Source organism: Chanodichthys erythropterus, chromosome 24, assembly GCF_024489055.1.
Source record: "Chanodichthys erythropterus isolate Z2021 chromosome 24, ASM2448905v1, whole genome shotgun sequence".
NCBI lineage: Eukaryota > Metazoa > Chordata > Actinopteri > Cypriniformes > Xenocyprididae > Chanodichthys > Chanodichthys erythropterus.
In genome coordinates, this window is record NC_090244.1 from 14,950,030 (window position 1) to 15,094,208 (window position 144,179).

The following is a 144,179-nucleotide window of genomic DNA, read 5'->3' on the forward strand; positions in this document are numbered from 1 at the left end:
TAAATTCTGCATTTAGAGCTCAAACACGACACACTTCTTACACACATATTACTAGACTGACCTAATGAAAACAATGATTATAAGAGAAAGAAGATGCATACAGGAATACAAACATACAATGCATTGAATCCAACATGTTAGTAATCACATCATAGCAAATGTTATTCTGGATATAGTTAATACTTTAAGTAATCGACAATTGTCCCTTTTGATATTCAAGATTGAGTCCTTAAGCATAGTTTACACTTTGACCGGAGTCACGAGTGACCGGGTCAGGATGGATTGCTCACACAAGGGAGGTATTGATAGGACAGATTCGTCTTTAAATCCGTTGATGGGTGTTTTCCTGTTCCGTCCGATAATACAAGAGGGTTTTGTGAGAGAATCAATAGATTTAATGTGATCAGTTCCACGTGATGGGTTTTGATTAGTTTATTGCTGATGAGCTAAGAAGTCCTTTAGACAGAGTTCTTTGTTAAAAGAAGTCACGTCATCACTTCTGTTAAGGCTAGGTGTTTCCTGTCAGGAAATGGATCTTTTGAACCAAATGAAGCTTTGTTCAATCATGTTGTTCATTGATAAAGTCATTGGTAAGTTCTGTCGAGCGAGGCCCTACATCATTCTTTGACTAACTGGCTGGGCAGCAGTTCTCTTCATTTCTGGTGCTACCCGTGCTCTCTTTCAAACAGTACAGCAACATCCGCATTGTTTTGGTGAAAGTGTGACACTCATTGGTTGGGCATTAGCCTACTTATCAGTTCAATGGAGGGGGAATATTTTTTATGCCAAACTCATATTTGATTACAAACTAAATTATTGTTACAAAATAAATGAATTGTACATATTTTTCATTTGATCAACTGTGATTTTCATGTTTCTCAACAACCAACCCCCCCACAAACTATGCCCCTGGGTGAGGTGAATAACATTGATGAAATTACAAATTATGAAATTACAATGGCAGTTTTATGCTCTGGGCAATGTTCTGCTGGGAATAATAGCACATGGATATTACTTTCACAGGTAGCGCCTACCTAACATTGTTGCAGACCAGGCACACCCCTTCATGAACATGTTGTTCCTTGATGGCAGTGACCTCTTTCAGCAGGATAATGCGCCCTGCCATACTGCAATTGTTCAGGAATGGTACAGAAAATTAGCTCAAAAGGAAATATGATTAATTAATTATAACGTATTGCAAAAATATTTGGGTTGCACATTTTTTTTAAAGTATGTGCAATTACATGTACTAACAGGCCACGTTCACACAGCAGCAGAATAATGTTGTCATTCCTGTGTTTGAATTCTTAATACCGTTTAGTTCACACACGCAGTAGCCTACAGTTATTAACGGGAATGACAACCGCATTAACCGAACTCACACCCATATTTATTTATTTATTTATTTTTTTACTCACACCTCATTCTCTAAATTTTCGCACTGAGTGAACGGAACAGGACTGAACTAGTTGTCTGTCACGTCATACAGTGTGAGAGAGCACCTCTTCTAAGGTGTTTTGAGTGCGTGGTTTTACTTTTGGTAACGCACAGCGACAGAGATATGAGCTGTGCGTCATTTTAAGGTGTTAAGATCCATCACTATTCTCCACCGGAGCGGCTCCCATCAGTTTTGTGTTTCTTTTCCAAATTCAAATTCCGTGTCTCGCGCGAGATGTCACAAAGGAGTGCAACAGTTAAACACTCCGGCTATCGCGTGTTTACATGCTGCTGTTGGTTAATGAAGTTTGAATGGATACACTTGCGGTTCATTCGGTCTCATGTCATGTCAAAAGTGATGAGACTTTTCAGTTTTATGGACGTCGCCATCTTTGATATTACGTTGGTCACTGTCGTTATGGTTACTACAGGCTGGACTCTCGTTGCACATTCATGGAGACAGAGCGACACGCGTCATAATCTGAAAACCACGCCCACCGGGGGGAAAACAATCCAACAGTCCCCATTGACTTTGTATAGCGTGAGGCTGCCTCTTTGTCATTTCTGGCTAATAACAAAAAACAGACTTCAGGCATTTACATAAAATTTGCATATGGGTGTGCCTATTATTTGAAGGGCAGGATCAGAAACATTTCCTTCATGCAAAACGCTTCATTTGCTGGCCATGTTGCTACTGCCCGTGGGCAACTATTGCCAATCACACATGTACTGTACAGCTCTTGAATGGAAAAAAATGTAAGTCTCGAAATATCTCGTCTTTATAAGGTTGTCATTCCTGTATTTGAATCCTTAATACTGTTTAGTTCACACATGCAGTAGCCTACAATTATTAACATGAATGACAACGCATTAACCAAACTCACACCCATATTTGCAAAAATATTTGTGTTGCACATTTTTTTACAGTATGTGCAATTACTTGTACTAACAAGCCACAATCACACAGCAGCAGAATAAGTTTTTTTTTTTTTTTTTTTTTTACTCACACCTCATTCTCTGAATTTTCGCACTGAGTGAACGGAACAGGCTTTCAAATTCTTATCTTTTATGGCTTTGTTTCAAAACTTTTGCCATACACTATAAAATAAAAGATTAGTTCACTTTCAAATGAAAATTAGTCCAAGCTTTACTCACCCTCTAGCAATCCTAGGTATGACTTTCTTGTTTCTGACGAAGATAATCAGAGAAAATTTATAAATATCCTCCTGATGCATATCAGTAATGCGTTATCAAACGAGTATGATCTGAACAAAGTGTTTTAATCCAAATCCATCCATCACAAACCTATTCCACATTATTCCAGTTAAATATCCTGCTTCCACCAGACCGACTTCCATATTCTTCAGAAAAGCTCATGCTGTACATCCTACGCCTTCCCTATAACTGACGCGACGCCAGTTCCGTTTTTACATAATTTGAATATGGATGGTGGTCTGGCGGAAGCGGGATATTTAACTTCATAACTTGTTAAATATGGATTTTTGTTTTTACACAAATGCATCATTTCATCATTCAGCCATGCGGAATATGTTTATTATGGATGGATGTGGATGGTGACACTTTGTTCAGCTCATACTGGTTTGGTAACGTATACTGTCATTATAAAGCTTAGATGTGTCAGGATATTTATTAATATTTTTCAGAATGTCTTCATCAGAAACAAGAAAGTCATATATACCTTGAGGGTGAGTAAAGCTTGGACTAATTTTCATTTGAAAGTGAACTAACCCTTTAAGTCTGACACAGAATGTTTGACTTTGTCTTGATTAACCAGTCACAAAGAAGAGTGTGAAACCTCTTTTATTTGTACATCTCTCTCTTTCATCAGTGGCATGAAGTGGCTTGTGATGGGCCGATTACAAAACACTGCTTCAGAGCTTTACGTATCGAATCAGCAGTTCGGAGCACCAAAGTCACATGATTTCAGCAGTTAAGCTGTTTGATAGGAGATCCGAATCACTGATTCGATTCGTAAAGCTCTGAACCAGTGTTTTGAAATCGGCATTCACAAGATATTGTTGAAAAGTCGTTTTGTTTTTTGGCGCACAAAAAGTATTCTCGTTGCTTTATAATATTAAGGTAGAACCACTGAACTCACATGAACTGTTTTAAATATGTTTTTAGTACCTTTATGGATCTTGAGATTTACAAGGCATTGCTGGCAATAAAGGTCTCATTGAGCCATCGGATTTTATCCAGAATACCTTAATTTGTGTTCCGAAGATGAATGAAGGTCTTACGGGTGTAGAACGACATGATGGTGATGGTTATTTTAATCTTTAGGGTGAGCTAACCCTTTAATTTAGGTTTTTACTCACATGTAAACATTGATCAGCGAACATAAGCAGAAGCTGAACCGAACTTGAATAATGCACAAGAAGCTCACATGTGCTGCATAACAAATGAGGTTCATTCTCGTGTGTCACACAACACATGTTCTTGTGTTTGAGCTTCTGAAAGAGGTTTGTTCTTGTGGTTATTTAGGTTCAGTTGAGCTTCTGCATATGGACTGAACAGCTTGATTCATATGGATTAGTTTTCTGATCTCTTTCCAATCAGTTTTGAAATGGCGGTAGGATGGAATATTATTTTGTACTCAAGGGGTCTATTTTTGTCATCAGTATAATAAAAAATAATGTCTTTTAGACAAAGAATGAGTAACAGAATGAATGAGTGGCAGAAGTGAATATATAGGAGCCAAGGTCGGACCAAAATTGCTTGGATATAGGGCAATCGTAAAATAGATGTGCAAATGTCTCCTTTGGTAGTTTACAAAAAGCACATGAGCTGTCAATGTCCACATATTTAGAAATATTAGAGTTGACAGGATATATTTTATGTAAAATTTTGAAATGTATTTGTTTAGCTTTATTGGATATGCAGTATTTTCTGACAAAAGCCATGCCCTTTTTCAATCTATATCTTCTACCAAAGATCTCCAATAGAACTTTCCTCTTGAAGATTTTTTTTCTTGAATGTATATTTCTTGTCCAAAAGATCAGTTCCATCCAAGATCAATGTAAATTGTATTGTGATTGTTCTGCTTGGATTATAGGAAGTGGCTTTTAATAAGATGAATTAACCTTGTGAGATTGCTTTAATCACTGTGGTAAACTCTTTTGGAGTTATCGGGAAATTGTGGTAAGTCATAAATTGCTCATATAAAAATTGCTCAAGTAAAAAGGTTACCTGAGTCATCAAATAAAGAGAGAATACCATTAATATTATTTTGAAACCACCTGGGGAAAAAAAGATTTATTTTTGACAGCGATATCACTGTTATTCCATTTATGAGGTGAAAAACTATGAACATAACACAGCTTCCAAGAAAGGGAGATTGCTGATTAAATTTGGCAATAGGTAGTTTAGAAAGTAAATAATTACAGTTTAAAATAAAGCAATTTTTTCAAATATTTGGTTGGGGATAAAATACCAAATCGACCTTGGATTGGCAAGACATCTTTTAAGCCAATTCATTTTAAAGATATTTATCATGTCAGAAAAATCTCAAAAAAAAAAAAAAAAAAAAAAAAAATCAATATCTCCTTCTTCTCTGATTTTAGAGAGCACCTCTTTTTTAATTTATGAGACTTCTTTTTCCAAATGAAATCTAAAAAAATCTTTTTGACTTCTTTGGCAATTCTGTTCTCAACAAATAAGGATAAAGATGGATATACAAAATGAGAAAGACCTTCTGCCTTTGATAGGAGGACTCTACCAAATATCGACAGGTGCTGATGTATCCAGATATTAAGAATATTTTTAGATTTAATTATCTTAGCTGAAAAGTTTGTGTTGTCTTGCCAGAAGATTTTTAGTAATATAAATACCTAGGTATTTCACTGTGGACACACATGCCTTTGACACACGTTTCATCTTTTAAGAATAACGTGGTGTTGTCTAACTGTGAAATTTTAATTTTCCTCCCGAAAACAGAAATTTCTTTCAGTTCTTGATTCTGAACAATGCTCACAGATACCTTAGTAACTAATAAAAATAAAAAAGGAGAAATAGGGCAACCCTGCCTAACACCATGCTGTACATCAAAACTACGAGAAGTGTCAAAATTAATAACAACAGAACTGTTTATTCCTTTATAAAACGTAGAAACAACTTAAGTGATTTTAAAAGAAAACTGTATTCAATCGTTGGCTTTCTAAAAATCAAGAAAGAGAATAAGACCATGAGAGTGCATGTGTCACAGACACGCCAGGCTCCACCTCACCACAGTACCCACGCACCCAATCACCAGCATACTAATCACCGCCACCTGCATCTCATTCACTCTGCAATCACCAGCACTTCAAAACCACCACACTCACACACACTCACTGTCCGGTCTCGTTTGCAATACCTTGTGTTTATGCTTACCTTAAGGACTCCCCTTCATCATACTTACCTGCTCCAGCGATCTCCTTCATCTCCTTCGTCTCCTGGTCCCTTCGTGTGCTTACCCTTCTGTGTGTGTGAGTGTCTCCAACGTCTCCCTCCATCTCACCTAAGCTCCTGGATTAACAACCATACAAGGACAGTATTACTCTCTATTCATCTCTCAAGAACCCGATAACAGCCATTACCACTCTGTGTTCTCATATTGTTCTAATAAACTCACCTGGATTGCTTTTATCTCTGCCTCCGTGTCTATATCATAACAGAAGACCGGACCATAACAACTAACGGCATGAGTACAAACGATCCATTCCAGGAACTCGTGGACGTGCTGCGTCGAGCACTCACACCACAGCCCTCAACATCGTCATCCCACAACACGGCTGTCTCCGCACCCACCAGCACCACTCCTTCACCTGCATTCACCGCCAGTCCCATGGCCAAACCGGCGCCCTACTCTGGATCGGCGGAGGAATGCAGCGGATTCCTTCTCCAATGTGAGCTGGTCCTGGAGATGCAGCCGCACCTCTACACCACAGACACGGCTAAAATAGCGTTCATTATTTCACAACTGCAAGGGAAGGCTCTGCAATGGGCAGATTCGTTATGGACCCAGAAAGGCCCAGTCGTCCAATCCTATTCGGCGTTCGTCTCCCACTTCCGGGAAGTATTCGGGAAACCTCTGACTGATTCCTCGACTGGTGAGAAACTTTATAATCTAAAGCAAAGAAACCTATCTGTTAACGAATATGCCTTGCAGTTTCGAACGCTAGCCGCCACCAGCGGATGGAACGAGCAAGCCCTCATCACCACGTTCCGTCAGGGGCTGGAACCCTCCGTGCGGCTGCATCTCGCTGCATACGAGGACTCCATGGGATTAGAACGCTTCATCCAACTCGCCATCCGCGTGGGGTCCCGTATGCAGTCGTGCATTCAAGAACACCAGGGCCAGTCATCCACCACCAACCTCCTCCGTCGGTCCGAACCCGTCAGCTCCCCAGAACCAGCCAACGAGCCCATGCAAATAGATCACTCTCGTCTCACCCCAAACGAAAGACAAAGAAGGCTGGCCCTGAATCTCTGTCTCTATTGCGGAACAATGGGGCATAATCTCTCCACATGCCCAATCCGTCCTCCTCGACCCGTGGTGAGTGCAATATTTCCCTCCATTCAGAAAATGAAACCACTCACTACAACTGTAACCCTTACTGCTGCTAACATCTCTGTTCCAGTGGTGGCGCTCCTTGATTCAGGGTCAGCCGGAAACTTCATCTCAGGCACCCTCTGTAGACAACTCAACCTTAAGATCTCTCCTTCACCGACGAGCTATCAAATCCACTCCATCACGGGCAAACCCCTAAGCCGCAGACACATCCGTCACTGCGTGGGTCCACTTCAACTCAGCATCGGTATCCTGCACACTGAACACATCCATTTGCTGGTTCTGGAGGAATCCACCGCTGACGTGGTTCTAGGGCGCCCGTGGCTGGAACAACACAACCCCAACATCTCCTGGCGCACGGGCGAAGTCCTGAAGTGGGGCGATCACTGCTTCCCAGACTGCTTCCCAGCGCTTCCTGTTCCAAAACCTCCACTCTCCAAGTCTCTTCTCGTGAATGCCACGTCCATCGAGAGCCCTGTTGAGAAGCGCTCCGTGGATGTTCCCCCGGACTACGCCCCCTTCAGCGACGTTTTCTGCCCGCAACGCGCCTCCAAGCTTCCTCCACACCGGCCATGGGACTGCGCCATCGATCTGCTGCCGGGTGAACCAGTGCCCAGGGGACGCATATACCCCCTGTCCATACCGGAGGAGAAGGCCATGGAGGAATACATCAAGGAGGCACTCGAACAAGGTTACATCCGCCCGTCTACTTCCCCTGCTGCTTCAAGCTTCTTCTTCGTGGCAAAGAAGGACGGAGGCTTGAGGCCCTGCATCGATTACCGTGCACTCAACAAGATCACCATAAAGTTCCGCTATCCACTTCCCCTCGTCCCAGCGGCCCTGGAACATCTCCGCGGTGCCACTGTGTTCACCAAGTTGGACCTCCGCAGCGCGTATAACCTCATCCGGATACGTGAGGGGGACGAGTGGAAGACCGCCTTCGTCACGCCCACAGGACACTACGAATACCTCGTGATGCCGTATGGCCTGGTCAACGCCCTCCGTATTCCAGGATTTCATCCACGAGGTGCTCCGGGAGTTTCTCCATAAGTCCGTTCTGGTTTATATAGATGACATCCTCATCTACTCCCGGAGCTTGGCCGAACATCGCCACCACGTTGCGGAGGTCCTCCAGCGCTTACGGCAGTTCCATCTCTTCCTCAAGGCTGAAAAATGCTCATTCCACCAACCCTCCGTCCAGTTCCTGGGGTACGTGATTGATCACAGTGGCATCCGGATGGACGAGGGGAAGGTCTCCGCCATACAGTCCTGGCCCACTCCTACCACCATCAAAGAACTCCAAAGATTCCTAGGCTTCTCCAATTTCTATCGCCGGTTCATCAAAAACTACAGCACTATCGTCAGTCCACTCACCAACCTCCTCCGTCACCAGCCCAAGTCTCTGTCCTGGTCTCCACTAGCCACCAACGCCTTTGAGACCCTGAAGAAAGCCTTCACCACCGCTCCCCTCCTCGTCCACCCTAACCCGGACCTCCCGTTCATAGTAGAGGTGGACGCATCTACCACCGGAGTGGGAGCGGTCCTTTCACAGCAGCAGGGGACACCAAGTAGACTCCATCCATGCGCCTTCTTCTCCCGCAAGCTCAACCCGGCGGAGGTCAACTACGACATCGGTGACCGCGAACTCCTGGCCGTCAAGCTTGCCCTTGAGGAGTGGAGGCATTGGTTGGAGGGAGCTACTCACCCATTTCAAGTCCTCACTGATCACAAGAACCTCGAATATCTGAAGGCCGCAAAGAGACTCAACCCTCGCCAAGCTCGCTGGGCTATGTTCTTCTCTAGATTCAACTTCTCCATCTCCTACCGTCCTGGTTCTAAGAATACGAAGGCTGATGCCTTATCTCGCCTCTATGCTCCTGAGGAAAAGCCCGAAAAACCTGATACTATTCTGCCGGAGTCCATCTTCGTGAGCCCTATCCAGTGGTCCGAAGAAACCATTCCCTCCGCCAATGCCTCCACACGCACTCCGCCGGGTTGCCCACCGGGCTTGCAGTACATCACACGGACACGTCGCACTCCACTCCTGCACAACGTTCACTCTTCACTTGGCACTGGTCACCCGGGGGTCAAGGAGACCCTCTCGTTGCTCAAACAACGCTTCTGGTGGCCCAATATGGCCAACGACGTCAGGAGGTACGTGCAGGGCTGCAGGGAGTGCGCCATCTTCAAGAGCCCACGCCATCTTCCCACCGGCAAGCTCTTTCCTCTGCCCGTTCCTGAGAGACCCTGGTCCCACCTGGGAGTGGACTTCGTCACCGACCTCCCCGAGTCTGACGGTCACACGTGCATCCTGGTGGTAGTAGACCGCTTCTCAAAGTCCTGCCGATTAATACCCCTGGAGGGTCTACCTACCGCCATGGCCACCGCAGAACTAATGTTTAATCATGTCTTTCGCTATTATGGATTACCTGAAGACATCGTCTCCGACAGAGGACCCCAGTTTATCTCCCATGTCTGGAAAGCCTTCTTCTCCCTCCTGGGTGTGACCGTCAGCCTATCGTCTGGATACCATCCTCAGTCTAACGGGCAGACGGAACGGAAGATCCAGGAGATCGGCCGCTTCCTGCGTACCTTCTGTCACGGCCACCAGAACTCCTGGAACCAGTACCTGGGTTGGGCCGAGTACGCACAGAACTCCCTCCGCCAAGCCTCAACTGGACTAACACCCTTCCAGTGCGTACTCGGCTACCAACCCCCGATGTTCCCCTGGGACGGGGAACCCTCCGACGTTCCGGCAGTCGACTACTGGTTCCGGGAGAGCGAGAGGGTGTGGGACTCAGCTCACCACCAGCTGCAGAGAGCCCTGCGCAGACGCAAGATGGCAGCCGACCTTCGTCGCTCCGAGGCCCCTGACTACCAGCCGGGGCAGAAGGTCTGGCTGTCCACCCGGGACATCAGGATGCGTCTGCCCTGCAAGAAGCTGAGTCCCCGCTTCATTGGCCCATTCACCATCCTTCGGCAGATCAACCCCGTCACCTATCGTCTCCAACTCCCGGCACAGTATAGCAGAATTCACCCTACATTTCACGTGTCCCTACTCAAACCTTACCACCCTTCTGTTGTTCCCTCCACAGAGCCTGACGTGGCAGCCGCCGAGCCCCCCCTTCCACTTCTCCTATAAGACGGCACAGCCTACGTGGTCCACGAGATCCTGGATTCCCGGCGCCGTGGTGGTAAACTCGAATACCTCGTGGACTGGGAGGACTATGGTCCCGAGGAACGCTCATGGATTCCCAGGAACGATATCCTTGATCCTCTTCTGTTACAGAACTTCCATACCAACCATCCAGACAGACCTGCCCCACGACCCAGGGGAAGACCACCACGACGTCGGGGTCCGCGGCCCTCAGGAGCGGGCCGTGGGAGGGGGGGTACTGTCACAGACACGCCAGGCTCCACCTCACCACAGTACCCACGCACCCAATCACCAGCATACTAATCACCGCCACCTGCATCTCATTCACTCTGCAATCACCAGCACTTCAAAACCACCACACTCACACACACTCACTGTCCGGTCTCGTTTGCAATACCTTGTGTTTATGCTTACCTTAAGGACTCCCCTTCATCATACTTACCTGCTCCAGCGATCTCCTTCATCTCCTTCGTCTCCTGGTCCCTTCGTGTGCTTACCCTTCTGTGTGTGTGAGTGTCTCCAACGTCTCCCTCCATCTCACCTAAGCTCCTGGATTAACAACCATACAAGGACAGTATTACTCTCTATTCATCTCTCAAGAACCCGATAACAGCCATTACCACTCTGTGTTCTCATATTGTTCTAATAAACTCACCTGGATTGCTTTTATCTCTGCCTCCGTGTCTATATCATAACAGCATGGAATCTGCATAACTAATTCAGGATATTCTTGTAGAGGGTTGAATTGGTTCCATTTGTAGTAAACAAATGTGGGTACTTTGTATATTAGTTTGAGAACTCAAGCTAAAAAATTTCAGCAAGTTATAGGTGCTGAAGCAAAAAGTGTTACAACCATCCCCGGTCTCCCCACATGAGCTTGTTATCAGGCCTGATACCGATACTGGTATGTAACCCTTAACAAGTGCCAACCTGTCTGACTTGTTCAATCTGTGTCTACTGGAATTTGCATAATGGGTGTGACACACTTTAAATACAGTCTTGCAAACTTTTTTTTATTATTATTTCTCATCAGTATCACTACAAACACACTGTTTTGGTAAAACCTGAATTATATAAGAGGCATCCAAAAGGAAGGACATTATCAAATATTCTTAGAACTAGAATTTTTTACTCTTTTTATTTTCCAGAAAATGTCCACTTCTGGCAAGAAATTGTCCAAGTCAGGCACTTCCTCAGCTCGAAGAGGTTATCATGATGATGAAGATAGTGATAGTTCTCAGAACGAAAGTTCTCGGGATGAAAGGTTGGTATAAATTCTATTTATATTATTATTAAACTATTGAAATTTAAATAGTCAATATGTTGTTAATTTATTTGGAAATAAATATGTCTATGTCATGTTATAAGCTCTGGATTAACAAAAATAGAAAAGTACATTTATTTACAAAACAAGTCAACTTTATTAATGCAGTGCAGTTAAGTGTACTATTAGGAAGAAGCAAATAAAATGGAAATAAGCAAATTCAAACACTGATGCATACATCGGGTGTCAGAGAGCTGGAGCTGTTAAGTACATACTTTTATTGTACACCTTACTTTGAAATAATTAATAATAACAACAATTATAATTGTATACTAATCGCCGTGGCAGCTTTGTGGTTTAATCAATTATATAATAATAGCCTATAATAAATTTTTTTTTTTCATGCTTAATTTGTGTTCGTAACAAGTGCACATTCTTTTATGTATTAATTTTATCATAAAACTTTCCTGTCCAAGCAAAGTTTTGTACTTATATAAGATATAACAAAAGGCAGATGATAAGATGAACGCATTACCTAAATTAGATTTTTTAATATTAATAAAGAAAACTGAAAAAGTGTACATAAGATTGCAAGCGTAAATTAAATTTACATCCACAAAAAAAAGCTTTGTAAAGGTGTAAATCATCATTCAAGTGTAAGAAAAAAAGATTTGCAGCATTTTACTGTTTTTAAGTAAGTGTAATTCATGTATTGTAATTTCAGGAAACACTAAATTGTTGAACTATGTTAGTAATGACAGAACTTGTGATGTTAGTTGGCTAATGATGCTTTTGGGAAACCAAGAAGTTTGTTTACTGTTTTAGATTGCAGTTAGTGTAATCAGTGTTTTAGAAATAACATGTATATTTTTATCTTTAAAGGCAGGAAAGGCAGGGAGAGGTTCACAGTCATTTTGAGCAGACTATTCGTCCATACATTGATCTGATCGACACTCTGCGGTCAGTTGGCGTGGAGAAGGACTTGGCATTACCGACTATTGTAGTGATCGGAGACCAGAGTTCTGGAAAAAGCTCTGTGTTGGAAGCACTTTCTGGAGTTGCATTACCAAGGGGAAGCGGTGAGGACTGGTTTTAATGACTTCTTTTTTATATAATTTTAATTCATTATAAAAAAATATTTAAATAAACTTCACACAAGTTTATAGAATTAGCTAATAGGTTATAATAAATCCATGTATTGTAAATGAACAGGGAAATCTAGTGTGTGTCATGTGTCTTACTTGATACTGATATTAAAATGCAAGTGTAGGTGAGATACAAACACAGTAGTTTATACTTCGAGGATATAGGCTACAACTATACGCCGTTTTTATTTAAAAAAAAAATTTCATTAATGTGTGTTGTAAAGTGTTTCCCATTTGACTATGAAAGTATTATTTCCTCCACGTTCCAAATAATACTTAGGCTAACGACACAGAGTTTGAGAAGGTTTAATGTTAATGGATAAACACTTTACTTAATTGTTTACTCCATATTACTGTATATTTGATCAAATTATTTTCTTCATGTTCAAATTGTTACAATTAATACTTAGATTATGTAACGTAGGCTATTTAATGTCAAATAAAAATAACCATTAAAAAAAAAGCCTTGAACAAGTGAAACATGTGTTTCTCTGTATGAAAACAAATAGGATATTTTAAAAAACATTTCTAAAATAATAGGCAAATATAATTTCTAAAAATTACAATCCCATTACATGGCATTTCTGCAGAAAAATCTGTCTTTTCATCCCTGAAAAAGTATTATTAATTAATATTTATTTAATATTAACATGATAAATATCTTTGAGAAATGCAACAAAAAATAAAAATAAAAAAATCTTTAGTGATAATGTAACAGAGCAGGACTCAGGCAGGGATCCATTTGCGAGCTTTATTAAAAGTAAGCGTGGTTGTATAAGCAGGGTCAAACAGGAACAAACAGGAACTGCATGTGACTGGCAGAGAGGATTATGGGAATTGAAGTCCAGGGACTGACGGTAATCGTGACAGATAAAATGTGAAAGACATGAACAGATTCAATAGCCTATAGCAGATAAATACTTAAATATAAATTTGTTCACCACATGACAGATATATCATACACTCACCGTATGTTGTTAAATGTCTCATTGCTTAAATGCATGTTTCACTTCTTCAAGGATTTGCAATGATTAAATACATGTAGGCCTATATTTTGAGATTAAATGCCCATACCTCCATGTCTTGTCACTAGTTCAAGACATACATACGGAAATAACATCACATACAGTCAAGGGAGACATTTTACTATAGCTATGGTTACACATTTATTAATAGATTTTAAAAATTATATGGTTAAAAGTATTTGTTCAGTTTATACAAATTGGTTCATTCCTTATGGACTAACAAAACATAGTTTGTATTATCCATTAACATGGTAATTAAAAATCCATTGTACATCATGATATCTTCCACATGAACAGAAAAGTAACTTTATTTAAAAGTATTGTTGTTAAATATTGTAGACATTGATCCAATCAAAATCTACGTAAAAACAACTAATATTTAACAAAAGAAAATGACATGTATGGGTAGCGCAAATATGACTGTTAAGCCCTGCCCCTCACTTCCGTTCTGTGGCTGCGGTTCTGAAACGTCTCAGTTACGTATGACCAACGAATTGGGATATTGCCAGAGAGCCCTATCAGCTTCGAGTCAACTAAAACAATTTTTACTTCAGATCTACCTAAAGCGATTGTTGCATAATGTGCACCGCCCCCACCAGGTGGTATAAATAGGGAAGCAGATGCACTCTGTTTTTCGCTGAGGAGACTTCAAAACCTTAAGTCTGCACTACAGCGAGGGCACAGGAAATGTAGTGACGGGACATATGTCTCCGTTCCCTCCTTCAGGGAACAAGGGTTACATACGTAACCGAGACGTTCCCTTTCAATCGGTCACGTTTAACATACGTCAGTAGTGACCGACGAATTTACGTGGGAATACACATATGGACTGGTTGTGGGCAGTACGCATATTGAGTCCCTGGGATGGCTCCAGCCTAGATATAAGGGGAAAACTCATCTGACAGGTGACAGCAGAGCTGGCTCTGCTAAGAGAAAGACACGGGCTCACCGTGGGGAGTTTGACTGTGGACAGTACAGATATGGGACCACTCACGTGGAGGGGTCACGACATATGGCACCCAGCCAAACATCAACGTTGGTGACGGACGTTTGGCCTGGCATCAGACAATCCGCAATGTCTGAGCCATAAGGGGAGGCAGAGGAACTCGACATGGTTCGCCAAGCGGGGAACTCTACTAGAGTAATGGATGCAGGTATCCGGCCCAGGGGGCGGGAGTGGCATTGCAAGCCGACACTAGAACGGGTTCTTCGCGTTTACTGGCTACTGGAAGCAAGTACACAGGAAGATACCGGTTCCACACGAAGGCTATAGAATCTAGCGAACGTTTTGGGTGTCGCCCAGCCCGAAGCTCTACAGATATCTGTCGGTAACCTGAGCAGGCAAGGCACGCCTTGGGACTGATAAGCCAAGGCGATGGTGTCCACACTATCCAGTGGGCCATCCTCTGCTTGGAGACAGCCTTTCCCTTCTGCTGGCCTCCGTAACAGACAAAGAGTTGATCTTGCAGGAAGGAAAGCACAGACCTCACCGAACATGATTTGGGGTCCTCTCCATTCGACGAACAGGTTCCACTTCAACGCATAGAGGTTCCTTGTGGAAGGATCTCTAGCGGAAGTGATAGTGTCTACAACCGACCTGGGGGAGATCACTTAGAACCTCCGCGTCCCATCCAGGGATCACACATGAAGTTTCCACAGATCGGGACGCAGGTGCCAGAGGGTGCCCCGTCTCTGAGTCAGAAGGTCCTTCCTCAGAGGAATGGGCCAAGGAGGTGCTGTCGCAAGCCACTAGCAAGACCTGCTCCTTGTCCTCCCTGACTTTACACAGGAGCTGTGCGAGAAGGCTCACTGGGGGAAATGCATATTTGTGTAGGCCCCGGGGCCAGCTGTGTGCCAAAACATACCGTTTGTACGGAACATACAGCGCAGCCACACCCATTTTGGGACATGGCCGTGAAGCGAGTGGTGTGACTGCTGCTGCGGATGCCATATGCCCCAGGAGCCTCTGAAAAAGTTTCAGTGGGGCTGCTGTCCTGCGCTTGAGCGTACTCAGGCAGTTCAACACTGACTGGACGTGCTCCTCTGTGAGGCGCGCTGTCTGGGCGACCAAGTCCAGTTCCATACCAAGATAAGAGATCCTCTTTCCGGGGGTGAGTTTGCTCTTGTCCAAGTTTACCCGAAGACCCAACCGGATGTCTATTAATCTGATTCTCTATTTAAATGGCTCAAATTTTGAAGTTGATGAAGTTAATGTTAAGAAGTATCCTCCTCATCCAGCCCCATGTTTATAAGAGACAGACAAGGCCTCACCAACTCACCTCAATCTGGTTACACATATCGCTCCAATGGATCCATCCATTTCTCTTCTCCTGCACTTCCCCAAGTCCTCAGTCCAGCGATAAAGATGGCCACCATCCCAGAGCCTCATCGCAAGATGGGCACCACCCCAGAGCCTTGTCGCAAGATGGCCGCCACCACGGATGAACCCTCAGTCAAGATGGCCACCGCCACGCTTGAACCCTCAGTCAAGATGGCCGCCGCCACGCCTGAACCCTCAGTCAAGTTGGCCACTTCACTTGTGCCTATAGGCCTGTTAGTGGAGTATGAAGGGATGTCCTGGGGCACAGAGATTGCTCCTGTTCTCGAGTTAGCTCCAGACTGTGCTCCAGTCCTCAAGTCAGCTTCAGACTCCGTTCCAGTCCCCGAGTCAGCTCCAGACTCCGCTCCAGTCCCAGAGTCAGCTACAGACTCCGCTTCAGTCCCAGAGTCAGCTCCAGACTCCGCTCCAGTCCCAGAGCCAGCTCCAGACTCCACTCCAGCCCTGAGCCAGCTCCAGACTCTGCTTCAGCCCCCGAGCCCACTCCAGCCCACGAGCCCACTTCAGCCCAGACTCATTGACCCATTTGACTGTGTCTGTGATCTTTAATTTGCGCGTCAGCAGTAGATTGTGCGCAAAACTTGCCACTCCCATCACCACATTTGTTTAGTAAATCTGGCCCTTAAAGTATACTTTTATACACTAAAATATGGGTCAATTTAGGCCCAAGTAGAATTGAAACTGTACACTTACAAGTATACTTCTAGTACATTGTTATTAGTATGTATACATATTAAAAAATATATACTTAAATACAATTGAACTTTACTTAAGTATACTTATTAAAATTAGCTTTAAGTATACTTATTTTCCGTAAGGGGTGTCATGTTTTCTGTTCTCGCATTTGCACTGCTTTGACCAGTGCATGTCACTGATGTGTCAACATCATGTCCACATAGTCTGCTGCTTTGCGCAGTAATAACTACAAGAAAGTTTTTTTTTTTCATTATTATAATGAGTTACAAGTCATTATTGCTACAAATTTTCAGATTGTTATAAATGTAGTTATTATTACAAAAAAGTTTATTATAATGAGATATGAAGTCATAATTATGTGAATCGAAACGTAACCTCTTGATTATTCAAACTGATTGCTCATTTTAAGAGAATGATTTCTTTAATCAGACCTGCACAATTTTCCACTGTTAGTTTTCTTCTGATTGTTAACTAAACTGTTTTCTGTAGGAATTGTCACCAGATGTCCATTAGAGCTGAGACTGAAGAAGGTAACAAGTGGAGTCAGCTGGAAAGCGGTTTTAACTTACCGTAAGAAGAAAACAAATGATTTTGTGGATTAATCATTGGTTGTACAAGATTAGAAAAACTCTTTTGTTTTCTTAACTTGATGGTTTAATCTTACAACTGAATTTAAAACATGTTGCAGGTCCTAAAGAACATTCAACAAATGAGAGGAAATTTGAATTTGGAGATCCTTCAAAAGTTGAACAACATGTTACAGAAGGTTAGTAAAACTGCATTTTGTTAAGTATTATGAATAAGCACAAATCTACACAGTTCACAATATTTATAATAGCTATTAACTAATAGATATTAATATTATTATTTATATTTTTCATTATTGGATGAAACATATTTAATTAAAATCAACAGGTCTATCATCTTTGTGTCTAACATTTAGCTTACTGTTTCTAAAGTACAATATGTGTTTTTAAGGCAAAAAATTTACATAAATGCATATTTAAATGTTTAAGTACTGAAACATTGTTCATTTGATTTACATAATTTACTTCTAATTTAGTCCAAATTAGTGTTGGTTGTGCTCAAAAAGTGGTATACATTTTTAGTTACAACAGCCTCTACGACAAATCTGTGTCATAATTCACGCTAGGACAAACACACACACACACACACACACACACACACACACACACACACATACATATATATATATATATATATATATATATATATATATATATATATATATATATATGCTTCTACAAACATTTGTGAAAGAATGGCTTGCTCTCAGGAGCTCAGTGAATTCAAGCGTGACATTTTCACTTTAGAATACTAATCCTTCATTAATGAATAACTACACAGGAACAAATGAGTAATGCATTATTAACACTCTAGTAACTACTGGAGTCATTGTAAACTTTTGAGGTATTGGATAGTAATAACTCAAGAGTTACTACATAATTGTAAAGGAACTACGAATTACACTGAACAAAATTCTAAACGCAACACTTTCTTTTTTGCCCGCATTTTTCATGATCTGAACTCAAAGATCTAAGACTTTTTCTATTCTGTGTATAAGGCACACCTGTGCAATAATCATGATGTCTAATCAGCATCTTGATATGCCACACCTGTGAGGTGGATGGATTATCTCAGCAAAGAAGAAGTGCTCACTAACACAGATTTGTGAACAATATTTGAGAGAAAGAGGCCTTTTGTGTACATAGAAAAAGTCTTAGATCTTTCAATTTCAGCTCATGAAAAATGGGGGCAAAAACAAAAGTGTTGCGCTTATAATTTTGTTCAGTGTATTTGGATCAGTATTCTAAAGTAAAGATCATGGTAACCCACTATTAATTAAGTGTTACCAAATACATCAGAAGGAATTACTGTACAAAACTGTACAAAAACATACTCAGTTACTAACGTAACCTTGGTTCCCTTAGATACAGAATGAGTACTGCGTTGTACGTCTTATTATACATAAGACAAGATGCATATGGCAAAAACTCCTTTTTCTCTGATTTCTGAAGCCTTTATTCAATTACGCAGTGTAACTCTGTGGCGGGCCTTTATTCAATTATGCAGTGTAACTCTGCGGCGGGGGCGGAGTGACCATTCCTCTGAGGGAAGGTTGCTCCGGGACAACATGTCTGCCCCTGCGTTCAGTATGCCCTGTACTCAGTGAGAGCAGGTTGCACTGGGCCCCCTCTAAGATGGTTTTCGCTAAAGTGAAGAGAGCCCACTCTGGTGATTTATGAAGGACACCACTATCCTGCTGTCCGACCTGACCAAGAAATGCTGGGAGAGCTCGATATACTGCCATAATTTCCAGACAGTAGATATGAAGCTCGTTTTCTGGGCCGTTCCAAGTGCCAAAGGCCGGATGGTTGTCGCACAGAGCTCCCCAACCCATCTTGGACGCATCTGTGAAGACAACCTTCCTCTTGTCCATCATCCCAATTGCCATGCAACTGAAAATGAACCAGCAGGGATTCGTCCAATTGGCCAGGGATGCGACTCAGGCCTGGTTCACCTTGCACGAAGCAAGCCCACGAAGCAAGCCCATCTGCAGAGCCGGTTATGCCGAATTTATTAGACCTAGCATCTTCTGAAAATCTCTGAGCGGCAGAGAAGCCCCGGCGTGAAGGTTTTCACAAGCTACTGAATGGCCAGAGATCGCTCTTTAGTGACCACAGCCCTCATTTGGGTTGAGTCTAAAATTATCCCCAGGAACAAAAATTATCCCAAGACATGTTGGGAGCTGGGAGATAATTGACCCTGAGCCCCAAGCACTCCAAGTGGTTGAGGATGGTGGATCTCTGAGATATTAGCTCTGCCTCCAACTGGGCCAGAACGAGCCAGTCTTTTACCCCCTTTCCACCAGCACGAACCGGGTGCTAGTTCAGAGCTAGTGCTAGTGCCAGTTCGGAGTTGGTTCAACTGACGAGCCTTCTAAGAACCGGATTGCCTTTCCACAGGCTAGAGAGCAGCACAGAGCGAGGTCTTACGTCACTGTACACGTCTCATATTTCACAGCAAAGCTAGCGCTGCAGCGTCAAACACAAACACACCAGGCTCGTTTGAGATGCATCGGCTTCTCGCATAGCGATCGCGAGAACGATCCAAAAGCACAAGGAGTCGTATGCTCTACAAACGCTCCTGCGGCTCCGCGGCACCCGCCGAATTGGTCCGCGCTGCTCCGATGCATCTCGAACAAGCCTTCTATCCACAATCGCGGATGTTTCACTACTGTTGATGCTCATGGCTTTGCGAACCTACAACGGCATCCAAACAAGGCTCGCCTTAATTTGTATAAAGACGGATATTACAATCGAGCTGCTATTAGCTCGATTAGCTGCTATTTCAAAATGGCGGTCACAGGTGTCTTGTTGGTCACGGTAACCCCGCCCCCAGCCCCTGACGCAAGCGGTTCTTACTTCTAGCCCAGCTACGTTTTGGTGCTACTTATGAACCACTTTTCCTGGTTCGGAGCTGGTGCTTTGTGTCTCGAAAGACAAAGAACTGATTTGAAACTAGGCTCTGGCTCCGAACCAGCACTCAAACAGCCTTGGTGGAAAAGGGGTATTTGAGGTAGTTCAGTATGCGCACACCCATCTGTCTCAGAAGGGAGAGAGCCGCATCCATGCACTTCGTAAAAATGCAGGGGGGCCAGAGATAGCCTGAATGTAAGGACCGTGTATTGATATGCCACCCCTTCGAAAGCGAATCTCAAGAATTGCTTGTGATGGGGGCCTATCTGGATGTGAAAATAATCCAGGTTAAAGAACCAGTCTCCCGGGAATACTTGCGGGAAGATCTGCTTCAAAGTGATCATTCTGAATGAGCGCTTTATCAGGGCCCAGTTCAGATGTTCAGAAAAGATCCATCTTTTTTGGGAACGAGGAAGTACCTGCTGTAAAAACCTGACTCCCTTAGTGCTGGGGGAACCACCTCTATGGCTCCTTTCACCAGCATAGCGTTTACCTCGGAATGCATGATGTGCGCATCCTTGCTTTCCAAAGAGGTTTGGACCACGGCCTTGAATAACGGGGCCCGTTGGGCAAATTGGAGAACATAACCTCATTTACTATCTTCAGCACCCAAGCTGACACTGCGGAGATGGCCTGCGGAGATGGCCTTTGGGTGGCTGTAGTATTCTAAAGTGTTACCAATTTCCTTACTACTAAATAATCCACGGTCAACCTTTAGTGGTATTATAACAAATTGGAAGCAACTGGGAACAACAGCAACTCAGCCACAAAGTGGTAGGTCATGTAAAAACACAAGAACAGTGCATAGAGAACTTAATGGAATGGGTTTCCATGGCCGAGCAGCTGCATTCAAGCCTTAAATCACCAAGTGCAATGCAAAGTGTCGGATGCAGTGGTGTAAAGCATGCTGCCACTGGACTCTAGAGCAGTGGAGACGTGTCCTCTGGAGTGACGAATCACGCTTCTCTGTCTGGCAATCTGATGGACGTGTCCAGTTGCCAGGAGAACGGTACTTGCCTGACTGCATTGTGCCAAGTGTAAAGTTTGGTGGAGGGGGATTATGGTGTGGGGTTGTTTTTCAGGGGTTGGGCTTGGCCCCTTAGTTCCAGTGAAAGGAACACTTAATGCTTCAGCAGTGTTAATTTTTGCAGCCATTTTTGAATTAGTCTTAGTCTTTACCATCAGACGTATATAGTTTAGTTTTAGACGTCGAAAAGTAATTGCATTTTTGTCAAGTTTTAGTCGTTACTTTTAGTCAAGCTACAGTTACCAACATTAATTTTAAACATTAAACAAGCAGCGTAATATAGACCAACTGAATGACACTTTAATATAATTAGAAAAACTCAAATGAAGATCGCAGAACTGCAACTTACTTGTCTGTGTAGAGATCATCTGCACTTCTTCCTCATGGGGCTTTCACACAGGACACGGTATGCGCTGCGCTCGCTGATGAGTTCAGTGCAGCCCTTCAGGTACAAAGCGATTTGGGCTACGCTGGTCAGAGCACAGTAGGCAGAGTTTTCCAAACTTGTAGCAGGATTTCTTTATGTCTAGTCATTTGATTCCCATTCCACCTTTCGGTCAGCAGCAAACTATGTCCCATGCTAAGAAGCGAGCAAAAGCATTGCTTGTAAGAAGAAGAAAGAAATATTACATTACTATTATTACTATTGTTATTTTATCATCATTATTATTACAATTATCACTGTTATTATTATTGATATTACTGTTATTATTATTATTGATATTACTGTTGGCGTAATCACAAAATATTATTATCATTATTATTATACATGCTATTACTTCTTAAATACTTCTACTATTACCCGTTTGTCATTTCTGCTTAGTTTTCATTGCTGTTACTATCATTGTTGTTTTATTGTTGTCTTTGTGTTCACCACATGTTGTATGTTTTGCACTCCTAATAATAAAAGAAGAAGAAGAAGAAGAAGAAGAAGAAGAAGAAAGAGCAGCTCTTGACAGTGTCTGTCATGTCTCCATGACACAGCTTTTCTCAGATGTCTCTATTCTATGGAATGCCAAGTCTGCCGAAATTAAAAATAAATAAATACATAAATAAATATACAAAGAAATGTAAAAAGCAAAAAGAAATATATAAATATATATAGAAAAGCAAAAAACTAAATAATTATTTATACATTTATTTCATTATGTATATATTTATTTTTTCCACAATTATTTATTTATGTTTTTTTTATGTTTATTTATGTTTATTTCTACATTTCTTTTTTTTTTTTAATTTATGTATTTTTACATTTCTTTGTCAGTAATGAGGAGGGTGTGGTCAAAGAACATACACTAACAAGAAGCGACAGTCAATAGAACGTTCCATTGCAACACCGGCGCCCAGCAGCAGCCCTGCGTTTCCGCCATTTTGGGGTGAAAGCGACTCGTCAGTCCACTAGATTCTATGGCAATATCAACTGCTTTGTTAAAACAAAACGTACATTAAAGCTGAAATCCAACCTGAATGATCACAACACAGAATAAAATACTATCACTAGTGATCATCAAATCCTTTTTACAGTTTATTTTACACACTTTGTGTTTAAGTCTTCCACTTTTTTCACAAAACCTTTGCTCTCTAGAAACCCAGTCAGTTTTGGTTAGAATTCTTCAAAGTCTTATAAACACTGAATTATTACCAACATATGAAATTAAATTAAGGACATGCATCAGAAAAATTGGGAATGTTGGACAATAAATTTATAAATATAACAGCTTGATTTTGCAGTGTTGTCTAATTTATTAATTTACTATTAATAAATGTGTTTAAGAGGGGTTTGTGCTCTTTAAAACAAAGTATATTTGTAATTGTAAATTATAGTTTTTCTGCTGTCTGTTTCATTGAAAAAAATAAATAAAAAATATTTCTTTATAGAATTATCAGTATTCTACATCCATGTTCTAAGGGTTAACTAGCTTTTATAACATGGAGCACATTGTCCATCTAGAAATCCTACTCTTCAAGAATACAGGACTATATAACCAAAATGGATCCTTACTAAGTGTACTTTTAATAACTCTACCAATTAATTGTAATCTCCTCTCTCTGTTCTGATGTCTAGTCAAGCCAGGTTAAGTTAGCAGTGGAGGAGAGAGACAGGGAGGAACAGGCTGTAGACTACTTTGCCCGTCCTGAGCCTCATTATTGTGGTTCATTGTTCATAGTTTTTGAGTGTGTTCAGAGGGCCATGCAAGTAAGTATAAAATATACACTGCAAAAAAGGGGTGTCTAAAAACAAGATAAAAACACTAAATCTAAGGGAAAAGATACTCAAAATAAGTGAAATTATCTGTCAATGCAGCAAGATAATTTCACTTGACAAGATTTCTTGAATTAAGATTATAATGCAAAGTTAAACACTTAAAATAAGATTTTTTTTTCTGATCTTTGCTGTCCATTGGTGTGTAGGCCCTACTCCACTGCCACCTTTGATCACCAGGGAGTCAGTCAAGAGAGAGTGAGTACACTGGTCCACTTGCACTTACTACTCAGCTTTGTAGGGGCTTTGGGGAATGGAACAGTAGGTATGCATATTTACAGGGACTGCAAGGATGGTGTACTGGTGGGTGGTGTCCGATTGATTGTGGTGGGTCGGTCTGAGCAAAAATGCCAGGGCCATTTTTTCCCACTCCAGCCCTGTTGATATATCATTCCTAAATTATATCTTTATATTTGTAAAGATGTGCATCAGAGGGATAACAAAATATGAAATAACAACAATAAAATATTGTTAATAATATAAGTTGTTTTATAGGTGTATAGAATCGAATTGACACAGTGGTTTACATTCTTTTGTTAACAAAGTTTGTTTGTAACATTTACAATGTTTATAATAATCTCGAGAGAAGGCCTATATTCAAAGCTGACTCACCTATGGTTTCTCAACAGTTTTTTGCATCTCTCCACCACCACATTTGACAGGTTTGGAAAAAAATATGATCATTTTGTGTGAACTATCCCTAGTATAAATATGTTTATACTAATATTTAACCTTAGTGCACTGATAGCTGCATTATTATTAACCATATAAACAACAGACAGCGAGAAAAAAAAAAAAAACTATTTAATTTTTAAAATAATCCTTTATTTAATTTTTTTTATCATGGCGGCCAAGCAAATCAACCGTAAATTTTACAAATACTACTTGTTGTACCACGAACTGCAGTTTTAATAGTGTTTTAGGCGAGAATGTAGTTGTTTAGACCTGAAATATGCGACTCATATTTAATAACAGCGCCTATTTTACAATTTGTTTTGACGTTTTCGGAGATGCGAGCTCGAGTGCGTCAGCTTCATCTCGGCCAGTGCCTCGGGGATTTGCCGCTTGCTTTTACAGTGGTTAAACATGATTCAAGACATAATTCAATTTGAGTACATAGAACGGGCAATCTTTGGTCTTATTAATCTATTATTTGTTCCAGAGCAAGTCGAATTGTGTTATGTTAAATTTGATAATAATAAACGTTATGTTACATCCTTATATTGGCTACAACTAGACGGGACATATCAGACTCTTCTCCGCTCTTCAAATACGTAAAACATTAAACTTAAAGAAAACGCTTTACCATTTTTTTTTCAAACATCAGATCTTTTTTTACCTTTGCATTGCACAGAGGAGATGTCCAAACTGCGTGCGCACTTCATTCATGAGGTGAGGCGGATTAATGAGGTTTGATTGACAGTTTGAGGATCCAATGGAGTTATGAGGTTTTGTCACAAGCTCTTTAAAATCCTTTTCATTCGTTACATATTTGTAAAACCCACATACAAGCGTAAATGGTGACCTATAGTTTTTTTTTTTCTTAATAACTAGTGCTTTATGTTTGACTGAACTGTACAATTGTGCTTATTTGTTGTTCAATAAATATTATTTTATATAAATATGTCCATTAGTAAGTAATATGGATTGAGTGAAAGTTAAATTAATACGCCATTAGATGGCGGCAACACTTTACAGGTGAATTAGTCAGTGAGTCACAAGAGACTTTTAAATTGAAAGGAACTTTTGCAAAAGGAAGTTGTTTTAGCGCTGTGATGTTATGGAAAATTCCCAAAGCTGTAAAAAAAAAAAAAAGGACAAATACAAAGATCGCTTTCCTCAGCGGACATTCAAACGGACTTTTATAATGGATATAATATTATGGATATTGACTTGAAGAATGAATGTAATGAAAAATATCAGACACAGGTAATAGCCTACTCTCTCTCTCTCTCTCTAATACTATAAAAAATTCAATGTGATCAATGAAGCGACTCAACGTTCCTTCGTTACTAGTTCTAAAGTGACGTTTTAGAGTTAGTAACGGAGGCTTGGTCCAACTGACAACTTCAGATTTGAAACGTTCCTTCGTTACTAGTTCTGAAGTGACATTTTAGAATTAGTAACGGAGGCTTGGTCCAACTGACAACTTGAGATTTGAATCCGTGGCGGAAGGAAGTAGTGCTGCACAAAAGAGGGTTTTAAAGACACTCCGTTGTTGTTCTTATTTATTTACACACTCGTGCCGTCGAACTGTTGTATAAACGCAATATCACACTCGTAGCCATGCGATATGGCTGTATATCAGCACGCTGTGATTCGTCCGTAGGCACGAGGCTGCAGGCCGAGTGCAGTAGGTAATTTATATATATATATTGCTCATTTATATATATATATATATATATATATATATATATATATATATATATATATATATATATATATATACATACATATACAGGGTGCGATTTGTAGGGGGGGGTGGGATGGGAAGGGGGGATTTCCCCCCTTCTGGTCTATGTATCCCTGCCTCTGCTGAGTTATTTTTTATCCCCGTGCGCTGCATAATTACTTTATTATAGCTTAAGCGCAAAAGAAACTACGAACAATGAACGTCGTTGTTCTGTTGTAAGTTAAGTCATGAAATTACCAAACATGCGATTAAAGCTGCCTCAAAACTGTGCATGCATTTATTTGTTGACATGGTTTTAAATTATCCAATTTGTTGGCCTTAAAACGTCTTAAAACTGCACATATGTACACCAGGGAGATCTAAATTTTCTCGGAGGAGCATGCCCCGGCCCGTACCCCCTAGCAAACTACATTTTCTGACCTCGGTATTATGAAACCCTGCGTACGGCCCGCACGGCTTATATTCAATCTAATGAAATCTGAGGTAAATGTGCATTTTTCCAAATGTACGCACTGAGATCAAAAATAAATGGGACCAAACGCAATTGAATGTAAAGGTTTGTGTCTCATTATTCTATTAATAACTCCTGATTGATTTTGCATTTCTATCAAAAAGTAAGAATTATTAGTGTCATTGTAGTGGTGCAAATATCTAAGCTATCTAATACTTCAAATTTCAAGGTTAAATCAGAAGATTTTTTTGTAAAAATGTTTCTGTAACAGCTGCCAAAAAATAGTATATAGCTCCACTGTGGTTTTTAACAAATTTTCAAAAAAGAAGAAAAACTTTTCAAAACACCCCCCTCTGTTTTTTTTCACAAATCGCACCCTGTATATATATATATAATTATATATATATATATATATATATATATATATATATATATATATATAAAATATATAAAACTTTCGGAGTTGCTAACACGTTAGAACCACTGGGGAACAACACCACTTCCGTTGCCAAAATGCGTGCGCAACTATTTGATCACGTGGGCTGTAAAAGGGTCTATTGTTCAAAAACTGTGTGGCTCTTTGATATTAGAGGCAAACACTGCATTTTCATCACAATCCCAACAAAGAGGTTATGTAAATTAGCATGATCAGTAGTTTTTCATTTAAATTATTGTATAATTTCAAGATTAACAGCAAAAACAGCATGGTCTGACTGTGTCGCGATTCTGCCTTCTCACATCGCGATACAGGTTCGTGGATTTCGGTTTCATATCGCATATCGTTACAGCCCTAGTCTGACTTTAGCTTTGTGAAATTATGCTACATAAGACACCTGCACAAAACAAAGCATCAGCATCAGCAGACGGACTGAATGAAATGTAAATTCACTCTCTGACAGCAGGTGGCAATAATGGAACAGCAGTGATGTAGCGTTTCCATGGTTACCACTATATACAAAGCAGTGCTGTGCTGGAGATAAGAGGAAAAGTCATCAAAACTTTTCTGAAGACAGTTCCCTTCAGAGATACATTCATATCAACCCCAATTTAATATTTATATTATTCTTCCTATTTTTCGCCAGCAATGAGCTTGTGCATGGTGCAGTATTTTCTCCGCTGGCGTGTCTGTTCTCCTCTTTGTATCCGTTTTCAGCGTGTGCCTGTGTTAACGTCCTTTTTACAGGCTTAGTAAATATTTCCTGAAATTTTGGGAAATTATTACAAAGCAGTTTATTTGCAAGCCCAGAATAAAGATAGACCAAAATAAAACTAAAAAACCTTTGGGTTTATGACCAGTGGATTTTAATTCTTTTACTTGTATTTTAAATCAGTAATAAATAACAGCATCAGCGCGCCTGCGGCTGGAATGAAAAATTATATGCGGCCCGTGAGACTTGCACTTGGACCATTGTGCGGCCCACTGGGAAAAAAGGTTGAGAACTACTGTATAGAGTACCTCAGGGATGACGCATTTTTGTAGGAAAAACCCAGAAGCGAGTTAGCATTTTAGGGCTTCCGATTCCAACGCCGTAAAGTCTATGGGTTTTTTGAATGGGTTGTTGCTAAATCGCCTGAAATAAGGTCTGTGGTTAACAAAGCCTCTAAATATTTTCACGTTTTGATATATGACATAAAACACACCAGTTATAACCCGCTTGTGATTTTTTAAACATTTACTGTGTCTTAAAAACGGCGGTTGCTAACAAATTGCTAAAAGGGACTACTTCTTTTGGCAGGGACTTTAGACGTCATCATGACAAACAGGACATTTGGACAGTATTGCTAATGAAAAACTGGATAAGTATTCATACACAGCGCAGATCATAATTAGCGAGCATGTTTTTAAACAGAGTTGTTTTTTAAATACAGTTTGAGGAAGCTTGGTGGTGACGACGTTGATCCACGACTATGGTGTGCTGTAGTCCGTTTATAGCTTTTATATCTGACGACTTTATTTAGGCTTCAAAATGTACAAATTTTGTGTTAACTTGTAAAGATTATCTTGACAGACAAAACGTGTAAGTGTCATAACCCTTTGTTAAACACAGAGCTTATTTTTTGCAATTTTCCAAAAGTCTATGGGAAAAATTAATCAGATTTCGATTGAGGGAACCCGTGTGCCGCCAACTTTTGGGTTGGCCTACAATAACACGTCATCCCTGAGGTACTCTATTAACTGAACAGGCTGTGCGCGCGTTGTTTTTTTTGTTTTTTTGTTTTTTTTTTACAGACAGCTTTATGTTAATAGCCTATTAAATGAAATAAATAATATTAAAATTCAAAGTAATCACTTTGGTAATCTAAAATACTTTTTGAATGTACTGTAATTTGATTACCATCTATTTAAAATGTAACTGTAACGAATTACAGTTACACAAATTTTGTATTTTAAATACGTCGTTACATGTATTCCGTTACTCGCCAGCCCTGTCTGTCTGTCTGTTTTATTTATTTTCTGCAAACGATATTATAAATGCATATGCGTCATCAGATATGAGATGAACCACGGTGCAAGTGCGTGCCGAGTGTGCAGAACAGCACGGTTCGATTTTTTACCGAGAACCATTTCACCCCTAATAAACACACTCCTAAACCTTGTGGAAAGCCTTGAAAGAGTTGAGGCTGTTATGGCTGCAAAGTGTGGACCAACTCCATATAAAACCGTACGGATTAAGAATGGGATTTCATAACAGTTCATGTGCACGTAAAGGCAAATGCCCAAAAACCTTTGGCAATATAATGTATACAGTATTTTTTTAAAATACTATACATTGTTAATTATAACGTATTTGTGTATTACAGCCCAGAATGAACTGGCAGGAAAAGGGGTAGGAATATGTGATGAGCTCATCACTTTAGAGGTCATGTCACCAGATGTGTGTGACCTCACACTGATCGATCTACCTGGAATTGCCCGAGTCCCAGTTAAAGGACAACCAGAGGATATTGGAATACAGGTGAGCAGTATAATCTGATTTTGCACTTTGAGCTATTATCAATCCAGGTTTTAAACTTTGTCTTTATGTCTTGTAGACCAAAAGTCTGATCATGCAATTTATTGAGAAGCCAGAAACTATAAACCTGGTAGTGGTCCCTTGTAACACTGACATTGCAACAACAGAAGCATTAAAAATGGCACAAGAAGTAGATCCTAAGGGCAGAAGAACTCTCGGTAATTAAACAGATGGTCTGCACAACATCTAATATATCAACACATATCTTTGAGCACCTCTGTCTGCAAATGCACATTTTACAAAATTACTATTTTTCATTTTCACAGCCATTTTGACCAAGCCAGACCTCATAGACAAGGGAACAGAGAACATCATTCTGGACATTGTCCACAACAAAGTGTTTCCTCTCCGCAGAGGTTACGTCATGGTGAAGTGTAGAGGACAACAGCAGATCAATGAGAAAATTTCTCTGGAGGAGGCGAAACAAATGGAGAGAGATTTCTTCCAAAATCATGACCATTTCAGGTTAAAGATATAAAAGAATAGAAAAAAAAAATAGAATTTTGTTTTCTAATGCTAAGTTTTCTGTTACTTTGTCCTCTTTGGTAATATCTCTAAATTAATATTTCAAAATTGCTAAATTACCCATTTGGACCTCACTTTAGTACTCGAGTATAAGGTTTTATTAATATTAATTTGTTGTCATTAAATTGAATGACAATTGAATTTGCAAACGTTTGCCTCCACTAATGCATCCCTAAAAAATACTTTTATTAATGTTAAAATAATGCCATTATTAATGCACCTTACAAAAAGTCCCTTCTCTTTTTCTACAGATGCCTCTTGAATGAGGATAAAGCAACTATCAAATGTCTTGCCATCAGTCTGACTAAACGTCTCGTTAATCATATCAAAGTATGTTTCTAAATTTCTCAACCTAAAAAATATGTATTCATACTGAGTATGAACTTAGTTTAATATAAACTGCAATTTGTGACAGGATGGATTGCGAGACTATAACTAAATTGAGTTTTACTCCTTTTTCTTTGTTGTCAGAAATCACTGCCACAGCTCAATGAGCAGACAACAAAGCTGTTGTGGGACGTGAAAACTGAGCTCAAAGAGTGTGAGGGTGGACCACCAAATGACCCTAAGGGGGCCAAACAATTCCTCACTGAAGTAAGGTCTCAAATCATCATTTTATGATGATCACTGCAAGTCTTTTTGTTTCTGGGAATTATTAGGGCTCCAAGCTACAGGATCCCTACTGTGTTTGTTCAGATTTTCTCCTTCTTTATTTTTCAAAATAAGGGCAAAACAACTCTAACAGGGAGCAGGTTGGATTGGGTCTCCTATACTGTATTTATTCTCTGAAAGTTTGTACATGAGGTCCTGCCCACTTCTGGAGCTTCTACCCCTTTTTAGTAGTTCAGGCAGCTTCATTCTTCTCCTTTTACACACCTTTTATTGGTATTGCAAAAGAAAACTTAAGATTGGCCAAGAATTTGTAATAATGAAGTCACATTTATAGTTGAGAGGGGTCATAACCTGTACAGTTTTTATAATGTTATCTGAGGTCCACTAACATGTTTTTTTTTTTTTTTTTTATTAAAAAAAATTAGAAGTAATAATCTATTTTCTTTTTGCATTTATGGCAGGTTTTTTTTTTTTTTTATCACAGTTTAATGTCATTAAAGGCCTTTTATTTATAGGAGCTCAGTAATAACTCAACAGCATTACAATTTAGATTTCTGTACTTTGGCAGGGGAAGCACCCTGAACAGTTGGCCAGTCCATTACAGGGCTCTCTTTCTCTCTCTTACACACACACAGGCAATTTTTACGGTCCAATTCAGCTAACCTGCATGTCTTTGGACTATGCATGCTTTGCTATTTAATGATAACATAACAGGCTCATGAAACAAATATTATTTTTCTCACAGACCTTAAAAAGATTCAGCGATCAAATCAAGTCCTTATCATCAGGAGAGTTGATCATTAAGGAGAATTTGTTTGTCCATCTTCGGGCTGAATTCAAGAAGTGGAATGATCATCTTAACAGTAAAAAGACATCTTGTCAGTGTAACTTCAATTTTAAGAAAAATGCTATAAGTTTGAATGTGCTGTTGTTTTCTAATAGTTCTAATGAAAAGAAATCCATTTTGTTTCTAAAAAAGTTAAAAATGCGAAAGAGTTGAGCCAAAAAAACAGAGGGAGAGAACTGCTTGGCTTCAGCAACTACAAAGTGTTTGAAACAATTCTGCAGAAACATGTGGCCACACTTGAGGAGCCAGCCAGTGAATTACTTCATACCATAAAAGGTACCATCACACATCTTTGTGTTTAAAGACTTTCTGGTTATTGTTGAGGACATCCAATATAAAACCAAAATATTAGATAACTAACTAAATTACTTAAATCATTTTAGTAAGTTGGCTGTTTTTCTTATTGATTTATTTCTCCTTAAGACATCATCATCACACATTTGACTGAAGTGGCGATTCAGTGTTTTAGGAACTACTCTGTCCTTATAAACATCACTAAGGTAAATATTGCTCCTGAATAGTGGCAATAAAGATAGCTCCTTTTTAATCCAGTCAAGTTTCTTATTCATTTGACTCCAAAGGACAAAATCATCAACATTCAGTCAAGTCAGCAAGAGAAAGCGGAGCAGAGGATCTCAGAGCTGTTAGAGATGGAAAACATGATCTACACTCAAGATCCTATCTACTTGAGGATCTTAAGTGAAATTACAAATGAGAGGTTTTCAGAGGACCAGTTACCAGTCTTTGACAAAAAAATGAAGTACAGTCATATGCTGGAGGCGTATTATGAGGTAGATCTTCTTAGTTTTCAGTAACAAATTTACAGCACAGTGCTCTTGGTGTGTGGAAGTAACTTGGTAACTTGTTTTCTTTCAGATTGTGGTGCAGCGGATGGCTGACCATCTACCCATGATAATCTCCCTTTTCATGCTGAAGGAGACTACTCAGATCCTGTCTATTGACATTTTGAGTTTACTGGATGGGGCAAATGTGAGCGAGCTCCTGTCTGAGGACTCTGAGGTCAGCAAAAGGCGCGCTGAACTACGAGCTCGCCTGGACCGCTTGACTGCTGCTCAGTCAGAACTTAACAATTTTACTGACTAGTGTATAATGCATTTTATTCATATTTTACTTGTCATGCGTGTGTCAGGGTGTGGGGCTATGGTAAGGATATAGAAGTGTTGCTCTTCTTCTGCAAAGGCAGTCTTTCACCTTTTTGTCTATCTATGATGTAATAAAGAGGCACATTCCACAGTGAGTCCTAATCTGGGCTTGGTTTCAATAAAAGCTGTTTTTGGACTAACAAGGAAGTTTTCAGTACTGGAATTTACAGGATATTCTTGTAGTATGATGACCTGTTATATGTCAAGGCTCAAGGAAAATTTGATTTCTTGATTCATGACCCCTTTAAATTACGGCCTAAAGCAGTCAAATGAATTCAGAAGACTTGGAATAGCACACATTAGAGATGCGCTGATCAGCTCTAACATCACCAGAATCAGTTGTTAAAAATAAATAATCCACCCGCCACCCACCCAAACCTATGATTTTCTCTGATTTAGATATCTGACCACACCTGATCCTCAATTACAATTCTTATTCTCAGTGTTAAACGTGATGCTATGGTGGTGATATGGTAACATTTTACACAGAAGTAGGTTGCTTTTAAATGAAGCATACTCCTTTTAAACTTAAATTGTCAATGTTTCCATCACTGAAACTTCCCATACACATACACAAGAAATTTAAATAGGCAAATGCTTCCCTGCAAACATGGCCCTGCTGGCTTTTTTCGGGCACAGTGGGCTAGGGCCAGCCCACACCAAACCTAAACTGGCCCAGTGCAGGCTTGCCTAGGCGATGCCCACAGCTTTGGGCTCAATGCAGGCTCTCTGTGAGCAGCCCACACTACTGTAGACTGCCCACATTTAGCCCATTCAGGCCCAGAGCAACGTTTGTACCTTTGAGCCCATGCAGGTTTTGTGCAGGCAGCCCACTTTCCTTTCCCATGCTCTGTTTGGCTGTATTTTAAACGTTAATGTAAAATTCAATATGACCTTCCATTTATAACTCTGCACAGAAGGAATAAAAATTAAATGACAAATTACAGTAATTCAAATTTTATACAAAAAAATTACTGTATTTTTATACTGTATATTTGTTTTCTTATATTACATACAAATGTATGTAAAATTACAAAAATAATCTGTAATTAAAACAATAACAAAACAAATGATAAAATGGTCAAATGGCTGCCAAACAAAAAACATAAAATTAAAATAAAATCTCCCTATTTAAATAAGCTGAAAAACACTGTTATTTTAGTAGCTAATAATTATCTAGTTTAGTAGCTAATGGGGAGAAATTCAAAGGTTTTGTTAATGAGTTATAATTTGCATACAGGAAACTTGGTTAAAACCATCATTAGATTTTATAATTACAGGTTATGATAGCATCCAGAAAAACAGAGACAATGGTAATGGTGGAGGATGTGCAAAATGTATTAAGCCAAATATACAATACAATGTAATGGTTAGAGGGAAAGAACTGAAATTTATCATAATGGAGGTATAGACAGATGATGGTAATATTAAAATAGCAAATTATTATAATCCATGCCAGAAATTAACCTTGGGAATTAGCAATGCACTTACAAGGTAAGGTCTTTTGTTGTGGAGATTTTAATGGCCATAATACATTGTAGGATAGTCATAATGATATGAATGGAGAGGTTATAGAAGAATTCATGGATAAGAAAAATCTGGTATTTGTTAACAATGGAGATGGCAACAGAATAAATGTTATAAATGGGAAAGAGACAGTGGTGTATACCTTTGTTTGAGTCAGTAGCAGGGGTATATTGGTAGGAAGTTAAAAAAGGAAGCACGATGGGGAGTGACCATTATCCAATTTTTGTTGAAATAGGTACAAGAGTGGAAACAAATGAGATAAACAGATCAGGAGGATGGGTATTTGACAAAGCAGACTGAGTTAAATTTAGATTCGTAAATAAAGAGATAATGGGTGAAATTAATATTAAAGGGATAGTTCACCCAAAAATGAAAATTTGATGTTTATCTGCTTACCCCCAGGGCATCCAAGATGTAGCTGACTTTGTTTCTTCAGTAGAACACAAATGATGATTTTTAACTCCAACCGTTGCCGTCTGTCAGTCTTATAGTGCATGGCAATGGGAACTACTATCTTCTATAAGACTAAAAAAAAAAAAAACATGCACAGACAAATCCAAATTAAACCCTGCTGCTTGTGACGACACATTGATATCCTAAGACACGAAATGATTGGTTTCGTGTCTTAGGATTGGGCCGCCTTCAAGAACCGGTCCACTACAGTCAAGTGACTGTATTGCCCTGGGATGGTGGGAGGGCTGTGACAAAATCGAGCACAATGTGGGACCAGGGTCTTGAAGGGACAGACAGCGGCTGAAGTAACCCCTCCGGATTGCAATTGGTAGTCTTAAACCGAGCAGAAACTGAGCAGGCCAAAACAAAATCTCGGATGTCACGAGCCATGGAGCACCACCAGAATCGCTGTTTAACTAGAAAACGTCTCGGTTACTACTGTAACCTTAGTTCCCTGAAGAGGGAACGAGACGTTGCGTCGAGAAATTGACGCTGTAGGAACGCAACGCGTTATGTCGTCATGAAGCACGTGTGAAATCCGTCCAATGGAGTGACGAGACGTCACAGGCGGGTGACGTCACGACCAGGAAACTATAAAGCACGCTCAAACAAAGCAACGCTAGCTTCAAGTGTCTGAAGTAGTCGCTTGACAAGCATGCAGGAAGTATGGCAGGACGACGCAACGTCTCGTTCCCTCTTCAGGGAACTAAGGTTACAGTAGTAACCGAGACGTTCCCTTTCAAGGGAACTCGCGTTGCGTCGAGAAATTGACGCTGTGGGAACGTTAATACCCACGCCGCCATAATGACCAATGCCTGTCTAGTGTGACTCGTCAACACCAGACAGAACCCTGGCCCCAGGAGTGGAGCTCAGATCAAGGTCATAGAACCTCATGAATGTATGCGGTGAGGACCAGCCTGCCGCATCACAAACATCTTGCAAAGATGCTCCGAAGAGCAGAGCTTTAGAGGCCGCCATACTCCTAGTGGAGTGGGCTCGAACTGCCAAAGGAGATGGCAGTCCGGCCGACTCGTAAGCAAGTGAGATAGCCTCAACTATCCACTTACTCATCCTCTGCTTAGATACCGGGGCCCCTTTTTTAGGGGACCCGAAACAAATGAACAACTGTTCCGACTTACGCCACAGGGCAGCTCTGTGGACATAAGCATCCAACGCCCGAACTGGGCAAAGCAGATTAAGGCGTTCCTGGTCTGAATCCCTGAAGGGAGGAGGACAGAAGGCTTGCAGTACTATGGGCCTCACCACATTGGTGGGGACCTTAGGAACATAACCAGGTCTGGGATGAAGGAAAGCCTTCACCATACCGGGTGCAAATTCCAAGCACGATGGGGCAACCGAAAGAGCTTGCAAATCTCCTATTCTTTTAAGAGAGGAGATAGCAAGAAGGAACAGAGTCTTGAAGGTCAAGAACTTAACAGGAACCTCCTCAATGGGTTCAAACGGAGCTAAGGAAAGGCCCTGGAGCACCACAGCCAAATCCCAAGCCGGTACCCTCGTGCGTACCGCAGGCCTCAGCCTCAGTGTGCCACGAAGGAAGCGAGTGACAAGAGGGTCTCTCCCCAGAGAGCCACCAGCCAAAGGTGTGTGGTAAGCCGCAATAGCCGCCACATAGACTTTTAAGGTGGACGGAGATAACCCTGCAGTGAACCTCTCCTGCAGAAATTCCAACACTGCCCCAACCGAACAGTTTAAAGGATCCAACTGACGAACACTGCACCAAGTAGAAAACAGCTTCCATTTAACACTAGAAGTCCCAGAGATTTGTAACCCTCCTTTAGCCAAGTGGATGCTAACTGGCTAGTCTTTTGGCTATCATTAGCATCAATTCATGTGTAAATATGGTCATTACCTGAGCAATCTGCAGGGGGGTTGGGGGTGTGTGTGTGAATGGTTGCTGGTGGCTTGTTTGTATGTGTGGGGGAGGGAGGGCTGCTAAAAGCAGAGAACTTGATTGACCATGGGCCGGTTTCAGAAAGGAGGTTAAGTGAAAACTCAGAGTATGTTAACCCTGAAATGAGGGAGTGCAAGTGATGTTTAAAAAGTTAACTCACTCATTCACACTGCAACCATGCTTTTCATACTAAGTATTTTTTTTTATCCTATTTCAAGTAAATTAAAAAAAAAAAAATCTTAAATCAAGATGGATTTTCTATATGAGAAAATTATATATGATATTTAGTCTTGTTTCCTGGGGGGATCTAAATTAAGTGCATTTTACTTAAGTAAAATTATCAATATCTGCCAGTGTGGTAATAAAAATAATCTTAATGCAAACGGAAAGTGTTGGAGTGTCTACCCAGATGAAAAAAAGTGCAGTAAAATAAACTTTATTTTAGTACACTTTTACACTTCCATAATGTACAGTGCTCTATTTCCGTGCACTTATTTTGTACTTAATATACTAAAAGCTCTTCTTTAGTACTTCTTAAGATAATCTTAAGAACATCTAAGTGTACTCAACTGTGCTATTTTGAGACACCATGAATTTGAACTAAAATGTGCTTTTAACATACTATCTCTGTATAGAAAAATGTATTTAGTTAACACTTGTAGTACACTTGAACCCATCTTTCAAACACTTTTAAAAATGGACTTATGATGTATTTCAAATATAAGATTAATATATAATGAATATATACAAAATGTATTTATAATATATTGCCAGCCAGTGCCAGGATTGTGAGAGATTTCTGGAATGTACTCACTCACTTTTTAATATTATTTGTAAATATGTGTACAAATGGTTGGTTTCTTTATTTTATTTTGTACTATTTTTATCAATAGATCTCAGCAACAAAGGGAAAAAAAACAAAACATGTGTGTTGATTTCTCCCTAAGATGGCAAAGTGAAACACAAGTTTCCTTGAAGTGGCTCAGCATGGCCCCACATTGTTTACATAACAAAAGCAACTGTTCACAGCTGATTAAGAATATTAGCCTAAAGCCTTCCAGCCCATCGGCTGTCCTGCGGGTTTTATAGGTAGAAAAGCCAAATGGCTGCTCTCTGGGACTTCTAGTGTTAAAAGCATACAGCTTCCTCGTGGAGGGAGCCCTAGAGTGAAGGATGGTACCCACAACCTCGGCTGAGAGACCAGAGTCTATGAGCTGGGTCCCCTCAGAGGCCAAGCCCACAGGTTCCAAAGTTCCGGGCGAGGGTGAAATATTGAGCCCTCCGCCTGAGACAGAAGATCCGACTGACTGGAATCTCCCAGGGAGAGCCGTCTAGGAGAGATACTAGGTCCGAAAACCAAACTCTGCCCGGCCACCGCGGGGCTATCAAGACGAGCCGGACTTGGTCCCGGCGAAATATCTCTAAGACTCCCGGGAGCAGAGCAATCGGAGGAAAAGCGTACAGACGAAGCCTCTGCCATGTCTGCACCATAGCATCCAGTCCGAGAGGAGCTGGATGGGTGAGGGAGAACCAGAGTGGACAGTGAGACGTCTCTCGAGACGCAAACAGATCCACCTGAGCCCGGCCAAACATCCCCCATATTTGCTCCACCACCTCGGGGTGGAGCCTCCATTCCCCGGGCCTCAGCCCCTGCCTCGACAGGACGTCTGCTCCTATGTTTTGAACCCCGGGGATGTATGCTGCACGAAGCGACAGCAACTTCCCCTGGGACCACAGGAGGATTTGGTGCGCCAGTTTGTAAAGCGGACGCGAACGCAAATCTCCCTGGTGATTTATATAGGCAACCACCGATGTGTTGTCCGACCGGACAAGAACATGGTGGCCCCTGAGATCTGGGAGAAAGACTCTGAGAGCCAAGAACACAGCCATCATCTCCAGGCAGTTGATGTGCCAGGAGAGATGATGTTCGCTCCACAGACCCTGAGTTGGGCGTCCGTCTAGGATCGCCCCCCAACCCGTGAGGGAGGCATCTGTCGTTAGCATCTTGCGACGACAAGGAGCTCCCAATACCGGGCCTTGGGATAAAAACCAAGGTTTCTTCCACATGTCGAGGGCACGTAGGCATCGCCGTGTGACCTTGATCATGCGAAATGGATTTCCCCTTGGAGAAAACCCCCTGGTCCTGAGCCACCACTGCAGGGGTCTCATGTACAGCAGGCCAAAGGGAATCACGTTGGACGCTGCTGCCATTAAACCCAACAGTCTCTGAAATTGTTTCACAGTGAGTGACTGGCCTAGCCTTATCCGGTTTACGGTAGAAAGGATTGAATCTATGCGAGCAGTTGAAAGACGCGCCTGCATCACAACAGAGTCCCAAACCACGCCCAGAAAAGTGGTTCTCTGAGCTGGAGAAAGAACACTCTTCTTGGCATTCAACCTTAACCCCAACCTTCTCATGTGGGCGAGAACGACATCTCGATGCCGAACCGCAAGTTGTTGCGATTGAGCTAATATTAGCCAATCGTCGATGTAATTGAGAATGCGAATACCCTGTAAACGCAGTGGCGCCAAGGCTGCATCCATGCATTTGGTGAAAGTGCGGGGTGATAACGCTAGGCCGAACGGAAGAACCCGATACTGGTAAACTTTGCCCCCAAAAGCGAACCTCAGGAACTTCCTGTGATGCGGAAGGATGGAGATGTGGAAATACGCGTCCTTGAGATCGATCGTGACAAACCAGTCCTCGGACCTGATTTGTGACACGATTTGTCTCAACGTTAACATTTTGAATTTGAGCTTCATAACTGACTGGTTCAGCAGACGCAGATCCAAAATGGGACGCAACCCCCCATCCTTCTTCGGAACGATAAAATAACGGCTGTAAAAACCGTTTTCTCTGTCAAGAGGAAGTACATGCTCTATGGCTTCCTTCTCCAACAGAGTTTCTACCTCCTGTTCCATAACCAGAGCCTGCTCGGGGCCCACCACAGTGGGCAGAACCCCCGCGAACCTGGGTGGGCGAGACCCGAACTGAATAGTATACCCCTTTTCGACTGTACGCAGGACCCATTGAGAAATATTTGGCAGTAGCCTCCATGCTGTCAGATATTCTACTAAGGGAACCAGTCTCTCGAGACTGGCCTCTGGTGTAATTTGAACAGCCAAAACGGTGCCCTGAAGCGGCGCACCAGCAGGGGGCAACCGAGCTGACTGTTCGGAGACCCTCCTTAGAGGGGGCGAGCGCCCCAGGGCCGCTACGTTTCCGGGCGGACACCTGGGTGTTTGCTCGCTGGGGACCACCGCGCCCTGAAGCACACGAGGTGGCAGGGTTGGCAGAACGGCCCCCTGAGGGCACTGAAGAGAACTGGGCACCGTATACTGAGGTGTGCGCCACTTCTCTCCAGCGGGGGCTGCCCTCATTTGAGCCCTGACACTCGCAGCGTCAGGACTTCTTTGCTGCAGCCTTCTTGGCGATAATGACGTTCCTCAGATCCGTCTTACCCCTTGAAGGCTGCGGCTGTGAGCGCCCTCCCGACCCCCCGAATCTCTGAGGAGGGGTACGGGTAGAAACTCAAATTCAACCATAAGTGCCTCTCCGTAGCCACCAGTGCTGCCATAGCACGACCCACGGATCTGGCCGTCTCCTTGGTGGCACGGAGAGAAAGGTCTGAAGCCCGACGTAGCTCATCGACTACGTCGGGAGTGATTCCCCCGCCCTCATCAATATCACCTAATAACTCAGCCTGATAGGCCTGCAGCGAACCCATAGTGTGAAGGCATGCTGCCGCCTGACCAGAAGCCGAATAAGCTTTGCCCACTAAACCAGAGGTGACTCTTACTGGCTTAGTGGGCAGCGTCGGGGTCTTTAGGGACGACGCCGACTGTGGAGAGAGATAGCTCGCGAGCGTCTCCTCCACTTTTGGCATCGCCCCATAACCGTGCTCTTTAAGCCCCACGATCGATGCATAGTGCGTGGTCTGAGCACTATGCACCCGATATGAGGCTGGTTTCTTCCAAGATCTCGCCACCTCGGTGTGGAGATCTGGAAAAAACGGGAGACCCCGACGCGGAGGTTGCGCTCTAGAGGGCAGAAAACGTTCATCCAATTTGCTTTTAGGACGAACGTCCTGCTTCTCTGCTGGCCAGTCGATGTTTAATCTGGCAACAGCGCGAGACACAACCTCCACCAACTCCTCAAAAGCAGGCGAGTGGGATGGCGAGTCCTCACTCTCAACAGTATCGATGCTCTCCACATCCAGCTCCTCGGAACTGGACATATTGAGCATCGGTGCTTGACCCAGTGTGGAAGGAACCGCAGAGCGTGCTTCCAGACACTGAGAAAAAGCACTGGATCTATCAGGTGAGGGCTGAGATAAGGCTGGGCCCGTCTCAAACCCCTCTGATAGATCCATTTGCGAGCCCCAGGATAGAGAACGCCGCTGTGCCTCGGCAGCAGCGGGACCCGAACCCTGGGGAACGCGAGCCTGAGCGCCCTCATCAAAGAGCACCAGGCGGGAGCGGAGCGTCCGTAAAGGAAGCATCTCACAGTGCTCACAGCCAGCACCCTCGAGTGCTGACCGTGCATGCTCCGCTCCCAAACAAGCAACACAAAGATTGTGTGTGTTCCCACTCGTGATGTAGCGAGGGCAGGGATGCACACACGATCTAAATTGCTTTTCCGCCATAATAGTGAATATATAGATATATATAAGTCACAAACAACACCAAATAAGACAGACAAGTCACACAAAGCACTACTGAAGACACAGAAGCTAGCGTTGCTTTGTTTGAGCGTGCTTTATAGTTTCCTGGTCGTGACGTCACCCGCCTGTGACGTCTCGTCACTCCATTGGACGGATTTCACACGTGCTTCATGACGACATAACGCGTTGCGTTCCCACAGCGTCAATTTCTCGACGCAACGCGAGTTCCCTTGAAAGGGAACTGGTATGATTCACTCCTGGATGACACACCACATTGGAACAATAAACAAATAAATGACTCGGTGGGCAACCGGACGGAGGCTTTACCCCTTCTAAGGCTGTGCGGACCTTCGACTTGATCTCCCATACGAGTAAGGAGACAACTAGTCTCTCAGGTATAATGCACTCGGGAATAGACGGTTGTTCGGAATGGTCAAAAATACGAGACAGGGCATCGGGTTCTTGGACCCCGGATGGTAAGAAATGGAAAAATCAAAACGACCAAAAAAAAGTGCCCACCGAGCCTGCCTGGAGTTGAGTAGTTTAGCAGATCTGATGTACTCAAGATTCTTATGGTCGGTCCAGACAACAAAGGTGTAGGGACCCGTTCGACAGACGTTACCAAATGGCTTTATCAGCCAGAGGCATGATTGAACAAAGCTTCATTTGGTCCAAAAGAGCCATTTCCTGACAGGAAACACCTAGCCTTAGCAGAAGTGATGACGTGACTTCTCTTAACAAAGGACTCTGTCTAAAGGACTTCTTTGCTCATCAGCAATAAACTAATCAGAACCTACCACGTGGGTTTGATCACATTAAATCTATTGATTCTCTCACAAAACCCTCTTGTATTATCGGACGGAACAGGAAAAACACCCATCAACGGATTTAAAGATGAATCTGTCCTATCAATACCTCCCTTGTTTGAGCAATCCATCCTGACCCGGTCACTCGTGACTCCGGTCAAAGTTTAAACTATGCTTAAGGACTCAATCTTGAATCTCAAAAGGGACAATTGTCAATTACTTAAAGTATTAACTATATCCAGAATAACACTTGATATGATGTGATTACTAACATGTTGGATTCAATGCATTGTATGTTTGTATTCCTGGATGCATCTTCTTTCTCTTATAATCATTGTTTTAATTAGCTCAGTCTAGTAATATGTGTGAAAGAAGTGTGTCGTGTTTGAGCTCTAAATGCAGAATTTATAATTCTCTGTAATTCTGTGTGAATGAAACATTGAAATTCAGTATCAGGAAAATATTAAGAAACTTTATATTGTTGTTAATAAAACAGGAGAATGTTCTGCAGATATCACGCAATGTGATCAATAGACAATAGACGAGGCGTGTCTAATCTCCGTAGCAACGTCTCATTGGAGGATCGCATCTGAAGGATGGAGCCAGAATTGCTCCTTTAAAACTATGCTGTCCGAACAAGCTAAGATCAGTCAGTTGAGAAATATGAAATAAGCTCAGAGTCAGAAGTCAGAAGCTGGAAGTCAGAAGTCGGTCAGAAATACTTTGACCACGGCTGAAAAGTTGCTTGGGTCATGCTGAAAAGAAGAAGTTGAGAAGATCCTTTATCGGGGCTGATTTTCCATCTAACAGCCGCCGATTTCAACTACGAGCCACGCCGCTGATCAACAGCCGTCACATCCAGACTCCAAAAAAATATCTGAAATATCTGACCAAAGTCTCCCAAGAAGAGAGCCGCCCAAGCCAGACGCTCAGATCAGAACAGCAACATCCCTCAAAGCTTCCGCGCCACCCACAGGGCTTTCCCGAGAAGACGTCACCTGAAAGACAGCCAATCCAGAACGGGACTCCGCTGTACACGAGTCACAGAACAACCCGACTACCTCAGCTGTCGAGCAAACGCAGGTACAAGCAAACTTCTCTCTCTCTTGCTGGAAACTGGTGAAACTCCTTTTAAACCTAAAGAATCAAGCCAAAGCTCTGCTTTTGTGATTTTTCCTCAGGTTATAAGTTAAGTTAGCACTGAACTTGGGACTTTTCATAACTCATCAACTCCGCGAATGTGTGTGCATGCATGTATGTGTGTGTGTGTGTGTGTCTGTTTAGCCTTAGTTTCCTGTAATCATTAGAAGTAGTCAATAAATCTTGTTTTGATTTTCACATATACGAGTTTCTTGTGTTGTGTGTCAAATTACTGCCTTAGACTTAAAGATCAGGTTACCTCTTGCTTATAATAATATAATAATTATAATAACAATAACCATAATAAAATATTGTTACCGTTGACCACAGAATAATATTTTATCCAGAATTGGTAAAATACTCTAACCTCAATTTTCGCTGGACGAATAAATTTACGAAGTGTTAAATATTAATTCTGAATCATTTACAGTGAATCATTTACAGTTGATTCAATTCTTATTCCCTTTAACAATTAAATTGAGCTAATAAATGACCTAAAGGTACATTACAAAGGGTACTCCTGAACCCTCTAACCAATGATGCCACTCCTCCAATGCTAACTTGACTGCCAGCAACACTCTGTTACCAATGTCATAATTATGTTCAGCAGACAACAGTCTATGTGAAAAAAAACGTGCAAGGGTGCATCTTGTCGTCCGAGGAAGAGCGCTGGGAGAGTTACCGCGCCTACCCCCACCTCTGACGCATCAACCTCCACCACAAACTGACGTGTGGGATCAGGGGCAATGAGAATGGGAGCTGAAACAAAGCAGCTCTTGAGGTCGGTAAATGCAGCTTCAGCTGCACCAAACCACCTGAACGTTACCTTGGTGGAGGTCAAGGCGGTCAGAGGAGCGGCTAGTTGGCTGTAACTGCGAATAAAACGCCGGTAGAAATTGGCAAACCCCAGAAACCTCAGCAGGGCCTTGTAGGAATCTGGGGTTGGCCAATCCACCACAGCTCTAACCTTATCGGGATTCATGTGCGTTCCCTCGGACGAGATGATGTACACCAAAAACAGAACCGACTGTGCATGGAACATGCATTTCTCCGCCTTGACAAAAAGCCCATTCACAAGCAGCCTCTAGAGCACCCGCCTGACGTGCTGAATGTGTTCCTGGAGAGAAGAGGAAAATATCAATATGTCGTCCAGGAATATATGAACTGATTGGCCATGTCTCTCCGCCAACGAGCGCTTGGAAAACCGCGGGGGAGTTGGATAGTGCAAAGGGCATAATAAGATATTCAAAGTGCCCCCTAGGGGTGTTAAATGCGGTCTTCCACTCATCCCCCGCTTGTAAAGATGGACGCTCCCTGCAACCACTTGAAGACATCAACGGCAAGGGATAGTTGTTCTTTACCGTGATGTTGTTCAGCCCTCGGTAATCAATACACGGTCGCAGGGAACCATCCTTCTTCCCCACAAAAAAAAAAAAACCTGCCCCAGTGGGAGAAGAGGAAGGACGGATGAGCCTGGCTGCCAGAGAATCAGAAATATATTTCTCCATGGCCTCCCTTTCCGGAGCAGAAAGCGAGTATAACCTGCCCTTAGGCAGAGACGTACCTGGTAATAAATCTATAGCACAGTTATAGGGACGATGCGGAGGCAGAGAAGCAGTCCAGGACTTACTGAACACTCCCTTCAGGTCAAGATACTCTTTGGGCACGTTAGACAGGTTCACCGGCTCATCCCGCAACAAAGAACAACAAACAGGAGAATAAGCAGAAACCAAAGAAGACGCATGACATTTCTCATCTCACGCCAAGACCGTTCTCAGACTCCAATTAATGTGGGGGTTATAGAGTGTTAGCCATGGATGCCCCAGCACCACTGGAACCAAGGCTGTGTCAGTCAGGTAGAATTTAATTCTCTCTGTGTGGTTGCCTGATGTAGTGAGACTCATCATCCCCGTGGAATGAGATAGATGATAGATGACAGCGGCTGTCCATCTAGAGCATTGACGGATATTGGATGAGTAAGTGAATGCACAGGAATGTTGAGCTTGTAAGCTAAGTTAATGTCCATAAAATTTTCCTCAGCTCCAGAGTCCACGAGAGCTTCACACTGATGACTTCCACCAGCCCACTGCAGTCTTACCGGGAGGAGAGTCGCAGCAAGAGAAGATTTCTTGAAGGCAATGCCACCCGCCAGTAACCTCACGCCTACTGACGGGTCTTGTCTTTTAACTGGACACTTAACAGCAAAATGTCCTGCAGCTCCACAGTAGAAACAAAGTCCCCGTACTCTACATCATTCCCTCTCCTCCCGGGACAACCGAGCTCCGCCCACCTGCATGGGCTCAGGATCGAATGAGGGACCGACCGTATCCACAGCCGTGCTGGAACAATCTCTCTCCACAGCAGCCTTCCGACTGTAATTAGCACGTTGATCTCGATGCTGCAGCCACGTATCCACCCGGATCACCAGATCAATCAATCCATCTAATGTAGTCGGTAAATCCAGCACGTAGATCTCATTCTGGATACGGTCGGCCAACCCATGCAGAAAAATATCCCACTGTGCCTCCGTGTTCCAGTTGCATTCTGCAGCCAGAGTTCGGAATTCGATGGAACAATCCGTAACAGTTCTTTCTACTTGACGGGGGTCCACCAAAGCCTCTCTTCCAGCGACCGAGCGATCAAACACCTTCTTGAGCTCCGCATTGAAAGATTGAAACGATACACAACACGGATGACCTTGCTCCCAAATTGCCGTTCCCCACAGCGCTGCTCGTCCTGATAGCAATGTTATCACAAAGGCCACCTTTGACTCCTCTGTGGGAAATGATGACGGCTAGAGAGCAAAAAACAAGGAACACTTAGCCAGAAAGGAACGGCATAATTGTGGCTCACCAGAGTAAACCGTGGGGGCTGGCAATCGGGGCTCCATGGGTCGAGCAGAGTGGTCACCAGGCGGAACCGCTGATAGTGGGCTGGGCACAGTGGGAGTGTGGGCAGAGTCGGTTAGCAGTTGTTACAACTGTGTGGTCAGTTCAGAGACCTGCGCCACCAAAGCCTGCACAGCACATCCCGTTGTCACGATCTGTTCCTCCTGGCGATCAAAACGGACGTTGCTATCAGACAGAATCTCTCGTAGCTCGGCAGCACTCGCTGGATCCATGTCTGGTCAGATCGTTATGTCACGGACAAAAAACACCGGATCCAATAGCGAGTGTACAACAGTTTATTGATCCACAAAACAGGGCAAGATGGTCAGACACATGCAACACGTCAGGCTTCGGTGGCAACGAGACTGCAGCAGGCTGGATTCCAACAGGCAGACGGTAATCCAGAGAAACAGGGCTGGGTGAGAATCCACTCTCGAACAGAAAACAAACTCACAGGAAACAGGAGACAAAGGAAAAAACTGCTGGAGACAACAAGACCACAATGTGAGCACAAGAACGATCTGACAAAGAACACAGCAAACACAGGACTACATATAGGACAGATAACGAGACTCACCTGTGACTGGTCAGCGCAGCCAGTCACCATAGCAACGCTATTGACTAACTGACACTGACAGCACCCAAACACAACACACACTCACACGCAGACAGAGAGGGAATGAGTCAGTGAACCCATGAACCGTGACAGTCATTTTCTACAGATGCCTCTTGAAAGAGATTAAAGCAACTATTAAATTTCTTGCCATCAAACTGACTCAGAATCTTGTAGATCAAATCAAAGTAAGTTTTTAAATGTCTCACTGCTTACACTGAACACTGAACATGTAGTTGTACAAAAGAAACTTCAGTTTATGGCAGCGTGAATTGTAAGTGGATTGAGAGACTATAATAAATCATGTTTTTTTTTTTTTGTTTTTTTGCTCCATCTTTTGCCAGAAATCACTGCCACAGCTCAATGAGCAGATAATAACACAGTTGTGGGACGTGAAGAATGAGCTCAAAGAGTGTGAGGCTGGACCACCAAATGACCCTAGGGGGCCAAACAGTTTTTTGCTTCTGAGAATTATCATTTAGTGTCCAAATTGCAGGAAACGTTTTGTGTTTGTTGTGATATTCTCCTTCTTCCTTGTGTACCTGCTGTAAAAATATCTTGGCATCAGATGGTCCCAAATCTCATCCACTGTTCAAGCACACGTACACATCAATGTCTGACACTAGGTGGTGCTATGGTTTATAGAGTTCATGATTGAAACGCTGCATCTTCCTTGTGTTGTTGTTGTATTGTAAATTATTTTCTCATCCAAATGTGTTTTTTTGACCTCCCCAGAGAAAACACTTTCGCTGTAAAATGATAATGTACAATAACATGCTTATGTAAATATTATTTCTTTATCACAGATCTTAAAAAGATTCAATGATCAAATCAACTCCTTATCATCAGGGGAGCTGATTAATCCAGAAAATGTGTTTTCCCAGCTTCGGGCTGAATTCAAGAAGTAGAATGATCATCTTAACCATACAAAGTCATCCTGTCAGTATATTTTCAACATTATACATGCTGTAACCTTGAATTCACTGCTGTTGTGATTTTCTAAGAGTTATAAGCTTACAAAAAGTCAGTTAATTTAATAAAAAATCCATCTTGTTCCTAAACAAGTTTGCAGTTTGAAAGAGTTTAGCAAGAATTACAGAGGGAGGGAATTGCCCGGTTTCAGCAACTACAGAATGTTTGAGTGGGTTCTGCAGCGCCAAGTGCTCAGTGCCATCAAAGGTACCTGTCACGGTTCGCAGGTCTGTGGATTCCGTTCTGTTGTTATTGTGTGTGTGTGTGTGTGTGTGTGTGTGGTTGTGTGTGTCTTGAGTGTCACGTGTGGTTGCTGGGCAACTCACGAGCGCTGATTGGTGATCAGCGGCAGCTGTTGCTTGTCAGCACTGCTATTTAATGTCTCTGTGTTTGTTCGTTCATTGTCGGATTGTTCTGTGTGCTCACGCTGTGTTCCTTTCAGTTTGCGCTGTTGGTAAGACTTCCAATCGACCTCCAGCAGGGTTCCTTCAGCCGTTGTCAGTTCCTTCGAGACCCTGGTCCCATATTGCGTTAGATTTCGTTACTGCCCTCCCTCCCTCCCAGGGCAACACGGTGGTTTTAACCGTGGTGGACCGGTTCTCGAAGGCTGCTCATTTTATTCCCCTGACCAAATTACCTTCTGCCAGGGAGACAGCGGTTGCTGTCATTGATCATGTCTTTCGCATTCATGGCCTCCCGAAGGACGTGGTTTCTGACAGGGGTCCCCAATTCGTGTCCAAATTTTGGAGAGAGTTTTGTCGCTTACTGGGGGCGAATGTTAGTCTTTCCTCGGGTTACCATCCTCAGAGCAACGGTCAAACTGAGAGGGCCAACCAAGATTTGGAACGAGTGTTGCGATGTTTGGTTTCTCAGAATCCTTCCTCCTGGAGCCAACAGCTCTCCTGGGTTGAGTACGCGCATAACTCGTTACCTGTATCGTCCACGGGCCTTACTCCGTTTGAAGGTAGTTTAGGATACCAGCCACCTGTTTTTCCGAGTTTGGAATCCGAAGTCGCGGTCCCCTCCGCTCACGCTTTTGTCCAGAGGTGTTCTCGCACTTGGAGGAAGGCTAGAACGGCTCTCCTCCAGGTGCGGGAGCGCACTAAGGCTCAGGCCGATCGCCACCGGTCAAAGCCTCCCGAATACGTCGTTGGTCAAAAGGTGTGGCTTTCTACCCAGAACATTCCTCTTCGCACCGTTTGTAATAAGCTTGCTCCTAAATTCATTGGCCCGTTTTCTGTCACTAAGATCCTTAGTCCAGTGGCAGTTCGCCTCAAACTTCCTCCGGCGTACAGGAGAATTCATCCGGTATTTCATGTGTCCAAAATTAAGCCTGTTTTTCGTTCACCATTTAATCCGCCTGCCCCGGTTCCCCCCCCTCGCCACGTCTCGTAGATGGGGAACCTGTCTATTCGGTTAAACGTATTCTGGACTCAAGGCGGAGGGGACGCGGATTTCAATACTTGGTGGACTGGGAAGGTTACGGTCCGGAGGAGAGAAGTTGGGTGCCTGCGAGAGACATATTGGATCACTCTCTTATCGATGAATTCAATCGACAGGTAACGGTCCACGGGAACGCCAGGAGGCGTTCCTAGGGAGAGGGGTACTGTCACGGTTCACAGGTCTGTGGATTCCGTTCTGTTGTTATTGTGTGTGTGTGTGTGTGTGTGTGTGGTTGTGTGTGTCTTGAGTGTCACGTGTGGTTGCTGGGCAACTCACGAGCGCTGATTGGTGATCAGCGGCAGCTGTTGCTTGTCAGCACTGCTATTTAATGTCTCTGTGTTTGTTCGTTCATTGTCGGATTGTTCTGTGTGCTCACGCTGTGTTCCTTTCAGTTCTGCCTTTCGTTTCCTGGGTTCCTGCCGCTGTTCTGAGTGGATGTTTATCTCGTCTGGTGTTCCAGCCTCTGTTCTGAGTGGATGTTTATCTGTCTGGTGATCAGCGCTGAATTGCGTTTGGGGATCAGCCCATTGTAGTCCCTGTGCCGCCAAAGAACCAGCTGTACCACAGTCTTCCGACCACTCACGTTGTTCACTTTTTCTGGTGCATTTCCTTAATAAAGGAGTTTTGTCACATGCAATTGAATCTCGAGTTTTCAATCCTGACAGTACCATCACACATCTTATCTCCATTATAAATCTAAATGATTAGATCACAATTGAAGTTATGTTTAATAGTTTTAGCATATCTAAATTGTGAAGCTTGTTGTTTATGTATTCTTCCTGCAGACATCATCCTCAAGCAATTAAAAGATGTGTCCTATAAATGCTTTCGGAACTACTCTGTACTTCAACATACTGTATCACTGAGGTAAATATTGCTACAATAATCATTTTTCAGTTATTCATTTTGGGATAAAATCCATTTTAATAGGCCTAATTTCAGTGTTCTGTTATGTGTTTTTGCAACAGAAAAAAATTACATAACAATGCAGGCTTACTGAAAAAGGTTTTTCAATGGCATGTGCTTTTCATTCAACAAAACAGTTAAAACTGAAAGAGCATTTTAATCATTATTATAATTCGTAAAAAAAGGTGAAAAAAATAGTTTTTCACAGTAGTATAAAAACTGTTCATTGTACTCTCATTTTAATTTTTAATGAAATTATCATTAAATGTCCCTTTTTTTAAAAAAAATATTCAGCATTTTAAAATAGTTTTTAAAAGGGGGTATCACCGAAATTGAGAAGCTCTTCCACTGTAATTGCCTCACTTGCTTTGTGCTTTTGTGTTTGTAACCCAATGCTTTGTAAGCCAATATTCCAACCCCCAAAACCTGGAATATTCCTTTAATTGGGTTCTCTTTCCTCTTCATTTGAAACCATAGACCAAAATGTTATGACAACGGGCTTTCCCATGGTCTTTCAGCGCTCATGGGCAAAGAAGTTTCTCTGAAAGGCTCGCGCGAGACTGAACGGAACGCGGGAAATGGAGTATACCCGAGCCTTAACCGCTCTAAATTGTAATGGACTGGAGCTCACGTTCACATCGGGAACACGGGAGCACCGCGATGCGACCGCAAAAGGCACTTTCACTTCAAGTGCACGCCACTGATAAGCATTGTAAATTAAGTATTACAGTATACACATACCAATTAAAGGCACAGATCTCCTCTCGTGCGTCCTCCACTGGATGAGGCAATATCACTTTCGTTTTTATTTCAAATATCTCTTTTATAGATGCCATCAATGTTTTTGACTTTCAAGATGTAATTACATAAATAAAAACAGTCCATAAACTATAAATCCTCACGAAAACTTCAGTCAAACCAGCTCGCCGTCAACCTGAGAGATCAGCCTCCTTACCTTAAAGTCAGGGGCGTTTCCTCCGAGTAGGCAAGGGAGGCAGTGCCTCCTCAAAAAAAAAAAAAAAAAAAAAAACAGGATGAGAAAATAATCCATATTACATATAAAACAACACAAATATTACAAATTATGACATTAAAAAGAGCACAAGTCACGCGTATTTCTTAAGGAACACTGCCAAAAAGCGACACCCGCAGGTAAAGTTACACAGAGAAGTCATGCTTTACAGTCTATGGAGTCGTGCCTCCCTTTCGTCTCATAGAAAACCATTTAAAATCATCAGACCAGATCATCAGAAATACCGCAACACACAAATAAAATATATTGTTTAAATTATTACTGCCTTTAGTTATTATTTTGGAATGAATGTAGAAATGCTTAAAACACTAACTTGATGAGACTGACTTGGTTCTGATAAATAGAACATTACATTGTTAATATAAAATTACAAAATAGAACTGTATTTTGTTTGTTTTTTTCTTTTTTGATGTACTGTAAAGTAATGTTCATTTAACATAGGCTTGACTGACAAACGATAATGTTCGGGCATGATATATATACAATCGACCTGTCCTAAAATGTTAGCAGGCTTTGATCGATGGTTTGGAAATCGCGTGTTTCTCCATTCGAGAGCGCATTTCCTGTTCACATCCGTGACAAAATAGTTGATTATTTACGAACGGAAGTGGAAATGGTCTCATTTGAAAGAAAATATCCTAAGCTAAAAGATGATATATTGTGACTGATTGAAGCAGCCCTTATCAAAAGTGCGGGGGTCCTGACCCCCCTGTCCCCCGTGCCAACGGCGCCCCTGTCCTTAACCTGGCATTGTTCACATAATACATTTGGAAGTTTTCCTATTATTTTGGGAGTGCTGTTTAAATTGGAATACCCTAAACTTATTCTACTGTAAAAAAAAAATTTCTTGATTTACCTACATATCTTATCTTTTATTTACTTTATTAACTAACCTGTAAACCCCTTTCCCCACTGTTCCACTTTATTGCTTTTAGTATATTAGTACTGTATCCACATTTTTCTATTGCTTAATTCCAGATTAATAACTTCTCCTCATGCATTCTGGTCATGTGTTATACCTTTGTTTCATGTGTTAGGTTTTCATTGGTTGATTTTGTCATATGTTAATCAGTTCTGTTTTGTTATTGGTTCATTGTTTTTATCATGCTCAGGTGTATCTTGTTTGTCATAGTCCATGTGTTTATATAACCCCTTTGTTTCCATGGTCCTTTTGTTAGCTTTGCTTTTTTCATGTAACCATGTCAAGTTCAAGTCATAGTCAAGCACTCTTGTTAATGGCATTGTTTATTTCTGTTTGTTTTGTATTTGGTTTGTGTTTTGTTCAATAAATTGCACTGTAAACCCTATGTTGCTTCTACTCAAATTATTTGAGGAAACACATCCCTGCAGTTTAATTGAGTGGCTAAAAATACTTGTTTTATCTTCAAAACTTGTTTTAAGTTGACCTAATGTGGTCTTCCCATTGAATAAATTATTTTATATATTTATTCAGATAACATAAAAGAACACTTAACTAAAATTTTCTAGTTTATATGTTGTTGCATTTCTTTTATTGAAAATGCAATATCATTAAAACAAATTATGGCTTCGCATCAACTGCAAGGTTTGAGCCCTTACATTTCATAGCTAAACTTTGATAAAATATACTGATTTAACAGCATATTAACCATATTATTATCAGTTAATAAATACATTTATAGGTGCTTGAATAATAGTAGGAATTAGTAACAAAACATAAACTGTCTGAAAATAACCAGTGACTAAACCCAAATATAAGAAAAAAGGTCTTCATGATGACAACTCTTCCCGCCTGTCTCACCACAGATATCTGGGGGGGGGGTGTTTTTAAGACCCTTTTTAGGACCTTTTTAAGACCTTTTGTAGGACATATAAAATTACTTTATATGGCCATATGGTAGCTAAACTGTAAAATGATAGAAACCCCCACCCCTCAATTTAAACAGCTTCAGTTACAGGAATTATGATATGGCGTGAACACACCTTTAATGTTATGAAGTGACGAGAATACTTTTTGTACACAAAACCAAAACAAAAATAACGACTTTTTTCAACAAATTAATCTGTCCGCTGTCATACTGCTATGCCATTTTCATTGCAGAGCTTCAGTGTTTATGTCTGAACGCGGGCTTGGTATTATAGATCTGAGGGAAGTGATCAAAAGCGATTTGGTGGACAGGACCGAATCGCTAAGGAGAAGTAACACCCCAGCTGACAGGTTGTAACAAGTGGTTACATCAGGACCTGAGGTTGGATTGATGATGTAAATGGCATGCTTCCATTATTTTATGATCTGCCTTCTGATAAGTGTGGCACATATCTTGAGGGTAGAGATGTTCAATACCTTCCCCATAAAAATGGGGTGTTTAAGTAAGGAAACACCTGGGGTATGTAACCAGGTTACTTGTTTTTTGTTGCTCTATTACTGTCTTTAACAGCATCCTGGTAGATCAAGTAACCTTGCTTTCCCTTTCAGGTACTGCAGAATCTCTCTGCTTTCTGTCACTATGGCTAGTGCTGCCTCATTAGGCTTTAAGTAGGATGGCTCCCTGGTGGACAGCAACAGCGGTGGATGAAGTACACAAATGAAAGTAAAAGTACATATACCCTAAACTATTGCTATCACCAGGGAAACTGTCTAGCTACGCCCTAGCATCCATTTAGAGCACCCTTGCAACTGATCCCATAGACTCCCATTATAAAAGGCCCAGATGGATATCTTTGCAGCACAGTGTCATAGAGGCATGGGGATGGGCTCATTTTACTCAGACAACAGTCTCTTAGGATCAATTGTGAAGCTATCAAGCCACGCCTTAACCAACACTGTCGAGCACCATAGCAACCGAAACCCAAAGAGGGATATCTTGGGGGACATGTTTATATCATCCATATTGGCAAGCAGCCTTTGGAGTATCATCATTGGCAACTGCCAAGCAAATCCCTAGCATCCAAACAGAGTACACAATCATTTAGCAAGACCCATATCTCTGCATCAGAACATCATAGAGACAAGGGGTTTGGCTCCTTTGACTCATGCTAGCAAACAGGACTTCCAACATGTTGTAAAATCTTCACCGTTGAGATGGTGATTGGCCTGATTGTCTTCAACTGTTTCTCAAAAGTGGTGTCTGATTCGTGCACAAACTGATTCTTTTCAATCATCCTGTTAAATCGGTTCACAAATCACTTCAACAATTCATTCGCGAATTGGACTGATCGTATTGCATCTATTCTCGAGTCAACAAATCACTGATTCAATGATCTATTCAGAGCGACTCTCCAGTGAACTGAATTTACAAATCTGAAAATTAGCCAAGAACTGGGGATCCTCGAGTGTGCGCACGACTGATGGTGAAAAGTAAGTCAGCCTACTAATGTTGACTTTTAGGATGAATTATTGTAACTGAAAATCACATTTAGGTCACAACTGTCAGTTGTCTTTGAACTAAATCTGCTGTAAAGGGCGATCTGTTTAAGCCCACTGAAATGATTTAACGTGACACATCCACATCAATGTGTCTACAGATCGTGATCCCGATTCAAAAAGATCAAATCAGATTTTAAGACTAACTTCAAATAACAGTTGTATCGATTACATCATTACGACACTAGGAGGCACCAAAGTGACATAAAATGCATTTGACATTGAATGATTAATTCAAAAGATTTGTTCAAAATCATTTATTCATCCAGTAATGAAACAAGTGAAGTAGTTATGAGTAAGTCATTGAAATTACATGACCTTATTATACATTTTACTGTAAATTGAGAGCATTTCCTGTGAAATTCGATTCACTTCACTAAAATAAATACAGTGGTGAGGTTTTTCAGTGTTGTGATAACATAAATTTGTATAAACCTAATTTTGCTGAACATTAGTCACATACTGCATTAGTCTTGTCAATCTAATGTATCATGTTAGCAATAAAAGTCAATAATACTAACAACAACAAAAGGAATTTCTCCAAAAGAAAAGTTCAGAACTGTTTTTAAATTGCTAATAGATTACACAGCACGACATTCCATTACATTCTTAATAATTAAACTTGAAATGTGGGTCAGAACGTCAGAACTGTTTGTCTACCTTGTTTATTACATTGTTAGAATCTTTTTCCTTTTTTAAACAGCAAGCCATCCAAAGTCCATCAGCTTTTAAAACAGGGTGCATTCATGTGTGGTTACTCCCTGCATTGTTTTCTGGTCTAAAGATCATATTTATGGATTAATGTGGTTTGGTAGTCGGTGTTACATATGTTCAGTTGCAACACCGGTTTCGCGCGCGCGCGCCAGTATCGAGATCTCTTCTGCTCTTAACGAACCATAACACACACAAATTATGCCAAAATGTCCGTTTTGACGAGTGTTTTTCAGTAAGAGTAACCCACCATTCAAGCAATTGCCGTTAATTTGAAAGTAAAAAGTCGGCCTATCCGTAACAAAACATCGAAAGCTCAGCTGAACAGGGCGGGTTTTTATTTTTCATTTCAAAAACATTCCTCATCACTGAGAGCGCAGTTCATGGTTGCATAGCAATGACAGACGCCACGGGAGCGCAAGCGCTATGGAAACAAGGGAACATTTTCTCACCCAACATCCAATGATCAAATATACATGCAATATACTCATGCAATTAGTCAGACATAGCAAAAGTGTCTTTTTAATCATTTACTATGACACCTTTTGTGCAAAGGTAATGTTTCATGGAGGTTAAAGGTTCTTTATGGAACCATTTATCTTATTTTTTTTTTTTTTTTTTTTTTTTTTTTTAATTTAAGTGTTGTAATCTCTCTGTCACATGTTCCACTTGTGTGCATGCATGTGCTTTCTTGTCATGGGTGTGTTTCACTATAAATTCAGTCTAAAATTGAGAAAATACAGAGCTCTTCTTGATTTCTCCTCAGCATCACCACAAACGCTCTATTTGGTTGAAACCTAAATTATACAATTTATAAGAGGCATCTTCTTTTCTTAGGACTTTTTAATTTTTTCCTTGTTTATCCAGAAAATGTCTATTTTTTCTTTATTCTCATCTTCAGGTCGAAGTGCTGATGATGATAAAGATAGTGACAGTTCTCAAAACGAAAGGTTAGTATATTTTATTTAGCTTATTATTAAATAAGCTGAATTATTAGTAAATTGGGTTTTTTTTTTTTTAAATAATTTTATATGCTTTTATACGCCTATGTCTTGTTATCTAGATATACAATGCAAGTTTAGAAGGGTAGGGTTATAACTTAAGATTATTATAAAGGAGAGGTATATTTATGTACTTTTATTTTATACTGCTTTAAATCAGAATAAATATTATTAATAACAATAACAATTATGATAACTTTATATTGTAATTATACATATGTCCACGCCAGGTTTGTGGTTTAACTGATGGTATATTAACACAATAAATACTAATTTGTTTTTTCATGCTTATGTTCATAATTGTTCAAATTAAAAAGTTCCAAATGATAATAAACAGATTAGTAATGTATAAACAATAATAAAAACGTTGTACAATATTTTATGTATGTATTATTTTTAGTACTGAAATTCTCTTGTCCTAGCAGCATTTTGCAATCAGATATTACAAATGGCATAGTGCCCTCAGACGACCACTAGATTATTACCAATATAACAATGTTCCCTTACCTACGGTTTTTGATTTTTGGATATTTTTGAAGAAAAAAAAATATGTAGCATTAAGCTTAATGCCCAAAACCTAAATAAAAGTATATATTTTTTTTATATACAAATGTATATTTTTATCTTTACAGTGAGGAAATGAAGGGAGAGGTTCACAGTCATTTAGAGGAGAGCATTCGTCCTTACATTGATCTGATCGACACTCTGCGGTCAGTTGGCATTCAGAAGGACTTGGCATTACCAACTATTGCAGTGATCGGAGACCAGAGTTCTGGAAAAAGCTCTGTGTTGGAAGCGCTTTCTGGAGTTGCATTACCAAGAGGAAGTGGTGAGGACTGATTTTACTCTCCTTTGCTATTGGATATTTATATACACTCAGTGACCATTTGTAGGTAGCCCACACCCTTCAGTATTGCTCTATTGTACTTCTTGAACAACCTCTACAACCTGCAATGTTGACACAAGGTAGGATGGATCATTAAATTCAAGTCTGGCAGCAACAAACCACTTAAATCAATATTTCATCAGATTGGCTAATCAGATATTTGCATCAACAAGCAGGTGTAGAGGTAAAGTGGCTACAGAGTGTGTGTTCAAATTGAATTATAAAGGCCCATTCTCACCATGAACCATAAAAGATAACTAAAATAATAACTATATTAGCGTCCACACCATTGGACGATATTGTTTAATTTATTCTAAACTTGCAGTAATGTCTCTGCCACTTTAAATGCACAAGCTCTAAAAGATGCCATAGAATGGCCATTTCACAAGATGTAATATAAGTCTAAGGTGTCCTCAGAATGTGTCTGTGAAGTTTCAGCTCAAAATACCCCATAGATTTTTTATTATACCATGTTTTAACTGGATATTTTGGGGTGGGAGAAAAATGTGCTGATTTGGTGCTGTACCTTTAAATGCAAATAAGCTCATGCTCGCCCCCAAGCTCGACTCCATAATACATTGCATAAATAATACAGAAGTTCACACAAAAAATATAACTCTCAAAATGGACCATTACAAACTGTTCATGATGCAGCATATCAGATCACATGCATGTATTTTGTGGATGTTTGATAGTGTTTGATAGCGTGCTGCACGGCTAACGTGGCTAAAACTACATACTGTTGGAGAGACTCAATAAGAATGAAGATGCGTTTATGAATTATACAGACTACATGCTTTTAAAAATGAAAATAATGACATGGCTCTGGTCTCTGAATACAGTAAGAAACAATGGTAACTTTAACCACATTTAACAGTACATTAACAAAATGCTAACAAAACATTTAGAAAGACAATTTACAAATATCACTAAATATATCATGATATCATGGATCATGTCAGTTATTATCGCTCCATCTTCTTCACAATAAATGCAGAACTTCTGATGATTCAGCTGTGCAGCTCCACAACGTTAATACTGCCTTGCCTTGAACATGGGCATGCAAATTTTGGGGGCGTAAATAATAATGATTCAGACTGTTACGTAATGTTATGTTGGGATTCGCCCTTTTTTTCTGTGGTCACACAAGATTTACATATAAAGGAGGAAACAATGGTGTTTGAGGCTCAGAGTATTTCATTTCCATGTACAGAACTCTTATTATTTAACTATACTAAGGTGAATACAATTTTCAATTCTATGGCACGTTTAAAGCAGGATGGATTCTTATTGGCTGTCAATGATTTTTTAGTTTGTCAGCTGGGGAAATTTTTTTTTTCTGAAATTGATTCCTATGATGTATGTTCTATGTCCGTGCCATAATTGTTATAGTTGTGGTTTGAATTCTGCTATTTATTTAAATACAACATTTCTTACAAACAGTATCTTCATCGTTATCGTCCATGGTGTGAATGGGGCAAAATAATTAAAGAATAATTACTTTTGTCAGCATATGCACTGTTTTTTGTATATATTTTATTTGTAACATAATATTCCAGTGTCAGTTTTCTTGGTTATTAACTGAACTGTGTTTGCTATAGGAATTGTCACCAGATGTCCACTAGAGCTGAGGCTGAAGAAGGTAACAGGTGGAGTCAGATGGAAGGCTGTTCTATCCTACCGTAAGAAGAGAATTGAATTTGTGGATTCCATACTTGTTGCTGGTTAGTAGCCTAATATTGTTTGAAGTGGCAAGGTGCAAGTGGCTCTAAATTATACATTTTACAGCTGGATTTACAGTAAACCAAATAATGTTGCAGGTCCTCCTAACATTTCTGGCCAACGGGTGAGTGGAAGGACGGCACGTTCAGCTTATGATAAGAAGAAATTTGAATTTCAGGATCCTTCAGAAGTTGAAGAACATGTTAAAGCAGGTTAGTGTAAGGTCATTGTAACGCTTCACAATGCAAGTGTGCATTCAAATATTATCCATAAACTCTCTCTTTTTTCCTTGCATTATCATCAACATACATGGGGAATTACACAGAAAACACTCGTTACAACTTACAGTAAACAAATATATCCTCCTGAGACCCAGAATTTTTTTTTTTTTTTTTTGAATTTAGTATTTTTTCACATCTTCATATTGTTTAGAGCACAAGAAACAAATTAAATTTTTTTTATTATTATTATAATTTATTCATATGTTATGCTATGTCCTTTTTTGGTGGACACTAGGACTAAGTTGTTTAAACAATAAAATGACATGAAATGACATGTATAGGCAAAAACAATGGGATTTTATTTTTTTAAATTACCAATCAATTTTTAGGCTTCAGGATTTTTTTTAACCAAAGATGAATCTCAACTATATTATGAAAGATATAATGGAATGAATCGATATACCATTTAAAGTAGTCATATATGGTAGGGATATATGGGTTCCCTTTCAGTCGGTCACGTTCGACGTACGTCAGTAGTGACTGACGAATTGGGATATCGCTTAGAGAGCCCTATCAGCTTCGTGTAAACTAAAACAAGCCAATGGAATTGGCGTGCGATATTTGCATAATGCGCACCGCCTCCGACAGGTGTATATAAATAGGAAGCAGATGCAATCGCACTCTGTCTTTCGCTTCGGAGCCATTCAGTGGTGTCCTGTTTAAGAAGACTGTTTTGTGTGAACTAAACTGCCTCGAAGAGGATTCACAGCAAGCCGTGTGTGCCGGTGTGACGGTGCTACAGCGAGGTCGCGAGCTCCCGAGGATCCGAGCTATAGCTCTCAACTGCTGTTTTCACAGCACACGCCTAAGAGTGAAGTGTGTGTTGCGATTTGGGCCGGTTCCTCGGTGTGTCCAGGGAGTGGTGTACCTGGCACATCGCGTCACTCCCTGTGTGCTTCGGCACGAGCGAGTTGACTGTTTTCCCCTTCTAAAAGAGCTTTACAGACGAACCCTGACAGTATGTAATTTCGTCTGTGCATTAATGGGTGCGGTCGTTCCCTGGTCCCTGCTGATGGGCACAATCGTTGCATTTCGTGTTTGGGCATTCAGCACGCTGAAGCAGCTTTTGTGGATGGTTCATGTTCCTATTGCGGGAACATGACTATCGCGGTGCTGAGGTCGAGACTCTCCTTCCTGAAGTCTCAGGAAGCGGGGGTCCCCTCCCCTATGCCCCGTTCGACCGTTTTTTCCGGCCCGGGCCGGAATGACGGTTCGGCGGTGTATAGGAGGGGTGACCTGAGGATTACGGTCAGGGCTTCCCCGCCGAGCGGAAACGCTCCCCGGGCCCCTGCCGCCTCATCAGCACCGCAACCCATCGTGCCAGCGTTGGTTTCCGCTGGGCCCTCTACGGACTGTCCAGCCGTTACCTTTGGTGTGCCGGCGGAGGATCGGATGTCGATATCTGCATCGGAAGGTGAGCCTGAGTCCTCGGGGGAGGAAGATCCGGACGCGCTGCCGCCCGGGACGGTAGCGTTGCCCGAATTGGGTCCCGAGCTCACGGCTGTGCTCTCCCGGGCCGCCTTGTGCGTCGGGCTTGAGTGGAACCCTCCACCCTGTCCCGGCCCATCTCGGCTGGACGATTGGTACTTGGGGGGGGTCGCGCTAGTCAAACACAGCATCCCGCCCCAATGCCTTTCTTCCCGGAAGTACACGATGAGGTGACTCGGTCTTGGCAAGCTCCGTATAGGGCTCGTACAAGGCCTGGTCCCTCGTCCGCCTTCACCTCCCTGGACGGTGGGGAAGCCAGGGGATACGCGAGGATCCCGCCAGTCGAGCGGTCTGTTGCGATGCAGTTGTGTCCAACGGCTGCTGGCTGGCACGGTGGAGAGCTGTGCCCAACAGTTCTCCGCTGCACAGAAGCAGGCTGAGGCTATCAGACATGTCATGCCACGGCGGTCCGCTGCTGCCTCCACCCAGCCGCCCGTGGCTCAGCCTCAGCCCGCTCGTCGCCGAGGGCGCCCGCCTGCGTCTTCCTCCGCCCCTGCTAAGTCGGCAAAGCAGCAGCCAACACCAGCCAAACAGCAGGGTGCCGGTCGCGGACGTGGTGCCCAGCCCATCTCTGCCAAGCCAGGTGGCAAGCGGTCGAGGAAAACTCGGCCCTGAGACGGGCGACCTGGATGGAAAGGTTCCTGCTCTTCGGGAGAGTATTCCATCTGCTCTCCCACCCCCGGAGGAGGGCCGGGGGGATTTTGTGGCGTCTGTCCATCTACCGCCACTGGCTCTCTGGAGTCCAGCGGTACCCACTTTGTCACAAAAAGAGCAGTTTCCTCAAACTCCAGGTCACAAGAGGGCGCGTCTGCCAGTGTGCCAGGCCCCGCCTCGCCACTCGCAACCCCCTCCCATTCCGCCAGTAGGCGGCAGTGTGATGGCGCAGACCGCGTCCCGTGCGCCGTCTCCCATTCGCACTGCTGCCTCGCAGAGTCCGACCTCACTCCGGGCCGCTCCCATGCTGTCCGAGTCGGGTCCCTCTCTGCCTTGCTGCCCCACCCCCGGTGCGTCTGTGGTGCCTTTGGTCCCGCTGGCTCGGAGTCTGGAGGCGTGGATCACGCTTCCCAGCCCGTCCCGCTGGCTCATTCGCACCATCAGACTCGGCTATGCGATTCAGTTCGCCCGGCGTCCCCCGGTTTTCAGGGGTGTCCACTTCACTCAAGTGTCGTTGGACAGTGCACCTGTTCTCCGGGCGGAGATTGCTGTCCTACTGGACGGAGGATGCAATCGAGCCGGTCCCTCCAGCCGATATGAAGTCGGGGTTCTACAGCCCCTACTTCATTGTACCGAAAAAGGGCGGTGGGCTACGGCCAATCCTGGATCTGCGCGTCCTGAACCGGTATCTTCACAGGATGCCGTTCAAGATGCTCACGCAGAAGCGTATTTTCGAATGCGTCCGTCCCCGGGATTGGTTTGCAGCAATAGACCTGAAGGACGCGTACTTTCATGTCTCGATTCTGCCTCGACACAGACCCTTCCTCCGGTTTGCGTTCGAGGGTCGGGCATATCAGTACAAAGTCCTACCCTTCGGGCTGGCCCTGTCAGCCCGCGTCTTTACGAAGGTTGCGGAGGTGGCCATTGTTCCCTTCAAGGAACAGGGCGTTCGTATTCTCAACTATCTCAACGACTGGCTGATCCTGGCCAGCTTGCGAGAGCAGTTGTGCGAACACAGGGACATGGTTTTAGCTCACCTCAGCCGGTTGGGTCTTCGGGTCAACTGGGACAAGAGCAAACTCGCCCCCGGGCAGAGGATCTCTTATCTCGGTCTCGAGCTAGACTCGGTCGCATGGACTGCGCGTCTCACCGAGGCGCGCGTCCAGTCGGTGTTGAACTGCCTGAGCTCGCACAAGCGCAGGACAGCGGCTCCACTGAAAGATTATGGCATATGGCATCTGCAGCCGCGGTCACGCCGCTCGGATTGCTTCATATGAGACCGCTTCAACACTGGCTCCACGGCCGGGTCCCGAGATGGGCGTGGCAGTGCGGCACGCTCTGTGTCCCCGTGACACCGAGCTGCTGTCGCATCCTTGTCTGGTGGTCGGACCCTGCGTTCCTGCGGGCCGGAGTACCCCTCGAACAAGTGTCCAGGCATGCTGTGGTCTCCACAGATGCCTCTGCCACGGGATGGGGGGCCACGTACAACGGGCATGCAGTGGCAGGTCTTTGGACGGGGCCTCAGCTGCATTGGCATATCAATTGCCTCGAGTTGCTAGCGGTACGTCTTGCGCTGGCCCGCTTCAAGAAGCTGTTGTCAGGCAAGCACGTTCTAGTCCGCTCAGACAGCACTGCGGCCGTTGCATACATCAACCGTCAAGGTGGTCTACGCTCCCGTCGCATGTCGCAACTCGCCCGCCATCTCTTGTTGTGGAGTCAGAAGTATCTGAGGTCCCTTCGGGCCACTCATGTCCCAGGTGTGCTCAACCGTGCAGCCGACGAGCTGTCACGGCAGCCTCCACTTGCGGGCAAGTGGCGGCTCCACCCCCAGGCGGTCCAGCTGAATTGGCAGCATTTCGGCGAGGCCCAGGTAGACCTGTTTGCCTCCCCAGAAACTGCTCACTGCCAGTGGTTTTATTCCCTGACCGGCGGCACGCTCGGCACGGATGCCCTGGCACACAGCTGGCCCCCGGGTCTGCGCAAATATGCGTTTCCCCCAGTGAGCCTTCTTGCACAACTCCTGTGCAAGGTCAGGGAGGACGGGGAGCAGGTTCTGTTAGTGGCTCCGTACTGGCCCACTCGGACCTGGTTCTCAGACCTCATTCTCCTCGCGACAGCCCCTCCCTGGCCGATTCCTCTGAGGAAGGACCTCCTGACTCAGAGACGGGGCACCCTGTGGCACCCGCGTCCCAATCTATGGAACCTCCACGTGTGGTCCCTGGACGGGATGCGGAGGTTCTGAGTGATCTCCCGCAAGCGGTCGTAGACACCATCACTTCCGCTAGAGCTCCTTCCACTAGGAGTCTCTACGCGTTGAAGTGGAACCTGTTCGTCGAATGGTGTGCCTCTCGCCGAGAGGACCCCCGATCATGTTCGGTCGGATCCGTGCTTTCCTTCCTGCAAGAACGGTTGGAGCGAAGGCTGTCTCCCTCCACCCTGAAGGTGTATGTTGCCGCTATCGCCGCACATCACCACACAGTTGAGGGTAAGTCCCTGGGGAAACACGATCTGATCGTCAGGTTCCTGAGGGAGGCCAGGAGACTGAATCTTCCTCGCCCTTCCTCCGTACCCTCTTGGGATCTGACCCTGGTTCTCACAGCTCTCCGGGGTCATCCCTTTGAGCCTTTGCAATCAGTCGACCTGAAACTAATGTCTCTTAAGACGGTTCTTCTGGTTGCATTGGCTTCCCTGAAGAGGGTAGGGGATCTGCATGCATTTTCGTTCGACGAAACGTGCCTAGAATTCGGGCCTGGTGATTCTCACGTCATCCAGAGACCCCGGCCTGGATACGTGCCCAAGGTTCCTACCACTCCCTTCAGAGATCAGGTAGTGAACCTGCAAGCGCTGCCCTCGGAGGAGGCAGACCCAGCCCTAGCTTTGCTCTGTCCCGTCCGCGCTCTGCGCGTTTACGTGGACAGAACGCGAAGCTTCAGGACCTCAGATCAGCTTTTCGTCTGTTACGGAGGCCAGCAGAAGGGAAAGGCTGTCTCCAAGCAGAGGATGGCCCACTGGATAGTGGATGCCATCGCCCTGGCGTACGAATCCCAGGGCGTGCCTTGCCCGCTCGGGTTGAGAGCCCACTCCACCAGAGGGGTGGCCTCTTCCTGGGCGCTGGCTCATGGCGCCTCGCTGACAGATATCTGTAGAGCTGCGGGCTGGGCGACACCAAACACGTTCGCTAGGTTTTATAGCCTACGTGTAGAGCCGGTATCGTCACGTGTACTCGCATCCACTAGTCGGTAGACGTGTTGTACCCGCTCTAAGTGTCGGCTTGCAATGCCATTCCCGCCACTGGCCGGATACGTGCATACTTTCACTCCAGTCGTGTTCCCCGCTTGGCGAACCCTGTCGAGTTCCTCCGCCTCCCCCTTCGGCTCGGACATTGCGGAGTGTCTGATGCCAGGCCTACATCCGTCGCTGACGCTGTCTGTTGGCTGGGGCCCATATGTCGTGACCCCTCTACGTGAGCGGTTCCATATGTGTAATTATCCACGGTTTAAAACTCCCTACGGGCTGAGTCCGTGTCTTTCCCTTAGCAGAGCCAGCTCTGCTGTCACCTGTCAGATGAGTCTCCCCCTACCAGGTGGAGCCATTCAGTCGGTCTTAGTACATGATGTAACTACAGAAGAGTCAAGTTTTAAATAGAGATGCTAACGGTCTCATCAGATTCAATGAACTATGCTAAGCTATGCAAAAAGTGGTACCGCCAGACCCGGAGATCAGCTGAATGGATTTGAAAACGGTAAAACTCAACTGTTTAACTCTAGGGGAGTTGGAAAATGAGCCTATTTTCAAAAAAAGTGGAGTGTTCCTTTAATGTTATGAAGTGACGAGAATACATTTTGTGCGCCAAAACAAAAGTAAAGTGTTGCCATAGAAACGCATATTTCAGAGCTCAGAATAGAATGTCTTCAAAGTCCCTTTAAAGGCAGGGACACACCAAGTTATCAATTGGCTGTTGGCCAGTGTCGGGCTGTCAGTGAGCGTCTGTTGGGCTAGTTTTTCCGGTGGAGTCCACAAGGCGGCTCTCGTCGGGTTCACGTCAGTGGGAGTTTGCATGACTCAGCATGTAGAATCGGCGTCAGGCCGTCGGTGAGAGAGAGAACACTGATTTGCTGTTCAGCTTAGTGAATGTGTCAGTGCTTGAGAATAATAGCAAAACATCAAGCAAAGTCAAAATGGTATGGATAAGTCATTTCACTTGGCAGCCATCTTTAATTGTTTCATATTGTCATTACCATGTTGTTAAACTAACAGTGAGAAATACACAGTACCCCTGAAACCAAAAATGTAAGTTTTTTAGCTTTTAGTATGAATATGTAACCTTAAGGTTCTGAATAAGCTGGAGTGTTCCAAAACAATGACAAAATTTGCATTTAGGAGATATAAGCATTCCAAACCTACAGTCTCTCAGTTCTGCTGAAATGGATCAAAGGATTATCATCACATCACTGTGGACTTCAGCTTCTCATCAGATCTTCTGTCCAAATAAATGCTCTCTAGAATCTAAGCGTCCCCATACATTATAAATAGACGCTGAAGCTGCGGCTAAAATCGGTTACTTGTTCTCACATTTACAATGTTCTACATTTATGGAGCTGTTTGATATGTCCCGCCCTGTCTTCCTGTTTCAGTTAAAATTACATCAACACATTTGCCATGTCCAAAATCACCCCCTATACCCTTAAATAGGGCACTATTTGAGGAAACGCAAAAAAGATTCATTTAGTCTCACAATGCACCTCAGTAACGAGTGTATGTATGCTCATGCACAATGAGAGTCGTACGCAGAATGAATTCTCACGTCTCGCCAGAAGATGACGCCCGCAGCTGAATCTTCCATCCATCCATTCACTGATTTTACAAACCAGTCGTCCGTGGTGTACAGCATACAATACAGGAAAAATAAATTTTTAATTGATTATTAAATTGTTTATCTAAGGTTTATACATAATTTCCATGACAGAATTCAAGATAAATCCTTTCATCTTACAACTGGAGCTGCCAGTTTGCTAAATTTCAAATGATTATTAAACAGCAAGGACAAACTATGCAAAAGTGGCAGCCCTTCTTCAGTGTCCAGATTTACTCACTCGTTTTCATTCACTCCTTCAAGTGAACTGTATAGAGTGCCTCAGGAATAACATGTTTTTGTACTCAAAACCCGGAAGCGAGTTAACATTTGAAGACTTCCGGTTCCATCGTCCTAAAGTCTATGGGGTTTTTTTTAATGGGTTTTTGCTAAATCGCCTGAAATAAGGTCTGTGGTGAACAAAACCTCAAAATATTTTCACGGTTTGATCTATGACATAAATGTTTCGGTTACATAGGTAACCCTCATTCCCTGAAGGAGGGAACGGAGACGTACATCGGACAGACCGACGAATAGGAATCTCGCTAGAGAGGCCAATCTGCTTTGAGTGTAACTAAACGAGCCAATGCACATTGGCATGCAATCATATGCATCAGCTGCTCGCCTCGCAGCACAGGTATTTAATGAGCAGCAGGTGTGTTGCATCTTCAGGTTTTCGCTGAGGAGCCGAACAGGTTAGGTGGCAGCATCAGTGGGGTACAGCGACTGTGGCGACGGGACATACGTCTCCATTCCCTCCTTCAGGGAACGAGGGTTACCTATGTAACCAAGATGCTCCCATTCAGTCTGTCACCTTCGACGTATGTCAGACAGACTGACGAATAGGAATCCCTACCAAAGCGCCACAGGAGCTACCCTGAACCCCCTTGCCTAAGGACGGTGGGACATGGCTAACACAGAGAGTGTCGATCACTGCTGTTCCCCACAACCCACTCAGTGTGACTATTGGATAAAACTGGGAAAGCGTACCCTTTCACTGGAAAGGAATGCTGCGGAGCCACATCCTTCCCCGAAGGAGTTATGTGGAGAAGTACATATGGACTAACCCCGTAGGGCTGTACTACATATGGAAGAACTGGGGTGAGAGGTGGGTACTCCCAGAGGGAAAGACATGGGCTTACTTTAGGAGCAACCATGGAACTAGACATATGGGATCCCTGTAGGGCCACACATATGGTACCCAGCCTAAACCCGGTTCTCAAGGATGCAACGGAGTATTAGACCTGGCGCCAGACGCTCCGCCACATCGGCTGCCGAAGGGAGATCGGAGGAGTCAACGGGGTCTGCCTTGTAGTGACTCTCTGGAGTAAAAGTGCATGTAAGCACAGCAAGCCAACACTAATCAAGGGCCTCTCCGTGCCTCTGACCTGATGTGAGAACACAGGAGGAGACCGGCTCGACACGAAGGCTATAGAATCTAGCGAACGTGTTAGGTGTAACCCAGCCCGCAGCTCTACAAATGTCTGTCAGCGAGGCACCACGCTCCAGCGCCCAGGAGGATGCAACACCTCTCGTGGGGTGAACATGCAACCTGAGCAAGCAGGGCACGCCTTGAGCATGGTAAGCCAAGGCGATGACATCCACTATCCAGTGGGCCATCCTCTGCTTGGAGACAGCCTTTCCCTTCTGCTGGCCTCTGTAACAGACAAAGAGCTGGTCTGAGGTCATAAAGCTTTGAGTCCTGTCTATGTACAATCACAAAGTGCAAACTGGACAGAGCAAATCCAGGGCTGGGTCTGCCTCCTCTGGGGGCAGCGCTTGCAGACTCACTACCTGGTCCCTGAAGGGAGTGGTAGGAACCTTGGTCACATAGCCAGGCCGGGATCTCAGTACCACGTGGCCGTCACGCGGCCAGTACTCTAGGCACAATTTGTTGACTGAAAATGCCTGCAGGTCCCCTACCCTCTTGAGGGAGGCCAATGCAACCAGCAGCAAAGTCTTCATAGACAGAATCTTTAAGTCTGCTGACTGCAAGGGCTCAAAGGGAGCATTCTGGAGTGCTCTAAGCACCAGAGAAAGGTCCCAAGAGGGTATGGAGGGGGGTCGAGGAGGATTTAATCGTCTCGTTCCCTAAGGAACCTGACGACCACGTGCTTACCAACAGACTTGCCATCTGTGTGATCGTGGTATGCGGAAATTGCGGCAGCCTTCGCTCCAACCCCTGCTGCAAGAATGAAAGCATGAACATCTTCGGGGTCTTCAGCGAGAAGAGCACCACTCGACGAACAGGTTCCACTTCAAGGCGTAGGCACGTCTTGTAGAAGGTGCACGTGCCGAAGTGATGGTGTTAAGTACCTCAGGGGGGTACTTACGTCCAGGGACCAGAAATGGGGTTTCCAGAGGTCTGACGCGGGTGCCAAAGAGTGCCCCGTCTCTGTGAAAAAAGGTCTTTCCTCAGATGAATGCACCAGGGAGGGGCAACCTCAGATGCTTCTGACTCCAAAGGAGGAGATGGCAGGCAAGTTGTGACATGCCAACGGGAGCGTAGACCACACTGACAGTTGATGTACGCAACAGTCACAGTGTTGTCCGTGCGGACCAGCACATGCTTGCTCCGTAACGGCCCTTTCAGGCGGCTCAGGGCAAGGTGTACTGCTAGCAACTCGAGGCAGTTGATTTGCCAATGCAGTTGGGGGCCCGTCCAAACTCCTGATACTGCATGCCCGTTGTACGTGGCACCCCAGCCGGTGGCAGAGGCATATTTGAACACCACAGCATGCCGGAACACCTGCTCTAGGGGCACTCCTGCCCGAAGAAACAAGGGGTCCGACCATGGGCCGAAGGCTTGGCGGCATTCCAGAGTGATTGCCACTCAGAACGTACTGTGTTGCCACGCCCATCTTGGGATGCCAGGCGAACTGAATCGCATAGCTGAGCCTGATGGTCCGAATGAGCCAGCGAGACGGACTGGGGAGCGCTAACCAGGCTCGCAGAGACTGTACAAGTGGGATCAAAGGGACCGTAGGCTAGTGTTGCTTTCGTCAACGAAAATTATGACTATATATTGTCGTCAACGAGCCTTTATCATGTGACAAAAACGAGACGCAACGTAAATGCTGGTCATGTGACGATGACTATAATTAAATGTATAATGCAATATTCATTTTCATTAACCAAAACGAGACGAGATGAAATGTTAAAACATTATTTTATCTCGTTTAGTTGTATTATTATTATTTTGCAGTATTTATTTCCTGTGTCTCACTTCAGGTGCTGATCAGGTCGCACTGCGCAGACGCAGGCGACGTCACCTCATCTGACATAGAGAACGGGACCGATATGTAGGTAAATATGTAGATTTCATGTGCTCATAACTTAATGAAAAATGCACGAATCATAGAAAATGCACATCATTATTTAAAGCACATTCTTACGATTAAAATGAATCCAAAATCCCGATCAGGTTTTTTTGCCCTCGAGTCCGAGTCCAAGTCATTTGATTTTGAGTATCTACCGATACAGAGTCCCGATCCGATACTTCTATAATACATAAAAAAAGAATAAAGAAGAGCGAAAAAAAAGATCCAGGATGTTCCTTATTTTTTATTTAGTTCACCTTATTTTAACATTCAACAACTCTGTTAACAAACAGAGCACTTCTGTGAGGTAGCTTGAACAATCAAGTAATAAATAACAAATTCTTCACTTTTGGACTTTAGTGCAACAGTAATTATAAAAAAGTGGACTTTTTCAGTGCCTTAGCCTGATGGACCTGCAACAACGCCATAGCGTGTAAGGCGGAAGCCTGGTAAGCCTTGCCGGTAAGATCCGACTAGTGCTTACAGGCCCGGGAAGGGACCCCATCCAGAAACACACAAGTAGAACGTCATCTTTAAGAAGATGCAAGCTCTACTCGTGTAAGTTCTTTCAGGGAGTTGATTTTAAAAATGCTGAAGCACGCAGAGGAATGGCCGCGGCAACACAGACAGGGATTATGTGCAGCCTGTCATGTGCTCTCCTCTCTTTGAAGACGTTGCACTTACCAGCTGTGAAAACATCTATTCAGTGCTCAAGAGTGCACCGTTACCGGCCGTGAAAACAGCCTTTACAACTGGTAACAGCTTTGCTCAATAAAGCAAAAAAGAAAATTAATCTTGACTTGACCCCGCTGCTATGCTGTCCGCCCGCACCGAGAAAAAGAGCAGTATGAAGAGCTGGACTCGTCTAGAAGACACTTGCTTGCAGAAACACACACACATATGTTTGGGTCCGAAGCGAAAAGCTGAAGATGCAATGCACCTGCTGGTCATTAAATACCCGTGCTGCGAGGCGAGCAGCTGATGCATATGATTGCATGCCAATGTGCATTGGCTTGTTTAGTTACACCCGAAGCAGATTGGCCTCTCTATCGAGATTCCTATTCGTCGGTCTGTCCGACGTATGTCGAACGTGACCGACTGAATGGGAACACACCAGTTATAACCCACTTGTGATTTTTTAAACCTTTAATGTGTCTTAAAACGGCGGTTGCTAATAAGTTGCTAAAAGGGACTACTTCAGACATTTGTACAGCATTTCTCATGGAGAAAGTGGATAAGTATTCATACACAGCACAGATCAGTTTTGGCAGTTGATTGACAGCATTTTTTGAACTGGTTGAATCATTTCAACTTCTTTAGAGGAGGGCCATTTGTGTCAATGAATGTGCTAAAGGGAAGCTTCACTCTAAGACGAATCGGTGTAGTTATTCACGCTGCTTTAAAGGACATATTTTTTCTTACAACATAGTTAATTTTGCAGTGTGTGTGTTACAGCCCAGAATGAACTGGCAGGAAAAGGGGTGGGAATATGTGATGAGCTCATCACTTTAGAGGTCATGTCACCAGATGTGTGTGACCTCACACTGATCGATCTACCTGGAATTGCACGAGTCCCAGTTAAAGGACAACCAGAGGATATTGGAAACCAGGTGAGCAGTATAATTCGATTTTGCAACCCACATTCTGTACTATAGACATCCAGTTTTAAAACACATATGTTTTCATGTCTTGCAGATCAAACGTCTGATTATGAAATTTGTTGAGAAGCCAGAGACTATAAACCTGGTAGTGGTCCCTTGTAACACTGACATCGCAACAACAGAAGCATTAAAAATGGCACAAGAAGTAGATCCTGAGGGCAAAAGAACTGTCGGTAATGAAGCAATGATCCACACAAAATCTAATAATCTCGCCAAATATGTTTGAGGACATCAAATCATCAAATGCACTTTTTACAAAATACATTTTTTTCATCCTCACAGCCATTTTGACCAAGCCAGACCTCATAGACAAGGGAACAGAGGGGAACATTCTGGACATTGTCCACAACAAAGTGATTCCTCTCAGCAAAGGTTATGTCATGGTGAAGTGTAGAGGACAACAGCAGATCAATGAGAACATTCCTCTGGAGGAGGCAGCTCAAATGGAGAGAGATTTCTTCCAAAATCATGACTATTTCAGGTTACAATCTAAGGAGATTATCATTTTAACTTTTTAGCATGAATTCATTTGTGATTTTAAATTCATTTTGATATGTTTTGAGGTATAAAGTAAAAACAAAAAGTAAAATAAACTTTAAAGGGATAGTTCACCCAAAAAGGAAAAAAATGTTTTCATTAATTCTACTCATCCTCATGTTGTTTGAAACCCATAAGACTTTTGTTTACCTTTGGAACACAAATGACAATTTTTTTGATGAAATCTGAAAGCTTTCTGTCCTTCCATAGACAGCTACGCAACTGACACTTTGACACTTCGAAAAGTTTAAAGTTCAGATCGTAAAACAAATCCATATGAGTTTAGTCCAAATGTTCTGAAGAGACACAATCACTTTGATGAACTTAATTTAGCCTTATAATCACATATGGATTAGTTTTACAATCGCTTTATGAAAACTTTTTGATGCGTCAGAGTGTCAGTTGCGTAGCTGTCAATGGAGGGACAGAAATTGCTCAGATTTCATCAAAAATATCTTATTTTGTGTTCCATAGATGAACAAAAGTCTTGCAGGTTTGGAACGACACAAGGTTGAATAATTAATGATAGAATTTTAATTTTGTCCATTACAATTTTTTCATTATCTGTTTATCAAGATACAGTAGGCTACATGAGCTGAAGTAAGCCCCATCTAAACTATGTGCCTTCCCTTTTCTACAGATGCCTCTTGAATGAGAATAAAGCGACTATTAAATGTCTTGCTGTCAAGCTGACTCAGAATCTTGTTGATCACATCAAAGTAAGTTTGTAAATGTCTCAACCTAAAAGTCATTAATTTTGTGGTGGTTATAGTCAGAGACTATAACCAAATTGTGTCTCACCTATCTTTGTCAGAAATCACTGCCACAGCTCAATGAGCAGATTAAAAATCTGTTGTGGGATGTGAGGAATGAGCTCAAGGAGTGTGAGACTGGACCACCAGAAGATCTTAAGGGAGCCAAACTGTTCCTCATTGAAGTAGGATCTCAAGTCGTCACATCTTCATTATGATTAGGGGTCCAAGCTGCTGTAACCCTATGTACCAAAACATTTCTTAATATGCATTTTGTGATAAAGACAGATCCTTTTGTCCATAAAATTAGCTGCCCCTTAAAAGAGATATAAACCTATGGAGCCCCTAAATGGACCTTTGCAAAAATTTAAAAAAAATATACAGACTTTCACGTGTGCACAAGTAACATATTGCATGCTCAAGAAGAACAAGAAAACAAGAGCATGATGGATGTGCATGAATTACTAGAGATCTATTTTAAACTTGGACTTCAATACAAAGACATTGTTTGCATTCTTGCATTTTGACACAGAATCCTGTTCCGACTAAAAGAATACTCAAGTATTGATATTATCGTATTTATTCAGCATCAACTCCAAGCATCAGGCCAGCTCCATGGATACAGGTGGATGCATGCAAAGTGTAAAGAAAACAGACTGCATATCAGAAAAGAACTTGTTTGTTTAATTTTGAGCTCGCAAGATCCTGGTGGTGTAGAATTCAGGAAAGCCTGATGTCTCCATCGATGCAACTATTTTGCAAAAGGACCAAATTACATCTGGCACTTTGATTCTCATGACAAACTGAAGCCATATGATATTTGCATAAACGGATGTATTGAATGGCAAGACATGCTATTTTGAGACAAAAAAGTCAGAATTCGGAAATCGGAATTGCGAGTAAGAATTTTTGCAATTACCTTAACATCAATTAAAAAGTTCATTTTTGCAAAGCGTGGTTCATTCTGTTTAAATCACTGTGCTTTTGTCTTATGCCTTGTATGAACAGCATCAGAAAATGTTCTCTTTTACCCCCTAAGAAGATTTGCTTTTGCTGTCTAATGATAGCTTAAGAGGCTCATGAAACAAATTTGATTTTTTCTCACAGACCATAAAAAGATTCAGTGATCAAATCCACTCCTTATCATCAGGGGAACTGATGAGTGAGGAAAATTTGTATGTCCAGCTTCGTGTTGAATTCAAGAAGTGGAGTGATCATCTTAACAGTACAAAGACATCCTGTCAGTATATTTCCAAACATGCTACAACTTTAAATTTACTGTTGTTTTTCCTTAGAGTTCTGATGAAAATGAAAAAGTCATTTAATTTCATAGGAAATCTATTTGTTTCCTAACAAGTTAGCAATACAAAACAGTTGAGTCAGAATAACAGAGGGAGGGAACTGGTCGGCTTCAGTAGCTACAGACTGTTTGAGATGATTTTGCAAAAACATGTGGCCAATCTTAAGGAGCCATCCATTGACTTACTCAATACCGTCAAAGGTACCATCACACATCTTTGTGTTTAAAGACTTATTTAGGTTATCTTGGAGAGCCTCGATTATAAAAACAAAAGATTTAAATCACACTTAATGACAAATTTCAATCTTCTTGACTTTATGTATTTCTTCCAAAGAAATCATCATCTCACAATTCATTGATGTGGTGAGTCGGTGTTTCCGGAACTGGCCTGTCCTTCAAAACCACACTAAGGTAAATAATGCTCTTAATTAGTGGCAAAACTTGTCCAATTTTTATCCAGTTAAAACAAGATCTCTTTCCTCTGTACTTTATCGTTTGACTTTTCCATTTTACACATAGGATAAAATCAACAACATTCAGTTAACCCAGCAAGAAAAGACAGAGATGAGGATCAAAGAGCAGTTTGAAATGGAAAACATGATCTACACTCAAGATCCCATCTACTTGAAGATCTTGAATGAGATTACAAATGAGACATTTTCAGAAGATCAGTTACCAATCTTTGACAAAAAGTGCAAGTACAGTAATATGCTGGAGGCGTATTATGAGGTAGATCTTCTTAGTTTTCATTAACAAATTACAGTGCAGTGCTCGTGGTGTGGAACTTAGTATCTCATTGTTTCCTTTCAGATTGTGGTGCAGCGGATGGCTGACCAACTGCCCATGATGATCTCTTTTTTCATGCTGAAGGAGACTACTCAGCTCCTGTATACTGACATGTTGAGTTTACTGGAAAAGCCAGATGTGCGTGATCTCCTGTTTGAGGACTCTGATGTCAGCAAAAGGCGCAAAGAACTACGAGCGCGCCTGAAACGTTTGAGTACTGCTCAGGAAGCAATTAGCACTTTTTGTACTGACTAGAGGATATTATCTGAAAAAACATATAATACATTGTAAAAAAAACAAACAAACAAACAAAAAACACGGCAGCTGTGGTTGCCAGTATTTTACCATAAAAAATACAGTAGCAAACTTTTATGGTTTTACGGAGCTTAAATTTATGCTAAAAACATGTTAATCTTATGATGTTTTATAAGCTCACTTTCACTTAAATTTTATCAAAACAAGACAACATAAAGTTCACCAGTGATCTCAAACCCTTTATAGTGCTGCATACGTTCAGCATCAATAGCTTATTTATAATCACCTGGTTCTGATGATGTGCAAAATTCAGCTGGAGGGCAGGAAGTAAAGAAACTACAGAAAAAAATACAGAAAAAAGGTAAAAATTGCGAGACACAAATTTGTAGAATCACAAATTTACAGAATCACAATGTTTGAACTGCAAGATATATAGTTGCTGTTTTAGAAAATCTGTATTGCGAATAGGAATTTTTGCAATTACCTTAACATCAATTATAAAGAAGTTCATTTTTGAATAGCATAGTTCATTCTGTTGCTTTTGTCTTATGCCTTGTATGAACAGCACCTGAAAATGTTCTCTGTTTAGATAATGCCTCTTTTACCTCCTCAGAAGATTTGCTTTTGCTGTCTAATCATAGTGTAACAGGCTTATGAAACTAATTTTATTTTTTCTCACAGACCATAAAAAGATTCAGTGATTAAATCAACTCCTTATCAACAGGGGAACTAATGAGTGAGAAAAAAAACTAATTATGTGGTTCTGATAACGTGAAAATTTAGCTGGAGGGCAGGAAGTAAAGAAACAGAATGGAAGACTTAGAGGAAAGTCCGTATTGTAGCGGTTTAGACACTATTTCAAAAGATAGATATAAGCAAAAAATCACTAAATATGTTGGACGTGATCCTTATGTTATGAAGAGGAGCGATTTTTCTACTGAATTGAAAACTTGTGAAGCTGCCGTCACAACGTATTGAGTTCTAGTCTGGTTTGTTTATATCGGGCTGCTTTTCTGCTAGAGTGTTTAGGGCAGTAATTTTGAGTTTGTCGTGATTGTGAAAAATGTCTCCATTGTAGGTAATTCATGCTGAATCTGAATTCAGGGAAAAAAACTGGATGCTGTAATGCCTTTTCTACATGTAAAAACACTAAGGGAAGCAGGTTGAGGAGAGAAAAAGTTTTATATCAAATCAAATAATGTCACTGATTGAACCCACTGCCTATCACTCAATAAAATAGAGTGTTTTTGTAACTTTTGTATTTTGTTCAGTTTAATAATTAACATTTCATTTGCGAGTATAACTCTCACTGGGCTTGTGAATGAGCATAACTTGCACACAGCCACTTTAAAACCATTCAAAAGCTTCTATGGGATTTATTTTGGTTGTCATTTGTTGAAATAAATACAAAAAAATACATCTGCATCACTACATTGTACAGACATTACAGGCCAAACACCTCGGGTGTTCGATTTACCTAAACAAAACGTATAGCTCTTAAGACAATGCATAGCCTACAAAAATTCAGTCTAGCTTTGGAGTCATTCTCTCTATTCATATGAACATTAAAGTCTCCACTTAATTTTATCAAATCTAGTAATGCCAAATGAAATCAACATGGTTAGGAACCATTGAAGTAGGAGACAAAGTAATCATTTATTTCTAACAAAATAAACATTTCAATATCTCAAAAAAGCACCAAACAGGTAAGAATAAACAAACCCAACAATAACTCACAAAAACGAAATGGTAACAATCTAAGAATAAAAAACATAAATGATGTCTCTTACTGAAAAATGTAGTATAAAACCCATTAAAAGATTTACATTATTTAAAAAAAAAAATCCATAACATATTTGGACAATGGAGCGCCTATTTACAGGAGCGCCATTTTGTTTGCGTTCTATGTGACGTCAAATGGTTGCACTCTGTCAGCTACTTACATTACTCTATGGCTATTTTTACCGCAACACAACTCGGAATATAAAATACGATGCCACTTGTGCAGCTTTCGGTTGTAATTTTCAGTCAATGAGCCACAAGAGAAGCGATGTAAGTCTTTACTGCTTTACTAACGATAAGAAGAGGAGAAAAGAATGGGAAGTTGTAATGTGGTCGAATAAAACTTCTTACAGATCCGCGTTTTTGTTCTCTTCACTTTAGCCCTGGTGCCTTTGAGGCTTTTAGTAGACCACAGCTGAAAATGTACAGTACACGATGGATATGAGTGTATGCTTTAACCAAATGCTACGCCTGTCATGGAGACTGACGAGGTACGCTTATAACACATCTGAATTGAGACAGACTGCCTCAAAGCTTGTGTTTCCCATTCTTTTTTCCTCTTCTTATCGCTATAAAGCAGTAAAGACTTACATTGCTTCTCTTGTGGCACAAGTGGCATCGTATATTATATTCCGAGTTGTGTTGCGGTAAAAATAGCCATAATGTAAGTAGCTGACAGAGTGCAACCATTTTACGTCATTGACATAGAAAGCAAACAAAATGGCGCCGCCCATTGTCCTAATATGTTATGGATTTTTTTTTAAATAACGTAAATCTTTCATGGGTTTTCTACTACATATTTCAGTAAGAGACATCATTTATGTTATATTTTACTCTCATGTCTGCATGCAGTTCATGGAAAAACATCCTCCATTAATGTCACATTACAGTACTCAATAAAGCATTTCCATGGACAAAACGCACCACGGATGGCACAGAGTGAGCATCTTTGGTAAAAAAAAAAAAGTGCATGAGCCAAGCTGTACAAAACATATCAAAATGTCATAAGCGCTTCAAACTAAGTTATAAGGACACAGTTTAAGTGGCTTGCCCTGTCAGGTGCTTTGACAGATGTGAGTGTAACATGGAGTTATTACATTATGCTTGCTTAGTGTAGTGATATGGTTAAATATCGCCCCCTAGTGGCCGAGGGGGAGTTGTCGGAAAGAATAAAAAGTGTATCACATCACATCGGTTTGACCTGGCTTACTTCAGCACACAATAACGACAAAATAGCCATCCTAACACAACATGGTTTCAGAAGTTTGCACGAGAATGGCATAGGAGGACTGAGAGAGCCCTTTTGCCAAGAGTGGTAATATAAGAATTCATGCTTTTTGATGTGAAATTTGACGGACAAGTGATCACTCAACACGTGCACAGGAGTGAAGAACTACGCAGAAGAAAATGGATCGGTTTCAGGTACCGCCACCGCAAAAGTTTGACTTCTCAAAACCAGAGGAATGGCCAAAGACTTAGATTTAGAGTTGCATCTGGACTTGAATTACAACCAGAAGAGAACCAAGTGAATGCCCTAGTCTATACAATGGGTGATGAGGCGGAGGACATCCTCACATCATTGCGTCTTACTTCAGAACAGCTCAGTGAGTATAATACTGTCATGGAGCATCTGAATTAACATTTTGTAGTACGAAGAAATGTAATATTTGAATGTGCAAAGTTTAATATGAGAAAACGGGAAGCAGGAGAGTCTGCAGATAATTTCATCACAGCACTACATTGCCTAGCTGAGCATATGGCTGGCTATGGAGAATTATACAGTGAAATGATTCGGGAAAGATTAGTGGTTGGACTGAGAGATAAAAGATTGTCAGACCAACTTCAGATGGATCCTGAACTCACTTTAGAGAAGGTTGTCACACATGTACGCCAAAGCGAGCTGGTAAAGAAACAGCAAGAGGAGCTGAAAGCCAACTTTAAAAGTGATTTAGCAACCAATGTTGACATCGTTCATGCACAGCAATGACCTTACAATAAAGGACGAAGCATGATGCAGAGTAAGAAGTCTGCTAGCAAACTGTGTTGGATAAGTCCTTCCCATGTAAGAGGTGTGGGAAAATTCCTTCTCACAGCAAATTTCAGTGCCCAGCAAGACAGGCATACTGCAACCTTTGTAAAAAAAAAAGGGTCATTATGCAAAAGTTTGCAGGTCTAGAGGAATAAGTGAAGTAAACATGACTTGTGATGAACAAGAGGATGACATGGCTTTCTTAGGTACTGTCAGTACAGAGCAGAATGATGCCCCCTGGCTGAGAAAACTAAAAGTGAATGATTCTGAGGTGCTGTTAAAAGTGGACAAGGGAGCAGACGTCACGGTGGTTTCTGAAGAACTGTTCAAGCAGGACAACTTCGGTAAACTGCAGAAAACCTTGAAGATACTGCTGGCACCAGGCCAAGATTCACTGCAGGTCAAGGGTAGGTGCACAGTTAAATTTAGCACGAAAAATAAAATGACAACCCAAGACATATATGTGATTTCGGGATTGAAAATGGCGCTTCTCGGGTGGCCGGCAATCCATGCTTTAGGCATCAGTGAGAATCGATACAGTGAACCTGGATAATATGGAGTCAGTGAAAAGACAGTTTCCTAAATTATTCGATTTTTCTGGGAAAACTGCAGGGAGAGTATGAGATATCTCTTGAAGCCTGACTCCAAGCCCTTTTCGCTGTCAACACCCCACTGGGGAGTTAACGGTAGAGAATAGACTGTTGCTGTCGTCTCGTAATTCCAAAGTCACTATAGAGTGATATCCTGGAGAAACTGCATGTTGCACACCAGGGCATTGCTAAATGTCAAGAGCGTGCTAAGCAATCGGTTTGGTGGCCAGGTCTGAGCGCACAGCTTCAATCAAAGGTGGAGAAATGTGACGTATGTGCAAGCCAAAGAAAAAACTTTAAAAGACATTGATTCCCACTGAATTCCCTGAAAGGCCTTGGTCAAAAGTCGGTGCAGATCTGTTTCAGTGGAAAGAGGATCAATACTTGCTGGTTATCGACTATTTTTCTTGGTTTGTGGAAATAGCAAAATTGTCATCAACAACTGCTACAGGTGTGGTAACACATCTCAAAAATTTTTGTTTGCTCATCACAGAATTCCTACTGAGGTGATGTCTGACAGTGGACCACAATTCAATGCGGAATGTTTCAAGAATTTCGCTAAAGAGTGGGATTTCTCTCATACGACATCCAGTCCCAGATATGCTCATGCCAACGGGGAAGCTGAAAGGGCAGTAAGAACTCTGAAAGATTTACTTGCCAAAGCAGCAGATCCATATCTTGCTCTTATGGAGTATCGGGCAACACCATTAGCTAATGGATATAGTCCTGCAGAACTGCTGATGGGCCGAAAGCTTCGCACAACAATCCCAGTTGTTTCATCAATGTTGAATCCTGGCTGGATGGACTTGGATCGTCTGAAAGCAGAGGAAAAGTTGAAGAGAAAGAAACAAGTTAAACAGTTTAATAATAGACACAGAGCACATGACTCTGACCACAGTTGCATCCAAGTGAGCCAGTGTGGATTAGTGACACTAAAGAAAAAGGGACTGTGATTACAAAAGCGGAGACTCCAAGATCTTACCTGGTGGATTCACCTAAAGGTATTCTTTGTCGGAATCGAAGTCACCATGTGTCAACTCCAGTAGCACTGCCAGTAGCAACATCGAGTCCTAATACAACAGCTGTACTGGTAAACAAATATTCTAGTGTTGTGCCAGACGCTGTGGATTCAGGTAAAGCTCCAGTGCTTCTCAGCACTCCTGAGAAAAGATATCCTTCCAGAGACAGGAGACCCCCAAAGTACCTGAAAGATTTTGTGCATTGTTAGCAGGTACTATTGGGAGAACTGAGTGATTTGCTATGGGACAGAATAAACCCCCACACTCAGTAGAAGGAATGGGCAGTCTACCCCACCCTTCTTAGGTATTAGAACATAAAAATGCATTGTTCTTTTAAAAGCAAAAGGTTAATAAATAAATAAATAAATAATCTGTGTTCTATTTGTGCAAATTTGTTGTGTGGGGAAAAGAGAGAATCTGTTAAATGGTTATAAATAATGGTTATGGAGATTTTGTTTTATTTTGTGATTATATATATATATATATATATATATATATATAATGTTTGATGTGATATAAAGCACAAATCTCAGAAAGGGTGATGTAGTGATATGGTTAAATATCGCCCCCTAGTGGACTAGGGGGGTTGTCGGAAAGAATAAAAAGTGTATCACATCACGTCGGTTTGACCTGGCTTACTTCAGCACACAATAACGACAAAATAGCCATCCTAACACAACACTTAGTTATGAGTTCCTACTAATGCGACGTTTCCAGTGTAGAACATTTGTAATATCCTTATCTGTAAATGTATTTCAGTTTTACATAACATTTACATATGCATTTAGTAGACTTTTTGTCCAGAGTCTTAAAATACAGGAACATAATGAAAGCAAACGAGTCATCTATTTTAACAATAGAAATTCTAAAAATGTAATGTTTTATTTATATTTAATGTGTTATTTAGTTGTGCCCTGAATAAGATATTTCGGTAACACTTTTTTTAACATGATGATCTTAAATGTATTAATTATTAATGTACAGTAAAGTTGCATAAAATGGACATACTCAATAAAGTAGGCTAACTACATTAATAATAATAATACATTTATATAATTATAATACAGTTACCTCAGATGGATGAATGTATGGATTCCACAACTGATAAAATAAAACATATATAAAGATAATACAATTTACTTGTGACTTAATTTAAAAAACTGTTCTATTGCGCTTCTGATTTGGCAGTGAAATTCACTGATTTTGGGTGCGTAATGTGAAGGATTATGGTCCAGTTAGTATTTTCAGCCCATAATGGCGGCCGCGATATACCGGAGAGCCATCTAATAGCTGTTGCCCAAAAAATATCAGAGTGTCGCCTCTTGGGTTCTATACTCTTTACACATGCCACTATCCACTGACACGTGTCACACCTTTTAAGCAAAGAGTATACAGTTTTTCAATAACGGAATGTAACGGAGTGCAGGTTATTAAGCACATTAACTCCATTTCTCATATAATGTGGTATTTATAAGGTTTTATAATTTAGATAGTATCATACCAGTCTCTGTGTGCTCAGCTGATACATTTCTGTACTGGCCCTTTAAAAGTTACGGTGAACTTGCAGGGGACCTTGAGATTCTGGGCAGACCGAAGCAAGAATGGAGACTGATTCTTTCACTCCAGTGAGGGAAACAGGAACCAAATGACTGGAAACAGTGCCACTTCTAGTAGTATAGACTGCTTCTCTAAAACTGCAGTCTGTGGGGTGAGTCAACTTCCCAGAGGATTAGTGGGCCCTGCCTCAACCATTTCCGTGGAGCTGAATGAATGTCCTTGACAAGCTTTACTGGACAGTGGGTCCCAGGTCACCATTGTATGATGACTGGATTGTCCATTTGGGGACTGAGCTCTTCTAGTTATCCATACAAGGGACAAATTGGCAATCCAGTGAGCGGATGGATAGGTATCTGCGATTAGTATTTGGAATACAACTGGTCAAATACAATGGCGACCTGGGACCCACTGTCTAGTAAGGCTTGACAAGGACATCCATTCAGGTTCATAGAAATGGGAAGTTGACTCACCCCACAGATCTCAGTTTGACTTTTTTTTAGAGAAACAGTTTAGACTGCTAGAAGTGGCACTGTTTCCAGTCATTTGGTTCCTGTTTCCCTCACTGGGGTGAAAGAATCAGTCTCCATTCTCGCTTTGGTCTGCGCAGAACCTCAAGGTCCCCAGCAAGTTCATCATAACTTTTAAAGGGCCAGTACAGAAATGTATCAGCTGAGCACACAGAGACTTTTATGATACTATCTGAATCATAAAACCTTATAAATACCACATTACATGAAAAAGGGAGTTAATGTGCTTAATAACCAGCACTGGGTTACAGGAAGAAAATGTAAAAGTATGGTATTTGGGGTAAAAGGCGCCCCTGCTGTTGGGGCAAAAGGCACAATAATTAACATGATAATGAATAGCTGACTGACTTTTCCATTTGTTGACATGACATGGTTAGATTCAGATGGCAAATATCATATCAAATTGGGTATCCATCTTAGAGATAATACCCATATTTAAAGAAACAAAAAATATTATATTTTCATTTCATAATAAAATGTAATTTATTGTTACTACTGTAAATCTATATTAATATTATGGGATCTCCTTCAATGCTTTCAGAATCTTTACTTTTTAAAGTAATTTTGTTTCTGTATTTTTAAAATAAGTTTTTATATTAACATAGGCCGGTTTTAATGACAGTATTGAACACAAATGAATTCTTTTATTTATCAAAATAAACAGAAATAGTACAAGCTTTGCTAAAGTGATTATTTTGAACAAGTATTAACCTAGACAGTATTAAAAACATATTATTTTAGCTAAAGTATTTGTATGAATACTGTGTGCCTTTTACCCCACACATGGGTCCACCCTCACCACCTCATACATTTAAAAGATTTTACATAAAATGAACCACTTTTATGATTAACATTGCTCCATCAATGTTCAATACAAACAATTATACACTTTGAGAGAAGTGAAAAGCATATTTTTTCCATCATTTTTACGGATAATAAATTGTATTTATCTGTGAAAACCTGGAAAGAGACATGAGGCTTTAAGGAGAAAAACGACAGATTCTTTGTGCATTCCAGTAAATTATTATTGGGATATATCTTAAATTATATCAGTACAACAGACCACAAATGTGCAGCATGTTGTCCTTTTTCATACTATTACAGCAGTATGCAAATAGACAAAAGAAAATAATCACAAGGATAGAAAGCAGTGGCTGAAAAGAGCTCTTGCCATAGATATTCTTGTTATAACATGTTATGTTACAATACCAAGCGTTACGTTGTTCTCATGATGTCTGAAAATAAAACATGAAAGAAACATTGACAGCTCATTCAGTCAGGCTGACAGATAAGCTTTATTTGTAGGGCAACCTTATGATTTGAAACAGTTCGTTTCAGTCTTTCTAAATGGAAGATCTCCAAACCGGAAGTGCCACCAATAATTCGAAACGCAGTAGGCTAGTCAGGAATAAGGTGGATATAGTAGGCTAGTCTCGCTTTTTATTTAGCCCTATACATTTAAGGATATTGTAAAAACCGTATTTATAAGACTGTACAGTACATTAAATGTTTTGTATGTTTTGCAACACAGAAAGTATACAGAATAACAAAATAATGTAGTAGACCTATAGTGAATTAATACAAAAGGTCATTTTTTATTCATTTTTTTTATCAGGAAAAAATACTAAATATTATAAATTGCAGTTTGTAATAAAACCTGATGCTGATATTTGTAGTAGAGTTACATAGAGTTAGTTGTAGCCCATCATTTCAAGCTATTAGCTCTACAGCAAATACAGTCTGAAACATGATTCAACCCCTTGATTTCTCTTAAACACTGTGTTTTAGTGAAACCTGTGTTTTGTTTATAGACACCCAAGAACATGATCTGTTCTTACTTAAGACTAAATTTACTTTCATTTTCCCTTTTTGATTTCCCAGAAAATGCCCAGTTCAAGGCATCTTGCTGTTATATGTAGTCCTGCAGGAACTATGCAATTTTGTAGGCCAACCCAGAAGTTAGCATTATCCTGTTTTTTTCATTGGCTTTTAGAATATCATTTTGCAGTCTTTCATGCTTACATCAGTTTAATTGTATGTACTGGCAGTAGCAAGACTCTGTCTGTACTTACATTAACATTAACATTGTTATATTATTATAAGTATTAGAACAGTAAAGCACCTTGCAAGCAATCACTGGAGGGAGTCTGTGACCCACAGACATCACCAGACTCTTGGTTTCACATTTTAAAATGCTTTTAAGATGCTAAAAATGTAAAAGAGTCTGGTGGAGTCTGGTGATGTATGGTTCACAAACTCGCTCCTGTGATTTCTTTCAATAGATTTACAATCAGATATTTGCTTTTACACTTTTATGTTTGCTTTAAGTTAAACCGTCCCAATACTTATGCTCACATTAGGGCAGAGGGATGAAACTCTAAAAGTGTTGTTCTTTTTAGTTGTTAAAACATTTTGTGTTGAAACAATCAATATTAAAATGTGACATTCTGTACTTCTGCCTCATAATCTTTTAATAATATTTATAGATGTCTTGACACCACAGCTAACAGAGCAATTTGTCTTTAATGTTCCAATATTTATGGAGGGCACTGTACACACACACACACACACACACATTATATATATATATATATATATATATATATATATATATATATATATATATATATATATATATATATATATATATATATATATATATATATATATATGCCTTTATGTGCAACTTAAATTACATCCCATTCTTAATCCGCAATCCTGGCTCGCAATCTCCGCTCTAATGCATCCCAAAGGTGTTCTATCGGGTTGAGGTCAGGACTCTGTGCAGGCCTGTCAAGTTCCTCCACACCAAACTCACTCATCCATATCTTTATGGACTTTGCTTTGTGCACTGATGCACAGTCATGTTGGAACAGGAAGGGGCCATCCCTAAACTGTTCCCACAAAGTTGGGAGCATGAAATTGTCCAAAATGTCTTGGTATGTTGAAGCATTAAGAGTTCCTTTGACTGGAACTAAGGGGCCAAGCCCAACCCCTGAAAAACAACCCCACTTCATAACAAGCTCTCTATGCACTGTTCTTGAGCTAATCTGAAGGCCACATGAAGAGGTCTGTAGCTATTGACCACAGCATGCCTTGACCCCACTCTGTGATTTTACGTGGTCTACCACTTTGTGGCTGAGTTGCTGTTGTTCCCAATTGATTCCACTTTGTTATGATACCACTAACAGTTGACTGTGGAATATTTAGTAGTGAGGAAATTTCATGAATGCACTTGCACAGGTGGCAACCTATCATGGTACCACTGAGCTCCTGAGAGTGACCCATTCTTTCACATATGTTTGTAGAAGCAGTCTGCATGCCTAGTGCGTCTCAATACTTTTGGCAATAGTGTGTGTGTGTGTGTGTGTGTGTGTGTGTGTGTGTATATATATATACACACACACACACACACATACCCATATACAAACCCGATTCCAAAAGAAGTTGGGACACTGTGCAAATTGTGAATAAAAGAGGAATGCAATAATTTCCAAATCTCATAAACTTATATTTTATTCACAATAGAGTATAGATAACATATCAAATGTTGAAAGTGAGACATTTTGAAAATATTGGCTCATTTTGGATTTCATGAGAGCTACACATTCCAAAAAAGTTGGGACAGGTAGCAATAAGAGGCCGGAAAAGTTAAATGTACATATAAGGAACAGCTGGACCAATTTGCAACTTATTAGGTCAATTGGCAACATGATTGGGTATAAAAAGAGCCTCTCAGAGTGGCAGTGTCTCTCAGAAGTCAAGATGGGCAGAGGATCACCAATTCCCCCAATGCTGCGGTGAAAAATAGTGGAGCAATATCAGAAAGGAGTTTCTCAGAGAAAAATTACAAAGAGTTTGAAGTTTTCATCATCTACAGTGCATAATATCATCCAAAGATTCAGAGAATCTGGAACAATCTCTGTGCGCAAGGGTCAAGGCCTGAAAACCATACTGGATGCCCCTGATCTTCGGGCCCTTAGACGGCACTGCATCACATACAGGAATGCTACTGTAATGGAAATGACAACATGGGCTCAAGAATACTTCCAGAAAACATTGTCGGTGAACACAATCCACCGTGCCATTCGCCATTGTCGGCTAAAACTCTATAGGTCAAAAAAGAAGCCATATCTAAACATAATCCAGAAGCGCAGGCATTTTCTCTGGGCCAAGGCTCATTTAAAATGGACTGTGGCAAAGTGGAAAACTGTTCTGTGGTCAGACGAATCAAAATTTCAAAACTGGGATGCCATGTCATCCGGACTTAAGAGGACAAGGACAACCCAAGTTGTTATCAGCGCTCAGTTCAGAAGCCTGCATCTCTGATGGTATGGGGTTGCATGAGTGCGTGTGGCATGGGCAGCTTACACATCTGGAAAGGCACCATCAATGCTGAAAGGTATATCCAAGTTCTAGAACAACATATGCTCCCATCCAGACGTCATCTCTTTCAGGGAAGACCTTGTATTTTCCAACATGACAATGCCAGACCACATACTGCATCAATTACATCATAGCTGCGTAGAAGAAGGATCCGGGTACTGAAATGGCCAGCCTGCAGTGCAGATCTTTCACCCATAGAAAACATTTGGTGCATCATAAAGAGGAAGATGCGACAAAGAAGACCTAAGACAATTGAGCAACTAGAAGCCTGTATTAGACAAGAATGGGACAGCATTCCCATTCCTAAACTTGAGCAACTTGTCTCCTCAGTCCCCAGACGTTTGCAGACTGTTATAAAAAGAAGAGGGGGTGCCACACAGTGGTAAACATGGCCTTGTCCCAACTTTTTTGAGATGTGTTTTAAAATTTAAAATCAACTTATGTTTCCCTTAAAATTATAAATGTTCTCAGTTTAAACATTTGATATGTCATCTATGTTGTATTCTGAATAAAATATTGAAATTTGAAACTTCTACATCATTGCATTCTGTTTTTATTCACAATTTGTACAGTGTCCCAACTTTTTTGGAATTGGGTTTGTACCATAAATGTTCACCCTGTCAGTCCTAACTGTGGTGCAGTTGAGTGTGCATATGCTCAGGACATATATGAGTCTCAATCCTATTCCTACTGTTGTGGAGGCTAACCTTCTTTTTCAGTTAGGATGGATGGCCAATCACCAACGCTGTAGGTCCAGACAAATCACTCACAGGATCCTATCCTCGTTGACAATTTGTGGTGGAAAAATTATATGTAATTATGATGAAGCTGATTTGGAAAAATAAAAAGGTGTCTTTAAAAGGTTTTTATTCTTGCAAGAAGGTCAAATCACATACCTATAGGCCACTCAGTCCCCACAGTAGAGGGTGGGGGCTTCTTGTTAATCAAACAGAACAACTCCTTACATGGTATTTAGCTAAACAGTAGATGCTTACACAGAAAAAAGCTGCATATAGGTTGCATGAGGTTGAGCCTCTAAAAACATGGTTATCACAAGACAAACAGTTGGGGGGTCTGCCAGCCATACACCTCCTTGGTATTTTTCCAGAAACTCACAGAATCTCTCATGCTTGATCTACTTTTACTTTCTATTCTTATCAGGGGGTGGGATACATTATAAATTCAGGCTAACACAGGATTTGTTTCTGTTCAGCATTGCTACAAACACTGTGCTTGGATAAAAAACTATTTTTGAGAGGCACTCAAAAAGTAGGATATTATAACAAAATTTGTTTTTCGACTCAAGACAAGATATGTTTTCTATCTTCTCAGACAGCAGCAGAGCTCATCACAATAATGACAATTTGGAGCATTCTCAAAATGAAAGGTTAGTGTAAGGTGGGCAATGTTTATCTTGTTAGTTAACTATGAGATACATGTTTTATATGCTTTCATAAACCTAGTTTTTATATTATTTTTTAGTATGCTCTGGAGTAAAAAAACAAACAAAACAGAAATGATAATTTATACACATCAGAAGTTTATTAATAGCACATTTCATTTACAATTTAAAATAATTTAAGAATTAATGAAAAGAAAATGACAATGAAAAATAAGAAAATGAATAAAAACAGATTAAAACCAATAAAAGGAATACAAATATGCATAGAAGGACATAAACCGAATAATACGGTGCAATCAGTGAAATTTTAGAAACAAAATGTACATTTTTATAATCACAGACAGAAAATGAAGGGAGAGGTTCACAGTCATTTAGAGGAGAGCATTCGTCCTTACATTGATCTGATTGACAATCTGCGGTCATTTGGCATTCACAAGGATGTCGCATTACCGCATATTGCAGTGATCGGAGACCAGAGTTCTGGGAAAAGCTCTGTGTTGGAAGCGATTTCTGGAGTTGCATTACCAAGAGGAAGCGGTGAGGACTGGTTTTATTCTACATATATCAATATTCATATTAAAATAAAATGCAAATAAAAAGAGAATGTTTTCTTTTGTCAGTAGGCTATCTATTTTTTTGTACAATGTATTTGTCACATAATGTTCACTGTTAGTAATTCACTGTAATTGTTAACTGAACTGTGTTTGCTGTAGGAATTGTCACCAGATGTCCACTGGAGCTGAGGCTGAAGAAGGTAACAGGTGGAGTCAACTGGAAGGCTGTCCTATCCTACCGTGATAAGAGAACTGAATTTGTGGATTCATCATTAGTTGGAAACCACGTAGAAGCAGGTTGGGAAATGGCTTAAGTATTTAAAGTTTGTAAAAAAATAATATGTACTTGTTAAATGTATGTTGCTGAGAGGTGCATACCAATACTTTTCTATAAAGTTTGCTTTGGCATTCCAGAATTAACCTCAAATTAATTTACACCGTGTCTACACACCAGACGCGAGCGGCGCAATGCGACGCGTCAAAAGATAATAGAACCCAATATAATCAGTGATATTGTCACTGGATGCGGCGCCACGCGACACAACAAATTCCCGACAGTAAACGGATTCCCCGTTCTCTAACGTAGTCCAAGTGCTTTGCAACGGTCGGTTAGTCGCGTTCAGTGTAGACACTTTGAGATGTTGACAGAAGTCGCTTCTGTAGGCACGGTGTTATTTTTTGGCCTGATTTTGTTCAAAATTACATCACATCAGTACCTTCTTTGATTTCGCTTTAAGTACATTGGGGCTTTAACATTGAAACAGAAAGCAAGTAACTTGCAGTTTTATGTTTTAGCAATGTTTTTCAGACTAGAGAATCACTGTAGCCTACTATTCACATTATTGCATAGCAACTACACAATATAATGCAGACAAGGACAGGGCTCTCAAGTTTTGAACTGAGTTCAGAGTGAGATTTCGGCGGCGGCAGCGACGGGGGTTTGGGTGGGGATGGGGGTCTGATATGAAAAATGACACAAATTCGTACAAATAAAAAAAAATTATTTAATTCAGCATTTTAGTGTGTATGTGAGTGAGTGATTGAGTGAGAGAGACAGAGAGATAATGGTAATATAATCATACACATTTTATTTTATTTTTTTCCTCAACATTATAATGTGAAACAATATAAACATGGTAACCATATTCTGACTCTAGTGTACATTATATGTACATTACGTTCTGCAGTGTTTTTTCCCGCTCGCTGCTTGAGCTTATAATGCTTGTTCTTTAGGCCGATATTTTTTTGTTTACACATATTGTTTAATGTTTTAAACTGAATGAAAACCTTAAGATAAAACGTAAACTTGTTGTGTATATTACCTAATAATAAGTTTGTTCAGAAATGGTGATGACAACTTGAATAAAAATTTTTTTAAAAACGTCTCTCATTTTCTCAAAATAATCGTAATTTAAAGCTGCTGTCCGCGACTTTTGGCCCTCTAGCGGTTAATAAACAGAATAGCACGCGTCTTGCGGAGGAACATTCTAGCCGGAGCTACTTTTCTCCATGTATGTCTATGGCGAGTCACGCAGTTACTGTGATACTCTGCGGCGGGTCCTACCAGTCATGTCTGAAATAGTCTGAATATAAACACTTATTATAAGTGTACCATAATGATTCAGGATAAGACAAAAACACGGTTTGGAAAATGGATTCATGTTGTATATTCTCATTATATAATTTTTGTAAATTTTTAACACAAAAAAGGTTGCGGACTGCAGCTTTAAATACACGAATATTCATTTTTTTATTAGCCCAAATATTCGAATATTTTGGAAAAATGCCCATCCCTACTAGCTAGGCAACTTCACGTAAAGTACTCTGGACAAACTGTTAACTAACCTACCAGCTGCCTGGACACAAAGATGACTTACTGCACTCATAGTATATGGTCCCATAGCAATCACATTCAGTCTGTAGCCAGATTTGAATCAATGTGACTGACAGATGTCCTCTTCTAACTACTTAAGCGAGCATCTGAATCAGTGAGCGAGCCCGTGAATCACAGAATGTATCGTTGGAATCAGAACGTAAACATTGTTGTGGCGGGAATATCTAAATCTTACCCGGATACAGCAATTCTATTTTCTGATTGGCTGTCCGGTAGCTATATTTTTTATTAGATTAACTGGTGCGTGGCAGGGCCTTCTGAACTCTATGGGGAACTCGCTCGATTCCTCTAATAGCGGCGCAACTTCTGCGTTATCATGGAGATTTCTCTGCGTGAGAAATACAAGGTGTGGCGTGTGAGCGTGTGAACGGGTTGAAATGCGTGTGTCTCACGCCCAATGCGTGAGACTTGAGAGTCCTGCAAGGATATTTAACTAAGATCAAAGTTTATGCTACAACGATAATATTCAGGGTCGCCTGCACTAACATTGTTGAGTCAGTGTTGACGCGTCAACGCCAATTACATTGAATTATCGTTACAAAGTGATTTGCTTTAGCATCTTGCTTTAGCATCACTCTTGCACCCTCAGTTAATGTTTAAACAATGTTGAGATTTCATCAAAAAAATAATAGCCTATCATTGAATCAACATTATGAGGTGATTTTGGTTCAATATTACGGTGACCGGGAGGGGACATGTTCGGTTCACTTAGTTTTGTCGTGGTCACAAGATATAGGCTGCGTCCGAAAACCTAGGTAGCTGTCTTGCTGCCTTGCTATCTTATAAGAGAACGACTTGTACGGCAGCATTTGTGCATGAAGGTACCTCACGAAATTGATTTCAGACAGACTTCTGAGGCAGCGTAACACTTTAATGATCTACAGCAATATAGCGTGAGCTTTGGTGAGAACATTTAATTACTACAGTAGTAATTTCTCGATAGAAATGATATCAAAATTGAAATATGTTGATCAAAATCGTACATTTATACACAAACTGAGCAGCAAACGCAACTTTCGGACGCCATCTTTATTTTTCTAGCTCAACTGTCACAGAATGGAAAGCACAGGATTGTGGGATATTAAAAGCATCCATGCTTCCTTCAAAAATCGATCTGAGGAAGGTATCTCATGAGAAAGGAAGTGAAGCTAACATTGGATTCGGACGTGCCTTGATGCCTTACTACCTTGAAATGTGTCCTCGGAAGGCAGCATTTTCCAGTTTTCGGACGCAGCCATAAACTCGTAACGTGATAATAAGTCGTGGCCACGAGATCATTTCGTCGAGCTAACGACATCCTTATGTCGTGGCCACGCGATGTAAAGTCGTGGCCTCGAGATCATATGGTGAGGCAACGAGATATTTTTCTCGTGGCCACGACTTCATTATGTTGAGGGAACGACATCTATTTATCGTGACCACGAGTTACATGTGTAAACAACGCGCGCTACCATAGCAACCTGGAATTAAGAATAATAAAATAAGTGCGGAATTAAGAAATTATTATTATTTGAATGCTGTCTGTATAGTCAACATCGTGCGCAATGTAAGCTATAAATAGCCTATATTGCGTGAAATGTTGCCACTACAGCATTCAAACGAAGTTTGTTATTATCAATTTGATAACAAACTTCATTTAATGATAATGAACATTTATCCATCCCATCTCACAGCCTTCTGGTCATGTCTTTATAATAATAATAATAATAATTATTATTATTATTATTATTAATATGCCTATTAAACCTAAATAAAATGATGAAGAAAATTAAGTTTTTGTCTAGGCTATATCAGTGAATGGATTTTTTTTTTTTTAGCTTAAATATTCTTTTAACAACCAATTAATAATAATAAATTATTCGAACTTCATTCAAATGCAGTTTGACTCTTAACTGTTTCAGTGTTAGTATTTCTCTGGCTGCTCTTGCTGTTTGTTGTGGCAAGAAAAGCAAGAGACAATGAGGTCAGCTACTAGAAGATAAGAATATAATTATCATTTAATGGCTTAATTCACTGATCTAATGACTGAGTTTGTGAAGTGTGTTTAACTTTGTGTTGGATCTCTTCTAAAATAACAACAATAAAAATGTTTTATTCAGAAAACTTGAGAACCACATTGTTCACTAAAGACTTCAAACCTCCTGCAAGATTTACTTACACACAGACATCAAGAATCAGCATATGAATCTCAACAATGTTGACATGCTTCATGCTGCAATGCATTCTGGGAGCCATGGATGAGTTTTGTATGAGGCACCCAGAATGCATTGCGGCATGAAGCATGTCAACATTGTTGAGATTCATACGCTGATTCTTGATGTCTGTGTGTGAATAAATCTTGCAGCTATTTTAAAGTGTTTAATGTACATTGTTTTTTTCCAGCTTTATTGTTTTGATCTGATTTTTTTAAACTTGTTATTCTAGTATAGATCCAACTCGAAGTTAATCACATTCTTTCATATAAAGTTCAGTCACTAGATCAGTGAATAAAGCCATTACATGATGACAATAATATTCTTAACATCAAACAGCTGATGATAGATAAACACATTTTCTCTTGCCTTTCCTGCCATAACAAACAGCTAGAGCAGCTAGAGAAACACTAACACTGAAACACTCAAGAGTCAAACTGAAGTAAGCGCTGACCTCGATCATGGTGACATCAAACCAAACTTATTTTCAACAAATCATCAACATCTAAACCTCTGGTAATTCTCAATAAGAGCTTCTGTAGATGTATGTCAGAAATAAAGTCAATCTGGTTAGTAATAAGTGAAGCTGGTAATGCTGTTTGTGGAGATGTTTAATCAGATCTTGAGAGATTTAATGTCTTTTATCTTCAGTTGATTTCATCGAAGGCTGTGGCTGAAGTTGTAGTTCTGGTTGTCCCTCTGTCCTTCAGTGATTCTGCTTGTCTGATTATCTAATTAACTCCAGCATGAGTTAAAATGTCTTCTCTGTTACAATGTGTTAACTCTACTGAAGTCTGATGTATTATACAACAGATAAACTTTTAGCCTTGCATAACCATGCAAGAGTGCTCTATATTAATCTGACCAATGCATTCAGGTTGAGAAACACATTTAATTATGTGGTATGTGTGTTACAGCCCAGAATGAACTGGCAGGAAAAGGGGTGGGAATATGTGATGACCTCATCACCTTAGAGGTCATGTCACCAGATGTGTGTGACCTCACACTGATCGATCTACCTGGAATTGCCCGAGTCCCAGTAAAAGGACAACCAGAGGATATTGGAGAACAGGTAAGCAGTTCAATCTGATTTTGCACTTACATTTAGCATCAAATCAGGGATTTAAACTTTGTCTTTATTTGTCTTATAGATCAAAAGTCTGATAACAAAGTTTATTAAGATGCAAGAGACTATAAACCTGGTAGTGGTCCCTTGTAACATTGACATTGCAACAACAGAAGCATTAAGAATGGCACAAGAAGTAGATCCTGAGGGCAAACGAACTATCGGTAATTTGCAGATGATCTACACAACACCTATTAACAAATATCTTAAAGCACTTCTGTCAGGAAATTTGCAGATTTTACAAATTGTTTTTTCATCCTCTCAGCCATTTTGACCAAGCCAGACCTCATAGACAGGGGAACAGAGAGGAACATTCTGGACATTATCCACAACAAAGTGATTCCTCTCAGCAAAGGTTATGTCATGGTGAAGTGTAGAGGACAACAGCAGATCAATGAGAACATTCCTCTGGAGGAGGCAGCTCAAATGGAGAGAGATTTCTTCCAAAAGCATAACGATTTCAGGTTAAAATCTGCTAAGAATTTTTAACCTTTTGACCAAAATGTAACATTTTTGTTCTCTAAAATGTATGATTTGCACTGTTAAGATCAGGCTGCTTTTCCCCTCCATTCCAACATTTTATTTTTCTACAGATGCCTCTTGAATGAGGAAAAGGCGACTGTTAAATGTCTTGCAGCCAAACTGACTCAGCATCTTGTTGATCACATCAAAGTAAGTTTCTAATGGTCAAGGATGCAAACCATTCTGAAATAGGAAATCACTGTTTTCAAAAGAGGGCATGGCATTCACAGCTATATTTTTATTTACTTATTTATTTTTATTGTGGCAAACACATTTGGCAGTGTTCGTTTGACTACAATAGCTGCTAATTGTGTGGCTGACTCCAGCAGCAGCCAATAGCGAGTCTGACAATCACGTCTGACTTATGTAGTGGAAAGTCACATGACTGACTACAGCCTTGTTTATACTTTCTATACCTTTCTACAGTCTGCAGAGCACCGCGACTGTCCGCTGACTGAGCACACATTCTACAGTGGATGCACACGCTGTTGCACTATTTTCTGAAACAAGGAGACAGTTTAGAGAAAAAATCTTGTAAACCAACAGAAAGTAGAAGAGAGAAGTAATTTAATGAACAATGTCAGATTATAATGGCAAACTATAACTATAACTCTATACTAAGGTCACATATAACTCATTTAATATAAAACGGATTGAAAAGTGAGCTTGAAGCTTATTCTTTCACAAACAAACCCCAGTGAAGCATTTTCTCAGATCTGTAATTGCTTGCCTCATTCACCCATTAGGAGTTAGTATCCCTGCTACAACCAGGGTTCCTAAAATCTGGCCCTGGATGTTGCTGCCCTGCAGAGTTTAGCTCAAAACCAGATCAAACTTGCCTACCTGTAACTCTGAAGACCTTTATGAGCTTGTTCAGGTGTCTTTGGGCCGGTGCAGGGCAGTGACCCCCAGTGACCCTGCCCTACACCACGACAAATGTGTAATTTAGCATAAACAGGGCCCAAATGTCAAAAATTTAAATTAGGCATCTCATTGGTTTTGAGCCTAAATCTCTGTTCATATTTCTTCATCTATTGAACATAGTGTGTTCTAAATGCATAGTGTGATTTTACTTTAATTTAATTAATTTTTTTTTTTTTTCAGAAATCACTGCCACATCTCAGTGAGCAGATAAAAAAGCAGTTGTGGAACCTGAAGAATGAGCTCAAAGAGTTTGAGGGTGGACCACCACAGGATCCTAAGGGGGCCAAACAATTTCTCATTGAAGTAACAATTTAAATCTACTTTCATTTTCTTGCTTGTCAGAGTTATTATTTGCAGCAGTTTGTGTGTCAGTAGTTGTGTACCAAATTTTGTGATATGCATCCATAATATGCTAATTTACATTTCTACCTATAATTGTGTAACAGTAATGGCTAGAATAAATTATTGCAAAATTGCCAAAACAACTTATGTAAGTAATTTATGTCAGTTTTTATTACTTCTCTTAGGTTAATTTTATTATTTAATGTAACTTTAAGTAACAAATGTTATTTTTGTTCTCAGATCTTAACAAGATTCAATGATCAAATCAAGTCCTTATCATCAGGAGAGCTGATCATTAAGGAAAATTTGTTTGTCAAGCTGCGGGCTAAATATAAAGAGGAGTGGAACGATAAACTCAATGACACAAAGACATCTTGTTAGTATATTTTCAAATTTAAGAAACAAAAGTTTTAATTGTCTCTGATGTTGTTGCTTTTCAAATGAAAAAGTCAATTAATTTCAAAAGAAATCTGTCTTGTTCCCAAACAAGTTCATAATTTGATTGAAGAGAGGATAGCATGTAGCCAGGATTTCAGAGGGAGAGAACTGACCGGCTTCAGCAACTACAAAATGTTTGAGGATGTTCTGCAGAAGCATGTGGCCACACTTCAAGAACCAGCCATCGACTTACTCGACACCATCAAAGGTACCATCACACATCTTCATGCTTAAGATCTATCTGGTCACTGGGGAAATTTTCCATATACACTGCGTTCCAAATTATTATGCAAGTGACATATCAGTAAGATTTCAGTACAATAAACATTCAGATTTTAGTTTTTCTAAGAAAATGTTTGTTTGTTTATTTATCCATGTCTTTTTAGATAACTGGTATCAATCTCAGACAAAATAATTTGCCAGATCTATGGAAACCCTACTTACATTATTAAGCAAGTCACAGTTCTCATGCAATATGGGGAGGAAGAAAGATCTTTCTGAAGATGAAAAGCATGAAATGGTGCAATTTTGTGCAAAAGGCATGAAAACAACTAATATTGTGTGAAACTGAATGGAGATTATCAAATTATCATAAGATTTGTGAGTGATTTAGAGCACAGCAGAACTCGGTCAGATAAAGGCTTATTGAGGAAAGTTCCTGTCAAAAAAATTAATTGTATTAAAAGGGCAGCTATAAAAAAGCCAGTGTTGAGCAGCAAACAGGTATTTGAAGCTGCTGGTGTCTCTGGAGTCTCAAGAAGCTCTCCATGCAGGCTGGCAGTTGTGCGTAAAGATGAATTTTAGACAACACTAACCAAACCTCACAAAGAGAAACATTTACAGTGGGTGTAGAAATACATTTTCAAACAGTTTTATTGCTGTGGTGTTTTTTTGCAGCATGGGATAGTGCATAGTGCATTGTACAATAGTACATTGTACTATGCACTATCCTCCTTTTTATACTATAGCTGAAAATGGCCAGTTATGAACTCCACATATCTTGCAAAAGTCATTTTAATACCCTCCATCTCACTTCCCAATATTCCAGCACAGATCATCACCCGCCAGGTCCTTGCTGACGTCACAGTCTTGTTGGAACATGGTGGCCATTCACCAACCATCCATAAATCCATCCATTTAGACCATCCATTGTAGTACGGCATTCGTCAGTGAATAAAACTATTTAAAAATGAGTCTTCATGTATTTCTAAACCCACTGTAAATGTTTCTCTTTGTGAGGTTTGGTTAGTGTTGTCTAAAATGCATCTTTACGCACAACTGCCAGCCTGCATGGAGAGCTTCTTGAGACTCCAGAGACACCAGCAGCTTCAAATACCTGTTTGCTGCTCAACACTGGTTTTTTTATAGCTGCCCTTTTAATACAATTAATTTTTTGACAGGAACTTTCCTCAATAAGCCTTTATCTGACCGAGTTCTGCTGTACTCTAAATCACTCACAAATCTTATGATAATTTGATAATCTCCATTCAGTTTCACACAATTTTAGTTGTTTTCATGCCTTTTGCACAACATCGCACCATTTCATGCTTTTCATCTTCAGAAAGATCTTTCTTCCTCCCCATATTGCATGAGAACTGTGACTTGCTTAATAATGTAAGTAGGGTTTCCATAGATCTGGCAAATTATTTTGTCTGAGATTGATACCAGTTATCTAAAAAGACATGGATAAATAAACGAACAAACATTTTCTTAGAAAAACTAAATTCTGAATGTTTATTGTACAGAAATCTTACTGATTTGTCTCTTGCATAATAATTTGGAATGCAGTGTAAAACCAAAAGATGACATTACACCTAAATAACACCAGGAATGTTTTCGTAGTTTCAGCACATCTGAATTGTGATTTGAGGCTATTTGTCATTTTGATTTTTGTATTTTTCTTGAAGGCATCATCATCGAGCAGTTCACTGATGTAGTGAATCAATGTTTCCAGAAATACCCTGTTCTTCTAGACATCACTATGGTAAATATTGATTCCTATTAGTGGTAAACCAAACTAAACAATCATCCATTTTTAATCAAGCTTCCTCTGTATTTCTTCACTTGATTCTATAGGACAAAATTTACAACTTACAGTCAAACCAGCAAGAGAAGGCAGAGCAGAGGATCTCAGAGCAGTTTGAAATGGAAAGCATGATCTACACGCAAGATCCCATCCACTTGAAGATCTTGAATGAGATTAGCAAAGAGACATTTTCAGAAGATCAATTACCAGTCTTTGACAAAAAAAGCAAGTACAGTGAATTGCTGCAGGCATATTATGAGGTAGATCTTTAGTTTTCAGTAAAAAATATGAAGTTTGTTTAGAGATGGATTGGACTGTAGTGCTTAGTACCTCTGTGATTTTATTCCAGGTTGTGGTGCAGCGGATGGCTGACCAACTACCCCTGATAATATCCCTTTTCATGCTGAAGCAGACTGCCCACCTCCTGCGTACTGACATGTTGAGTTTACTGGATGGGGCGAATGTGAGCGAGCTCCTGTCTGAGAACACTGCTGACAGCATAAGACGCAGAGACCTACGAGCTCGCCTAGACCGTTTGAGTATCGGTCAGGAAAAAATGAGCAATTTTATCTGAGCAATGTACTGACTAGAGAAAATGCTGACCAGATGTGTATCAGTATAATGGATCTGTGTGTTTGGTCTTAGAATGACAGCTGCCATTATTGTCATTATTGTGAATCAAACAAAAGAAAAAAGTACTGCTCTTGACTTCACCTACAGTGAAGACTATGCAATACTTTTTTTTTTTTTTTTACATTTGATTATTATACATTTCTACTAATTCTAACTACGTTAAATAAACCTATTGTACCTGAAAAATGTAATTTGTTGAATACAGATTTTTGTTATAAAGCCAAATAAACATGCTGCTGTCTGTCATTAATGTTCATCAAAGAACAAAAGAAAAAGAGATAGTCACTCAATATATATATTGTTTATGAATATATACTATATACAGACTGTATACTTGTATATGTATTCATGTTATCTAGCAACTTCATGTAAAGCGTCCTTGGGTTCTTGAAAGGCGCTAAATAAATAAAAAATAGTATTATTATTACTCAGTTCTCTTGACTGGATAACTTCTGTAGCTTTAATAAGGATTAATCTATATTTAACTTATAATTTTTGAAGTGAAGTCTGAAGTGTTTTGTGTACATTTTGGCATGGCAAGTAACAATCTGAACTGGTCTTATTGGGCCAATAAAAGAAATCCTTAGCATTGAGTCCTGAAATGTAACATTTATTATAATGGGTTTATGTGAAGATTAAGAGTTCACTTAAATTAAAAGTTGTTTATATATATATATATATATATATATATATATATATATATATATATATATATATATATATATATACAGTACAGTCCAAAAGTTTGGAACCACTAAGATTTTTTATGTTTTTAAAAGAAGTTTCGTCTGCTCACCAAGGCTACATTTATTTAATTAAAAATACAGTAAAAAACAGTAATATTGTGAAATATTATTACAATTTAAAATAACTGTGTACTATTTAAATATATTTGACAAAGTAATTTATTCCTGTGATGCAAAGCTGAATTTTCAGCATCATTACTCCAGTCTTTAGTGTCACACGATCCTTCAGAAATCATTCTAATATGCTGATTTGCTGCTCAAGAAACATTTATGATTATTTTCAATGTTGAAAACAGTTGTGTACTTTTTTTTTCAGGGTTCCTTGATGAATAGAAAGTTCAAAAGAACAGCATTTATCTGAAATACAAAGCTACTGTAGCATTATACACTACCGTTCAAAAGTTTGGGGTCAGTAAGAATTTTTGAAAAGAAATTAAAGAAATGAATACTTTTATTCAGCAAGGATGCATTAAATCAATCAAAAGTGGCAGTAAAGACATTTATAATGTTAAAAAAGATTAGATTTCAGATAAACACTGTTCTTTTGAACTTTCTATTCTCTAAAAAATATTGTACACAAATATTTTGTACAATTGTACACATTAAATGTTTCTTGAGCAGCAGATCAGCATATTAGAATGATTTCTGAAGGATCATGTGACACTGAAGACTGGAGTAACGATGCTGAAAATTCAGCTTTGCATCACAGGAATAAATTAATTTGTGAAATATATTCAAATACAAAACAGTTATTTTAAATTGTAATAATATTTCACAATATTACTGTTTTTACTGTATTTTTAATTAAATAAATGTAGCCTTGCAGAGCAGATGAAACTTCTTTTAAAAACATTAAAAATCTTAGTGGTTCCAAACTTTTGGACTGTACTGTATATATATATTAGGTCTGGGCGATATATCGCATGCAATTGTCACGCGCATTTCGTCAGTAAAGCCGGTTCCCTGATTACCGCTAAATCGCCATCACCTGCTTTCAAATGGAGCGGCATATAATAGACAGAGCCGTAGTTCACTGAGTGATATGCCACGCAATATCGCGTTCATTATCGAAGGCGATTCATCTGCGATAATGAACGCGATATTGCGTGGCTTATCAGTGAACTACGGCTCTGTCTATTATATATGGCGCTCCAAATGTTCCATTCGGCGACGAGACTGACAAGCACGACGGATAACACACGTGTATACGTGCGTGTACGTCTCCATTTGTTTTATATGGAGACGTACACGCAAACATCACGTCACGTAGACACGTCAATAACGTGTAGCTGTTGATCTTTACAGACGTGACGGCGGCGTCACGTTAGAAGTTAACGTGTGGATTACGTGTGAACGTGTGAACGTCTGCCCGTCTGTACGTCTGCCCGTCTGCACGTCTGCCCGCCTAATTTTCCTTATTTTCTCATACATTTACTGTTATAGACATTATCATAATCTTATTTTGGCAGTTTACTCAGGACTACATTTGATTTATTTATTTCTATAATGCTGAATGTCTGTTATACATTTGGTATCCCAATGATAGATAAAAGTATATTCTCATGTATATACGATCTTATGGGAGACGAATAAAATGGGCTAGTAAAATTCAGAAAAAGTGTGTCATATCATTATTTGTTTGTTTAAGATTTGTTAAAGCCCTTCAGCAGCCGGTCTGCATGCCTCAAGTTCATTTATAGATACTGCATTTATTATTAATTAACCATTCAGAAACCACTTTAAAGCTTATTGGATTTTAAACTAAAATTAATTAGCATACTTCTGATGGCCGGTTACTGCTATTCTTATAATTAAAATTGTTTAACATAAACGTACCATTTAATAGAGCTACACTAAAGTTTTTATAAAGCTGAGCACTCTATTAAATGTAGCCCATGCAGTCATACTGCACATTTTTTGCTACTATGTTAAGAGCATACAAATATATCACCCAACTCAGGAAGAACAATTGACAGCCCTGATAAATAAAGTAAAAGGCTTAAACGGATGTATCTTGTTTTCACCTACAGGAAAAACAAACACTTAAAACAAAAATGACATGAAATGACCACTAACATCAGTAGGTGGCAGCAGAGGGACACTCATCTGCTCATTAGCCATGTCCACTCCTTGATATACTTGTAGGAAGTTTCAGTAAGTCTTGGGTCATTTATTCCTGTACATTAAGGGCTCAATGCATTAACCATTTCTGAAAGGAGCAATGTTCGATATAGTATACATTTGCTTTTGTAAGATATTTTAAGTGCTTTAAATGTTTATAGATTTGTATTGTATGGGGGTTCTGCATCTTTGGAAAAGTTATTCCACTAACACAAGATAAATGAGTGAAATGTGAATGATTTTCTTTAATTTATTTTTATGTCAAAACAAAGAGTTTGTAATGTCATTTGTAGCATCTTTTAATAAAATAATAATAGACTTAAATGGTCAGAGTATGACTGCTTTATTCCATGGTATTGCCTGCATGCATTGTCCCACTTATACATGAGATACCAATACCTTTATTGTGTGTGCTTAAGAGCAGAGTAATCACAAATGCTACACTAAATCTTTAAATCCTGTGAAATAAAGTCTGTTACATAAATAAGGATTACAGTAAAAAGCATTCACTTAATTTCGCAGTTAATGAAGTACATGTTTTTCATTCCATATTGCTCCATTTATTTGCACAATCTGTATTGTCATCACTAGAATTCTTGTAAGCACAGATTGACATCAAATTAAAAGTCAAATTAACAGTCAACACTGCAGTTATATTTTATAAAACTGACTAAATGTTATGGCATAACAGTCATGTTTATATTACTTATATATGATTAACCAATATTATCCAATATCCAAAAGCAGCCATATCACCCTGTATCCCAAGACTGGTTGCCCACTGAAGCTAAGCAGGGCTGTGCCTGGTTAGTAACTGGATGGGAGACTCCTGGGAAAACCAGGTCACTGCTGGAAGAGGTGTTAATGAGGCCAGCAGGGGGTGCTCACCCTGTGGTCTGTGGGTCCTAACGCCCCAGTGTAGTGACGGGGACAATATACTGTCAAAGAGCACCGTCCTTCGGATGAGACGTTAAACCAAGGTCCTGACTCTCTGTGGTCATTAAAAAATAAAAATAAAAATCAATGACCTGCACATTGGTGGTGGAGGTGATTCCCACCCTTCTGTATAAATGTAATGAATTATTTTTAATCATGTTATACTAAAATAAATAAGGTATAAAGAATAAAAGACAGTCAAGGTTTAGAGCATACAAAGTTATATTTATATGCTTATATTTTAACACAAGCAAACAATACACAATATAAACAACGTAAAAAAAAAACTAAAAAAAAACAAACAAACACACACAACAACAACAGGCCAGCTGGGGAGCGAACAGCCATGCAGGAGTTAACACCAGTTTTAGGCTACCCCAAACACTGGTGACTGAATGATTCCAGTTGTCATAAAATTACAAAAATCTTCATATTTATGCCCAATGGGCAACTTCAAGGTGATTGCACATGTGTTTGCTTCTGGGAACATCCGCCGGTTGCCATTCAGTTCCTCATGAAGAAATTTAATTGTAGGATTCTCTCCAAATCCAAATGCAGGTATGGCAGATGCCCCAGAAGCAAACACAAGCACATCTTCCAGGGTGATGTCAATTTTCCCTCCACCTTCTACCTCCACTGCTGCATCTCCATCTGTAACATACAAACCAAAGAAACAATTTAAAAAAAAAAAAAAAAAACATTTTAATCATTAACACCTACAGTTGTAACCTGACATTTGACACATTTACACATTTGACCATATAGACAATTAAACATATGTCATCTAATACAATCCATTGACAAATACCAAGTTATCATACATGCTTGTAGAATCTACAAACTTCTCCATAACTGCATTGCATGCCTGCTTGCTGTCATCTTCACTTTCTGCAATGAATGACCCAAAAATCTCTCTGTCTCCGAGTCCGGTTTCCCGTTACAGTTGGATTTGTATCAATAGATACTTACAATTAGGTGTTAGAGCAATCCTCAATACAAGTTCACTGACTTCATAGTAGGGATATGCCTAAAGCTCAAATACCATGTTCAGAAAAGACAATTAAGCATTCTACAGAGCGCCTACATGACCGAAGAGGAAAAAAAAAAAAGTATTTCAATGTCTTTCCTGTTCTCTGAATATAAAAATTATATAATATATAATATAATATTATATAAAAATTATATTTTATATAATTTGCTCTGTAGAATGCGTTATTCATATTTACGCTTAGTCACATTCCTATAGAATAACTTGCAAATATATTCAATAAGATAATATAGCAAATTTATAATTATATGAACTCACCTTCAACTTGAATTATCCAGTCCCGCCAGTAGCCAATTGCGACCTCCTCCAAAGCCCTCCTACTGCTTCCTCTTTGAGAGTACTCAATTTTGAAGAGGTCCAGTAAGGTGGCAGCAGACAAGGTGGGTGCTCCACCACAAAACAGCTCCTCCAGAATAGATGAGTGCTCCTCTAAGGCATTTAGGACCCCTAACGTCTCCAGTCCTTCTTTCAATCTTTCAATAAGAAGTACATATGTTCTCAGATGCAAACATGTAGGGTTATATATATCATATGTAAAAAGTAATTGTAAAAACAACAGTAGAGTTATGTCAATATTTGGCATGCAAGACAAATTTACATACAAGTAACAAATTATGAGCGTTTATTATTTTTACCTTAATTTTCATCTGTCAATACATATACAGGTCCTTCTCAAAAAAATTAGCATATTGTGATTAAGTTCATTATTTTCCATAATGTAATGATAAAAATTAAACTTTCATATATTTTAGATTCATTGCACACCAACTGAAATATTTCAGGTCTTTTATTGTTTTAATACTGATGATTTTGGCATGCAGCTCATGAAAACCTCAAAAAATTAGCATATTTCATCCGACCAATAAAAGAAAAGTGTTTTTAATACAAAAAAAGTCAACCTTCAAATAATTATGTTCAGTTATACACTCAATACTTGGTCGGGAATGCTTTTGCAGAAATGACTGCTTCAATGCGGCGTGGCATGGAGGCAATCAGCCTGTGGCACTGCTGAGGTGTTATGGAGGCCCAGGATGCTTCGATAGCAGCCTTAAGCTCATCCTGAGTGTTGGGTCTTGCGTCTCTCAACTTTCTCTTCACAATATCCCACAGATTCTCTTTGGGGTTCAGGTCAGGAGAGTTGGCAGGCCAATTGAGCACAGTAATACCATGGTCAGTAAACCATTTACCAGTGGTTTTGGCACTGTGATCAGGTGCCAGGTCGTGCTGAAAAACTAAATCTTCATGCTTCCATCTGCTGAAAAGCTTTATGGAGATGAAGTGCTCCAAAATCTCCTGATAGCTAGCTGCATTGACCCTGCCCTTGATAAAACACAGTGGACCAACACCAGCAGCTGACATGGCACCCCAGACCATCACTGACTGTGGGTACTTGACACTGGACTTCAGGCATTTTGGCATTTCCTTCTCCCCAGTCTTCCTCCAGACTCTGGCACCTTGATTTCCGAAGTACTTTGGACCACTGAGCAACAGTCCAGTGCTGCGTCTCTGTAGCCCAGGTCAGGCGCTTCTGCCGCTGTTTCTGGTTCAAAAGTGGCTTGACCTGGGGAATGCGGCACCTGTAGCCCATTTCCTGCACACGCCTGTGCACGGTGGCTCTGGATGTTTCTACTCCAGACTCAGTCCACTGCTTCCGCAGGTCCCCCAAGGTCTGGAATCGGTCCTTCTCCACAATCTTCCTCAGGGTCCGGTCACCTCTTCTTGTTGTGCAGTGTTTTTTGCCACACTTTTTCCTTCCCACAGACTTCCCACTGAGGTGCCTTGATACAGCACTCTGGGAACAGCCTATTCGTTCAGAAATTTCTTTCTCTGTCTTACCCTCTCGCTTGAGGGTGTCAATGATGGCCTTCTGGTCGGCAGTCTTACCCATGATTGCGGTTTTGAGTAATGAACCAGGCTGGGAGTTTTTAAAAGCCTCAGGAATCTTTTGCAGGTGTTTAGAGTTAATTAGTTGATTCAGATGATTAGGTTAATAGCTCATTTAGAGAACCTTTTCATGATAACCCAAAATTCCTATCTCAAAAAATTAGCATTTCATGAGCTGCATGCCAAAATCATCAGTATTAAAACAATAAAAGACCTGAAATATTTCAGTTGGTGTGCAATGAATCTAAAATATATGAAAGTTTAATTTTTATCATTACATTATGGAAAATAATGAACTTAATCACAATATGCTAATTTTTTGAGAAGGACCTGTATTCATAATGCATTAGTGATCAAGCAGTTCATCTTACTGTTTAAGGGGCATCTCCATCCGTCCCTCCACATAATAAGTTAGAGCTGCCTGGACCAGGTCATCCCTCTCTTGTAGAGTCGAAACCCTACCCAATGCACCAAGCATGTGGAGGCTGTTTGATGCCTCCACCATGGCTGTGCGGGCCTCTTCTACGGTCTCTGCCCTTTGGATCTAAAAGTGAAAGTTGGTAAAATAAGAGGTTCTCTTAAGATTATAGTCTTTTTGTTTATGTCAATGTGAACTGTTAATGGCAATAAAAAATAATACTCTTTTACATAAACATTCTGCATCAACAAGACCAAAGACAGAGTAGGGCTGGACAATAATTCAATATCAATATATATCACGATATAATTTTTTTCGATAACGGTGATATGATTTTTAAACATATTTCCGGTATTTCGATATATACATTACAGCATCACTGACTTGAGGCGCAGCCGTAAGAAAGAGCAGAACGCGATTGGCTATTTGCGTGATGACGAGCACTGGCTGCGTGTCTCTGTGGTGTACAACAGTTGTACGCTAAGATCAAACGCGGCAAGTTTTACAAAATGAGTACACCTGATGCAAATGCGACGGAACAAGCTTCCACAACTTGATGAAAGTATGTGTGCATCTACACCGTGCTGGTTAATGTTTGGTGCAGGAGAATGTGTGAAATAAAAACTTTAGCCACGTGACACACAGCTCATACAGAATAAAGTATCCGTGTTTAGTGTTATTAAACTCATCGCGGAGATCCGCGCTGAAACCGAGCATATGCGCGCTCTGCCTGTATATCATAAAAACAATCGTATTTTTCATGTGTTCGTATTCAAACTCCAGTTCTGACCGCATCGCGAGCAAAATACAAACACACGTGCTGTGCTGAGGGAAACAGCCTACGGCTCGCGTGTTTGAACGCAGCTAGAGCAGGCAGAGGTGAATGAGCAGCACTTGTGTTATTTGAATTCTCCGCTGTAATGCGATCTCACGCGAACATATTTTCCATTTGTGCTGGTAGATTACAGCAAAACAATCCACTTCCGAGAGAAGTGATGCTTCCTCATGCATACTACAGCGCAGTGATTGGATTAAATGAGCTTTATGTCATGAATATATATGTCGAGATTCGCTCGAAACTGTCTACGTCAGCATGTTCGACCATGCCCATACTTGGGCCGAAAGTACACATTTACGTCAGATTTTGTGACGTTGCTCCGACTCAGCTTTTCAAACAGGAAGACAGAAATCGCTATGAAAAATGCAAAAATAACTATTTTTCACTCATGAATAACATTGAGTACCTTTAGTGTTTTCAATGATGTGCAGCCTATACATATCTGTTTACATCTCAAAAAAGTGTTTTGGGGTTTCATGACCCTTTAAGAATAATAAAATCAGCCTACGTTATAGTTTAATGTTAAAGATATTAATATTACTAAAGTGAGTGAGTCTTATGTTTATTTTTATGTTTGTATGAAGGCTAAATACAAATAAAAGCTGAACAAATTTATTTGTACTGTTTTTATTTCTAAAATCCTATATAGTTTTATAGGAAGAGATTTCATAGATTTGGCAAATTCATTTTTCAGACGTTTGTAGGTACAGACATCCGTTGTGGCCGTTCTTGGCAGTTTTTCTGAGGCTATTATATAGTTCATATCGATATCGGAATTATATTGTATCGACCGAAATTAAGAATTATTTCGTGATATAAATTTTGGCCATATCGTCCAGCCCTAAGACAGAGGTGTAACTTACCTTGTCCAGTTGATCATGCAGCTCTGTGTCATCAACCTCTGTTATGTCCACTGGGGGAGCAGGGAGCCCTGACAGTTGTGCATACAGCCGTCTGGACAGCACACGGGGTCCCATCCCACCATGCACAAGGCAGACAGAGAACATCATGCCCAAGACTTTGTAAGTTCCCCTGGACAAGCCTAGAACAATTGGCATGAAAAGACTTTAAAATCCTTAATTGCAAGACAGAAAAAATAGAGTTTGTGGTAACTAACTTAAAGGAACCATATATGTAAGATTGTAGCCAAAATTGGTACTGCAATCATTTTCAAATTACTGTAGAGCGGTGTATCCCCTCCCCTCGACTCGAGGTTGCCAGATAGGCTGCAGGATCCAGCAGGAACGTTTGTAGCTGCAGCTGTGGCAACTAGAGCAGAGCTGGCAACCCAGATGCTGAAACACTACTGACTTCGTGATTGGTAGATAGGTGGAGCATCAGGCCAAAACACATGACAACATCAACATCAGTTGAGGACTGCAACTTTTAAATGACAATAACCTGGCCGGACTACGGTTGTCAGTGATATAAGTATTTGAAATGAACATGATTTCTTAATGTCTAGTGACACATCAGGGCCATTTTATGATTAATTGAAATAGATTTCTTACATACAGCTCCTTTAAGCTTTGAAATCTCTGAATTGTCCCCCATTAAAAACATGTCCTATAATAGCAAGTTTGAATTAAATGTGGTAAAAGGCAATGCATTTTCTTTTATGTTTAGATTGATATAAAGCTATTTACATGAAAACTTTTTTTACCCAGCAATTTATTATGCAGTGCACTCCACAATTACATGTACAGGCAATTGGCAGCATGCAGAAGCGTATATATATGGACTCTCTGTGTGCTGGCAATTGCCTGTACATGTAATTGTGGAGTGTGACAATCACATGTGATGTGTTTGTGTATTATACTTATATATAAAAAAAAAAAATATAAACTAAAAATTATACTTATTTATTAAACAGATGTACCTACCAAGAGAATCAAGAGCAAGGCTCTTGCAGTTCTGGGGCCCCACAAAGTACTGTGACGCCAGGACTGCTTTCATGAGGAGCCTCATAAACTCCCGGTTAGGTCCACCATTATCGACTGAGCCCTCCCCAGTTCCACAAGTGTCAACAAACACCACATCCAACCGTTTTAATGGATTAAAGGCCCGCCTCCTGAAGGTCCTCATGGCACTTTCCAGAACATTGGACCTTACCACATTTACACAATTGGACGTGGGTCCAGGCTCAGCCAGTTCAGCCGCTGATTGTAGATCTAACAACAATCCCCTCAAGTCATGACTGGAAAACAAAGTAATCACAGCAATGATATCCAAGCTGGCATACATATGCTAATACATACTAATTAACATACGGAATGTTGTTGGGGAAAAAGGCAATGCAACTGTTCTAATTAAAAGAGGTTTGTTATTCGAAAAATGTACAATAAAAATACTGCATTTTGGGGGGAGCCATCCCTGTCTGGTGATATAGCCATATTATCAGCATCTTAAATACGTAAATCAAACTCAACCTTTTTACAAATATAAAAATGCCTGACAGCTATGCACATTTAAATTTGCATCAGGCCAGAGATATAGCCATAAACTTCTACAAACACTCAAGCTTTTGGCTTCATAAAACACCATACAGTGGAAAAGAATGCATAAGTGAAAATTGGCACTACTAATAAACACATAGAATACGTAGAGAGAGGGCATTCAATTATGGTTATGTTAATAAAAAAATAAAAACGTTACCTAGTATCAGTGGCTGTTGTGCTGGTGGATGCAGACATAACATAGTTGGCTGTGGAGGTTTGAAGAAGCCCAGAGGGAACTGTTGAGGCGGGAGGAACTGCAGCTGTTGCTTCTGCTGAGATGACACCAGCAGGTGTTACATCGTCATAAGACTCCTGTTTAAAGCAAAATGAAAGCATTGGCTTACTCTAAAGCAGTAGTTAAAAACTGTGTGTGAGAGAAAACGTGATTGAGCTGTGTAGAGAGAACTGAATGGATGCCTGTTTTTCACTATTATTCACTGTTGCAGCATCATTATTTAAAGTGATAATGTAATAAAGTCACCATTTTGTGCTTACTTTATATTATAGACCTGTAGACTAGGGCTTCATTTAAGCAACTCATAGTTTCATCAAACTGTAAACGGTATATAAATATGCACTATGTAAATTAGAGTGCATTACACAAACACTACTTAAAATTAATGTTACTTCAACTTTAGCAATTTCACGTTTGGAAAAAAAACTAAAACAGGCGCACAGACTAATATATTTATTACCCTTTTGTGCTAAACAGAAGTTGAAAAACCATCTTTGAACAGTGCATGTTTAATCTGTTTTTAATGTTGTAAGGCCATGCAAGAGAGCTTTTGCTCATCTTGTATTCTTTATCTGAAAGTATTCTCTCTTTTATGTCTACAATGCAAATTCTAAAAGTTTACAAAAGGCATTCCTAAAAGACTTCAACATGTCTAAATCAATTACAACATTTATTAGTTAAAGCAGATTAAAGGGTACTATGCGGTTATCTGGACCACACAGTGACGGGTAGGTTTAGGGGCGGGGTTAGGGGTAGGTCATCTATCAGGTGTGATCCGGATAACCGTATAGTACTGATTAAAGTTGTGGGTGTTGGCTATTTTAAAAGTTAATGTTAAAGGGGTCATTACCTGGCTTTTGTAATTTTTTTATATTGTTGTCTGAGGTCAACTTATGACGTTCGCTTGGTTTCAACATTCAAAAATGTCAAAATGGCTATTCTCTACCCTGGTTTTGAGCCTAGCTCCTCAAACACTTTTAATGGGCGTGCCGCATTCAAGATTTGCAGGTAAACGCCCACTGCTATGATTGGATAACAGTTTTGCATATTATAATGAGTTTCATGTAATGCGTGAATTGGTGGGCAGGGCTATACAGGCAGTGTTGAAGTAGGTGTTAATCTTCTGCGGAGGAGGAGGGGTTTGACATTCTTGCTTTGACCTCATAGATCCCCACTGTGAAAAACCTGTCATTTGCTGTGCCTGGTGTCAATAAAAGCTTTTATTGGACTAACAAGGAACGTTTTCAGTTCTCAAATGTATAGGATATTCTTATAGTACTATGACATATTAAATGTCAAAAGCTCAAGGAAAAGTTTATTTCTCAGTTTATCACCCCTTTAAATAATCACAGTTTGCAGTCCAAAAAGAAACAAATGTAGAAATTACCTGTTCAGGTCCAACCCATTGAACAAAAAAGGTAGTTGATTGGGTGATGTAGTCTGCTATACTACCAGTTGATGAGGTTCTTATGGCCAAATCTGGATTATGCGATCTCAGGCAGAGAAATTCAGTTGCAGACCCTACAGCTCCTGCATAGCATATAAGATTCTAGGAAAGGAGGACAAGCAGCAATTGAAAACTTAAAAATCATAAAACTCACAACAATACAGATGCATATATGGCTGGTACGTCTTTTCTTTTTACTTGTATGTTGTTGTGCAGCTGAAAATCTCTGCGTGTTCGAGAGCCGTCAGGGTAATGGAATTGGAAGGTGATTCCACCCTCTGAAGGGAAACTTGCAGCTAGTTCCCTCCTCTCACTGATAACCTGTGTAACAACAGTCTTTTATTATTTACTTCAGTGAAATTCTTTACATACAAAACAAATACAAGCTTACTTTCTTGTTCTAATGTAATGGCACATTATAAAATAATTTTTCAATTAATCAAATAAATGGACACTCTGTTCACTGCTCATCCCAAAACAACATTATCTTTTTATTTGTAGCCTCAATTATCATGGGATAGAGGGAATGGTTTATTTTTGTCACACCTACTCCATCCCTCGCTCATAGCAGACGGTTCGAGAGGATTGTTTAGGGATATTCAACTCAATTCCAGAGTGGAAGCAAATGTTCTGGTTTTATTTTAAGACTACCATGACAAAGACATTTTTTTCTCTATGTATTAACTTGCACAGATTAATTGTTCACTACAAGACTTAGTAATGTGATCTTACAAAGTAACTAGGGTACATTTTTATTTCATAACGACTTTAAGAAATGCTGCTCATAGATCACAGTTGATTATCTGAACTTGCCTGTAGTCGTCTCTCCTCAATTCTTTCCCTTCTTCTCTCATTTTCCAGCTGTAAAATACATGTCATCACTGTGGTTAAATAACTTTGCCCAGGAACTTCTATTGTGTTGTTTTTTGGAACTGAATTTACCCTCTGTTGGTCAAAGAGCAATGACTCTTCATAGGCTGAATTTTGCTCTTGAATGAGTCGCCTCCTTTCCTCTATACTCTCCTGTTAAACAGTGATATAATTTGTATAAATGCAACATGGTGGCAAACAGACAACCAACCTCATAATACAACCATTTAAAGGAACAAAATATGATATGACACAAAATATGACTATAACATATTTAAACTGACTCTCAGTGTGTTATTGAATAACTGGTTAGTGCTCCATCAATCTATTCTATCCAGAAATGTAGTTGTAGATTATAGTTATATATTGAAGTGAAGTGAAATACATATTGCTAGCAAGATTATCTGCAGGATTACAATGCTATGCTTACCGTTTCACCACCAGCATGATGACCTTGTGGCAAAATGTAACTTTCATTGATGACCTTCACATGAACAGGCAGACAATCAGAAATCAAAAAACTATAATGTCTCCATTAAAAATACAGGTCAGAAAAAAGCATTTGGTATGGTAAAACCAGGGACACACCAAGTCAACTACCTTAGGTGAGATGTACAAAAAGAGAATATAGTTAATAAAAGTGCTATATACATAAAGATGACTTGACTTATTTAACAATATAGATTGTTTTAAAACAGATTTACAGTGATAGGAAACTGGGGGGGGGGGGGGGGGGCGGCCCCCCAGTTAAAGCTCTAGGAGGGGTTTGAGTCAGAAAATTTAGGGTCAGAAGAAGCAGAATAATAATAAGTTTAAATAGGATTTCAGTAAGTTGACTCTCTCAAGCCAACTTACAGTAACAGATTGTTTAGGCTTTACAGCAGCTCTAAAATAAAGTTATTGTCCAGCTAAAGCAAGTTTTTGATTGATTCATTTCTGTTGTAAAAATCATTAGTTATTACTGTATAATACTCTGATGTAGTTGCAAAATTCACAAGGTACTTTGGTTCAAGTTTAATATGTATAATAAAATGTACAGGGGAAATGCCTTCCTCCTCCTCAGGCTCCACCTGCACACTTTCTAGTCCTTCCTCCTCCTCAGGATCCACCTGCACACTTTCTAGTCCTTCCTCCTCAGGATCCACCTGCACACTTTCTAGTCCTTCCTCCTCCTCAGGCTCCACCTGCACACTTTCTAGTCCTTCCTCCTCCTCAGGCTCCACCTGCACACTTTCTAGTCCTTCCTCCTCAGATGCAAAGACAACAACCTTAGGTGAAGTGCACAAAGAGTAAATAGTTAATACTGTATGATGTAGTTGCAAATTTCTCAAAATACTTTGGATCACGTTTAATATTTATAAAACTTACAGGGAAAATGTCATCCTCCTCCTCAGACACATTGTCACCAACCTTAGGTGAGGTGCACACAAGAGTAAATAGTTAATACTGTATTGATGGACTCTTTTTGGGTGGGTTGCCAATGTATTAGATTTCTCTGACAAATAAAATAGGTAAGCTATAGATCCTCTAGTGAGAAGAAGTTCTTGAAGGTAACAGTTCTTCAGCAGCGCTTAGTGTCAATTTTAAACCGTAGTTATGTGTGTGGGACAGAGCTTTATTGCAGATACAGACGGAAGATATGGCACTGCTAAAATCTCCCACTGGAGATTTCTGCAATACATGAGATAGTTGATACTAAACAGGAACATACCAGAGACATGAGATATGAGTTCTAATCCCGGCTCTGATAATCTGAAATCCCTAATCTAAATGCTTTAGGTTTAAGATATATACAATCATTCAGTATGATGTAGTTGCAAAATTGACCAAGTAATTTCATATGTACAAAACTTACAGGTATAATGTCTTCCTCCTCCTCAGGATCCACCTGCAGATTTTCTTTTTCTTCAGACCCCTCAGATGAAATGTCACCAACCTTAAGTGAAATATACATCAACATAAGGAAGAAAGCATTTGCTCTCACATCATGATATCCGTTAAGGCACAAAAATGGCTTACTGATGTATTTGAAGAGACGCTGTCCTCAGACAATTCCAGGGGCTTCTATTTAACAAAGACAACATGTTTTTTACAACTAAAAGTATCTGTGGTCGCCATTATAGCACAACATTTCATATTGGTGAATGTGTAGACATTATTGGTAGCCTGGGAAAACCCAGACAACTTCCGGCAAATTTAGATTTGCTCTGCAAGTAGTCTGGCAAAGAGCTCATTCAAGCCCATTTCTAATCCGTCGAAATCGCGGCACCAATCAGAAACGTTGGGGCGGGCTTTACACGATGACGATCGCTCTGATTGGTTTTAGGTCTATCCAATTGCGCCCAGAGGCATTTGAGCGACGTCCGTTGGTGACGCCCCTTTGGAAATGAGTTATTAATGAAGCTTTGCCAGACCATAACTCAGTTACTACTGAGAATGGTCTGGTTTTAACCAGGTTACATTATTGGTGTATTTTATTACATTTTATTACAATTAAAATATTTACTATTTTCATTGCAAGGTGTGCTTTAGAATCTTGCTTGTTTATTAAAGTCGACATGAAATCAAAAATGACCCAGTTTAGTATGTAAGTGCATATTACTAGTCTTGTGTAAGTTAATCCTTGCAAGTTAATACACAGAAAAAATGTTTTGCCGTGGTAATCTTTAATCAAAATCTGAAAAGTTACTTCCGGTCTGGAATGGCATTCCTTTTCTAATGACGTTGGTTTGACGGCTTGGGTTGAAAACGCTTAACCACTCCTCAGACCGCTTGTCTGCTATGAGCAGAGATGGAGAGTAGGAGCGCTAGAGTAAAATCCTCTGTTCAATATTCCCTTTCACTGGAAAATACGTCACAGCACTGGAGAAAAAAACGCAACTTCCAGTTCACAGGGACTTTAAACTAATGCTAGTAAATGGTCATTAAATCATACTTGTAAAATAAATGTATATGAATACAATACAGAAAATAAACTCGTTCTGTAAGTAAATTGGCTAACACTAACGTTTTGAAATCAAGTGTTCCAGTGGGTGTACTGATAAAGTAAAAAACATGAACAAATGTTTCACATCTGCTTGTTGTAAGGGTAACTGTACTTTACATATACACTTGTAGGATACAGATGTAGGATAAAAAAAGCATGCTTGATAACAACTACTTACCTTTGGCCTTATGTAAAGAGCGGACCGGCCCAGCTCTTTACGAATGGACACTGAGGATAAAGTGTTTGAACTGAGAGCCAACACACGTCTGAATCGGTCAACTCGACAGAAGTCAAAGTCTCTATGATTCAGTCCAGGAAAAGTCTTCCAGAGCAGATCTTTTAGGTCTGCCTCAGGCATGTCACAAGCAATGTCTATCCTTTTCATTTCTGTGGCTGAAAAATGGTAATGCCTGTTAATAAAGCATCCCACAGTCTTACAAATAAAATATTTTGTGAATATCAAATTATGTTAATTTACCAAAATTGCTATTAAATGTCGCCATACTGTGGTCAAGCAACAAAGCCACACGAATTTTAAAAGCTGGACAACGATCATTTGTTGCTTTCCTATGAAACAAAACATATCATTAAGAAAGCAATACAATTTAATGTACAGAGGCTGTCAATTTCTTTCATATTACCCTCCATTTGCATCGCCTTGAGCAGATGATCTTAAAAAGAAGCAAAAATGCGTTATTTGGTATAAGTAAAAAAACATTCTGCCTATACATAAAATGTACTGTAGCAGCCTTGATCTAGTAAGCTAATTAAATGTTACTACAGTAAGTGTTGAATAGGCAACTTTACTCTGGTGCAGTTATACACACCTGTTGCTGCATAGATTAACATGCTCTTGAAGCCTATGCAGGGGCACCTCACAGCAACAAATATTACACCTTTCCATTACAACATTCTGAAAACACAGAACAGATCACATTTCAAATAATTGTATTTGTACAAAAAGGAAAAAAAAAAAAAAAAAAGATAACTATATTATTAGCTTTAATTTGTGATGTTATACAAAGTGATTCATTATTTCACTCTAAAAAAAATTTTTTTTATAAAATAAACTTTATTACAGTTACCTCTGCCGTATCTTCCTGACGTACAAGAGGAATGCTGTTTTGAATTGGTACAATATAAGCAACCGCTTTGTTTAGGCCACTTTCCAGTCTAAGATATGGGATACTGTACCCTTCTGGTGGCATTGGTATGTCAACCAATTGACGACCCCTGGCTGTACGCATTATTTTAAATGGACCTGCTCGCTTTAATGCAGGGAACACCTCTCCAATTTTTTTGGTAAAATCTGCAAAGGATCCGTTCATATCCTCAAATCTGACTTTTTTTTTCCCAAGACCACTTAATTTTAAAATACTGTTTTCCTCTGGTGTGGGTAAATTATTGCATGATGGACTTGCCATGCAATAGAATTCATGCTCCCATGCAGAAGGGCCTAACCTGTGACGAGCTCTTGAGGACCTTATATTTACATATGGTTGAAAGAGTCTACTAAGGGCTGGCCCAGTGTGCATGTTTACAGGTGTGCCAGTGTGTAATAGAGATGCTGACTGGAGAGCGGATGCTGTATGCACAGTAGAGGGGCTGAAGAGAGAGGGTGTGCAAAGGTTTGAAGAGCAGGACATGGGAGATGAGGATGATGTTAAACATCTGCTTGTTGCTGGTGTGGAAGCCAGTGGTTGTGCAGTAGATGGCACTTGAGACAAAGATGTAGAGGGAGGGTTTAGCAGCAAATTATTGGCCATTTCTAGGAACCTAGCTGCTTGTTCCAATCGTGTGTTACTGCTGAAATGGGGAAAAATATACAAATAAAAGGTATGGAATAAGATCACATGTACAGCACAGTAATTACCTTAAATTGTGTTAAATGGGTGATGAACTGAGAAATTGATTTATAAGAAAATCCTGAAAATTTCAGAACTGAAAACACTCCTTGTTAGTCAAATAAAAGCTTTTACTGACAGCAAGCACAGAGAAGGACAAGTTTTCCAAAGTGGGGATGTATGACGTCAAAGGGCATCAAACACAGCAGAAGATGATCAACGCCTACTGCCTGTTTAGCCCCGCCCACTGATTCGAGCATTACATGAATCTCATAAGCAAAACTGTTATCCAATCATAGCAGTGGGCGTTTACCTGCAAATATTGAATGTGGCACGCCCATTAAAAGCGTTTCAGGAGCTAGGCCCAAAACCAGGGTAGAAAATAGCCTATTACTTATTCATTTTGACGTTTTTGAATGTAAAAACCAAGCAAACGTCATAAGTGGACTACAGACCACCCACAATATTTTTTATTTTAAAAAGCCAGTTCATGACCCCTTTAAGTTTAAACACCAACAAGCTGAAAAAAAAAAAAAAAAGTAATTCAGAGTCAGCAGATCTCGTTTAAAGCATTTACTTTCTAATTGTGATCATTTAAACAATTAAAGGAAGTGTACGTTTTTTTGGTTCGTTGTTTATCACTTTAATGTTTATGGTTTAAATATTTCATTCGAGCAAATAAACCACATGATAGATCAAAACAATATTTAAGCAGAAAAGGCCTCGTCGCCTATAGTGCTGAAAGTTGCAGTAGGCCTATCGCCTATGTCACCAGTAATGTGTCACGAAAAGTGACGTTAAATATCGCAAGTACAGTATTTTGGCACGGCATTGTGTATGGTTAATTATTTTATTTGATAACATGCGATAACAATTATTTCCTATCAGTGATTCATTTTCTTACTGAAAAATAAATTGACCATGACCCTGAATAAACGTTAATGCTGTCTTATTTAGCCACAAACAAAAATGAGATATAGATTTTGTAAAACCAAACTAAAAGAAAGGCCGTTAGCCTATGTAGGCCTACATTCAAGATGCTGTTGTTCACTAATGATTGTTAACAAAATCAACGTACGTTTTATTATATATCTCAATGGCTTGACAAAAAGTATCATCTAGCAAGAAATTAACAGTTTAATTGATTATATCTCAATAGCTACACAATAGCCGCAATAATAGTCCATTACTGATATTTGAAATAAAAGTCAAATACCTTGAATCTTCAGCTGCCATTCTTGAGCTTCTTAACGTCTGCCCACCAGATTTTAAACTGTGCGGGAACAGGAAGCGTTGCAATTCAATTGGCGGGCTGTATAGAGATGACCTTAAGGAACGTTACGGGCGCGGCGGGTATAAAGTCAAGATCAATCGATAGAAGGCCTATATATTCGCTGCATATTGATTACCACTTAAATCATTTTAAAAATAAGTATTTAGTTATGCAAGTAGTTAAGAAAATAAATGGTTCAAGGTTAGAAAAGATGCACTCAAAATTACCTCTAAAAATAACTTAAATATTACTTCTTTGAAATTGTAACTTTACTAATTGTGTACATTGCTGTGGCTAATAAGAGGCTACTGTAAGGTAGAGGGAGTACGCTATTGACAAAGTATTTTATCTTATCCTCTAGGGTCGTCCTTCCTAGCTCGGAGTTTTAGCTAAAAACCTTCACAAAACTATGAACTCTTAGGTTTAGGCTGGGGTTGAAAGTCTTTTTTAGAGCGGTCTTTTTAATCGCACACATTTAATAATAATAATAATAAAAAAAAAAAAAAAAAAAAAAAAACTGTAAAACACCACTTAGAAATCATTCATAAGTGTACATATTTAAAGAACATGCTAAAATACAAAATTATACAGAGATAAACTAAAATACTAAATTCATTTTATTTGAAAAGCAGCTGTAGGTCTACCATTCTAAATTATTTATCGATTACATTTAGCAATTTGACAAGATAAATTTTAAAAAGGTTAGAAAATGCCTTAAAGGCAAATAATTGCCCCTTGCCCAAATAAACTCATTTATGGTAGAATCACAGCCAGCAACTTGCAAAAAAATAATTTCTAGACAAGTGTTATAAATATAAAAACACTTACAAATTATTAGCCTACAATACAAATTTCTAAACATTTAAATATTAACGTGATAGTTTCACCAAATATTATTGCGTCTACTTGTACGGAAAGGGCTATATTACCCACCTTAATCTGGTAGAATATCTACCTTGTTTCAGCTTAACGCCCTTAATAAAATCATGGGCAAAATATTGAAGTTATCAGTGTTGACAGACTTCTAAAACCCTGCAGGTTTTATACCCTTGGTTATTATATAACATATTATATATATGTGTTATATATGTGTTATATAACACAACATTTTGATTAAAATAATATTAAGTAGAGGAACTGTGGGTGGAAGAATTTGCATTTATTTGTACAAAATGTAATGTAATTGTTCAAACTAGAGTCAATTTTTGTATCAAATTGTTAAGTAAATCTTTGGCCAAAAGGAAAGAAAAAAAAAATAAAAAATAAATAATTATATTATATTATATTATATACCTGTATATTTCACAAGTTTTCAGCCAAATAGTTCTGGGCTGATCTTAGGCACTGAATGTAAATGTCAATGCCAAAGACATCACTGCTCATGAAAGGGTCAATGGTTTGGCTCAAGTAAGCCTCAATTTCATCCTGTAGGGCAGGTGGCGCTTCTGGAACAAGGACTTCGTGTATAGCATCTGGAACTGCAACAGGCGCATCCCAGTCTATTCCAAATGTGTTTGAATCCTCCTAGAAAAACATTAACACATTAAACTTAAAGGGCTACTCCACTTTAAAAATGAAAATTCTGTCATCATATACTCGCCCTCATGTGGTTTCAAACCTGTATGAATTCTCTTATGCTGAACAGAAAGGAAGATATTTAGAAGAATGTCAGTAATCAGACAGTTTCTGGTCTGATTGACTTCCATATATATATATATGGAAGTCAATCAGACCAGAAACTGTCTGATTACTGACACATCTTCCTTTCTGTTCATCAGAAGAAAGAAATTCATACAGGTTTGAAACATGAGGGCGAGTATTTGATAGATTTTTCATTTTAAAGTGGAGTATCCCTTTAAGAACACCATTAAGACTTGTTCAGTAACATGTTGGTAGACATTAATTTATATACTGTATAAAATTAAATATAATTATTGTAATTATATAAAAAGCAGAGATATTTTAAAAGCCTTTTAAAATAAGCTTACAGTGTTCTGAATTTGCTGGGGACCCAGAACTTGGCCGGCTAACCACAGCTGGTTCGGTGACCTGTTCCCTTCAGTGGAAAGGGAATGGTTGTCCCATGTCCCCATAAATAGCTGAAGATGATGGTTCAGCCTTGGTAGCATCACGTAGTGAAGGCAGATCAAATGAAGGTCCTGGTCAGGATCCAACTGCAAAAGTTCCTCGAGATGTCTGAAGGCGGCATAATAGTTACAAAGTACGCAGCACCACACATCACGCCAAAGCCGTTCAATTCGCTGGTTATGCACACTTTTTCCAGTGATGAAGCTGTTACGTTCTAGAGAAACAAAAAGGAGTGTAAATTAAAACAGAAAAATAATATTTTCAGAGATAACGGATTTAGCACAGCTCTTGCACTGGAAAGAAACATCTTTAATTTTACATTACATTTTGCAATACACTTTATATATATCATATATTGCAATCAGTTGGATTGAGGTTAACTACCAGATCCTCTTTCTGGATGCTCCAACATAAACCTGGCCACCTCCACATTTTCGCCACCTTTATCACTTCTCACTCTGTGAGGTAGACCATGTTCATGGACGGCTCCAAGAAAGCAATCTAGAACAGTTGCCGCCCTATTATTGTCATTTGCCCTTAGGTACATGATCTTCCTGCTGAAGCCGTCAATGCCACCATGGACAACAATTCTCCACCTAACAGGCACAGACACAAGAAAACTACATTAAGGGCCAATGTTATGTACACATTCAGTGTTTGATGACAATGCTTACCGAACAAGTTTGTGGTTGCCATCAATGTGCCACAAAGACAAAGGACCTGGCACAGAATATCGCCGCCTTTGTGTAATCTGCAGGTCCAGGCCTCGCAACACTGTCCCCACAGGATCAACCTGCCTCATTGTCTCCATTATCCGATTACGAGTAACCCTTGAAACATTCAGAATAAGGTAATAATTAATGCTACAAACAATGTAAAAATTCATTTATAGGGGAATAAAAAAAAAGAAAAAAAAAAAAGGGCTATAAATAAGAAATCAAGCACTGAAACGCTCATTTAAAAAAAAAAAAAAAAAAAAAAAAAAAAAAAAGTTAGATAATTTTACTTGTCCTAATCAAAGAAATGATTACCAATAAGTAACACATCTTGTTATCATAACATCGGCAAGGGGTGGGACTATTAACTGTCCAATGGCATTCTAATCTGCAACTATTTCACGTTTCATCACGTCTCTGCAGAGCTGTAATGAGTTTTTCCAAATAATGGGCATTTTCTCAATATTGCTACCTGATTTGCTCGTGCCTTATTGAGGGGGGGGGGGGGTATTTTTTTTATGTGTGGGAGATTATTGATAGGTTTGTGCAGGGGCGCAACTGCACATTTGCTGAGGGGTATGCAAGATCATGGTTGGAATTCATAAGTAATAAAAGACAATCACAACTTCTGTTTCATGCCGACTATTACATCGGATTATCTACAAATATACAAACACTATCATAATAAAACATGCAAAAATACCTTATGCCTACGGATCTCAGGTGGCCATCAACAATCCTGTATCCACAGTTCGGGTACTGTCCAATGAAGTTCTGAATGACTTCTTTCAAGTTTTCCGAAGTGATGTCAGAGTATGTTTGTCGTACGGAAAGTTTGTACGCCTTCATCCACCTTCTAATGGTTGAATAGGATACTCCATACATTCTTGCGATTTCATGCACTTTAAAATGTTGTTCCAGTAAAAACTGCAGTTGTTCCTTCCCTACTACCATATTTTGTCCACGCTCTTCGAAGTGTAGGCCTACACCAACTTCTGGTGCCAAAAGCTCCAAACTGCGGTGTAAAAAGTGGAAAATCTCATCCTCTCTCGGCAATGAAACAACCGCAGCTAAACGATAAAGAACTTGAACAACACTTTCCAGCCGATAATATATATGATCCGTTTCTTGGGGTCTTTGCAGAAGTACAGTCCTTATCGAGTTTAATTGTTCATAGATGTGTTCCAAAAACTCACGGGAGACTGGCACGGGATGTCTGGTGGGGGGGGGGGGGGGAGAAAGGCTATTAAATGTGTCAACTAAATTTAAGAAGTATGAACAAAAATTGTATTTTCTATAAAAGATTGAGTTAATAAAAAAGAATAGCTAAATTGTTATATAATAACCCACCCATCCATGGTGTAACGAGGCTGGACTCAGGCAGGGATCCAAATGGTCGTGGTCGTACAGGCAGGGTCAAGACAGGAGCAAACAGGAACAGCAAGGAACAGGCAGAGTCGTAGTCAGGATACAGGCGGTAGATCAGGACAGGCAGATATCACTCACAGGTCAGAATACCAGGCAAGGGTCAAAGGCAGGCAGCAACAGGTCAAAAACGGGTAACAGACAGGACCGGTAACAGACAGGCAAACAGGATAATAAACGCTCAGAATTGTACACCAGGGAAACAAGACCTCACCCTGAAGTGGCGTGTGAGTGAGTCTTAAATAGTCCAGATAATGAGCTACAGCTGGGTGTGAGTGATTACTGATTGGATGAGTGAGTTCAGGTGATTGTCAGGGAGGATTCTGGGAATTGGAGTCCGGGAATTGACAGGAATCGTGACACATGGCGTCCATGACTCAGCAAGGTTTATAAATTCAAAATCTGCTTGATCAGGGGCCGTATTCACAAAACATTTTATCTTACCACTAAGAGTTCTCCTAAATAGCAGTAAAAGTTTTTAGCTAAGAGTTTTCTCTTAAAACCTATTCACAAAGCTGCTGAGACCAACTTTACTAAGGAATAGACTGAAGTCTTAAGCTAAGAGTAAGGGCGGGGTTGACCTCGTTGCTATGGAGTAAACACACAGTGATTGGCTGATGGGGGAGGAGTCAGCGATTTAATTATAGAAATATTGTAGAATGAGGTGTCATGTTTCCACATTAAAATAAAGGTTTAAAACACAAATGTTGCCCGATTCAAATAAATATAATAAAATTAATAAAAATGTTGCCATAGTCAAAATAAAATGTTGCCATAAAAGTTTTAAAATGTAGGCTAATGTCACTAATTAAACTATACAGTTAATTGTCCACCTCTTGGATGTCTGCATCTCAAGAGAACGCAGAATTCAAGCGACAATTACGTTTTATAAAAGTTTGGGAGAAACACATTCAAACGGTCAACAGCTCGAGAGGAGGAATATACACAGATGGGAGCCGACTCGCCTATAGATACTTCGACAGTTTTCTGCTTCCCTCCTCCACCCCGTCCCTCACTCTTGGCTGGGGATATGAGGATAACTTTGGGTTTGGGCTAAATTCCAAGCTCGGAGCCCTCGATCCCATTGGACAGCACACCAAATATGCTTATATATATAGTATATATATATATATATATATATAAATTTTTTTTTTTCAGAGTCTGTTCAATCATTTGTAAGTGTGAACTCATGAAAACCATTGCCACAGGTAATCAGACAATATTTATTTGTTAAAGATTTATTTTTGCCATCTTATTGTAGAATCAAATCTATAAAATCAAAATGTATTGCATTTATGAAGAAAAGGTTCAGCACCAAAGGCTCTATCGCTATTGCCTCATGGTGTTCAGTGTCTTTGGGTGGATTAGGACTGTTTGTGATTTGCTCTTAGTGACTTAGGAGTCCTCTTGACTACTCCTAACGTTTCACAGATTTAGGAGCTAGTTTTAGCACTAAAATGCTTTGTGAAATACTCTTAGAGCAAAAATTTAGGACTCCTAAAATTAGGACTGACACGCCCATTATTTTTAAGAGTTTCTCCTAAATTGGCAAGTTAGGAGCTATTTTTAGCCTTAAGATGTTTTGTGAATACCGCCCCTGATCTGGGCGGAGACTTTCCTGTTTTGTTTTTAGATTAGCCTCATTTAAATCGATTTCTCCACCACTGACCTGCACTCGAGGGAATCTCAAATTATTAAATATAATGGGCCTAGGTTAATATCAAACAGTGTATCATTTATATCAGCAACATATTTCGTTATATCGGCCAGCCCTAAAACTGCTCAACATAAGGCTAAAGCTTACAATATGGCTTTTTGTAAAGCTACTTTCTTACGATGTGAAATTAGTAGCCTAACTTCCTGTAACTTGATTCGTCTATATTCATCAAATCATTATTAATCACCCCCCCCCCCATAATTAATATTTTAATTATTATCTGAATGTTACTATGATCATTTATGCATATATAGTCCTTGATTCCTTTACACATATGAAGACTTGTGTTAATAAATCTCTTTACACCTTACCATCTAACCTTGATTTATATCATATAAAGCATTATGAAAAACAATCTATGGCTATACATTTATTTTTGTGATTTAAAACTAATGTCTGCATTAAGTTATGTAGGCTACCAACTAAGGAATTGCACAAAATTCCCCAAAAGATCTAAACTGGAACTTACCTGCAGCACAGATAAACATACAAGTTATCAAGTCATTTGAAAGACAATTCTATGTTGTGTTAAAAAAAATAATAAAGATGTGATGGCTGTTGTCTGTGGTTTGTTTATTGACTTGGAGCTTAGGCTCTGCATGGTTATAGTCTAAAATTGATATATTCCTCAAATCTTTTTGGAATGTTGCTCCATGATCAAAAAGGATGTTGATTCCGAGACGTTACCTGATGAAATCATGTTCACCCATTTACTAAATCCCTTTGCACATAGCCCTGAATGTCCTTTTGCAGTTTTTCTCAGTAACTTTGGCAGATTTCTTGAATTATCCTTAAGATTTGCAAACCAGTGAACATTTCTCAAAATAATTCATACTAACACCACACAATGGATTACCTGCAAAAGCCTGTAACCTGCTCAAAATCCTTCACGTCTCAGAAGTCAGTATGTCAATGAACATATAGCCTAGTGCCAGCCATCAGAATGAATAGTCCTTTTGTCATTGTTCACAAACAACATTCATTCAAAATGATTAGTCATGCTGTCAATATAACAGTGTTCAGTATTTCCAGATTTAAACTACGGCTACAATTTATATTTATATTCTATCACAATGACATACATATATATATATATATATATATACATATACATACACTCTCTGTATATGTGTGTGTGTGTTATTTACTGTATTATGTAAAATGTGGAGTACGTATACAGTATTACAGTACTGAAAATAATGTCTGATTACACACCTGTTCTGTCTACAAACGTTTGAATGATTGAAGACACTGTTGTTCTCCCAACATTCAGCTTTACCTTTTGACCCACCTCAGTCATTAGGTCATGATTGATAACATTGTCTGCAATAGTGTCTTTATTTCTTTAGAAACATGTCCACAATCTTAACTCTTCCACTCTTTTGCCTCCGTACCCTTCCACCACACACTCCTCTTCTTCACGGCTGTTGACACTGTTTGTTTCTGTGTTGTTCTTCCATTATCTAAATGTGTGACACTGAGTTGTGCTCTGTCAATATATGCTTGTCAAATGAAGCTTCATGAGATGCACCTCTGAGCAGAGACCTGGTGGATTCAATGCTTTACATTCTCCTTCATTAGTGAAACGAAAAATTAAAACGTTAAAATAGCATGTCATAGGAACCAACAACAGCACATACATTTAGGCTATACCCATTTCTGTTTGTAAAGCAGCCACTTCAAATTCACATAATGTTTCACCTCTGAGTAACAGAAATATATATATTTTTTTTAAATAGGCCTATAATGAAAATTAATTGCCAACTGAGACAAGTTGAGGAAAAATACCAAGTAAAACACAAATTTATACATATGTGTTTGAATGTTTCTGTAATGAACAGTTTTTAGAAAACCAGAATGCCTGTAAATAAACAATACATTAATGACTGGCATTTCACACAATAGTCAATGAAAATACAGTTCCAAACAGCGCCACAGCAGAACAACTGCAATTGTCTGAAAGAAGTAGTTGTGTGGGTGTTAAATATATATTTGTGTTTTTCAAAGAATAGGTTGAACATCAACCAGTAATCTCAACAGAACAGGGCCTTGGCGCCATCTACTGGCAATTTTATATTGATATTTAGTAGTATAATATTTATTTAGCATCCTTTCATTTCGGCATTTACAACTCGGTTTAAATGAGCTTGCTAGAAGTTCATAGAACGATAGAAATTCAGAATATAATTAATGCATCCACTCTACTAGCTTTTTTTAAAAGTATTATTGGAGCCTATATAGCCTATTTCCTATTCCCATGCAGGCTCGTGCATAATTGATATTTCAAAATACATTCAAAGCTTTTTACTGTTGAGATTCGTTTTTTTTTATGTATCCAAACCTAAATAGTATTTTCTTAATATCCTTTGAGGATGTTAAAAGCTAGGCCTATGTAGCCTATCTATTAATGTGATTTTCTCTGCTGAAAATGACTTAATCTAATTTAATAATAGCTTAAATTACTGTTCGAACAGTGTCTCAAATAAGACAAGTCCATTCAATTCAGTTAAATTCAAATTTAGTTGTAGGCTGTAGCGCTTTTCACAATACATATTGTTTCAAAGCAGCTTTACAGAAAATGCATTTCAGAAATGTAGCCTACATATAAAAATACAGTTAGTTAGTTAGTCATTTATTAATCCATCATACAAGCATAAAAGTAGGAGGGCTATTTTTAAATTAGCCAAGGCACGTTAAGTATTGCGTTCAGACGTTCAGACGTTAAGACGGGCAGACGTTCAGACGTGCAGACGTTAAGACGGGCAGACGTTCAGACGTTAAGACGTGCAGACGGGCAGACGTGCAGACGTTCAGACGTGCAGACGTTCTCCACACGCGCGTTAACACGTCTTTTAGCTTGGTTAGGAAAGAAATGACACAAAGGGAGCGCCATAATTATATGCCGCTCCATTTGAAAGCAGGTGATGGCAAGTACTTCTTTTATAGGGTAGCTGATTATAAAATATTGTCTTGGACGGTATCTCTTCAGAATAAAGGTAATGTGCACTGTCCAGAGAGAGAGAAAAAAAAACACTGACTCTGGAAAGAGGTGTTGCAATTATATATATATAAAAAAAAGGAGTTACATTTAGGATTTGTTAGGTCAGTGTGAATGTGGCTGTTTCAATCCAGAAGTGGCAGATTTGTCAAAACTATGATACCGAAGTAGCTAAACTCCATGAGGGTGTCATTTGGATGTTCGGAGAGAGAGCTCAGCCCTTTTGGGCTCCAACTCAAATTAAATTCACTTTGCCACAAGATTCACTTCTCACAAGAACCGACTCAATTCACTTCTTTTTTAAAGATGAACAGATCATTATAAAAAGTAGCATGAATTTAAACACATTTACAAAGCAGAAATAAATACTCTATATAGAAATAAATAATTCAACTGAATTTAACTTAAAGAGCTCAGAAGAAAACATGCAAGTCATTTTAAGACTTTCATATTAAAGATTATATTTATATGTTTAAATTTATATAAATTTTAATGCAGTTTATTAACTGTCGATAAAATAATTCTGAAGACTATGAATTACAGTTATAATTCATATAATAAAGTAGCAGCACAGCAAAGTGTGAAGAATAATTTTAAACTCTCCATTCGAACCTTTCCATTTCCATATTTAGATTAAATATGCCACTCTCATTAGTGTTAAACAATTAAATTATATTTTAAAAAAAATAACCAGAAGTCACATTTTTATATGAAATTAAATAGAAGTTTTTGTAGTGAATGCAGTGCTTTTAAACACATTTCCTGTGGCATGATGTGTTTTAATGTTGTAACTACCAGCAAGGATTGCTTGGCCAAATTAATTTTCACGTTTTTGTTCATGGTGAGCTCATCATTGTATATGAAAAAGATTCACAATAGTTTGTTTTAGAAAGTTTTGAGAACCACTAAACTATATCAAAGCAGATGATGAGGTGCAGTCACAGGAGTTCATATATATATGACACAAAAAATGTCTCAAGGCAAAATTTTTAACAGGTGAAGAATGCAAATGATCATGAATGTACACAATTATATCTGATCCGCATTCAGCTGTTACGTGGACGTAGCCTTATTTTCACACAGATACGTATTCTCTGGTGCCATTTTAAATTACCAAGCCATTTAAATCTCTTTCCACACAAAGAACAAAAATAACGTCTGACATCCGCATGACTTCTCAGATGTATCTGTAAGTGTGATGGCGAAATAAATTTTTTATTACACTTATCGTAATTAAATTGCCTTTCTTCAGAGTGAATGTGCAAGTGATTTTTGAAATTGCTCCTTTTTGTAGACTTCAGACTTCTGTAGACTTTCGTAGACTTTTTATCACATTCAGAGCCCAGCAATTTCTTTCTAGAATGAGTTTGCAAATGCCGCTTCAGGTCTCTTTGATATGTGAAACTCTTCTTGCACTGAACACATGTAAAAGGCTTCTCTCCAATGTGAAGTCTCATGTGCATCTGAAGGTTTCTGAAAGTCTTTCCACACTGCTGGCACTTCTCACCGTTGTGAATTATTACGTGCTTCTCAAGCCGTTTCTTGTCTGGGAATCTCCTTCTACGTTGCTTTCCTGAGTGAATCTTCATATGTAAATTAAGGGCATGATAACGCGCAAAACACTTTCCACACTCGGCGCATACGAATGGCTTCTCTCCTGTGTGAGTCTTCATGTGATTCTTCAGATTTCCTTTTTGTGTGAAGCTCTTCCCACACAGTTCGCAGGTGTAAGGCTTCTCTCCAGTGTGAACTCTTATGTGAGCATCAAGGGTTGATTTATTATTGAAACTCTTTCCGCACTGAACACATGTGAATGGTGTTTCTCCAGTGTGAGCTATCATGTGTGAAACAAGGGATGTTTTTTGATTGAAACTCTTTCCACAGTGACTACATGCGAATGGTCTTTCTCCAGTGTGAATTCTTATGTGGATCTTAAGTTTTTCTTTACGTGTAAAGCTCATCCCACACTGTTCGCAGGTGAAAGGGCTTTCTCCGGTGTGCCTTCTCATGTGTGACTCAAGGAGTGCTTTATGTGTGAAACTATTGCCGCACTCTTGGCACGTGTAACGCTTCTCTCCGGTGTGAAGTGTCATGTGCCTGTTGAGGCTATCTTTACTAAAGAAACTCCTTTCACAATGATGACATGTAAAACGGTTGTCTCCTGAGTGAATCCTCGTGTGGTTTTTAAGGCTTACTTTAAGTCTGAAACACTTTCCACACTGACCACATGCGAAAGGCTTTTCTCCGGTGTGGCTGTTCATGTGGGAATTAAGGACGTGCTTCTGTGAAAAACTCTTTCCACACTGATCACATGTGAAAGGCTTCTCTCCAGTGTGGGTTCTCACGTGGGAGTTAAGGCTTCCTTTGTGAATAAAACTTTTTTCACAATGTTCGCATTTGTAAGGCTTCTCTCCAGTGTGAACTCTCATGTGAAGTACAAGGTTATACTTTATATCGAATCTCTTTCCACACTGTTGGCAGTTGAAAAGCTTCTCTCCATTGTGATTTCCCATGTGGACTCTAAGGCTTTCGTGTTTTTTGAAACTCTTTCCACACTGAAAGCAGGTGAAAAAGCTTCCAGTTCCTGTCTTCTGAGCTCTTTTTTCTGAGAAATTCGTTTCAGTTTTTATGGATTTTTTTGTAGTTGTGACATCTTGCTTCTCATATTGATATTTTTCTTCCATTTCATTCAGTTCTCGACTCTCCTCTTTCAGTGTCATCAGATCTACAGCAAAAAAAAAAAAAAGACTTATTAATGCCAGTTTACCATAAAAACCAACAACATGCTATTAGATCTTTCGACATCATAGACCACAACATTCTTTTGAATAGCTTGAGAATTTTGTCACGTGACCTTTCTAATGTGATGACGTCATGCGTGGTGGATCATAGAGCATTTGTGGTTAAAACAGTATATATTTTTATTTTTTTTAAGAAAATGACTGATCGTTTTGCTAGATAAGACCCTTATTCCTTGACTGAGGTCGTGTAGAGCCCTTTGAAGCTGCACTGAAACTGTAATTTTGACCTTCAACTGTTTGGAGGCCATTGAAGTCCACTATATGGAGAAAAATCCTGGAATGTTTTCCTCAAAAACCTTAAATTCTTTTTGACTGAAGAAATGCATTAACATCTTGAATACCATGGGGGTGAGTAAATTATCAGGAAATTTGAATTCTGAAGTGAACTAATCCTTTAAGTATGAACATTATCATTACATTTCACGCTAAGTGAATGACATTCATTTCCTCACAACATGAACAAACTGCACAACTCTCCAAGTTACTAGTGATTATTATTGATATTAGGGCTACATCTAATAACTGATAATATAAACAAAAAAATAATCATTTTAATCACCAATAAATTTTATTGCATGTCTGCATGCAGTTCATGGAAAAACATCCTCCATTAATGTCACATTACAGTACTCAATAAAGCATTTCCATGGACAAAACGCACCACGGATGGCACAGAGTGAGCATCTTTGGGAAAAGTGCATGAGCCAAGCTGTACAAAACATATCAAAATGTCATAAGTGCTTCAAACTAAGTTATAAGAACACAGTTTAAGTGACTTGCCCTGTCATGTGCTTTGACAGATGTGGGTGTAACATGGAGTTATTACATTATGCTTAGTTAACATAAGTTGTGAGTTGCTACTAATGCGACAAAGTTAGAAAGCTAGAATGGAAAACAAGCTAATGCAGCAGTGAAATGCAGAGAAAAAACAGTTTTTTCTGAAAGCAAATGAGTCATCTTTTTTAACAATAGACATCCTAAAAATTTTATGTTTTATTTTATTTTATTGAATGTGTTTAGTTCTGCCCTGAATAAGATATTTCGGTAACACTATTTTAAGGTGATATAGTTACAAGTTACTACTTGTACTAGTAATAACAGTAAATTATGCATAATTTCAAGTAACTAAACCTAAAACGAAACGAAACGAAACCAAACCCCAACTGTAATTCTATAGTAAGTACTTTAGTTAATAAATATAACTCGGCTTCCTGTCGTTCCAAACTAGAAAGATCTTCATTCATCTTCGGAACTCAAACTAAGATACTGGAGTTATTTTTTATTTTTTAATCCCCCTTAGAAAGCAACATAACATATTCAAGGTCCAGAAAGGTAGTAAAAACATAGTTAAAAATCAACGTGGAACCTGTAAACGTGGAAAAGTCTACGTGGAACCTGAAAACAAAGTTCTGTTTACAAGACTGAGTTCAGCTTTGAGAATGAAACCAACCTGTTTGTTCCTCAGTATCTTCTTGTTTCACTCTGAATGTTTCTTCAATCTTTATGTCTTCACTCTCCTCTTTAATGAACGCCATCTTTGTGTCACATGGATCTCAGTCACTTCACCAAGTGTTTTTCTGTGTGTTTGGACAATCTGTCATGTTTAAGATGAGAATAATTAACAGAAAGAAAAATAAATCCAAACTAAACATCTGGGTGCGTCTCAGTCAGGTCCCTAGTTCAGTAGTCAGTGCACTGGTAAATGAGTCAGAGAGATAGATAATGGCCTGAAAACTAGCATTACCAGTTAATAAAGACAAACTACAGACACTTAACATTGTTCCTTATGATTTTCATTTGGTACTTAATGATTAGTGGATCACATTTAATAGATCATTAATGAGGGGGAATCATTTTTAGGTTTGCCAACTTCAGAGAAGGAAAATAAGTGACAATTGTGGTTCCTTACAGGAAAATAAAGGACAGAACAAAAGACACTCAAAATATTTACTGTACCACACAGTGTCTCATTTTCAGTGTTTTGGTGTTAAGACTTTATTGGTTATTTTGTGTTTAAATAATGAGGGTTAAGAATAACATTAAGAATACGCTAGAATTTATTTCAGTGTAAGTTTATTTCTGTTTAAAAGTGCTAAAGAGGATCTTTTCGTCGACTGTGAAACCAAAGACTGTTAGTGAGTTTTTGAAATGAGCGCATGTGTAAGAACAACCCCCCTCCTTCACAGCTCATTTCGAGGTAACGCCTCCCAAAACTCTTGCAGGAGTATTGGAACACGAGTGTTTACCACCGGCATTCGCGGTGTCGTGTTAGTGGATTCATTATATCGGACTAGCTGCAGGTAACTCATAATCTGCAGTTGTTACTCCTGTCTCCTGACAAAAACATTGCATGCGGCGCCTGTGGAGTGTGGAAAGTTACTGGAGCGCGCAGCCGCACTCGTCTCTCACAAGGAACGTCACGGCAGTGATTGACAAGCCAGAGGGCCAATCGTTTACGCGATTGGCTGATGTTTTTAAGGCCCTACCTCGTGCACAGATGATGTATATTAATATTATTCCTTTCAGTGCACCTAATAAATAGTCTTTTATCACGTAGTAAAGACAGTTTCAAGTAACATTGTAAAAATGTGTAAAACAAAACATCCTCTTTAGCACCTTTAACTACATTAATTTACAATAGTGATCACGTCGTCCCTCAGGTAAGTCAGATGCATGTTTTCTTGCGTGTCTTTTCTTCACGTTGTTTACATTTGCCAAAACTGATGTGTCATTAGCGACCAGCCATTATACAAATCGTAATCAATCCACTTAAATAACATGGTTAATACACTTACTGTAATAAAACAGAGGTTCGTTTTCTTAAGGGTAACGTTAACGTATATATTCACACGGAACGCTTCTTTGAAGCCATTACCACGGGACGATTCCGTATTATACAGACCGGTTGGCAACCCTAGAGAAACAATTAATTCAACAAACCAGGGGTTTCAAAGCTCTGTTCTCTCATCACTACTTGCCAGTGACTGAATTCACGTTTACGATAAGATGATTCATGATATAGACGCACCTTTTCTCTTGCTACAAAGCCTATGCGCTTTTACTCACAAAAATAAAGCGCATAAATGTTAGATAAAACATATAAATGTTACATTCAATATTTATTTATTAATTTCACAGTTATTGTAAAAACTGTTAAAATGTCTGAGGGTGTTACACTGATTTAAAAACTTTTAAAAAACATGAAAACCACAAACCTTTCTTCAGGCGAATCACATCAGATGATCAGAGCGTGGCGCAGCCTTATGACGCAATAGAGCCAATCCAAAACAAAAGTCTCGCTCACATGTTGCTGTGGACAATCACAAAAGTGCATAGACATACATACAAATAATAAAAAAGATGTGATATGATTTCAGAGTTTAATTCTTTGTGAGTGGGATTCTGTCTAAATGACAAAATAATGGGTGCAGAAACCAGCGGTCAGGATCCAGGTTTTTTTTTTTTTTTTTTTTTTTTTTTTTTGAAGCAGTTTTTATGAAAGATCCATAGCAACAACTGATATGTACTATTGTACAAAAAAACAAGGTTTGTCAAACTCAACTTTTATTAGGGCCACAGATTACTCAAAAACACAAAACAAAGACGCCACCATCAGTAACGTTGCAGTATGTTATTATTTACTTGTGCTGCATTAACTGTGGTTGTGTGATTCTTGACAACCAACTTGTGAGGACATTTTACATGAATACAGTGTAACATACTGAAAGTTGTTCAGCAGGACTCATCGTGGTGCAGGTCACTGTAATAAAATAAAAAAAAAAAAAAAAATTGAGCAGCAAGCTGATATCAGGAGCAGCTATATTATTAGATTAGCAATCATTGCCAATTCATAACAAAAAACATGATTTTGTAGCCATAGACACACATGCTTTGTATTTTCATTCAGTACTGTAATGACTGAGATGGATCAGACATGAAATTATTTGTTATATTTATACAAATAATCCACAGTACCCCTCCTCCAACAGGCAGATCCAGGCCTCTGGTCACAATAGCAGCAAAAGTTTTACGACCCCCAAAAGATCTCACTTTGAATCATGCCATTGGAAAAACATAAAGTCCATAAAAAAGCCCTTCTATCCATTTCCTTCATAGACAAAAACATTTCTGTGAATGAACATGCATATTCCCAGGACATTGTTTGTACAATTCATCTGTTTTGTATTTTGTCTTTGGTAATGCATACTGTTTTATGCATGTCCATCCTCATCCTACTCCTTTTATATAATCACTTGAGACATGTACAACTATGTATCTAATTTCTCAATGTAATCATATTTTTATACTGTTTTGCCTATGTATTAAGCCTTGAATAAATGTTTAAGAATTGCTCGATTAATCAAGATTGCATATATACCATTTTTGGTACCTACGAATTTGTTTATCTATAATTATTTATCTGTGTTATACCAATTTCTGTCTACCCTGTGATGGTAGGGTTAGGACTGGAATTATAATTAATAATAATATTATTATAATTAATTAATATAATTAGTAGTGATGGGCAATTTCGAATATTGCCCATATATATGTATATATATATATATATATATATATATATATATATATATATATATATATATATATATATATATATATATATATTAAAGCATGTCGCACATACAGCAGAGTTGAATTGTTCCAAGCTTCTAATTAAAACGGTGAGACTGATCCAAAATCTTAACATTGGCTATTTGTTTACATAATTACAATATGTAGTTAATGTTAATTAACTTAATTTGCAATAAAAATGCTGTCTATTTGACAAAGATACAGAACATACAGAAGTAAACAAATGCTATCTACTTACACTGTGCTGTTGTAGGCTAGTCCACAGCGCCATCTAGCGGTGTATCTGCGTACTCTCTGAACGATAAACACACCAACGCAGAACTCTGCTTTGAAGCTACGACGTCCACAAATGGTCACTCATTGCCTTACTAATACCCTCTAATATACAACAGAATTGCAATATACAACATGGACATACGAAGGGAATCTTTCTTCTTAGTAGGATAGACCTTTTTTATTATTATTATTTCTTTACCAATATTCTAATCTCTCTACATGCATTTATTTTATTAAGTATCGATTTTCTACCTTAAAGTAAATAGTCATAACGGCGGGAAACATCATTTACATGTAAGTTGACAAACTGGAATGGTTTTTTAGTAAGAATCCTAAAGAACTAGTTAATCAAGTTGGACAGAAAATGGGTTAAATGCAGTACACTTTGCACTGCCATTAGTCAGCCTTAAGTCTAAAGTCTAAAGCTATTAAATTAGATCGGCAGAGGCAAGGACTACAAATCTAAACATTTTTTCAAAAGATAGAAAGTGATCAAATATAGATTACTGAGGTGGTGTGCTGAATAACTTTTTTTTTCTACACTTGAAGTGGATCTACTCTGAGAGGAGAGCCGAGCATAACTTCAGTCATGTTATATATTAGAAAAGGTTGGTTTTGCTTCTCTTCTGTATCTTTCTTTCTCTCTCTCTCATGTTTCATGTTTATGTTGACATTTTTATTTCTAGTTGGTCCCTTTGTGGTACACAGGAGACAGAAAGAAAAAAGTAAGTTATGTTTTTGAAGACATGCTAGATGTCTCATTCAGTGCAGTGTTTACTTTCCTGGTCACATTGTGTTCTATCACAATGCTGTAGCAGTCCATTCAGAAAGTGACAGTGAATGCAAATGTTTCCTTACTTTGCATAGTTGGCAGACTCTAAAAGCTTTATATTCTCAGCTTTTACCCCCGGTTTCACAGACAAGGCTTAAGATAGTCCTAGACTAAAATGCATGTTTGAATTGTTTTAACCGAAAGCAACTTGCTCTGACTTATCTTAAAATATGTCAGTACCATTGTTTTGTCTCAGGATGCACACCAGTAATGTTTTTTTTCTAGTCTGCGTTTATAAAAGATACTTAAATGCCCTAATTGAACTAAGGTCTAATCCTGGCTTAGAACTTTTTTTTTTAAAAGCAATGTTTTTCTATGAAAATCAACATAATTTAAATTAGGTTGAATTATGTTCCTGCTGATAAAAAATACGTCATGTCCGTTTAAAGCAGTCAAACAGGTTTTGCGACATGAAAGCTGCTGTTTTGTTACTGCTCCAAGGTAGTCTATGAGATCTAACCAGCTTAATCAACCAGGTCAATCTCAGCCCCCTAATGACCTGGCCAACGTGGACCAGAAAATATGAAAAACCGGCTACCATCAGAAAAGTCTCTTAATACAGTTTGAAACTTAATTGTTCAACTTGTGTTAGGATGCTGTGCAAACATTTAATCTTCTAACAAAGATGAATAATGCTGTATTATAATAATTATTTATAATCACAATTGCTTCCACAGAAAAATTTAAATTTTTTTTCATGGTGGCTGGCCTCGTAATATCCGTAAGCCTTTTCCTTAAACTCCTGCAGATGAGTCCTGAATTAACAGTATCAAAATTATTGGGTGAGTTACTGATATGAGAAATATTTTGCCTTCTTCAATTGATATTTATAATGAATAAATTAATTAGCTTAGCTTCTTTAAAATTCCTATTGATATATATATATATATATATATATATATATATATATATATATATATATATATATATATATTTATATATATATATATATATATATATATATATATATATATATGTGTGTGTGTGTGTGTGTGTTTTATTTTTTTTTTTTCTAACCCAGAAAAGTCTTTGGAGGGAACAGTTTTTGATCAGTTGAAACCTGATGATCACAATGATGATGGTAAACAATTACTGAACAATCTGGACTGGTATTTACATGTCTGGACTGGACATTTACATGTCTTTTTTTACTGTTTTATCAGGTCCTAAAAGCAAATGTGGCCTCTCAAAACCATGTCCTGGAGAAGATTTTGCCTTTAAGCTTTACAGCGGCGCAACTAACATGGTTGGACCACAAATATGCTTTGATGGAAAAATGTAAAGGATTTGGGTTTGCCAAATTTACAATCTATACTTTTACAGAATGATTAGAGCGATACCATAAGTGCTATTTGACAGAATTTAAACCAGTTCTGCCATTTTGTTTTAGGATAATACAGAAGGAAACGCGAGGTAATTGGCTGGGAATTAATATTGCTGTCATCAATGGTAAGTATGTTGAGCTCTTTAAAATAAAAGCAAAAGATTAAAATGGTACCATGTTTTATATTTAGCTTCATTTTTTGCAAACATCTTTTTGTATATTTCAATATTATTTGTAATGCATTTTTTTTATATTTATATTTTATCAATATTTATATAATATTTAATATAGGCCTATATACACCGATCAGGCATAACATTATGAGCACTGACAGGTGAAGTGAATAACACTGATTATCTCTTCATCACGCACCTGTTAGTAGGTGGGATATATTAGGCAGCAAGTGAACATTTTGTCCTCAAAGTTGATGTGTTAGAAGCAGGTAAAATGGGCAAGCGTAAGGATTTGAGAGAGTTTGACAAGTGACAAATTGTGATGGCTAAACGACTGGGTCAGAGCATCTCCAAAACTGCAGCTCTTGTGGGGTGTTCCCAGTCAGCAGTGGTCAGTATCTATCAATAGTGGTCCAAGGAAGGAACAGTGGTGAACCGTGACAGGGTCATGAGTGGCCAAGGCTAATTGATGCACATGAGGAAGGCTGGCTCGTGTGGTCCGATTCAACAGACGAGCTACTGTAGCTCAAATTGCTCAAGAAGTTAATGCTGGTTCTGATAGAAAGGTGTCAGAATACACAGTGCATCACAGTTTGTTGCGTATAGGGCTGCATAGCTGCTGTCACGGAAATCACAAAGTCCAGGAAACAAGATCCATTTGCAGCATTTTATTGGGAAAATCCAGAAACATTACCCCCCCTCAAAGGAGTGGCTACCAGACGCTCCACCAGACAAAAAAACAAACTCAGGAGGGAGGTGGACAGGAGGAGGATCAGGGGGAGGGATGGCGGGCCAGGTCCAGAGTCCCCAACTGAAGGCCAGGGGGGGGCCGGAGGAACGGACCATGGGGGCTCCTTGAAGGTCGGGGTCCTGGCTGAATGCCAAGGTGGTGCTGGAAGAACTGTCCAGGTGGGCGCCGACAGGTCTAGAGTCCTGGCTGACTGCCAGGGCGGCGCTGGAGGAACTGACCCAGCGGGTTCCCGCAGGTCTGGATTCCTGGCTGATTGCCAGGGCGGCACTGGAGGAACTGACCAGGTGGGTTCCAACGGTTCAAACGGCCTGGGCAGTAACGGCAGGGTAGAAGGCTCGGATGGCCGCGGCAGGACAGAAGGCTTGGATGGTGACGGCAGGACAGAAAGCTTGGATGGCGGCGGCAGGACAGACTGCCTGGGTGGCGCCAGCAGGGCTGTCCAAAGGTGCTCCGTGGCCATATCAGGGAGAACGGGTAGCTCGGTGATGGCCTCTGTGGCCGTATCAGGGAGAACGGGTAGCTCGGTGACAGCCTCTGTGGCCGTATCAGGGAGAGCGGGCAGCTCGGTGACGGCCTCCATGGCCGTATCAGGGAGAACTGGCTGCCCTGGGACGGCAGCGGGCTCAGGCTGGGGCTGCTCTGGGATGGCAGCGGGCTCAGGCTGGGGCTGCTCTGGGACGGCAGCGGGCTCAGGCTGCTCTGGTGGCGCCGGCAGGGAGAGGCGCTTAGTTGGCGCAGGCAGGGCGAGGCGCTTAGTTGGCGCAGGCAGGGCGAAGCGCTTAGGAAAACAGAGAACAACCTCTGGAGTGGACTCACTAACTGGAGCGGGCTCTGGAGTGAACTCAGTGGCTAGAGTGGACTCACTGGCTGGAGCGGGCTCTGGAGTGGATTCACAGACTGGAGTGGGCTCTGGAGTGGACTCACTGACTGGAGCGGGCTCTGGAGTGGATTCACTGACTGGAGCGGGCTCTGGAGTGGACTCACTGGCTGGAGTGGACTCAGTAACTGGAGCGGGCTCTGGGGTGGACTCACTGGCTGGAGCGAACTCACTGGCTGGAGCGGGCTCTGTAGTGTACTCACTGGCTGGAGCGGATTCACTGGCTGGAGCGGGCTCTGGAGTGGACTCACTGACTGGAGTGGACTCACTGACAGGAGTGGACTCACTGACTGGAGGGGACTCACTGACTGGAGTGGACTCACTGACTGGAGTGGACTCACTGACTGGAGTGGACTCACTGACTGGAGCGGGCTCTGGAGTGGACTCACTGACTGGAGCGAGCTCTGGAGTGGACTCACTTACTGGAGCAGGCTCTGGAGTGGACTCACTGGCTGGAGCGGGCTCTGGAGTGGACTCACTGATTGGAGCGGACTCTGGAGTGGACTCACTGACTCGAGCGGACTCTGGAGTGAACTCATTGACTGGAGCGGGCTCTGGAGTGGACTCACTGACTGGAGCGGGCTCACTGGCTGGAGCGGACTCCGGGAAAGCCTCCAGGCCTTGAGAAATGATTGAAGCCTTTCTCCTCCTCTTCCTCCTTTTACATGAGGAAGACGATGAACCTGTGCCCATCTCCTCGGTGGACTCTGGAGCGGTCTCTGTAGCGGATTCACAGACTGGAGCGGGCTCTGGAGCGGACTCACTGACTGGAGCGGGCTCTGGAGCGGACTCACTGACTGGAGCGGGCTCTGGAGCGGACTCACTGACTGGAGCGGGCTCTGGAGCGGACTCACTGGCTGGAGCGGGCTCTGGAGCGGACTCACTGACTGGAGCGGGCTCTGGAGTGGACTCACTGACTTGAGCGGGCTCTGGGCTCTGGAGTGGACTCACTGGCTGGAGCGGGCTCTGGAGTGGACTCACTGGCTGGAGCGGGCTCTGGAGTGGACTCACTGGCTGGAGCGGGCTCTGGAGTGGACTCACTGGCTGGAGCGGGCTCTGGAGTGGACTCACTGACTGGAGCGGACTCTGGAGTAAACTCACTGACTGGAGCGGGCTCACTGGCTGGAGCGGACTCCGGGAAAGCCTCCAGGCCTTGAGAAATGACTGAAGCCTTTCTCCTCCTCTTCCTCCTATTACGTGAGGAAGACGATGAACCTGTGCCCATCTCCTCGGTGGACTCTGGAGCGAACTCACAGGCTGGAGCGGTCTCTGTAGCGGATTCACAGACTGGAGCGGGCACTGGAGCGGACTCACTGACTGGAGCGGGCTCTGGAGCGGACTCACTGACTGGAGCGGGCTCTGGAGCGGACTCACTGACTGGAGCGGGCTCTGGAGTGGACTCACTGACTGGAGCGGGCTCTGGAGCAGACTCACTGACTGGAGCAGGCTCTGGAGCGGACTCACTGACTGGAGCGGGCTCTGGAGCGGACTCACTGACTGGAGCGGGCTCTGGAGCGGACTCACTGACTGGAGCGGGCTCTGGAGTGGACTCACTGACTGGAGCGGACTCTGGAGTGGACTCACTGACTGGAGCGGACTCTGGAGTGGACTCACTGACTGGAGCGGACTCTGGAGTGGACTCACTGACTGGAGCGAGCTCTGGAGTGGACTCACTGGCTGGAGCGGGCTCTGGAGTGGACTCACTGGCTGGAGCGGGCTCTGGAGTGGACTCACTGACTGGAGCGGACTCTGGAGTGGACTCACTGACTGGAGCGGGCTCACTGGCTGGAGCGGACTCCGGGAAAGCCTCCAGGCTTTGAGAAATGGTTGAAGCCTTTCTCCTCCTCTGCCTCCTTTTACGTGAGGAAGACGATGAACCTGTGCCCATCTCCTCGGTGGACTCTGGAGCGAACTCACAGGCTGGAGCGGATTCACAGGCTGGAGCGGACTCTGGCTGAGCATGTGTTGCACAATGGCTTCTGTGGGAGAGATACCAGACAAAGCCCCAAAAATCCAGGGTCTGGAGCCCTTCCAGCTCACACTGAGGCAGAGGGTCTTCAAGGCATTCATTGAAAATCCCTTTCTGCGCCTCATCATTATAACGCAGCCCTCTCGCCATCATCCAAAAAAACTGGGCAAAACACCCTACCGGTCTTCCCTCCTGTCGCAGATCCACCACTGCCCGAAATAGAGCCATCCGCTCTTCAATGGAGGCGGGGGGACGAATCCGAATGCTCATGCTGCTGGATCTTGAAGTGATGGTGTTTTCTGTCGGAAATCACAAAGTCCAGGAAACAAGATCCATTTGCAGCATCTTATTGGGAAAATCCAGAAACGTAATCCACAGACAGGCAAGGGTCAGAATCCATAAAGGCAGTCCATACAAAAAAACACGAAACATGAAAACCAAAAACCAAAACGGAGAACCGGGAAACCATACATGAAAACACCATAACAAGAGCAGAGACAAACCAGGCATAAATAGACAGACACTAATGAACAAACACAAAACAGCTGGTAGCAATGACAAGGTGTAATGAGTCCGGGAAGTGAGTATGGGTAATGTAGTCAAATGGGTGAAAACAAGAGTCCGGGAAGGAGTGCCCTCTAGTGACTGATTAGGGCACTCTTACTAGTGATCATGACAGCTGCAGACCAGTCAGGGTACCCATGCTGATCCCTGTCCACCTCCGAAAACACCGACATGTGAGCATCAGAACTGGACCACGGAGCAATGGAAGAAGGTGGCCTGGTCTTATGAATCACATTTCTTTTTTACGTCACATGGATGGCCAGGTACGCGTATGTCGCTTACCTGGGAGAAACATGGCACCAGGATGCACTATGGGAAGAAGACAAGTGTGATGCTGGGAAACATTTGGTTCTGCCATCCATGTGGATGTTACTTTGACACATAACACCTACCTAAGCATTGTTGCAGACCATGTATATCCTTTCATGGAAACAGTATTCCCTGGTGGCTGTGGCCTCTTTCAGCAGGATAATGCGCCCTGCCACAAAAGCAAAAATAGTTCAGGAATGGTTTGAGGAGCACAACAACGAGTTTGAGGTGTTGACTTGGCCTCCATATTCCACAGATCTCAATCCAATCGAGTATCTGTGGGATGTGCTAAACAAACAAGTCCAATCCATTAAGGCACCACCTCACAACTTACAGGACTTAAAGGATCTGCTGCTAACATCTTGGTGTCAGGGGTCTAGTGGAGCCCATGCCTCGATGGGTCAGGTCTGTTTGGCAGCAAAAGGGGGACCAGCACAATATTAGGAAGGTGGTCATAATGTTATGCCTGATCAGGAGATTATATATATAATATACTGTTCAGTGTTCTCATAGATAAATGCTCCTTTACAACATTTCTTGCTTTCTTATTCATTAAAATTTCAGAAGATACAGGTGAACACGTCAAAACTGGCAGCTTCAATATGTGGAACGGAAGTATGTTGTATCTTGACTTCAATACACCATGTTGTTCAGTATTACTGCATTATAAATACTTACTTGCATTCTCAGTTCACATGTGTGTTATAAATAAATCTTTTGTTGTTGACAGAGGTTGAGGAGTTGATAGAGTTTCTGAAGTCAATCGAGGATGGTTCTTTTGTGTTGATAGCCACTTTTGATGATCCAGCCACAAAGTAGAGTAGTTTCTTTCTCTAGTTTCATCATATACTATGTGCACTTCTTATGATGGTGTTGTCTCATCACGTCATGATTTGTATGATTCCTTTATTATAGACTTAATGATGAAGCAAGGGCACTTATTGCAGAGCTTGGCAGTTCATATATTTCCCAAATCAAATTCAGAGATAACTGGCTCTTTGTGGGAGGGAAGAAAACCATAAACCAAGTTACTTATGAGGAGGTAACGCCATTCCCAAAGTCAACCACTTATATGCTTAAGTTTATGCAATGAAATAATGCATGTCTCTCCCTTTTCTTTTTCAGCACATTAAGAATGACAGGGAAACTAATAAGTATGAAACCTGGCCAGAAATGATCGAGATGGAAGGTTGCATACCAAGATTAGACTAATTTTATTTTCTGCAGCACAATTTGTTCTGCTTAAGTACAGTTACCAAGCATTGGAAGCTATTCAACAATACAACAAGCTGAGCCACAATAAAATAAAAACACAATAAAATGTTATCATGGACTTTATAATAAAATATAATATTGTTTGTTTTTAATTTAGATGTAATAATTTTTTTGTTGGGTTTTAAGGTAATATATATTTTAAATATCATTGTAAATTGAATAATTATAGTAAACGTTTATATTGTGGTATTTATATGGTTTATTTGTGATGTTACTGTATGTTGCATTTTTGTTTGTCTGTATCCTATATAAAACATTACTACTGTGTTCAATTCTGTGTGGTTTTGCTTATAACCTTTTTGGTGGATGCATAGGTAAAAAAACAAAACAAAACAAAAAACTTGGCACATGACTTAAACATAGGACTCAAAACATCATATGCGTAAATTGTGCGCATCTTTGAACTCCAAACCACACGAAGCCACTCCCATCTCTTCATCATCGCAGTATGCACAGCGTCAAGTCATGGACCAAAATGGTGAGCTACAAGCTAATGTAACGAAGTATTTTACTGCAGCGTTACGTTTTAAATGTCCAAAATGCTTCCGAGTGAACGGTAACCACCTGCCAGTAAAGCAGCGAGTCCTTGTGCTATTTATACGTTGCTGTGTATTGGCAGCAAACGCATTAATAGATGTACACAGCTAGCCTCTGACATGACCAATTAGTGCTGCGCGCGGGACCAGCAAGTGACAGATTCAAATAAACGCAGGAGACATTCACATTGGTCTCCCAAATATCTATTTACACACTGTTATACTAATTAGTTACTATGTAAAGTTGTGAATGAGCGATATAGTAACTCTCTGCTCTTCCTGTTTAAGTCACTGCCCCTACTGGGTTTCTCTAGAGTAAAATACTTTGTTTCCTCTCCACTTTTTATTAAGCACTTTTTGGATAACACAGGTCTATTTCATAAATTGCATTATGCTAATATCTGTCGCAGTACTGTTATGTCTGCTTGAGTAAATTTGTCAATTTCCTCTTTTTATAGACTTGTGTGATATGTTATAATCTATCAGTTTTAGTTATTGTGCTTGTTAATGATGTCTTATGTATGTTTTAATCAGATAATGACCTTCAAGGAACTGATGGCTCGGGATCCCTTGGAGGTCTTGATGTTCGCAGACAGATCCCAATCAAGTTATTGTCTAAACAGACGGTAAGAGGCAAGCCGCCCACCCGACCTCAGCGTCCCACCACCAGACTGCACTCAAAAAGTGAAGAAGGTTGGTCTTCGTGGATGCAAAATTGTGTGTTATGACCGTGTTCACACTACACATAAATCTGATGTGTTTCCAAATCTGAACTTTAGGACTGACCATCAGTGTGCAAGTGATAAAATTGGATCTGTCTGTTAAGACAGTATTTTAAATATCTGGAGTATTTACATTGGCTGGCTATCATATCTGTATCAGCCGAAATTGGATAGTTGCATGTTAATTTCTCATATATTACATTTTATATTACCTTTGCTGTCTAATGCTCACTTAAAGTAATTTTTTTAAAAACATCTGTAATTTAATTTAATAACACTGTTAAATGTAATATTGCGGCAATCTTAAAATGAATATCCATTTTTCGTGCTCTACATTATAATGTTGTGATGCCTAAATTCACTTGTAGCATTTAAATTATTTTTTATTTTAGTTTGTAGTGTTTTGTTTGTAAATTGTTTATAGGGGTCAATGACGTGACGCGTCACTTTTTTGTCCAAAGGCCTTAATAATAAAAAAAACAAAGATATGACAGTCAAAGTATGTAAGGTAGTACAACTAGATCTCTTTTATTGAATCCAAAAGGCTTTTATTATATTTTGCTACATATAAATGTATTTTAAAGATTTTGTCAAAAGTGTCAAAAGGTCATTTGGTTTAACCGTCCAAAGGCCAATACAGCCATTTCATTTGTGATTAAAATGTCTTAAAATGTAATAAATGTATATATTTTTTTATTCTGGCATGATTTTATAACATCATATATCAACAT

General features: G+C 40.3%; 6 protein-coding genes across 13 annotated transcripts in view; 5 read left to right on the forward strand and 1 right to left on the reverse strand.

The window, feature by feature from the left end:
• The first annotated feature begins 11,317 nt into the window (after positions 1 to 11,317).
• LOC137014781 (interferon-induced GTP-binding protein Mx-like) lies at positions 11,318 to 32,436 on the forward strand. Its single transcript, XM_067379302.1, has 14 exons — positions 11,318 to 11,430; positions 12,313 to 12,509; positions 17,124 to 17,220; positions 17,324 to 17,400; positions 29,091 to 29,245; positions 29,322 to 29,460; positions 29,569 to 29,767; positions 30,079 to 30,157; positions 30,299 to 30,421; positions 31,185 to 31,317; positions 31,419 to 31,562; positions 31,710 to 31,786; positions 31,868 to 32,077; positions 32,163 to 32,436. Exons 1-14 carry the CDS (start codon positions 11,318 to 11,320, stop codon positions 32,388 to 32,390), a joined length of 1,971 nt encoding a protein of 656 aa, XP_067235403.1. The 3' UTR covers positions 32,391 to 32,436.
• A 23,221-nt stretch (positions 32,437 to 55,657) lies between these two features.
• LOC137015631 (interferon-induced GTP-binding protein Mx3-like) lies at positions 55,658 to 75,761 on the forward strand. Its single transcript, XM_067380680.1, has 14 exons — positions 55,658 to 55,870; positions 56,554 to 56,750; positions 58,409 to 58,531; positions 58,628 to 58,741; positions 70,580 to 70,734; positions 70,820 to 70,958; positions 71,068 to 71,266; positions 71,963 to 72,041; positions 72,137 to 72,259; positions 73,182 to 73,314; positions 73,432 to 73,575; positions 73,709 to 73,785; positions 73,894 to 74,103; positions 74,185 to 75,761. The coding sequence occupies exons 1-14, from the start codon at positions 55,791 to 55,793 to the stop codon at positions 74,413 to 74,415; spliced, it is 2,004 nt and encodes a 667-aa protein (XP_067236781.1). The 5' UTR covers positions 55,658 to 55,790; the 3' UTR covers positions 74,416 to 75,761.
• Positions 75,762 to 87,618: 11,857 nt separating this feature from the next.
• On the forward strand, positions 87,619 to 98,299 carry LOC137014619 (interferon-induced GTP-binding protein Mx3-like). The gene is made up of 13 exons (XM_067379012.1): positions 87,619 to 87,692; positions 88,048 to 88,244; positions 88,421 to 88,558; positions 93,265 to 93,419; positions 93,499 to 93,637; positions 93,739 to 93,937; positions 94,067 to 94,145; positions 95,100 to 95,222; positions 95,502 to 95,637; positions 95,752 to 95,907; positions 97,607 to 97,683; positions 97,776 to 97,985; positions 98,075 to 98,299. Exons 1-13 carry the CDS (start codon positions 87,619 to 87,621, stop codon positions 98,297 to 98,299), a joined length of 1,908 nt encoding a protein of 635 aa, XP_067235113.1.
• A 27,854-nt stretch (positions 98,300 to 126,153) lies between these two features.
• Positions 126,154 to 132,574, reverse strand: LOC137015155 (zinc finger protein 84-like). Its single transcript, XM_067379897.1, has 3 exons — positions 132,463 to 132,574; positions 130,698 to 130,841; positions 126,154 to 129,171 (listed from the first exon to the last, which is right to left on the reverse strand). The coding sequence occupies exons 2-3, from the start codon at positions 130,780 to 130,782 to the stop codon at positions 127,493 to 127,495; spliced, it is 1,764 nt and encodes a 587-aa protein (XP_067235998.1). The 5' UTR covers positions 130,783 to 130,841; positions 132,463 to 132,574; the 3' UTR covers positions 126,154 to 127,492.
• Positions 132,575 to 134,157: 1,583 nt separating this feature from the next.
• zgc:101783 (uncharacterized protein LOC447883 homolog) lies at positions 134,158 to 142,311 on the forward strand. Of its 5 annotated transcripts, XM_067379849.1 has the most exons (11): positions 134,158 to 134,410; positions 134,666 to 134,724; positions 134,803 to 134,841; positions 135,626 to 135,730; positions 135,970 to 136,029; positions 136,112 to 136,226; positions 136,339 to 136,397; positions 141,480 to 141,530; positions 141,646 to 141,730; positions 141,831 to 141,957; positions 142,041 to 142,311. In XM_067379849.1, exons 2-11 carry the CDS (start codon positions 134,706 to 134,708, stop codon positions 142,125 to 142,127), a joined length of 747 nt encoding a protein of 248 aa, XP_067235950.1. In that variant the 5' UTR covers positions 134,158 to 134,410; positions 134,666 to 134,705; the 3' UTR covers positions 142,128 to 142,311. The 5 variants fall into 5 exon arrangements, with proteins under 5 accessions (XP_067235950.1, XP_067235953.1, XP_067235954.1 ...); XM_067379852.1 differs by lacking the exon at positions 134,803 to 134,841; XM_067379853.1 differs by lacking the exon at positions 134,803 to 134,841 and having other exon boundaries at positions 134,269 to 134,278.
• A 307-nt stretch (positions 142,312 to 142,618) lies between these two features.
• LOC137015489 (E3 ubiquitin-protein ligase Hakai) overlaps positions 142,619 to 144,179 on the forward strand; it is an 8,947-nt gene continuing 7,386 nt past the window's right edge. For 2 of the 4 annotated variants that reach the window (XM_067380486.1, XM_067380489.1), the window contains exons 1-2: positions 142,619 to 142,668; positions 143,261 to 143,419. In XM_067380486.1, coding sequence (XP_067236587.1) covers positions 142,656 to 142,668; positions 143,261 to 143,419 — 172 coding nt within the window. In that variant the 5' untranslated portion in view covers positions 142,619 to 142,655. Of the gene's footprint in view, positions 142,669 to 143,260; positions 143,420 to 143,463 lie in introns of those variants that run through there. The other 2 variants (XM_067380485.1, XM_067380488.1) reach the window with 1 other exon arrangement.

Bases quoted from the DNA above. Each gene is read 5' to 3' on its own strand.
- LOC137014781 (XM_067379302.1), top strand. From the start codon at position 11,318: ATGTCCACTTCTGGCAAGAAATTGTCCAAGTCAGGCACTTCCTCAGCT. The intron at 11,431-12,312 runs GTTGGTATAAAT...TTATCTTTAAAG, and splicing joins GAAAGTTCTCGGGATGAAAG to GCAGGAAAGGCAGGGAGAGG. The intron at 12,510-17,123 runs GTGAGGACTGGT...TGTTTTCTGTAG, and splicing joins TGCATTACCAAGGGGAAGCG to GAATTGTCACCAGATGTCCA.
- LOC137015631 (XM_067380680.1), top strand. From the start codon at position 55,791: ATGTCTATTTTTTCTTTATTCTCATCTTCAGGTCGAAGTGCTGATGAT. The intron at 72,042-72,136 runs GTAAGTTTGTAA...TATCTTTGTCAG, and splicing joins ATCTTGTTGATCACATCAAA to AAATCACTGCCACAGCTCAA. The intron at 72,260-73,181 runs GTAGGATCTCAA...TTTTTCTCACAG, and splicing joins CCAAACTGTTCCTCATTGAA to ACCATAAAAAGATTCAGTGA.
- LOC137014619 (XM_067379012.1), top strand. From the start codon at position 87,619: ATGTTTTCTATCTTCTCAGACAGCAGCAGAGCTCATCACAATAATGAC. The intron at 93,938-94,066 runs GTTAAAATCTGC...ATTTTTCTACAG, and splicing joins CAAAAGCATAACGATTTCAG to ATGCCTCTTGAATGAGGAAA. The intron at 95,223-95,501 runs GTAACAATTTAA...TTTTGTTCTCAG, and splicing joins CCAAACAATTTCTCATTGAA to ATCTTAACAAGATTCAATGA.
- LOC137015155 (XM_067379897.1), bottom strand. From the start codon at position 130,782: ATGGCGTTCATTAAAGAGGAGAGTGAAGACATAAAGATTGAAGAAACA. The intron at 129,172-130,697 runs GTTGGTTTCATT...TTTTTGCTGTAG, and splicing joins AGATACTGAGGAACAAACAG to ATCTGATGACACTGAAAGAG.
- zgc:101783 (XM_067379849.1), top strand. The intron at 134,842-135,625 runs GTAAGTTATGTT...TTGCTTCCACAG, and splicing joins CAGGAGACAGAAAGAAAAAA to AAAAATTTAAATTTTTTTTC. The intron at 141,958-142,040 runs GTAACGCCATTC...TTTCTTTTTCAG, and splicing joins ACCAAGTTACTTATGAGGAG to CACATTAAGAATGACAGGGA.